Source organism: Pelobates fuscus, chromosome 3 (assembly GCF_036172605.1).
Source record: "Pelobates fuscus isolate aPelFus1 chromosome 3, aPelFus1.pri, whole genome shotgun sequence".
Taxonomy (NCBI): Eukaryota; Metazoa; Chordata; class Amphibia; order Anura; family Pelobatidae; genus Pelobates; species Pelobates fuscus.
Window position 1 is genome coordinate 189,345,299 of NC_086319.1, and position 144,179 is coordinate 189,489,477.

General features: G+C 40.2%; 2 protein-coding genes across 2 annotated transcripts; one reads left to right on the plus strand and one right to left on the minus strand.

The window, feature by feature from the left end:
* Positions 1-41,645: 41,645 nt before the first annotated feature.
* On the minus strand, positions 41,646-58,809 carry MRPL22 (mitochondrial ribosomal protein L22). The gene is made up of 7 exons (XM_063447838.1): positions 58,742-58,809; positions 56,777-56,810; positions 54,981-55,116; positions 53,543-53,608; positions 49,714-49,791; positions 45,764-45,833; positions 41,646-42,000 (listed from the first exon to the last, which is right to left on the minus strand). Exons 1-7 carry the CDS (start codon positions 58,761-58,763, stop codon positions 41,789-41,791), a joined length of 618 nt encoding a protein of 205 aa, XP_063303908.1. The 5' UTR covers positions 58,764-58,809; the 3' UTR covers positions 41,646-41,788.
* Positions 58,810-58,818: 9 nt separating this feature from the next.
* On the plus strand, positions 58,819-111,060 carry GEMIN5 (gem nuclear organelle associated protein 5). Its single transcript, XM_063447837.1, has 29 exons — positions 58,819-58,874; positions 59,790-59,945; positions 61,540-61,694; positions 63,223-63,404; positions 64,107-64,258; positions 66,366-66,482; positions 69,678-69,810; positions 71,024-71,186; positions 76,193-76,405; positions 79,662-79,747; positions 80,632-80,714; positions 81,441-81,577; positions 82,506-82,579; positions 82,762-82,943; positions 83,584-83,723; positions 83,975-84,146; positions 88,993-89,208; positions 89,748-89,858; positions 91,681-91,803; positions 92,359-92,454; positions 93,452-93,589; positions 95,287-95,434; positions 98,065-98,184; positions 99,204-99,414; positions 100,076-100,336; positions 101,106-101,268; positions 103,526-103,955; positions 105,392-105,485; positions 109,123-111,060. Exons 2-29 carry the CDS (start codon positions 59,801-59,803, stop codon positions 109,288-109,290), a joined length of 4,413 nt encoding a protein of 1,470 aa, XP_063303907.1. The 5' UTR covers positions 58,819-58,874; positions 59,790-59,800; the 3' UTR covers positions 109,291-111,060.
* Positions 111,061-144,179: the final 33,119 nt, after the last annotated feature.

Below are 144,179 nucleotides of genomic sequence, written 5' to 3' on the forward strand. Positions count from 1 at the left end.
GGATATCTATACCCCCCACTGTGTTTGTTGCACTGTAGCTTTAACGCCGGGTCACGTGAGTGACCCCGGCGCTTAGATAATAGTGCCGGCTCCCAGCGTGCAGCGTTAGACATGCTGCCGCTGGGAGGAGGAGAGGAGGACGCGAGCGGCGTGTCAAGAGGAGAGGACGCCGCTCGCTTATCGGTAAGGGGAGAGGGGACCGCGGGCGGCGACGGACCGAGGGTGAGTGCTGCGAGAGGATTGCAGCCTCCCCTCACCGCTGCCCGCGGAGCCCTGACATTTTTAGTGACAGTGGATAGGAAACTCTTTTTTCTTATTTATGATTTTTGATTGTCTGAATTACCACACAGTTACCACAATAGAAGAAACGTTTTTTGTGAACTTGACCATTTGTTTAAATTATCCTCCCTATCTTTTTGTATATAACTAAAGATTAAAATTTGTTTTAAATTCTTGGCTCCCCTGAAAATAAATTTAGGTTTAAAACCTGTAAAATCATCTAATTCATTGTCTTGTTTTAAAATATGCCAATTACGATTAATTATTTTTTTTCAGACATCCTACATTTGACCCATAGTTGAAGATAAAAGGGATTTATTTATTATGATACATCTCTTTTTTCTCCTTATAATTTAATAATTGTGATCTGTCTAGATCATGGTTATTTTTAATTTCTTCCCCCAATTTGGTGCTATTATAGCCTTTATCCTCAAACAGTTTTTGTAAGAACATTAGATTGCATAATAAAATCTTCTTTATTAGAGCAATTACGTCTCAATCTTAAAAATGACCCTTGGGGACATTTTCCAACCAGGGTCTATGGTGACAGCTATCCTTTTCTATAAAGCTGTTGACGGTTCCAGTTCTAAGAGTGTTATTTAGAATGAAAATATTAAGGTCTAGAAAATGTATATTATTTGGACTGAAACATTTGGTCAATTTAATTCCCCAACTGTTAGCATTTAAATAATTTTAAAAAGGTATTGAAATCATCCTCTGGTTCTTTCCAAACCATAAAAATATCATCGATGTATGTCCTATAGAGGACCCCAAGCTCTCCTTTCTGGTAAATAAATAATCGTTCCCAATAGAACATAAATAAATTCGCATAGCTTGGAGCAAACTTGGTCCCCATAGCATTACCCCTGGTCGGTAGATAAAAATTACCATCGAACCAAAAATATTTTCATGTGTAGAATCAATCTCTGTATCAGGCAAGGAGTTATTATTGCTGAGAATGTCCCGGTGCCGCATTTTCATGGCTAGTATTTTGCAACAGACTTTGCGCAGGAAGATATTGCATTAGTGACCTGTTTGTTATTTAGGAACCCTTCAAGTATTAGCAATCTGCCATCTGGATCTATATGTATCTTATGGAGTAGAATAGACACCCCTTTTGTCATCTTCTGCTTGAATCATTCTTCATTTGTGAGGGCTCTTCAACCATTTTCGCATTGATAGAGTATGGAGAATGTAAAATGAGCTGCTCCCAGCATCTTGCGTTTGCTGTACTTCAAGAGAACTTGTGCATGTATGCATTTACTCAGTAAAGGTCTGCCACATCGGGTACGGGGAAAAAGAAGGATGAGTAGGGCGGGTTGGGAGAAAAAAACAAATAACTGCCATAACACAGATCATTGAAAAAAAAAAATTAAACAGTACATAATGAACAGTAAAACAGCATATGTTAGACTAGCTAGATGTTGACAATAAGAACATCTGAATCTGACTGATGGAAGTATTTGAATAACTCAGATCAGTATGGGAGGTATGGAAGCGGGTGAATTTCTTGACTTGAAAGTGCCACATCTACCCAAGGCACACAGGTATTGCGTTGTGTGCTCTAGAATATGGAATTACATGGAATTAGGCCTAGTGGCCAATAAGCACAGGCATGAGTGCTAAGTAAGCATTAATGTATGTTCTACCAGCAGAGACGTAACTAGAAACCACGGGGCCCCGGTGCAAAAATTGCCCTGCTCCCACCCTGTATGTCTACATGTGGTATTTGTTACGTGTTTGACTTAATTCTGCATGTTGGGCCACTGGTTCGTCCTGACAGGTCCGCAGGGTGGCCAGGCCCCCTGGAGGGACAGGCCCAGTCATAGCTGTGATCCCTGCAACTGCGGTAGTTTTTTTTTGTAAGAGTGGTATAGGATCGTGGGCTCAATCTAAATGTAAGGTCTTATTTGTACAGTGAAGTTCACACACCTAACAGGCAAGAACTAAAATTAGCATATAACCTATCAGTTTGGATGTCACCTGGTGAAGAGATCTGTGCTGAGTGCTCTTCTGTGACTTTTAGGGAGCCCTGTTTAGCCCTGTTTAGGGAGCCCTGTCTTCCAAGAGGGAGAACCTCAGAAATGGTTGACATCTCTTTGGGAAAGGGGTGGGACTCCGACATGATGTTCCAGAAATTCAGCACCTGTAGGCCATCCTCTGGTGCATTTGCTACCGTCATAGTTCCATTTCACCAGATGATGAGCTTGGTCAGGTATCCACACCTGTAGGAGATCTGGCGGACTTGGAGCAGTTTTTATTGACATTGATGAATTTGCATCTTTGTGCCAAAGTAGACGGTGATAGGTCAGCCTATACAACCAAATCCTGAAAGGGGTTCGACAATTGCTTTAGCTGCCTTACAGTAGACATGAGTTCCTCCTTTGCTTTGTTGTAGTGGAGGTGCACTATCACATCTCTGGGTAAACTGGGCACAAGATATTTGGGTATAGGGACTCTGTGAACTCTATCCATAATCCAGCCCCCATCAGATCTGGTACGGCCTCCATGGTAACCTGCTCATTTGGTCGATTTGGTCTGTTTTCTTTAATGAATACCCTCTTGTTTGTATGTAACTTTTTTCTTTCTATTTCTCACCTCAATAATGACAATAACATGTTTTGATAATGTGGTTGAACTTAACATATGGCTTCTGCAGAATATAATATATTTTCATTCAAATTTCCATCTTTACACTATATCTTGTATAGTTATTAAGGGTTTTGTAAATAGATGTAAATAGTTTTCTAAGTCTTAGAAAATATCATAGTGTTTAAGAGTCCATTACTGTTGCATATCGTTTCATTAATTCTTTATATGTGGCTATTCTCCGCTCTATGAATGAGCGGTGGAACGCATATCAGGTGGAACGCATCAAATCCGGAAGAGAGACGTGAGACGCATATCCGGTTACGTCATCGGCTCGCACCCGGAAGTACTATGGACGGACGAACCCGGAAGCGAGCGGACGATTGGAGGACACTCCGGACGCGCCAAACCAGACGGATTTAAAAGAGTCACCAGCATCATAAGGAAGATTATACCTATACACAGAAGGACGTTTTTGCCCCTGAGGAAGTCCAAGGACGTTTGGACGAAACGCGTAGGGCTGATTGATAGTATTAGAGTTTTTATTGTTTAGATTAGGCTGTTTTATTATTTTTATTTTTATTACTTCTGACCGGGTAAATTTGATCCTGAAAATCATCACCTGATCCTGAGACCGGTAGATTTTATATGCCTGCTTGCCACTACAACATTGTAAGTGTGCCTTATTATTAAAGTGTAATTTTTTACCAAGATACTCTGCACTATTTTGCTTTTTTATTCCCTTCTATGTATCCTATGATGGTCCACCAACCTTGAGATTTACATGGTTTGATAAGATATGCCAAATTTGGTTTGTGAGTGTGAACTACTATTTATACTTCCACTCTTTCTTATATATCAACAGTATTATGCTATGTCTGTTATTATTGTATTGTAGATTCATTTTTTCCCATATCTATTGAGGACCCGGAGGAGTCCTTATCTACTATACATTTAGTACAAGGGTAATTGTTTTTCTGTTGTTTACTATTACCCACTAAGAGTGTGTTCTATTCGCTAGGAGGTGAATCTACACTTTCTATATTTGGGTTACATATATTTAACCTGCTCATGTATAGCTGGGTGGATCTTCGACAGCTGTGAGAGAGTCTGTGACCCCATCACTGATTCCATGTCGGGAAACAGGGCTTCTGCACCTGCATCATCTTGTGTGCCTCTGGGCTTCCTGCGTTTAACGGTGTTTGCCATGCTGGGAATTCTGGGGTCCTTCATGGATTGTTGTGGCGAAATGGGTGAAGTCGGGATGCATTAAACTCCGGATTCATTAAACTCCCAATTGTAGCTAAATTACATGCAAATGACAAACTTTAGGCTAATACCGAAAGCAGTTATGATAGCGGAGTTGGAGAATATTTCCAAATCTGTACTTTTTGCATAAACTTTGCAATTAGGTTTTCAAGTCACTACAATATGTTTTTAGTGCCCAAATCCCTCACTGAAATTTGCAAGGTGTGTATCTTTCTGCTTCTCATCTGTACCTTTTACTTAACTCTTGCTCTCTCTGTCCTTTTCTCCTTGGCAGTATATTACAGAGTAATTGTATTTATATCTCCTGCTGTTTGCTATCTCCTTGGTTTCAAGGAAGATGTCAATTGAAATGCAACCTAATCTGTGCTTGTGCTAAATACATTGTTTTTTGAATTTGTCTGTGCCTTTTGAGAGAGTGAAGATAAAGCTGTTTTGTGATCCGGAATAACAAGCTCCTTTTCACCCGCATTTAGGAATGGTGGATAACCACAACTTAACCCCAAGCGGTAAAGAATGACAGCAATATTCCTCTAATGGGTGTTAGAACTATGATGCAATTCAGCCTAAAACTTCAGTTAAAGAAGATAGTAAGTGCTGGATTACAGATTTTCATGACACCTACAAGGTGAAAAATTGTTCATGTTGCTTTTTATATGCATTCACTGGAGAATCATGTCTGAACTCAGTAGAAAGATGAGCATATAGTGTCAGGGACACAATCAGGGGTGTATAACCCATATATATATATAGATGTACACTGGACAAAATTATAAACTCAACACTTTTGTTTTTGCCCCATTTTTCATGAGCTGTACTCAAAGTTCTTTTCTTTTTTAATTTTTTATTTCAGACTTGTACCAGCCCTGCATACGCTTTATATTACTTGTGTGAAGCGGGCTTTGTTGCAATGTCATCATCAATATATTGCTGGATTGTTAATTTACCCATCCCTTCCACCCGGGTCCCCCCCTATTTCTATCTATTTCTTAATATAGGTTTCTTGTCTACCCCTCACGTTTAATTCTGGAGAGTACGAGAGCCTCTTATATCTTGTGTGGTTTCTATGTTTTCATATTCTATTTGTCTAAAATATATAAAACAGAAAGTGTAGGTGCACAAAACGATATAAGAAATAGCGACCAAGGATGAAACCATAAACAAACCATCTATTTGGAATAAAGCAAAAAAAATTCTACTTCACTATTTCGGCTGAGAGTGAGTTCGTGTATCATAATGCAATTTGGATCCAATGTCCTCAAGGGGCTGATCCTCCCGGTGCCTGATAGTTTGGAGTGGTACTTCGACCACTCCACAATTGTGAGTTTTACCTTTTTCTGATACCTTAATACTATTTATTTACATTCTTGCATTAGGTCTGTGTTCTTATGTATTTTAAATCTACTTGTTCCTGAACACCAGTGCAATTGCAAGTATATGTTTACTTGTTACAAATTCTTACTTGACCACATTGTATCTTTGTACACTTGCTGGCTATTCACTGGCTATATTTGTATTCTAATACACTATTGTATGTACTTTGGTGGAAACCTGCACAATTCATACACTCTGTTTATGGTTTCATCCTTGGTCGCTATTTATCATATTGTTTTGCGCACCTACACTTTCTGTTTTATATATTTGTTTCTTGGAGATTGTGTATATCAGAACTCCTTGTAGGTTGCTGCATTATCTAAATACTTGTTTTTTTTTAGCAATATGCTGTCTAGTTCCTGTTGCGCCAATTTATTCTATTGAATTTTTTTAATTACTCATTCTATTTGTCTGTCTGCCCGGTTCAGGGTTCTATCACCCCCTTTCTTTGTTTATATCTGTTTCCCAAGTTTACCAGGATACCTCTTTCCATTCTTGCTTGCCATAATACTTGCTTTATTAATTTGTTGATATTTGGAGTTGTCTCTGTTTTCCAATTTCTTGCAAGAAGTAATTTGGCTGCCGTAATTATATGTAATTACACCATTGATGTTTTTTTTTGTCATTTCTGGCCAGTGCAAGTTTAGTAAAACCACTTCAGGCTTAAAGGGTAGTTTTATTTCCGTTATTTGATATATTATCTTGATTACTTCTTTCCAAAATGTATTTATGGGTGTGCACTGCCACCAACTATGGACCATATTATCTTTAGCAGCATTGCATTCCAGCATCTGTCTGGTAGTTCTGGGAAGATTCTCTTTAGGCGTTTGGGTGTTAAATACCATCTATTTGATAGTTTAAACTGGGTTTCTAAAAGACAGTGTATATTTTTATTTAGCTTATTTAGGGATTTTATCCATTGTTCTTCTTCTATTTTTGCCATTAGGTTTTTTATAGTTCTTTAATTCAAATAATTGTATATGATTTATGGTATCCTCCTCTTTATTCTTAAAGAGGTGATTTGCTAGAAAGCTTTTAATTTGCAGATAGTTGAACGTTCACTCGAGGGAATATTCAAGTCCTTCATAATTTGGTTGAAAGGATTAATGTTGTATTCCTCCACTATGTCTTTAAATTATTTTACCCCGTTTAACATCCATAAGTCTGTTTTTAGATTTTCTAACATATCTGAGATACTTGCGAAAAAAAAGAGCGTATCAATTATTTTGTTTTTAAAGCCTTTCTTGTTTGTAAGTTTATCCCACCATCTCGTTAGCTCTTTAAGTATCTGAGGTTTGCTTCGTGCCTCTCTAATAATTTTTTTATTAGCCCCAACAATCCAAAATAATGAGGATAAGTTTCCAACCCCAGTTTTAGCTTTTCCATTTTATACCATATTTTGTGAGTAGCGGCCTTGCTTTGTGTGAGCATTATATGAAATAGTCTGCTGGGCTGATAACATTGTAAACCTTCTGGGCACCCCAAGCCTCCATCCTGTCTTGATCTGGCCAATACTTGGATTCCTGCCCTGCACCCCAAATAAATTTAACAAAATAAGAGTGTAATACAGACAGCCAGTTTTCTGGGAAATTAATTGGAATCATTCTGCAATGGTACAACCATTTGGCAGGATATATGCTTTTAAGATGTTAATCTTACCCAACTATGAGAAACCCATGCCTTTCCAATCCCTTAGATTTTTGTTAGTTTTTCTTTAGTAGGGGTAGAAAGTTAACTTCTATTAAATCTTTTAATTCTGAAGTTATGTTGGTACCCAGATATTTTAGTCTGTCACTGTTTTTGGGTAGCCCTGTGTTCTGTACAAGTATTTTAATAGTCCTTTTATTCATATTTATAGCTATAACTGTTGATTATTCCAGATTTATTTTATATCCTGAGACTTTGGAATAGTTGTTTATCTCCTTCAGTAGTTCTGGGAACGAAGTGATTGGCTCTTCTAATGCTAAAGGACCACTATAGGCACCCATACCACGTCAGCTTAATGAAGTGGTCTGGGTGCCAGGTCCATCTAGGATTAACCCTTTGTGCTGTAAACATAGCAGTTTCAGAGAAACTGCTATGTTTACAAATGGGTTAATCCAGCCTCTAGTGGCTGTCTCATTGACAGCCGCTAGAGGTGCTTCCGCGCTTCTCACTGTGATTTTCACAGTGAGAAGACGCCAGCGTCCATAGGAAAGCATTGATAATGCTTTCCTATGGACTGGCTGAATGCGCGCGTGGCTAATGCTGCGCATGCGCATTCAGTCGATGATGGGAAAATAAGGAGGAGAGTCCCCACCGTTGAGGGAGCCTGCCAGGGGAAAAAAGGTAAGCTTTAACCCCTTCAACCCCCTAGAGCCCGGCGGGAGGGGGGCCCTGAGGGTGAGGGGGACCTAGAGACCCTATAGTGCCAGGAAAACAAGTATGTTTTCCTGGCACTATAGTGGTCCTTTAATAGGATGTCATCTATTTAAGGACCACTATAGTGCCAGGACTATATTTAAATACATAAAGGGAATCAACACAGTAAAGGAGGAGACTATATTTAAAAGAAGAAAAACTACCACAACAAGAGGACATAGTCTTAAATTAGAGGGACAAAGGTTTAAAAATAATATCAGGAAGTATTACTTTACTGAGAGGGTAGTGGATACATGGAATAGCCTTCCAGTTGAAGTGGTAGAGATTAACACAGTAAAGGAGTTTAAGCATGCGTGGGATAGGCATAAGGCTATCCTAACTATAAGATAAGGCCAGGGACTAATGGAAGTATTTAGAAAATTGGGCAGACTAGATGGGCCGAATGGTTCTTATCTGCCGTCACATTCTATGTTTCTATGTTTCTATGTTTAGTTTGGATTATCCTAGTGAATTTGTGAATCCCTTAATTTTATTATTCTGTCTTATTAAAATTGCTACGGGTTCTAGCACCATTATACACAGTAAGGGGGAGAGAGGACACCCTTGTCTGGTCCCATTTTTTTATATTAAAATCTTGTGATGTAAAACCTGACCCTGTTATCTTGGCTGATGGAGAGCTGTAGAGAGCAGACACGGCTTGTAGGATTGGTCCAGTAATCCAAAGTGGTTTAAAGCGGCGAACATGAAACCCCATCCAACCCTGTCAAACGCTTTCTCTGCGTCTATTGACAGAAGTATTAAAGGGGTTCCACTGCTCTCCGCTTCCTCCATTATGTTTATTATTTTTCTAAGCTTGTTAACTGAGGACCTCCCTAGTATAAATCTGACTTGATCATTATTAATAAGTTGTGGTATTACTGTTTTTAATCTATCAGCTATAATGGAAGATTGTATTTTAGTATCTGTATTAATTAATGATATGGGTCTATAATTACCTATATTTTCTAGGTCTTTGTCTGCTTTTATTATAGGCACAATGTTTGCCCTCAATAGCTCGTGCCAGGCCTTGGGTCGTAGGACTGTGTTGACAGGAGCCTGTATAGTTCTGCCTTCCATGCCATGGCCGGGAAGGGGATGCTCCTGCGGCACAATTCCACAATTCCACTGCCAATTTGGTTATAGTCCATGACCTCAGGGAACAGGGAGAGTCAGAGGTGGGTGACTTGATGATGGAACAGGATCTAACAAGGGTGCAGAGCCCGTTCGGGGAGCCAGAAAAAGACATGTCATCTCCCTGACCAGATGCTTGAGACATTCTAAAAGCAATAAGGAATAACCTAGATAAACCGACAAACTGATAAAAAAAGAAATGGTTTGCTATTTTAATGCCAAATTGGCAAAAAAAAATTCCTATAGCGTGATAAATGAAGCCCTGCTAGTTTCCAAGCGGCTGTGAGACGCTCTACCTATGATTTTGACAGATGGGAATGTTGCCACTGTACGATGTGGCAGGGTGTTGGCCTCTCAATGAGGACTAAAAGAAGCAAAACGTGTAGATGTGACGGGTGAGGCCCTGACTAAGACCCTGAAGAAGGGTACACAAGGCGATAACTATGCAGTTGGCCCGGGTGGGAAAATGAGCCTCCTAGGAAAGGCGGGGTGCAGGCCTTGCTGGGACGAGAGTTAAATTAAAGCTAAATGAAGGCCAGAACATGAACTTATAAAACCAGTTCTCTTACTCTGAACAGGGGCTTGACACCAAACGCAAGACACATGAACATGAAGGTACGTACCTTGTAGAATAAGGTATCTTAGTAGAGAATAATCTTAAAAATAATGTGCCTTTAAGGTAAAATACACAAATTAACTAAGAAATGTGAAAATTGGGAGAGGAAGTTATAGTGCAAGAGGAAGTCTCACCTACCCTAATAACATAATTGTAACGGAACCGCTGGCACCCCGACCGGGTACCCTCCGCTGACGGATGCTCCTAGTGCTTTCCGAGGTCTCCAAGCACTCCACCAGACACCATAACCACTGTAGACTCCCACGAACCGCTGCAGCTTGGTTGGGGTCTCGCCACGCTACCCACTCTGGACCCAAGACCAGGGTCTAGCTTCCAGTAGATGGACCTCTCCGAATTCCAGAGAGCAGGCACAGGAACAGCTCTTAGCAGAGCTCAGCGATAATACCCTGGGGAGTATAGTGATTATAGCAATCCCCAGAGTGTAGTTCTCCAATCCCCCCAAACATGAGCCGAAACTTCATGAAGGTACAAGATGATCTCAGGTGCTAGCACACCCAGTCTGCTTTTATTTCCATCTTACACATAAAAGACCACCCACAGGGGCGGGGTAAAACAGCCAATAGCATAACGGTTACAACCCACAAGTTCCCTCCCCTCAGATAACCAGTTAACATAATTATTACAGCCAGGGAAAATACAGTTTGTATACATGTGCTATAACTTTAAAACCGTACATCCAATCTTCCCAAAAACCATATATTTAGAATCAGCACACTTTAAACATACACCCTTCCAAAATTCAGCCAAATCCCTCCAGCGGATCAAAAGTTAGCTGGAGGTCCCTTTATGACCGACCGCAAGCACGTTTTCCTGCCCAAAACAGTTCCATAGATTTGGGCTGTGCGGCCGGTCAATTTCATGCGAAAAAACGACTAAGTCCCATTTCGAACGGGACTTAGTCTCTGGAGCTGCAAGTTCCGTATGGGAGAAGGTAAGGGTCAGCGGTGTTCGGTAAAATGTGTAGCCGATTTTAGTTCCACAGAATCTTTAGCATACACCGCTGACCGCATTCGACTGAACAAAGATGGCCGCCGCCACGTGCAATTAACCTGCAGTAACCTCACAGCCTGGGAGGTAAATTGCCTGCACACTTTAGCTTCTGGGTGGTCCGCCTGTGTGGTACTTGGTTCAGTAAGCCCTATTTACTGAACCAAGTGGGGGAAAGCCAGGAACAAGTTATTTTACAGGTCTGGGGACATAGTCTTAAAGGGGCATTGTTCAGCAAAGTCACAATATGTCCCCAGACGGTTCTTAAAGGGCCATACACACACAATAAAAGTTCATACTTTTCAGGGGCCATAGTCTTAAGGGTATTGTTACCCAAAGTCTCAATATGTCCCCAGACAGTTCTTAAAGGGCCAGCAGCAGTACAATAAAATACCATTCACTGTGCTTAAAGGGCCAGCAGTCACACAATAAAATACAATATGCCCAAATATAGTTCTCTAAACGTACCAATTTTCAAGGGGCCATAGTCAGCAGGTAGGAGGGGGGCAAACAGGCTTCTCCAATGCCCAGTGGCGAGGTTGGTTTCGTCACAATAATGATTACATCTTGTGAGCTGTATCAGAGGTCTGCACATGATCTATAGGTAGTAATAATAATAATACAGAAAGTGAAATAGAATAATATTTGTCTGCTTACTCCCAATAGTCAGTATGCGACATATATACCTGGGTATACATAAATGAACCAGCAATGTAGTGAACATATCAAAAATGCAAAACGAATTATCATGTGTAAAGCGTTACCATGTGTAAAGCGTGACACACAAGGGGATGGAGAAAGCATGAAGAAGACATAAATTAAATAATGACCCTATTCTGACGTACAGAAATATTCTGGTGAACGTGGAAAACCAACCAACCAACCAACTAACTCCAGTAGATGGCCATATAATGAATAGGAACCATTACTAACCAGCTATCTAAAGTACTGAACCAGGCACCGTCAGAAAAATAACCTGAGAACAGTTTCCCTTAATCTGAGTAAAAACTAGAATCACCAGGGCGGACAGAACAAGCAAAGAATCGAACAAAAATAATGCTTTCCTACGGGAAGAAATCTGACGCTGGAGGGACTCATGCACCAAAGTTATGTTTCGATTCAGAAAGCCCTTGAATGACTGTCTGGTAGACAGCCACTGTGGGCAGACTTAGAGCTGCAATGTAAACATTGCAGAACTAAGTGCAAAAGGGACACTGCACCCAGACCACTTCAATGAGCTAAAGTGGTCTGGGTGCCTACAGTGTCCCTTTGAGGCGTTAGAGAATTTTCCTTTTCAGCTATTTTGACCTAAAAAGTTGAAATACACCTTGAATTCTCACTTTAGTGAATAACCCTGCCAGAGGTGAATTTCACAATCTCCAATCCACGTTATAAACCACTCACAATACAAACTTAATTTACTTGAGCATGATATGATTGGCTTGTATACCTAGCAGTGACAGCTTACAGATGAGTGTTTAGAGATGAGTGTGGGGTCTATATTCAGAAGATGGTGTTTTTTCAGAAATGTCTAAACATATTAACCCCTTAATGCCATTACGGCGTTCTATGCCGTCCCCATTATAATGGGCTTTAAAGCCGTTGGGGCGGCATAGAACGCTGCTTTCTACCCCAGGAGCTCCACTAGACTTACCTCCACCGCGATCCTCTTCGGGAGGACTGCCTGACAACCCAGGCAGCCCTCCCCCAGGCAAATCAGACCCCCTATAGCTGGCTGTGGATCTGCCAGCAGGGAGACTGTCTGGGCTGGCAGACAGTCCCCCTGCTGGTGGGAAGAGTAAAAAAAACTATAATTAAACATGTAAAAATAAATTAAATTTATTTATGTATATATATTTATATAAAATATATATATTATATCTATAATATATATATACATCTTATATATAAGTCACGTCATACGTAGTGTATTTTAATATTAATATAAGTACATATATTAGTATTAAAATACACTTAGAATGAAGTTACATATATATATAAGATATATATATTTGTATATATTATATATAATACATATATATAGTTTATATTTTTATATATATACGTATAATTACAATAATAAATATATAAAATAATACAATAAATAAATTAAAAACATTTTTAAATTTTTTTAATAAATGATATATGCATATGTAATTTCATTCTAACTGTATTTTGTTATTTATATACTGTCACTTCCAGGCCATATTAATATTACGTCTACTTATTCCTTGTACTTAGCTATAACTATGTTTGAGAAATCTGAAACAGAAAAGTAAATGTAGAAACCCACAGTACTGCGTTTACCTCTATCCTGGAACAGTGCGGCTCCATCTTGGCTTCCTGCCAGTGATGGTTATAAATATTGTCCTTTCCTGACATAGAACATAGCTAAAGGAAGGGGAGAAACGTATTTTATTTCTCCTCATTTGCACTGTGTACCCTGGGTGTGCCTGTAGTTAACAGGATTGTCATATTCATTGCTAAATCTTTCACCCCTTAGTGACCAGACCGCTTTTCAATTTTCTTACTGTACCCACACATATTATATACCGTTTTTCACGCCAACAAATGGTCTTTCTAAAGATACCATTATTTTCATTGTATCATATAATTTACTATAATTTTTTTTATAAAATATGATGAAACTATTTAAAAAAACACACTTTTTCTTACTTTGACCCCTGACATCTGTTACGCATCTACAACCGCCAAAAAAACACCCATGCTAAATAGTTTCTAAATTTTGTCCTGAGTTTAAAAATATATATATGTTAACATGTTCTTAGCTTTTTCTGGAAAGTTATAGGGCAATAAGTACAAGTAGCACTTTGCTATTTCCAAACCATTTTCTTTTCAAAATTAACGAAAGTTACATTGTAACACTGATATCTGTCAGGAATCCCTGAATAACCCTTCACATGTATATATTTTTTAAAAAGAAGACAACCTAAGGTATTAAACTTGGGGTATTTTGACTCTTTGCATGCAACCATTTTACCACCAATCTATGCCAAATTTAAAAAAATAAAAAATAATAATTGTTCATTTTTTTGACAAACATAGCAATTTAAGAATACATGTACTGAGAACGTTAAGGGTTACTGCCAAAGAACACTGGGGAGCAGGGCCCACTGGGATACCGGAAAATTTCCAGGTGGGCCGTCAGCATCTGGGGCCGGTCAGACAGCTAGGTGTGCTGGCGGCCGCAGGGGGAGCTGTCTGTGCTGGCGGCCGCCGGGGGAGATGTGCTGTCTCTGCCCCCCCCCATCCTCGCGCGCTACTTAATGAGACCAGGGCCGGAATATGACGTCATATTCCGGCCCCGGTCTCATTAAGCTGCACGCTGGGGAGCAGAGACAGCACAGCAGCCCTTGCGGCCGCCAGCACACCAAGCTGTCTGCCCTGCATGACCCCCTGGCAGGTCGCCCACAGGTAGCAATAATCTGTGTCAGTCTTTCAGTGTATGTGTATGTGTCTGTCTGTCAAGGTGTGTGTCTGTCTGTGTCATGTTGAGTGTGTCTGTCAAGGTGTGTGTCTGTCGTGGTGTGTGTCTGTCTGTCATGGTGTGTGTGTCTGTCATGGTGTGTGTGTGTCTGTGTCATGGTCTGTCTTTGTCAAGGTGTGTGTCTGTCATGGTATGTGTGTGTCATGGTATATGTGTGTGTCATGGGGTTTGTCTGTCTGTAATGCTGTGTGTGTGTCTGTCATGGTTTGTTTGTGTGTGTCTGTCATGTTTTTTTTGTGTGTGTCTGTCATGGTGTGTGAGTGTCTGTCTGTGTCATGGTGTGTGTGTGTGTCTTTCTGTGTCATGGTATGTGTGTCTGTATGTGTCATGGCGTGTGTGTCTCTATCATGGTCTGACTGTGTCATGGTTTGTGTGTCTGTCAAGGTGTGTGTGTGTGTGTTTGTCATGATATGTGTGTGTCTGTCAAGGTGTGTGTGTGTGTCATGGTATGTGTGTGTCATAGTGTGTGTGTGTGTCTGTGTGTGTCTGTGTGCATTGATGTATCAATGTATCTCAATGGGGAACGTTCAGCGCCTCCAGAGCGTGAAGGCCCTGAATGTAGGTGCTGCACACTGTGCTGCACTGACACAGGAAGCACCTCTAGTGACTGTCTGAGTGACTCTCACTAGAGGTAAAAAAAAGTCAGTGTTTACATTGAAAAGCCTGCAGGGACAGGCTGTAGACACCAGAACCACTACATTAAGCTGTGTGCGTGTGCGCCTGCTAGTGAGAGAGCTTGCTTGCATGTGTGTGTGTGTGTTTGTGTGTGTGCCTGCTAGTGAGTGAGCTTGTGTTTTTATGTCAATGAGCTTATGTATATCAGTGAGATTGTTTGTCTATGAGGCTGTGAATCAATGAGCTTGTGTGTGTCAGTGAGATTGTCTGTGTCTGCATGTGAGTATGCTTACGGTATAATTACATGTTTTACTCTGAAAGGACCAATAATTTATATTAGAAAAAGCAATATATATTTGATATATATATATATATATATATATATATATATTACTCAATCATTTGGGGTGGCAAGACATAGCCTTACATATTACATGCAACAATATGTGGCGCAATGACTTATGGAGCTGGCATAGTTTTTTTTTCCAGGGCTGCTTTGTATCCCCAGTCTGGCCCTGCTGGGGAGCCAACTGGGGAGTTACCATTGCACACTTACAGACACACACTGACAGACACACACCCATCACTAACAGACACACACTCACTAACAGACATGCACTGGCAGGCACACAGACATTCACTGACAGACACACACACACATTCACTGACAGACAGACAGACACACGCACACACACACACATTCACTGACATACACACACTCACTAACAGCCATACACTAGCAGACACACACATTCACTGACACACACACACATTTGTACTGACAGATACACTCACTAACAGACATACACTGGTAGACACACATTGTGTGTGTCTGCCAGTGTATGTCTGTTAGTGAATGTGCGTCTGTCAGTGAGTGTGTGTGTCTGTCTGTCAGTGAATGTGTGTATGCCGTCCCCATTATAATGGGCTTTAAAGCCGTTGGGGCGGCATAGAACGCTGCTTTCTACCCCAGGAGCTCCACTAGACTTACCTCCACCGCGATCCTCTTCGGGAGGACTGCCTGACAACCCAGGCAGCCCTCCCCCAGGCAAATCAGACCCCCTATAGCTGGCTGTGGATCTGCCAGCAGGGAGACTGTCTGGGCTGGCAGACAGTCCCCCTGCTGGTGGGAAGAGTAAAAAAAACTATAATTAAACATGTAAAAATAAATTAAATTTATTTATATATATATATTTATATAAAATATATATATTATATCTATAATATATATACATCTTATATATATGTCACGTCATACGTAGTGTATTTTAATATTAATATAAGTACATATATTAGTATTAAAATACACTTAGAATGAAGTTACATATATATATAAGATATATATATTTGTATATATTATATATAATACATATATATAGTTTATATTTTTATATATATACGTATAATTACAATAATAAATATATAAAATAATACAATAAATAAATTAAAAACATTTTTAAATTTTTTTAATAAATGATATATGCATATGTAATTTCATTCTAACTGTATTTTGTTATTTATATACTGTCACTTCCAGGCCATATTAATATTACGTCTACTTATTCCTTGTACTTGGCTATAACTATGTTTGAGAAATCTGAAACAGAAAAGTAAATGTAGAAACCCACAGTACTGCGTTTACCTCTATCCTGGAACAGTGCGGCTCCATCTTGGCTTCCTGCCAGTGATGGTTATAAATATTGTCCTTTCCTGACATAGAACATAGCTAAAGGAAGGGGAGAAATGTATTTTATTTCTCCTCATTTGCACTGTGTACCCTGGGTGTGCCTGTAGTTAACAGGATTGTCATATTCATTGCTAAATCTTTCACCCCTTAGTGACCAGACCGCTTTTCAATTTTCTTACTGTACCCACACATATTATATACCGTTTTTCACGCCAACAAATGGTCTTTCTAAAGATACCATTATTTTCATTGTATCATATAATTTACTATAATTTTTTTTATAAAATATGATGAAACTATTTAAAAAAACACACTTTTTCTTACTTTGACCCCTGACATCTGTTACGCATCTACAACCGCCAAAAAAACACCCATGCTAAATAGTTTCTAAATTTTGTCCTGAGTTTAAAAATATATATATGTTAACATGTTCTTAGCTTTTTCTGGAAAGTTATAGGGCAATAAGTACAAGTAGCACTTTGCTATTTCCAAACCATTTTCTTTTCAAAATTAACGAAAGTTACATTGTAACACTGATATCTGTCAGGAATCCCTGAATAACCCTTCACATGTATATATTTTTTAAAAAGAAGACAACCTAAGGTATTAAACTTGGGGTATTTTGACTCTTTGCATGCAACCATTTTACCACCAATCTATGCCAAATTTAAAAAAATAAAAAATAATAATTGTTCATTTTTTTGACAAACATAGCAATTTAAGAATACATGTACTGAGAACGTTAAGGGTTACTGCCAAAGAACACTGGGGAGCAGGGCCCACTGGGATACCGGAAAATTTCCAGGTGGGCCGTCAGCATCTGGGGCCGGTCAGACAGCTAGGTGTGCTGGCGGCCGCAGGGGGAGCTGTCTGTGCTGGCGGCCGCCGGGGGAGATGTGCTGTCTCTGCCCCCCCCCATCCTCGCGCGCTACTTAATGAGACCAGGGCCGGAATATGACGTCATATTCCGGCCCCGGTCTCATTAAGCTGCACGCTGGGGAGCAGAGACAGCACAGCAGCCCTTGCGGCCGCCAGCACACCAAGCTGTCTGCCCTGCATGACCCCCTGGCAGGTCGCCCACAGGTAGCAATAATCTGTGTCAGTCTTTCAGTGTATGTGTATGTGTCTGTCTGTCAAGGTGTGTGTCTGTCTGTGTCATGTTGAGTGTGTCTGTCAAGGTGTGTGTCTGTCGTGGTGTGTGTCTGTCTGTCATGGTGTGTGTGTCTGTCATGGTGTGTGTGTGTCTGTGTCATGGTCTGTCTTTGTCAAGGTGTGTGTCTGTCATGGTATGTGTGTGTCATGGTATATGTGTGTGTCATGGGGTTTGTCTGTCTGTAATGCTGTGTGTGTGTCTGTCATGGTTTGTTTGTGTGTGTCTGTCATGTTTTTTTTGTGTGTGTCTGTCATGGTGTGTGAGTGTCTGTCTGTGTCATGGTGTGTGTGTGTGTCTTTCTGTGTCATGGTATGTGTGTCTGTATGTGTCATGGCGTGTGTGTCTCTATCATGGTCTGACTGTGTCATGGTTTGTGTGTCTGTCAAGGTGTGTGTGTGTGTGTTTGTCATGATATGTGTGTGTCTGTCAAGGTGTGTGTGTGTGTCATGGTATGTGTGTGTCATAGTGTGTGTGTGTGTCTGTGTGTGTCTGTGTGCATTGATGTATCAATGTATCTCAATGGGGAACGTTCAGCGCCTCCAGAGCGTGAAGGCCCTGAATGTAGGTGCTGCACACTGTGCTGCACTGACACAGGAAGCACCTCTAGTGACTGTCTGAGTGACTCTCACTAGAGGTAAAAAAAAGTCAGTGTTTACATTGAAAAGCCTGCAGGGACAGGCTGTAGACACCAGAACCACTACATTAAGCTGTGTGCGTGTGCGCCTGCTAGTGAGAGAGCTTGCTTGCATGTGTGTGTGTGTGTTTGTGTGTGTGCCTGCTAGTGAGTGAGCTTGTGTTTTTATGTCAATGAGCTTATGTATATCAGTGAGATTGTTTGTCTATGAGGCTGTGAATCAATGAGCTTGTGTGTGTCAGTGAGATTGTCTGTGTCTGCATGTGAGTATGCTTACGGTATAATTACATGTTTTACTCTGAAAGGACCAATAATTTATATTAGAAAAAGCAATATATATTTGATATATATATATATATATATATATATATTACTCAATCATTTGGGGTGGCAAGACATAGCCTTACATATTACATGCAACAATATGTGGCGCAATGACTTATGGAGCTGGCATAGTTTTTTTTTCCAGGGCTGCTTTGTATCCCCAGTCTGGCCCTGCTGGGGAGCCAACTGGGGAGTTACCATTGCACACTTACAGACACACACTGACAGACACACACCCATCACTAACAGACACACACTCACTAACAGACATGCACTGGCAGGCACACAGACATTCACTGACAGACACACACACACATTCACTGACAGACAGACAGACACACGCACACACACACATTCACTGACATACACACACTCACTAACAGCCATACACTAGCAGACACACACATTCACTGACACACACACACATTTGTACTGACAGATACACTCACTAACAGACATACACTGGTAGACACACATTGTGTGTGTCTGCCAGTGTATGTCTGTTAGTGAATGTGCGTCTGTCAGTGAATGTGTGTGTGTGTGTGTGTCTGTCTGTCAGTGAATGTGTGTGTGAATGTGTGTGTGACACACACATTCACTGACAGACTGACAGACAGACAGACACACACACACACACACTCACTAACAGACATATACTGGCAGACACACACATTCACTGAGACACACACCCTGATACTGACAGACTCACACTGACACTCACAAACTTTGCCTGTGGCTCTCATGGGCTGTCTCCTGTGTTGGGTGGCAGGCAGCTGCTGGGCTCCAGTGCTTCCTGTTCAACTCCCTTGTGCGCCACTTAGTGATGCTAGGAGCCAGAGTGACGTCATATTTGAAAAATATTATTATGTACTTTAAATGTATTTAATGTGTTGATATAAATATTATAAGTTTTATTCGGATTGCTTCAAGAACACTGAAATTGAGAAGCCATACCTTGGCCTATAGAGTATTACAGACTTTCATTGTATAGGAATGGAGACCACATCTGGTTCACTTTAAGAGTGATGTTGAAGGGCTTGTTTATAGTAACCTTTGACCTAGCCTTGAAAGCCTGAATTCCTTTGAAGACTCACATTTCTACAGGCAATTATTCATTACATCATGTATATAGAAGTTCTTTGTCTCACATATCTTGCCGCCAAATATAACGTATGACTTTAATCATAGATTTCAAATGATGCTAAGTAACTCCCCTTTTTCTAAGATAGCCACTTATTTTAAAGTAAGGCAATCTTATGTATACTCCCCTCTGTAACTGAATTTTAAACCCATAAAACTGATTGTAGTTTAGAATTCGTGGCCAATACCTTTAACATCAAAAATGGATAACATCTAGAAAATTGCTCTCTGTATTGGACAAAGAATGTTAAAGACATTTGTTATTACCAGATGGATTGTTATGTTTGAATAAACATAAGTTAACTGCAAGATATTTGATTCGATTGTTATGAAAACTGATATGTGACAAACAAAGATTTCACGGAATGCCAATTTCCTACATTTAATGGTGGAGAATGCGGGCACCAACAGCACCAACGGCACCAACAACAGCAAACTTTTGAATTAAGCCTGAATTATGACTGCTACAAGCTACAAGAAGATTACTAGAAGAAGATAAGAAAATCACTGAAGAAAAGTTGAAATTGTTCCCTGAAGAAAAAAGCTTTAGTACCCGGCTTGAAACAGGAGAAACACAATTGACTGATACAGCAGGATGGCATCCCAAAAATCCTTTATTTAAACATTCAGTTTTACTATGCGAAAATAGAGTTGCGCAGGGGAAAAATCGTTCGAACGTGGAAATGCTCAGTACTGACGGAAGAATATGACGATAATATATTGATAATATATTATAATTTTGACGATAATAATTGAGATGACAATCTGGATCCTTTTATCCATACTTTATTTATGAAGAAATAAATGTTATGACGAATTGCAGATCGAAGATGGCATTTCGGAGGATTCTCAAGAAATAACTACATATTCCAAAAAGTATTCTTCCATCAGATGATGCGCACACCTGTGGAAATCAAATACTTCAAGGGTATGTGTCTTTAACATGTCTGTAGAAGTTGCTCATATGTATATTGAAACAAATTGTATTAACTGTTTAGTTAATTATGGATTGGCAGCAAAAGACTGCTGTCAAATGTAACAGGATCTGTCTGTAAAAGAGTTAATCCTGAAAACGCTATTGTGTATTGAAATGGTTAGACAGATTAACTGGTAATGAGCAAAGCAATGTGGTTAAAAGGGAAAGAAAAAGTTGCATTACTGGCAAAAGGCTTTCTGGAAACTAAAGATTCTATAAAGGAATGGTGTCAACTTAAAAAGACCAGTAATTGTTATGTTTGTAATACATCGAAACAAAAAAAGAAATGTGTTGTTAAAAACAATTGAAAAATATATGTGTTGTTGCAAGGTCTAGTAATTTACCTAGCCCCTAGTTAAACTGTAAATCTCTTTAAAAGTGTTAAACGAAGGAAATCGCCCCCCATGGCTCTCTTTTGAGAGTGCATTGGATGCAACATTAGTTGAAACAAAAACTCAGACTCTCGGCAGTTGTTGAAAGGATTAAGTAATGTCAAGGAAATTAAGATTTTAATATAATGAAAGAAATGCTTAAGAATCAGACTGATCTGTTAGACAGAACCCTTAAACAATTTCTTACATGTCCAAGATTAGACTTTGTTACTAATTTTGACAATTTGCAAAAATTGTTAGTCTGGGGAATGTTACAGATATTTTGTGGAAAAATCTGAAAGATTTGGATTCTAGTTTGGAAGTAGAAGTTGTGTGAAAAGGGCAGAAGAGAAGAAAAGATATAGGAAAATGGGGAAATTGTGCAAGAAAAAGGGTCAGATGGATACTCTCAGATTAGCCAGATTGATTAAAAATGTGTCTAAATATGATGAGCAGAGAGGACCTTTTTACAATATGAGGGTTTTTGGAGGTGAAATGAATAAACAAAAATTTAGTGATGTGGTAGCCACCAGATGTCGTTTGATCTGGCTGCCAGCCTCATTAAGTGAATGGGTTAAAAATTAACTCATTGATGTGTTGGAGGATAAGGAATGTGAAAAGCCCAGAGTTTAGTTGCAGGAATTGTTTCCAAATACATTGCTAATGGTTGTACAGTGTGCAACTGGTTTGAATAGTTTTGAATTTTCTATTTTTGATTAATTTAAATGGAGAAAAATTATGATATACATGTTTGTGCTAATTTAAGGAATAAGGCATGGAATTGATTAATGATAAAAAAGAAAAAAACAGTTTACTATGTCTAAAGAGTAACACAGGCAGAGTGTTAGTGAATATGTCTCTAGAATATCAGGGTAACCAAATGAGCTAGATTAAGAGATTTTGCTGCTATGGAAATTATGAAATCCTTGCAATTGTTAAAAAGGAAAAACACAGGAATAACTACAATGTTGCACAGACACACTTTTGTCTAGGGATACTTCAGCAGGACTGGCCCCTATTAAAAATGTGTCTAGTGAAGAAGGTAGAAGGAGAAATGAGGTTATTAATTGAATATGGTAATTTTAGAGTGAGGTTTAAGGAAAGACCACAAAATTAACAAAATTACCAGGGTACTAAAAACTATTCGGCCACACCCCAAGATAGATATTATAGGGTTTTATTAGAGTAATTCTACGGTATGCTATAATTGCAACCAATAAGGTCATGTTAGGAGATATTGTCCTAAATATGAAGAAAAAAACTTACCCAGTGAAAGGGAAAGAAATTGAATTTCCCAGACCATAAGAATCTACAGAGAGTGGCAGCTGTAAAAACAGAGCATACATCTTCAACCAACCCCCCTCACATATCAAATTCATGTGAAGAGTGTATACTGATGTTAAGTGCCATTGAAAGAAAGGTGTCACAAATCGACAAGTGAAATCTGCCTAAACCCACCAATAAATAGGGATGTGTAACCCCTAGCTATTATCAGATCTATCTTGCTGATAACGAAGTGAAGATGGGCGACCATATATTTATGGAAGACTAGAGGGAAAAATAACAGAGTTTTATTAGAAACAGGAGCAGGAATGACTCTAATAAAACACGCTTGCCTTTAAAAATGTAAGCATATGAACAAATCCCTTCTAAGTTTAATGGAACACATGCAATTCTATCCAATGATAATGAAGTGGAGATTGAAGGAGGAAAAATCTTTTGGTGATTTATAGTTGCACCTCTCCTCCCACGGTACTATTATTATGGGAATGGATGTTGTCAAAAGAAAAAAAAAAAAAAAAAAAAAAAATTGTATGTGGATTTATTAAATTTGGTTTTATGGCAAGCTTTAGGTGAGAGCAAAACAGGTTGAGTGGTTAAACCTAATAATTTAAGATAGTTTAGTCATGATATAACTGTAAAACAGAGTGAAGTGTCACCTTCTATACAACAAGATGATGAGGTTGTACCATATCTTAAAACTAAATACCCCACAGTGTGCTCTAAGTCTAAACAAGAGTGTGGGATAGTGAATTTGCAAGTTGTAATTGTAGTTCTAGACCCCCTGCAGTTAAACAATATAAGATCCCAAAGAATAAGAAGAAGGTGTGAATCAGGTGATAAAAGCATTGGTATCTCAAGGAGTGTTGAGAGTGGGTAATTCCAAATGTAAGTCACCATTTGGCTAATAATCAAGCCAATGGCACTTATGGTTTAATTGTAGACACGTATGTGGTGAATAAGTAAATCTCATCAGATATCATGGCGCAAATAGATGCTAATGTTAAGTACTTTCTGTATTGGATATAGTCAATGTGTTCTTTTCTATACCATTCAATCCAGATAGCTAGTATTGCTAGGCTTTTACCTTTAAAAATCATCAATATCTGTTCCAGGTGTTGCTACAGGGCTTCCACTCCTCGCCAGCTTACTTTCATAAAGCAATGGCTCAAGTATTGGAACCCCTGGGGTATGGGAATAAGATTTTGCAATATATTGATGATCTGTTAAGTTCAAACAGTAACAAGGGAAGAGCGTGAGCAGATACTGTGTGATAATTGTCAAACACTGGCACATAATGGGTTAAAACTGAACACATTCAAAGTGCAGATCTTGAAGGAAAGATTTACTTTCCTAGGAGTTAATATAGATCCAGAATGTAAAACGCCATGTACAGCAAGGGTTAAAGCATTGCAGCAATTGCCAAGGCCAATGACAGTGTATCATCTACAGAAATGTATAGGCTTGATAAATGTTAGCAGAGAATTTATATATGATATGGCAGGGATAGCAAAACCCTTATGCAATATGCTAAAATATAAAAGATAAGATCATCTGGACAGGGGAAGTTGAAAAGAGTTAAATCTGTTAAAAGATGCTCTCACACAAGCGCCTGTGCTAGCTGCTCCCATTGAAACAGTACCATATATTGTTCAATGTTACGCAGGTGTCTCTTCATTAATAGCAGTTTAATGCAAAGGTAGCATGAATCTTTACGAATACTGGGATATTTTTCTAAAATCATATATCCAGTGGAAAGATTAATGTTTTCCTGTGTAAAACAGCTCATGGCTGTATGATGGGCTTTAGAAGCAACACAACACATGGCAGGATTTGGACAGATAAATTTACAAACCCCCCAAATATCTAAAACTGTTACAAAATTGTTCTGAGTTAGGAGTATATAGCCAGTTACAAAATAAACCACCCAGGGTAGAAACCAGTAAAAGCTATGTTATTCCTGATTTGATGTCAGAAGGAAATGGAAATATAATCCAGATCTCCTTTTGAGAAGCAAACAATACAAGGGATTTCTAGTTTGTAGGTGGAGGAACAAGATTTTATGTTGATGGATTACATCACACAGGTTATGTCATATATGACGATTAAACAAAAGAATTGCAAAGATAGACTGCCAGGCCATATGTCAGCTCAGAAAACTGAGTTAGAGTTTGTAAAGAAAGTTCTAGAAATAACAGTATATGACCAGTGAATATAATCAGTGACAGCAGTTATGTAGTTAAAGCTTTAACACTTCACCTCCCAATATGGAGAAAAGAGGAATGGTAGATTATCAGGATAAAGCTTTAAAACATGCAGGTATTCTGGCAGAACTGTTTAATTAAGCAGAAAATAAAGGTTTAACTTGTTGTTGTGAAACAGACTTGTAGATCAGGAATCAAAGGAAACTTTGTCTGAGGAGTTGTAATACTTGGAAAATCTAATGAGTGCAACTGTTAGTAAAAAGACAAATAACAAATACCCTATAAGATCAGATAGAGAATGGAAGGATGTAGCTTTCAGTATAAAAAGAATGGATCTAGATACTGAAACTGGCATGTACAGGGTTAAACACAATGAAACACAAACATTTGTACCTAGTGGCTTATTACAAGGGCTGATTGTATTCAATCATCGTACACAGGGCATTTGGGTACAGGACAACTATTTAAGGTCCTGCAAAATAAATTGTATCATCCTAATTTAAAACAAAAAGTGTATAAATATATTGCAGAAGTGTCTCATATGTGCTCAATTTAATCCAAGACCTAAATACTAGAAACCAAAATTGCAGAGAGTTCCGTTGGCAAAAAGACCATGGGACTCTATATAAATTAAATTCTAAATTAAAATGAATAAAATAAAATAGAAATAAAAATGCTTTAAGATAAGAGTAATTGGTTAACATATTTACCAGGAGTATTAATGTCTATTCCTGCAAATCCAAACTCAAGTGTCACCTCATGAGTTAGTGACATGTAGAACTATGTAATCACTTTCCCTAATAAACCTTTTGTTCCAAGTACATTCAAAGTTACAGCAGAACATGCTGAATAGTTGAAAGTATTACAGGAACATCTATTGTTAGAATTGAAGTTTGCTACTTCGAATGTCGTCCCTTATGGTAAACTATGTGTTAAAGTTGTACAGCGCTACGGCATCTGATGGCGCTATATATGTAAAAATAAATTAAATACATATAAAGAAGTAACACAGGGAAATTATGCAGATATGTTTAAGCCAGGTTACAAGGCAATGGTAAATCATTTAAAACACCAGGTCTATGAAAAGCAAGTTGGGAAGGTCATTATGGTCCTTATGTTGGTCTAAGAATAAAAATTAGAACAAACTGTGTTACAGGTTTAAAAAGCAAACATTGGTACAAAGTGTAATAAATCAATTCTTGTGTCTAGTGATCAATGTAAAAGAAATTACTAATGTATAAGACATTTACTAATGTATAAGAATAGTAAACTGCCATCTGTTTTTCATTACAGAACCAATACTGTTTTACATGGACAAAAACCTGTATGATTTTAAATAAAAGGACAAATTGTTTGGACTTTCAAAGGACATTATGGACTTTCAAAGAGACTGTGCTTGTGGATTCGATTGGAGAGGACAATATTTCATGGACTAAATCAAACCGATTGTGTTTTCTGGTTAATGTAAACTGTATACAATTGTACAGCATAATAACTATGATACCGTTATTATTAATGTTAGGTAAAATCAATGCCCAAGGTAAATTAATGAATTAGTGAAAAATGTAAAGGTAATTGTAACAAGAATTTTGTTCTTAGGAGTTCAGAAATGAAAGGGTTAAAATGACTTGCTTCTCCCTCTTGGAGTGTAAAAAGCAATACAGACAACTGGAAATGGCTGTGTTAAAAGGCCTTTCCTTGTAAACTGATACTTAGAGACCAATATCAGAGAACAACATTAAAATCCCATAAGTAATTGGTATAAGTTATTATGATGCAATATTTTAAAATTCATTAAAATAAAGCATCAAAGAGGGGCTTGAAAAATATTATTATGTACTTTAAATGTATTTAATGTGTTGATATAAATATTATAAGTTTTATTCGGATTGCTTCAAGAACACTGAAATTGAGAAGCCATACCTTGGCCTATAGAGTATTACAGACTTTCATTGTATAGGAATGGAGACCACATCTGGTTCACTTTAAGAGTGATGTTGAAGGGCTTGTTTATAGTAACCTTTGACCTAGCCTTGAAAGCCTGAATTCCTTTGAAGACTCACATTTCTACAGGCAATTATTCATTACATCATGTATATAGAAGTTCTTTGTCTCACATATCTTGCCGCCAAATATAACGTATGACTTTAATCATAGATTTCAAATGATGCTAAGTAACTCCCCTTTTTCTAAGATAGCCACTTATTTTAAAGTAAGGCAATCTTATGTATACTCCCCTCTGTAACTGAATTTTAAACCCATAAAACTGATTGTAGTTTAGAATTCGTGGCCAATACCTTTAACATCAAAAATGGATAACATCTAGAAAATTGCTCTCTGTATTGGACAAAGAATGTTAAAGACATTTGTTATTACCAGATGGATTGTTATGTTTGAATAAACATAAGTTAACTGCAAGATATTTGATTCGATTGTTATGAAAACTGATATGTGACAAACAAAGATTTCACGGAATGCCAATTTCCTACAATATTCTGACTCCAGCAACACAGGATGCGCGAGGGAGCTGAGCAGGAAGAGCTCAAAGGATGGCTGTCCCTCGCAGCCAGGGGCGGACTGGGAATCAAAAGTAGCCCTGTAAAAAAATTATATACCAGCCCCATTATGCATCGCGCCAGCACAGTGTGCAAATATGGAAGCGGGAAAAAAAACCTTAAAACTAAAAACTATCACTCAAACATGAAAGAAAGCTCTCATAGGGCTTCAAAATAAAGCAGAGCAGATTTATTGTAAGCAGACGCAGACGTGCATTTGCATATAATCAATGTTTCAACTACCTTGACATATTAAGAAATGTTTGGTCATTTGGACTGAAATTGTAAATGTATGCTAATGCACAGCAGTAAAAAAAATTATCTTGTTTTTTGTTTTAAGTAATAAGAGTGTACTCTTCACTTTGGCTGACAACTAGATGATTTCAGTCAACGCCAATTAAATTTGCATAGGGAAGCATTGGGGGGCTATTGTGCATATTTGGCAATATGCTGCGCTTCACCGCGCCAATCGGCATCTTCTCATAGAGATGTATTGCATCAAATCATCTCTATGGGGAGCGTCCATGCAGTGCATGGAGATGCTCAATATAGGTGCTGCACACTGTGCAGCACTGGACTAGGAAGCATCTCTATGAGTGACTGTCACTAGAGATGTGCCTAGGCAGCAATGTAAAAAACAAAATCGGATCAACTCAGAAGTTTGGACATTTTTTGATATTTATACTATTTGTTGTTTTTATAGTTATATATATTTTTACCAATAAATGTTCTTTTATAATCTGTCCACCTGAGATTTTGATTAGTCTACACCTACAGTTCCTGTTTCAACCAAAGAAGGGTATGTGTCCTCTTATAGACACATTTGCTGGATAACTTAGAGCCAAGTCTTAGGCTCTATATAAGGTGAGCAGTTCCATTTATTTATCTGCGCACACTGGTATCCTGAATTTATTGCACCAGATATTGGTATCTGTTACATTTTACAGAAAGAGAATCTTTTAAAGGGTCCGTGTCTCCTTAAGGACACGTCTGCCTGAGAGATCTGAGCCTGTCCTGTTTAGGCTCAGAACCACGTGAGTGAACCATTTTTTGGTTACTTCACTCTGATTATATCAAAACACCCTACACTATTGTGTTTTATTCCCCCCTTAGGTTACTTTGATTCCCAAGGGGGGTAAGTTATTTTCCAAGCGCTCCACCTTTCACTGGGTTTTGTCGTGTATAACACTCAGTAACTTCACCAGCAATGTAAACACTGCCTTTTCTCAGAAAAGGTAGCATTTACAGTGCTCAGCCTACAGCATGGGTCTTCAAACTCCTGCCCCCCAGATGTTACTGAACTACAACTCCCATGATTCTCTGGCTATCTATGTATTTCAAAGAATCATGGGGATTATAGTTCAGCAACATCTGGGGGTCCGGAGTTTGAGGACCCATGGCCTACAGGGACAGGCTATAGACACCAGAACCACTACAATCAACTGTAGTAGTTCTGGTGACTATAGTGTCCCATTACGATCTCTCACCAGCTGACTTTGAGTTACAGGGAGAGCAGGAGACACAAGTAAAGTTTGTTTGTCTTTCTCCACCAAACCCCTTTTAAGTGTCTCTCAGCCCCAGCCCCAGCCCCAGCACCTCTATGTGTATCTTCCCCACAGCTCATCTGTGTGTCTCATTCTCTCCTTCCCCACTCCCTCTGTGTGTCTCTCCTGTTCCCCTTTCCCAACCCATATGTCTCTTTCTCACCAACCCCCCATTAGCCCCCCAGCCCTTCATGTGTCCCTATAGCTCTCCCAGCCCTCCATGTGTCCCTATAGCTCTCCCAGCCCTCCATGTGTTCCTATACCCCCCTCCCAACCCTCCATGTGTATAAGGTAACCAGGTTTTGAAAAAAAAAATGGGACACCCATTAGCGATACACAAATCACTAAAAGAAAAACAAAACAGAGAAATACATACACACTAGAAGTCTTTAACCTCTTCTTGGCCAGAAATGGCTGTTACAGCTCATCCCCTTTCTGGTACTCAAATGAGTCTTTTCATTTACATTTTGTAGGAGCATGATCATCAGAGCACACACATACCCTAGACCAGGGCCATCGTAACAGCATAATAGCCCACTGGGCAAACCAATGCACTGGGGCCCTGACTACGCAACCACCCAAAGGAATAAAAATATAAATTATCAATAAAATGAGGCTTATATTTATTGATACCTCCAACAAATACAATACTTACACACACAGACAGACTGCTGAATACACACACACATACACTGCTGAATACACACAAACCGCAAAAAACACACACTGACTGCTGAATACACATAGACACTGCTGTATATATACACAGGCTGCTGAATACACACACATACAGACTGCTCAACACACACACAGGCTGCTGAATACACATACATACAGACTGCTGAACACGCACACAGACTGCTGAATACACACATATAGAGACTGCAAAATATACACACAGACTGGAGAATACACACACACAGGCTGCTGAATACACACATATAGAGACTGCTGAACACGCACACAGACTGCTAAATACGCACACAGACTGCTGAACACGCACACAGACTGCTAAATACGCACACAGACTGCTGAACACGCACACAGACTGCTGAATACACACATATAGAGACTGCTGAACACGCACACAGACTGCTGAACACGCACACAGACTGCTAAACACGCACACAGACTGCTGAACACACACACAGACTGCTGAACACACACACACAGACTGCAGTGAGGTCACCCTCTAATTGCAGCCCGGGCTTGTGCACGTTAGGCGGTCGCGCACCGGCCCCATAGTGTGCCGGCCCACCGGGAAATTTCCCGGTATCCCGGTGGGTCAGTCCGGCCCTGCTCGCAGCCCGCCCACAATATTTGCAGCCACCACCTCTAGGAGACCCTGTGGTGGCCAGCCAGACAGCTTTTGGGTTCCCTATTAAAGAGGCGCTTAAGGCGGCAGCATTTTTTGCTACCCCCTGAGAGTTTCGCCCAAGGCAAATGCCTTGTTAGCCTTGCTGTGACCACAGCACTAACTGTGTGATATTTCCCAACTTTGGGAATCAGGAAGCCCACTCAAGAGGCATGTCATCCTCATGTCAAGCACTCCAGACTACAGGCAGCCTCCCAGACTAGGTGGAGGCACCTTAGAGGACCATGTAGAGAACACTTCTGAAGCTCTCTCTGCCTAATCTTAAAGCCCGATGCATATCTAATGCTGGAGGAGAGTTTCCTGGTAGTCACCAGAGAACTAAATCGGAACCAAAGAACCAAAATAGAGACCGTCCCACCTATAGTAAGATGGTTTGGAGCTTCACTGTCAACTACTTAGCAGATAATAAGTGAACACTAATTGGCTGTGGGCAAAGACATGTCAGCAACTCAACTCTCATTGATTCTCTAAGAGAATAGAAAATCTAATCTCAATCTCTCAATGGCTGAGCTGAGTATGTACATATAATAAGGAAGCTGAGCTAAGTATGCACATCTAATAAGGAAGCTACTTTGTAAAGAGAGGGAGCCTGGCTAGGGGAGGAGGAATACACTGCAGAAAGTTCCAAAATCTATGTGTTTTTTTTAGCAAAAAAATGTGAAGAGAAAAACAGCATGCATATGAGGCCAAAACCTATAAAAAAAATGTCAGAGTGTGCATGGAGTGTTCCTTTAAGGCTTGTGTTAAAGGGTTTAGGGTTAGTTGGTATATACCTTCAAGATGCTTTGGACTGTAACTTCATTGGCTATAAATCATTGAAATTATGGTTCACAGCATCTTGAATCCTAAATTTCCTTCACACTACGGCCCCAGCCCTATCCATACCCCTACCTAATGCTAATAATTCCAATAAAACCAAGCCAAAAATCCTAACCTAGCTATTTCACATTGCTTAATAAAGTCACACAGTCAAAACATTGGTGTATTGCCGATAAAAGGGTATCATTTATTTTACAATAAGGAATGCTGGACATCTTTTTTGTTTGTTCTAACCTAGCTAGTGATATTGTTTTTGTTGGCGCTGCAGTTCTATTGCTCTCATTTGAGCGCTATCTAAAACAGATGTCATTATAATAAAGTTCAGGCAGGCAAAATCAGGGCAAACGTTGCTATGAAGGGAAGAATCATTGTTTAATTTCTCCTGTTTCTCCATATTGTCTGCCAGGTGCAAATGGCATAGCTTACAATACTGACGAAATACAAAAAACATCTCGCTGTTTAGTATATGTACCCCAAATGGAAACATACATGCATTTAATTGTGCATTTTTCATTAGGAGTACATATAAAACCAACCTGCAAAACATGCAGATCTCTTGTCTGTAGTCTTTGCAATCCCTCTCCTTTTCCAGCCCAGACTGTCTATGGCTGTCCAATCACAGACTTCCCAATGCAGCTCAATGAGAAGCTTTTGCAAGACATGTGCTCAGGGCAATTGCATCCTCTTGCGGTTAGCTCCACTGAGCTAACCAAACCAGGATGTAACATAACCTGCTGGCTGTTTGAAAGTCAATGGAGATGTAACCTGATTAAGTGCCAATTTCTTTTCAAATGTGCACTTTTTAAAAATTAAAATAAAGGTCATGGTCCTAGTATATAAAGCATGCTAAACTGCTTTATGGGCCCACAGTGTCCCTTTAAGGCCATTGTGGGCCAGTGATTTTTTTTCCTGTTCATCTATTTTGACCTTAAAGGGAAACTCCAGTGCCATAAAAACGATCCGTTTTTCTGGCACTGGAGGGTCCCTCTCCCTCCCAACCCCTTCAGTCACTTACCTGGGACAGCGGCGATGTCCCTCGCCGCTGTCTCCTCCTCCGCGACGCTCCTCCTTGTGATTGCGTCGGCCGGTGGGCGAGACTGATCTCGCCCACCGGCCGAGGAGACCTAATTCGCATGCGCGGAAATGCCGCGCATGCGCATTACGTCTCCCCATAGGAAAGCATGGAAAAATCATTTCAATGCTTTCCTATGGGGTTTTGAGCGACGCTGGAGGTCCTCACACAGCGTGAGGACGTCCAGCGACGCTCTAGCAAGGGTTTCCTGTGCTAGAAACTAGGAAGTGACCTCTAGTGGCTGTCTAATAGACAGCCACTAGAGGAGGAGTTAACCCTGCAATGTAATTATTGCAGTTTATGAAAAACTGCAATAATTACACTTGCAGGGTTAAGGGTAGTGGGAGTTGGCACCCAGACCACTCCAATGAGCAGAAGTGGTCTGGGTGCCTGGAGTGTCCCTTTAAATTTGAAATTCACTTTAAATATTCCATTTATAATCCGGACTGCTTCTATTTCTCCTCCCTATTTCCAATGTGTGTACTAGCTGTGCCTGGACTAAAATGTCATTTTGCTAAATTTTCAATGAATATTTAAAAGCAAGCAGAGCATCAAATAAAAAAGGTTAACACAAGGTAGAGGTGCTTGTCTGTTTTATTCAATGGTGCAATTTGCAGAGAATTGACAGTTCCCTGTAAGATCCCTTATACATAGCCATGCAGTCTGTCCTTATAGGTAGCCTTACTATTACTTTATATCACTGCGTGTTGGTGATTTAATAAAAAGGTACTTTAAAAAAAAAATGATTTACTTTTTATTAAAGTTTTATGAAAGATTTTACATACAAGGTTCATAAAATAGAGCCATATACAAACAAATCATTCAAAGGTAAACATCACTAATTAGCTTAGTAAAAACTGTTACATCATTTTGAGGAATAGCCTTCATACACAAGACAAGACAAGACATCATAGTACAGATTCATAAACAGAGTACACAAACATACACGGTGACTGAGTCCAATTTAACTAACAATTTCCCCATTATTTCTCGCTATGGGCATGGTAACTGAGTAAATTATTATACTTTTGCTCAAGGAAGATTTCTCCGAAATCTTTGATTTTATCGATAAGGTTTGAATAAGTTTCTATATGTCTATGTTTCGAATATGTATTAGTGAAAATCAAACCCCTCTCCATCTCTAATTGGTTTAAAATCTGTACTTTAAGATGGTCTTTGGTCCGTACATTAATATTTTTCCAATTTCTAGCAATTAGAATCTTAACTGCCATAAGGCAATGTATTATTAGAATATCTGCCTTTCCAGTATATTCTTTCTCAATTAGGTGTAGTAGTGCTATTTCAGCTTTTTGATATAATCACCTACTTTCTTAATCAATTCAAAGGCTACTTGTCAGAGTGTTTGAATTCTTAGACATCTCCACCAAATATGAGCCATTGAACCTTCCTCATGGAAGCATCTCCAACAGTTGGGGGAGGGGGGGGGGGTAGTCTTAGAGATATTTGTTAATCTAATTGGGACCATATACCATCTAATAAAAAAGGTACTTCATACAACAACCATGCAACCCTGCCTTATAAATAGTTTTCATTTTGGAAAAGTTCAAACTTGAGTTTGCCATTTTTTTTCCCAGAGGGAAACAGGAGTGGGAGATAAATGCACAACATTTTTAAAACTTGCTAGGATTTCAGTTCTGGACTGACTTTATGGGCAGGATATGCAAAAGGGACAGATTCTCTCTGTAACTGTACAAGTGAGCAAAAGCATATTTTAGAGACCCAAGCGGGGACTATCCGGAGTGTAAGGACATCCTATTGAGGTTTATCTGAGCTATTTGCAAAATGTAGGCCAAAGTAGTCAAAAGTGTTAAAAAAAAAAAAAAAAAAAACAACTTGTATTTTTTCCCCAAATCTACTATTGTGACCTTATTTTGTCACTCTGTGGTCACTTTGCCAAATTTCACTGTTAAGTGAATATATCCCTTAGTTTTAAGGAATAAAAATCAAACTAATGTAAGGCAAATGAGAAAGTTTAGAATAAATCACACACAAAAGAAACCCTGTGTATAGCTGAGGATGGGGAACCGCATCTGTTCTATTCCATGAACTGAGCACATACTGATCTCATTCGCTCAGTGCTCTTACTGCCGCTGATTTATAGTCTGACAACTCATTGTTCCGTCAGCTAACCTTGAGCTTTGAAAACCCGCATATAGCATAATGTACTAACTGTACTGGTGTTCAATGCTCCACCAGCAATACTCATAAAACAACATTCTCTCTCTCTCTAGTGACAGCCCAGCACATCCCCCTCCTCCCCAAGCAAATCTTCTACAGCCCTTCTAATAAAGTACATGGGAGAGATTTAATAAGAGCTGGAGATGTGAGTGTCAAAATTAACCTAATTTAGCAAAGGCAACCAAAGTGACAGACAAGCTCAACCGAGGACGGACAAGGTTTCATAGTCTGTCTACAGGACAATGATCATTCGGGTGTATCTCATACATGCCACAGTTACATTGTTACTCATGGAAGACATCAATGTAGTATCAGACAAACCCTTAACGTAAAGGTGGCTGTGAAATGTCAAACAAGTTCTGTCTGACATAGCAAGCCCAGTCATATGTTTCTGTCTATCATAGGCCCCATCAGAGATGCTGTATACACATTGATATCCCACCAGTTACAGCAAGCAATGGATAAGGTATTAAATGTCTGCAATTTTTAAGGCGCTCTTCTAACAAGTGAAGGTGATGTGAAGGGTAAGTGAGGGTAATCTGTACAGGTTTTTAACTGGTTATATAAAAAAAACTAGAACTGGTACAGTATAAGGCTGAATTTAAAAGTACTGCTGATCAGACTGTGATGTCTTTTATGGACACACAATAAGAGGGGTTTCATAGTAATACCAAAATCCCTAGCATGGTAACCCAACCTGCAGCACTACATCAGTGATGTCTTTAAAAGCTTGATTAAAAGATATGTTTACTAAATTAATAAACATGTTTGTCAAAGCCTTGCAGGGCACTATTACTTCCTCTGTCCACCACGCAAAAGACTCATCCTAAATAATATAAAATAAAACATAGGGTAAATTCCATCACTAAATATCTTCATTATCTTCACTAGCTATGCTTTACTATGTAAAAAGCAGGCAGATCATTTTGCTATAAATCAGTGCCAATGTGTAGTATATGATCACCCTACTGCTTACCATAGCTACAATGCATTGGTACTGCACTAATAAAACTGAATCAGGCGTAAATATATATATATATATATATATATATATATATTGACTGGTTGATGCCAAATGTTTTACTGCAGAAAGTGCAATAATCAATAATATGTAAAGTTGTGTGTATGAAGATATTTATTCAGAGCCCTGATGACATTCATGTGAGAACTGTTCAAGGATCATAAAAAGCATCACAAATACAAACCTGTATTCTAATGCTTTCGTGTAGTGCCCTTAGTAAAATATAGGTCGACACCGCACCACCCAGTTTGTAATAAAAATAAATAAAACTGCTCTTGTACTTCCAGTAACTCTTTCCCACAACAAGGCTCCCTGAGCTCCGTAACGGATCCCCTATACTCCGACTGAGTAAATCCGTTGAAGTCTCCCAAGTCCCAAAGTGAAGTAGTGATTATAACTCTGAGCTACTAGACTTGATGAAGGGTACAAGTGAACTGTTTATGGCCCAGTGGCCAGCTTATATACACAGACACCCATCATGGGGTCTCTAGCAGTAACATAGTAAAACACTCCCACAACACACCCAGGAATCTCTATGTCTGGGAGATAATTAGGTGTACTTTGCGTAAACGTCACACGTGGAGTCTTCCCAAAATAGTTCCATGAGAAAAGTGGTAGCAGTCGGTCACTTTTGAGAGTCCCAAAACAAAAGAAATACCGAACGGTTCCCATGGCTCATAGGTAGCGATTGTTTGCCTAGTCCGTGCGAACAATCCTACTGAATAGCGCTCTCCTCTCTTGTCGGGAAAAGAAGAAAGCATTCGTATAAAATCACCAGTGCTCGCGAGGTCGAGTGTCTGACTTATAGTTCTAGATACTGACTTCCTAGAGGAGCTTTCTGCAGTTTCACAGAGGTTAAAGGACCACTATAGGCACCCAGACCACTTCAGCTTAATGAAGTGGTCTGGGTGCCTGGTCCAGCTAGGGTTAACCCTTTTTTTTTATAAACATAGCAGTTTCAGAGAAACTGCTATGTTTACAATGACGGTTAATCCAGCCTCTAGAGCCTTTAGTGGCTGTCTCATTGACAGCTGCTAGAGGCGCTTGCATGCTTCTCACTGTGAAAATCACAGTGAGAAGACGCCAGTGTCCATAAGATAGCATTGTAAATGCTTTCCTATGAGACTGGCTGAATGCGAGCTCGGCTCCTGCCGCGCATCCGCATTCAGCCGATGACATCGCTAGGAAGAAGGAGAGGAGGAGGAAAGCTCCCCGCCCGGCGCTGGAGAAAGGTAAGATTTTAACCCCTTCCTCTCTCCAGAGCCCGGCGGGAAGGGGACCCTGAGGGTGGGGGCACCCTCAGGGCACTATAGTGCCAGGAAAACGAGTATGTTTTCCTGGCACTATAGTGGTCCTTTAACTCAATGAAACAATGCTGGACTATCTTACACTTTCATGGAACATCTTTAACTTGGGTGCTCCAAAAAGCAGAGCTTCATGGACTCATCTTGAGAAAAAAGCTATTACTCAAAAAATAATCCAAAACAATCAAATCTCAGTTTGCAACCCTAATAGCACCAGTCCTGTAAAAAAATACCATCAACAACAGACAATATTCCAAGTAGGAGAGTAGACCAGAATGTAGGGAGTGGCAATGACAAACCTTTATAAGTAAAAGAAGAGAAGTCAAATAGTAAGAAATCAACTGGGAGTTTTGTGGTGTGAAACAACTCACATTAACTGGGTGTGACTGCAGAGATCCAGGAACCGGTGCTGTCCACTTCTAGTCCCTACAATAAAAATATAAAAAAAAAGATGAACAAACGATCACATCTGAGATTTTTTCTTTGCTTGAAACACAGCTCCCTCTGCTGTCTTGTTCCTAATTTTACAGTAAATATGAAGCTCTCTGCAGAAAATCAAACCTTGTACTAGACTTTTGCATTTGGATTCCCTAAACCAAGATTCAGATGGAAAATTAGACAATACCACCATTTGTCTTAATCCCAAATCGCCCAAATAATGCATAATGGAAGGTGAATCCATGGAGATATTAATTAGGACAGAGGGACTTAGCTAGGGTAAACAGGTTTATGAACCTTCATGGCAGAGGCAGAACTACCAGTAGTAGGTACTCTCGTACTAGTTAGAACGCAGCCCCAGACTCCCATCAGCCTCAGCCAGCACCTGCTGCAGCGAATCCCAGAAATTCCAAAAGGTAGAAAAACAGGAGAGTGGTTAATAATATGTAAATAATGAGTTGTATGTGTGTTTTCATGTGTATGTCCTTGTCAATGTATGCGCACACATGCATACATCCCAGCATTTCGGCACCCCTGTATTCAGCTGCCAACATTACAAACACACTCCTTCATTCAAGCACTACATAAGATTACATCTCTGCATTCAAATGTTTACAATACACAAAAACACACAGCTGCACTCAAATGCCAACACTACACGCAAATACACAACTGCACTCAAATGCCAACACTACATACAAACACATACCTACATTCCCACACGCATACTCAATACAAAAACATGTTCACATTTAAACACAAACAATGCTTACAAAACGATGTCATTATGGCATCCAGACTAGATTAGTTTTGGGTTGAGCACCCTGCCTATCTCCCTAGCTTCAGAAGCCCCTTTTGGAGGTGACCACACAAAGGTATAAGTTTGAGGAGGTTTTTAGATAGTAATGTCACTTTTATTATAATGTTTAGAGAAGATAAATTATATGCATTGTGAATGTATGCATCAGGGCACTATCACTTTCATTGTTTATTTTTGACACTGCATTTTTTTAAATTAAGTATATCACATTAATTTTGCATGATATATATTCACAATGCTCTTACAACAGATTTATGATAATACACTTCAGCTTATTTAGCACTAGCACTATTTAATTTGTCTCCCACGTTGGAATTAGTTTAGGATCCACCATTTTAGGGTACTGTGAAGTAGTGGTGGGCTTAACACAATATGGCTATATGGTGGAACTGAATCTTCATATTTGTTTGCTGAGGTAGATTATTTTAAGTAGCCTTATGTAACGGAATCACCTGTACTCCGACCGAGTACTTCCGTTAATGGACGCTTCCTAGCTTGCGCTGAGGACCACAAGCACTGCACTGGACACTACAACCACCGCAGACTCCACAACCGCCGTAGCTTAACTGGAGTCTCGCCGTCTTCCTTCCACCCTGGATCAGCCTCTGTCCTCCAGGACCGTGTGGGAAAGACCTCTCCGCTTAAAAGAGCTAAGTGATTAAAGCTCAGGGGAGTATACCAGCTATAGCAATCTCCAGTGTGATTATAGCAGTTCCCCTCCAATCACGAGACAAGACTACGTGTTGAGGGTCAAACAAGAACAGAATGCACTGAGGCTTTATTGCTTCTGTTATACAGGTGTTTCCCCACAAAGTTACCACCCACGTGGACCTTGTGGGATACAGGACATGCAGTTACAATAGCCAATCAAAACATTACAGTACAGTCAGACACTCCCATACCTTACAGGAAAATCCTCCCCTCTGCCTGTGATATAATTACTGAACACAATGGGCTAACGTAATTATCACAGGCAAAAAATATACAGTTTTTACACAATTCTTATAACTTTAAAATTATACATCCAATATTATTAAACTTAAATTTTTAGAAACAGCATAACTAGGGAACAAGCATATCCAAATATCACACACTTTGGTCCAGTGGTTCAAAAGATAGGTGGAAGTACTATTTTTTTCACATAGAAAAATAGACTAAGTCCCATTCGAATGCACGAATGGGTGCCGGCAAAACACCGCTGACCGCGTTCGACTAAACAAGATGGCCGTCGCCACTTGTTCGACTGTACGAACGGCGGCCACCCAGCGTTCGACAATTAACCTGTGGCTAACCACCAGCCTGGGAGGTAGATTGGCTGCACATTCCACTTGTGTGTGGTCCACCTGTTCGGTACTTTGTTCAGTAAGCCCCAATTACCGAACCATATAGTCAAAAGACACGAACAAGGTATTTTCACAGTCTGGGGACTCTGGGGACACAGTTTTAAAGGGGCATTGTTCCAATTCTCACTACGCCCCAATAAAGTGCTTAAAGGGCCGGCACCAGTCCAATAAAAGTCCATAAGCCCAATTACTGTTTTTAAAGGTCACAATCTCCCAGGGGCCATAGTCGCAGGGCAAGAGGCTTGGAAGCAGGCCTCTCCAAGACCAAGTGGCGAAGGGGATTTCATCACACCTTATAAAATGTCAAGCAAGCAAGTTACTTATTCAAACTACCCCATAAAAGCATACCATTTCTTAAAGAAGATACCCCAGGGTATTTCAGAAGGCATATTTTGAAGTGTAATGGAAATAAGCATTTGTTCTGCTTTTTTGACACAAACAGTGAGTTTTTACAGTATATTTTGCAAACCTTATGTGTGCTATGGCAGCATATTTCATATGTTGCTCAGTTATGCTGTCAGAGTACAGCCATACCCCTGTATGTACCTTTGTGAGGTATATTTGGACGTTGAAGGGGCACATTTGAGACATAGCTATTTCAGTTTTTTCAAACTTTGAATTTTGATACTAGGTCCATGCCCCATTTTGGAGAATTTGAACAGGTTGCTAATTCAAATTACCCCAAAAAAGGTATACCATTTCTTACAGAAGACACTTCAAAAGGCATAATTTGAACGTTGACATGGAATAATTGTGGTGCTAATTTACATCATGTGTAGTGGTAATATGCATTTTTCACCTTTAAAAAAAAAAAGAAATGTTCTGTCATGCGTCCTTGAGGGTAGGACTGCCATGACCGAAAATTTCTGTCTAGAGTCGGGTAGAGGTTAACTACTCCAGTTAAAGGTTTCTCCAAGCACCATGAACACTTCAAAGACTTAGAGTGGACATGGTCCGTGAAGTCTGTACGTGCAGCATTTCACTTTGAAACACTGCACACACAGAGGTAAACTGCTTACCATGCCAGAGGTCTACCTCCACCTCCAACAGTGTCATTGGCCAGCCCAGAACAAAGTTCCAGGATGGCTAATGTCAATTCTGTGCAAAATTGGCATATGCTATGTGTTATTATTTTAATTAAGTTGTTCTTCAAACATAGATAATTCGCTTACAAAACTGGAGATGGTACACCTTGCAATAATTCAATCATTATCTATTCATTTCTAATGGTATATAACAATCAGTTCTTATAAATGTTAAACTAATCTGAAAAGTTATTATTCTAAATGTAAAATATGAATATAACATCAAGTAAGCATGAGTCTATACATCTAAAAATCATTAATTAAATCAAGTCTTACTGACTTAAACTTGATTAAAATCAAAAATACCCTGGTTGACCTTTTGGCCACCCTTGCACTTAAGAGGACCCAAAACGATTTCTTGCACCATGGCCTTTTCTATGCATCGGTTCCTAATCTGCTTCATGTCACATATTCATGTATCAATAAATAGAAATACAAACTGGAATGGATGCTTGTCCAGATCTGGTAACTGATAACAACAAACTTTTTATCAAACATTAATAATGCCCATAATTGCCTCTGAATTCAGGGGGAGCTGGTCTTGTGCATGCCTAATGTACAATCATTCAGCCTACTGCAGATAAATCAAATCACAAATAACTGTATAGAATACAATTGTGGATGTTAAGTGGTAAGGACACCAATCTGTTTTAAGAGTTTTTTTTTTTCTCTAAGGAAGACTCAACAAACTCAGTGCCTGCCCATCAATTCAAGTGAAATGCCATCTAGTAAATGTAACGATTAACAACTTAATGCTGCTAAATGTAATTTATAATGAAAGGCTTATTTGATGCTACATGAAATTAAACTTGAAAGTTTAAGCAGGTATCACAGCTAGCGCATTAAACACCCGATTATTAGTTTGAAGTGAACCCGCCTTAACAGGTTTATTTCAACTGAATGTTCCCATAGGCATAGGAGACATCTTTTTATCATAGAGTGGTTGCTATGCTGGAGAGCAGAACCACCTGAAGAAGGGTTCTCCTGCTTTCCCTGTCAGTCAGCTCTTCCGCATAGACGTCTGCGCTGGTTACGTTAAAGAATTGATTGATAGGTGGACGAATTAACAATTTCTTTTAACAAACATTGTACCATATTTATACACTCGGTAGCAATTCTGCTGGTACAATTTACAAAAAATCTACTTTACTTTAAAAAAAAAAATTCAAAATTGTATGTACCATAACTATTTCATTAAATGAAAAGTAGATGGTAAGCAAATCATTTATATTTAGTGAAATTTTTATATATGAAATACTGATATTTTAGGTGACTGGTCCTTTGCATGCTATGAATTTAGAGGTTCATATGACCTTGCATGTTTATAATTTGCGCTCACACAAAAGAACATGTGATAGTGAGACATCGTGGCAGTTTACCTTAAACATTATCATAGTATATGGTAAAAAGAAGAAGAAAAAAAAAAAAGTGAAAACAAGATTACTATTCATATTTTTAATTCAAAATAATGATCAAATCAATAAAAAAAAAATGTTTATTTTTATTTTATATATAAATGTTTACATTGATTTATTTATATTATTAAGAATGATTCAGGTTTAAAGGTGTGGTGTTAAGATCCTTATATCCTAAAATACCCAGTCTTTAGTTGAAAATAACAATTTATATGCATATTGTCTAGCTTAAGGTTCTCGGGTCACAAGCTGTGGATTATGGTGCGATTTCGAAGCTGCTGAACATATTCCTTTGCTTGGTCAAAGCCAGTTATTGGTGGTTCTTTTGGTGGTGGTGGACCTTCCACTAACTTGATATAGTAATGGCAGTAGACTTTGTCCATAATCCCACACATGCCACGTCCGTGGTAACGAATTCTCTTGAGGTACTTCCCTTTGTTGGAGAAGGATTGTGCTAAAGATACAAAAGAAATAAATATCTATTAAGAAAAAGTCACAGAAAAGCAAAAAACAAAAACACACAAGATGAAATACAATCAAGGCAGGGCTCCTACCTACCAGAGTTAAAGTGTACCATACATACAGTAAATATGGTACATTCAATCTGCACAGAGGGATACAGACGTAATCATGAGTAGTGACCCTAACTGCAAGCTCATATAAGCTTCATATTTATAATTTATGTATCTTGTGAGTGAAAACTACTTGTGACCAGGTGTGCCGATCATGCAAACAACAAATGTACTGGTCTAATACAGAAAATGATAAGAGAGCTGTACATATTCCATAAAACATACACATTTATTTTTCTTTTAATGGTTTATACTATTTCTTTTTGAGAAATTGTGAAATAACAGGGTAGATGTCATGTTCATTGCAAAACACTCACCTGGCATCATATGAAAAGACACACAAAAAACCTGCACTGTATATGGTATTGTATATTTGTGAGTCATAATTAAAATGAAAATAAATTAAATCTTAATGAAGTGGTCTGTGTGAAGCATCCCTGTAATTTTACCCTGCAGCGTAATATTACAGTTATTTTTTTGTTTGGTTTTTCAAACTGCAATTTTTACAAACTGCTGGGTTAAATCCACATCTAGTGGCTGACTTCCTGCAGTAGCTAAATGGAAAGCATGGACTACAATGCAGTAAGGCGGCAACAAAATTAATAAGGGGAATGGGAGATTTTAGTTACGAAGAAAGGCTAACAAATGTAAATCTGTTTCATTTTGAAAAATGGCACCTCAGAGGGCCATAATAATAACAACATCCTAGAAATATACTCGGAGCCAATACAAAGCATGAATAGGACTATACATAAGACACAAGTTCACCCAGTTGGATGAAAGATTTAGTCTAAGACAAAGGAAAGGGTTCTTTAAAGTAAGAACAATAAATATTCTCTGCCTGAAGAGCTAGTTTCATCAAAGTCTGTACAGCTTTTTAAACAGCAACTGGAATTACTGCAAAAGGATAATATTTAGGGATATAATATTTAATAATTTGGGTAACAGCTTCTTGATCCAATGAGAAATTTGACTGCCATGCTGGGGATGAGAAGGAATTTCGTTTTTTTCTTTTTTGAACTTTTTCAGCATATGTAGGTTTGAATACAATGCTTTCCTATTGGGAAGTTGGATGCATGGGCAGAGCTTGCTGTGCACACGCAACAAGTCCCCAATGCTCCTCTGTGAGGAGAATTGGATTATTATTTATAATGCACCAACCAATTCTGCAGCGCTGTACAATGAATGGATTTACAAACACGTATTTGCAGCCAGAGAATTGGATGCACAGGAACAGAGGGGCTGAAGGCAGTGCTCAATTAGCTTACATGCTAGAGGGAGTGGGGTATTGTGACACAAAGGGTAAAAGAAGGTTGAAAAGTAGATTGCTAGAATAGTATTCACAGAGGGCTTAGTGTTTTTTATTCATTTATATGACAGTTACAGAAAAGGAATAAGGATGCGGGGATGGAACGCTGTTAACAGACATGCTATCCTGACGAAGTGTGTTTTAAATGATTAGACCATCACTGGAAAAGGTGATGATGATGTTTCGGGAGGCAGAGAGTGTCTCAGTGCTGGAAAAAGGTAAGTAAAATTTTATTTTATACATTTTATTTGAAAAAGGAGTGGGGATCTGTATCCAACTAGGGACAGAGGCAGTATAGCATTAGGAATACAGGTTTGCATTACCAACGCTATAATGTTCCTGTACACTGCTCTATGTAACAATGTCTGATCAGTTAGCCAGGACTGAGGTGAACTTTTCACGGTACATCTAATATTTTATCATTCCTGTTACATCTCCAGAACAGTCTGTACCCTAGTATAAATTTTATGTCAATTTGCAGAAACAATATATCATTCTTTAATAATTTATAAAAATCAAAGCTCCTGAAATGTTTAGATGGTTAGAATATATTGATGGCTTTCTTATCGAATTTTCAATTCTCTTTTTTTTTTTATTTAAGTTTGTGGTTAAAATACATTACTCCCTTCTATCTATTATTGTCTCTGCCCAGACAAACACATTTTTACGATATGGTATTAGTTTATGCATAATCTCTGGAAAATAAGGTTTCTATGTTAAATATTGTGTGATTGCATTACAGTTGTGTAGTTCAATGGAAATTACTAAACATTACAAGTACTCCTTGTTAGGCACAGCAAAAACATTTGGTTTCGGCTAAATGTTTTATTATTTTTCTGTTCTGGAAATCCTATATTTGTTCATGTGGTGTTTAGTTGGTTCAAAATATTCAGGTAAACAATTTGGATGTATCAAAAGGGCGATTGTATTGAACAATATATACATAACAAATATTATGTACATATTTTGCAGTTCACTGATAGGTGCATTTTCCCACCATTTCGTTCACAGATGAAGAGAGAAAAAAGTAAATCAGTACTGGACAAATAAATAAATCTATATTTATAATATATATTAATATCGATCTTTTGATTGGCTCTTTTTGTCATTTCTCACTTGATCTCCGAATATCAAACAATATTTAGTGACTGTCCACTATCCATAAATTAACTTGTTTTCAGTGCTATGGGCAGAACTATGAATTAAATGAACATGCTCAACTATTGTGTGAAATGTTTGATTGGATATACATTCTTATGGCACTTCAGAGTTATGGAACTTGGACGACCCACTGATTGGCCGACATGTGGACAAACTTCAATTCAGCCAAAAACTAATGCACAAGTTTACTTCTGTCACTGGCCACATAAACAAGGTTTAAGTTTCTGTGGGCCGCAAAAAAAAAAATACCTTAAATTTTCATAGAAACGTAGGTTTATTTTAAAAAGTACAGTATAAAAAAAAACAAAAAAAAAAACAAACAAAAAAAACAGTATCCCCTCTACTAAATCCCAGTCCCCCCCCTCTACTAAACCACAGCACCCCCCTCTACCACGCCAAATCTGATCCTCCCACTACTTCTTGAAACCCTGTGAAGGGGCAGCACGTCGATGTCACGTGGCGTTGCATGCCTCCATGCACCTCCAGGTATTCCACTGTCCAGTCGCAGCCAATGCAACACTGACCAACACACACACACTCACAGACACACACAGAGAAACTGCTATGTTTACACTGCAGGGTTAATCCAGTCTCTAGTGGCTGTCTCCCTGACAGCCACTAGAGGCGCTTCTGCGATTTACACGGAGTAGATCGCACTTATTTGATGCTGGAAGTCCTCACGGAGTCCAGTGTCAAAAAAGATCCCCATAGGAAAGCACTGAGTAATGCTTTCCTATGGGCGGGTTTGAATGCGCTCGCCTCTGGCCGAGCATGCGCATTCGGCTCCACTCAGAAGCTGATGTTGATAGAGGAGGGGTCACTAGTGTCGAGGGAGCCCGGCACAGGATTAAGGTAAGCAAATAAATGGTTAATTAACCATTTATGTGCCGTGGAACGGGGCCCTAGTCATCTAAATGGTGACTAGGGCTCTATAGCGTTAGGAATACATATTTGTATTCCTAACGCTATAGTGTTCCTTTAAGCTATTTGGCCTTCAATTTGTAATTTACTTTAAAATACCTAAAATTCTCACTTGTGAATAACCTAGTCAAAATGTTTACACATACTAAACGTTGTAAAAATCACAACTCGCTGTGCTATGGTTTCCAACCTTTTGACCCACAGACATTGCTCTTTTTGGTATTATACACAAGAAAATCCATCAGAAAACTTACCTACATACAGGTTGGATTTATATTCAACATTATGATTCCTCACAGCTAAATCCTGAGCTTCTAACAGGACCTAAACAACACAAAACAGAAAGTTGTTAAAGCAACAACAGACATGAACTAATGCCCAATTATATATTGTAACATAATAACACTTGTTAGGCATAACACAAAGCAATGATTTTTAAACGATATGATGTATCACTACCACATGTGTGTACAGGATTAATGATAAAAGCCAGTTCGACGATAGAATGAAAGTAGTCCCTGTTAAGCTCAGGGAGAACTTCCAAATCACTTCCTGTGAGTGTGCTTATGTACACAATATTGTGCTGGAACGAGATCACGGTTTTACCTCTTCTGTAAAGTGTGGAAGCATGGATAAGTGTGAAGGTCTCATTTAAATGATCCCTTACAGGCAGACAAATACTTCTAATACTGATCTCCCTGTAAAGTACTGCATATGATTCCAGGTACTTTGGAGCCAGAGAGAAAAGGCTGGATTTTGAGTTTTTAAAACTCATGTGTTTAGTGGTAGCAAGCAACACTTAATATGCGAGAATTTCCTTTTCTGCGCTATGCATTATCCCCTAAACAGACTTTATTAAAACCCTTTTACATAATATTTATTCTTTTAAAATAAGGTGTGTTTACTGCAAGCTAGTAGAATTAGTTTTTCTCATTGATAGGTTCCATATTATCTTTGATAGCGCCGAGGAAGTGCCTTGTTAAAGGTCAATGGAAACTTGCCAGCTTGAGGTGGCAGGAACATAACCCATGACACAAAAAGAAAAAAATACATGTCCTTAAAATTAAAAATAATACTTTAAATATACTTTGCTTCTGTAACAGAGCAATGTTCCTAAAAATATACAGGAGAGAAATAATAATATATTTTATTATAAAACTATAGATTTAAACATACAATAACCCCACATATTATACATCCCCAAACAGCCCAAGTTGTCCAAATAGCACTTCGATCCATGCAGAATAGGGGAAACGCCACTGTGGTAAAGTTCTGACTGGCTCCTATGCCTAAAATAGTTCCAGGGTGTTTGGTGCTTTTACCGGTCAACTTTCGGGAGCTCCTGCAGCCGCAATATGGAGTGCTCCGCCTGGCTCTCAGGTAGTATTTTTTCCCCTAAGTCTCAGGCACCTTCCCTCAAAAAAGTGCTCTCCTGGCAGATGGCAAAGTGGTTCAAAAACCCAGACCAAGTTGTACGGGAACCCCACGGTCACCGCATGCCTATATAGTTCCATAACATTCGTGGCTAAGTACCGCTGAGGTGACCGGGGACCCACGAAGTCCTAATGCTGATATTAGTTCCATAGCAGTCGCAGCTAAGTACTGCAGAGGACCATTTGTGGGTTTGGTTCATGCGAACAGTCGCCAGGGAGCTAGCGTTCGGTTCCATTCGAATGAAGGGAAAGTGCCGAACCAGGGGCACCCAGGGAAAGCTGCTAGTGGCAACTGGGCAGAGTAACTACCAAACAGTGTCTCAGACCTGGGCCATAGTCGGTGGGCAGGAGGCCAGCTTCCATTCATTCAGGAGTTCGTGGCAAACGTTCGTGGGAAGAAGCGTTCGTCACATTAGCCAAGTCTCACAGTCTTAGGATGAGATGTCACATCCACCATGTTTCGTGATAAAGTATGCTGTAATACGAAATGTGTAGACTTAAAGGACCACTATAGTGCCCTGAGGGTGCCCCCACCCACAGGGTCCCACTCCCGCCGGGCTGAAAGGTTAAACACTTACCTTTCTCCAGCGCCGGGCTCTAGTCCCCGGCGCTGGGGACTCTCCTCCTCCTTTGGCCATCATCGGCTGAATGCGCATGAGCGGCAAGAGCCGCGTGCGCATTCAGTCAGTCCATAGGAACCTCTTTCCTATGGACGCTGGCGTCATCTCAATGCTGGCGTCTTTTCAATGCTTTCCTATGGACGCTGGCGTCTTCTCACTGTGAGAAGCTCAGGAAAGCGCCTCTAGCGGCTGTCAATGAGACAGCCACTAGAGGCTGGATTAACCCTAATGTAAACATAGAAGTTTCTCTGAAACTGCTATGTTTACAGCAGGCAGGGTTAACCCTAGATGGACCTGGCACCCAGACAACTTAATTAAGCTGAAGTGGTCTGGGTGCCTATAGTGGTCCTTTAATGGTATTGCCATTTAATTACTACTGGAGCATATGGTGTTGACTGCTGCATTATTGAAGATCTTAAGAGCCACACATTGAGAGATAAAGATTGGAAGATTATGATTTCATTTCATATGGCTGTGATTCGTTTGGATTCTTGCATGCTGCATGAATATTACTTATATGTTGGAAAGGACCATTGAATATTACTTATATGTTGGAAAGCACCATTAAATATTGCTTATATCTTGGAAAGGGCCATTCTGTTGTAGCTTCCAGAAAGTGAGTCTCTTGTCACACATATTACTGCAGATTGACATGTACTGGGAGGTCATTTGGTATGAGCCTTTGATTATTTCTACCCATGTTTCCTGCACCTGATTTTTTTTCTACAGGTGGATGGATAGAACATAAAAAGCACTGTCTTATAGTATGTGGCATTTGTTTACAATGTGACATTTATATATGGAACACTAACATATATAAATGTATAATGCTAGAGTGTTCTTTGTGACTGATGATCTCAGGCCAATCCAGTGCTTCTCACAGAGAAGCATTGTGCCCTACAGAAATCCTTACAATTCTTGGGGCTGGATAATTCAGAGGGGTGAAAACCATAGAGCTTGAGACAGGTGAGAATAGTCTGAAACAAACTGAAGTAAAACAAGAACTGAAATGACTCATGCTGTTTAACAAAGCTAAATCAGGACACCAGAATACATGCCGTTAGTAGATAAATCTTAACCAGGACATTGCTACCAGGTTACCTGTGACGATGACAGAACACCACAACAATGGGCAGAGGTCTAAATAGCAATCCTGCGTGTGTCATGATTGTGCTGGCAGAATGAACTAGATTCTACTACTATAATTTGAGCCCACAGTGAAGTGTCTAGTGTCAGAAATGCAAGACAGTCACTTAGAAGAATGAGAGAGCAGAGTGTATCCTGCAAACTCCTGAACAGCAGGATATACAGCTTACCACTCTGCAGTAGTTGTATTCATGAAAATGCCCAACACAGCCTGCTGCATCACTCCATTTATGTTTTTATAAATGGAGCTAGTCATGGCCACAAAATAGGAATTCTCATGGGAAACTTGGAGAGCATGACAGGGGAAGTTGGGACCTGTATGGCATTCATGAATATATTAGAAACTGCTCCTGTTAAATAAAGAAAAAAAATACTAAACATAAAGACTATCATAAAAAACAAACGCACAATACATTTTTATTAGACCATGCCACCAAAATTACATTTTACCCAATATGTTTCTCCTTTGCATCCTGTCTCTGAATCTATTTTTTTCCTGAGCTCTTATTTTAACAAAATATATGAAGGAAAATAAGGGACTACTTTTACTTATGTATACCAGTGAATATGACAAAACAAGACAAAAGTCAGAGCTTAGTCAATCTCTACTTTTATTGCCAAGTCCTTTTTAACTACACTACACCTGTTATCCTGGGCCTGCGTTGTCTCTTTTTGCATTTTTCTTGTGTCTTTGTGTGCTCTGCTTATTTCTCTTTTTGTCCCTAACTTTGCTTTTCAAGTTGTTCTGAGCATGCACTGGAATTTAAATGCATACCCAAAGCAGGGAAGAGGAAGGCAGTGGCAGCACATAACTGCCAGATATTTTAAGACAGAAGCTAGAAGTAAGAAGATCCAGAGATGTAAATAGGAAATAGAAAAAAAGGAACCAGTGGTTGAAATAAAAATGATTTACTGGACTTCTGGGGAGAGTCTGGAGGCTTAACAAAGATCAATAAGCCCATGGCAGAGTGCCTTTAAACAGAGTGGCCTTCTTTTGTCACTCACCTCTTTCATGATTTTGGCACCTTTCTTATCATTAAACTCGAGCTGAGCGATAGCTTGGTCTATAGACATCCCCCGGATCTAAAGAGAAAGGAACTTCTTAATACATTGTATAATCAATATTCACTTCACCCATCAGTGGTTTTAATGTTGTTGCTAATCAGTGGATATTAAAGGGATACTATAGACATCAAAATAACTTTAGTTTAATGAAGCAGTTTTAGTGTATAGATCATGCCCCTACCTAATTCTCTGTCATTTAGGAGTTAAATCCCTTGTTTCTGGTTATACAGCTGTAACCACACTTCAAATTGCTGTGACTGACAGCCTGCAAAAAATTATTTTATTTTCAAACAGATGTTAACTTTTATCGTCTGGTCTGTAAGTTGAACTTGCTTCTCTTTCAATTTAGTTGCATTGTCAGATGAATGATTTACTTTATTTAATTTGAGTGATTAGTTTAGAATCAGTCTTCAGTCTCCCCGTCTTCATATGTGCCTAAAATCAGCAGGATATTCTTTATTTAGGTAGTGACACAGCACGTAGCACTTGTATCTTATGTATATAAGGCTTACGCAGAAGCCAAACTTTGGCATAATAATATTTTGCTTATCTTATACAGCAAGTACATTCTCGACTATGTCACAATTTTATACTTCCATAAAATAACATATAAAAACATAACATGAGGTAAGAGAAAATTATGCATAAGTAGTGCATGGTACGCTTCGAGTGACACAGGTTTCAAAAGGTGATCATGTGTTTCCGTGGAGCAGGTGGGTGTTCAGTGCCTATGTAGTACGTGCCTTTTTCTACCTCTTCTATGTCGTTAGTGATCCGGTCATAGTGGTCGTTGTGTGCTAAGGGTGGGGAGCAGTGTATAGAGGGTGTTACGTAGCTCTCATGGCTTGTTATAGTGTACTAGCAGTAATGTGTGATGTCGTCTCTATGTTTCTGCTATATGCCTTGTGCGTTCATTAGTTGAGCGTTTAGTGACGCTGTTTTCAGGGCTCATCTCTTTGTGGCCACTGCTCCCTAAAATGGGTCGTTTGTTGCATGCATGATCGGTCACCAGGTTTGGGGAGGGAGGGAGAGGAGGGTTAAAACGAGAAGTAGTAGTAGGTCAGGTGGGGTGGGGAGGGTGGGATCGCAGCCGTCTCATGGGGGTTTGCAGGATACTTTTATTTTAAAGGTACACTATAGTGTCAGGAATACAATCATGTATTCATTAACCCCTTAAGGACACATGACATGTGTGACATGTCATTATTCCCTTTTATTCCAGAAGTTTGGTCCTTAAGGGGTTAAACTATAGCTGTTAAACATTTTTGGAAGCCCCTTGCCCTTGTTAAGAGGAATAAAACTTACTTTTTTCCTACACCATGTGGATCTGGGCCTTGCGCACACTCTGCCTGCTTTGACGAGATCATCAAAATTAAAAAGCATTTGGAGGCTGTTGCGCATGCAGCGCCAAAATGCTGTGCTGCATCGATTAGAATCTCCTCCTAGAGATGCATTAAATCAATGCATATCTATAAGGAGCTTTCAGAGTTTCCGTGCATAGCGTGGAGACGCTTAACGTCAGTGCTTCACATTTTGCAGCACTGATCCAGGAAGCACCTCTAGTCGCCATCTTATTGACTGCCACTAGTGGTGTTTCTAGTCCGCAATGATTTCAATGAAAAGATTGATTTTTCATGCAAATGTTTTAATAAGCTGCTTTTGCTCTGTATTTTTTTTTTTTATTTAGGACACCATCAGATTGTAGTTGTCCGAATTGACTTCTGCTACAACCAGCTAACATTTTTCTTCATTTTAGGTCTGCATTTCTCTACGTGGCGTAGAATCTGTGAGCTCAGAAAGAAGTATAGAAGAGTTGAAAGAAAGAGAGCTGTATAATATGAAAAAATTACGCCTTCGAGGGATTCTTTTCTGATTATAATAAACCAAGAGAACAAAGTTTGAATGGTTTATGAATGCCCCCTAAATCCCTATGATGGCATTATAATATTAAACATGCTTCACTGTTATATTACATGATTTTTCTTGCATTTTCAACTGCTGTGGAACAGTGTTAATTTTGCCGACTAACAACTTTAGTCTGTATATATTAGACTTACATTTCTGGAATTTAGTCGACTAAAACTAAAACAATTCAGATGACTAAAAATCGCTTTTAAGTCAAAAAACTATGACTAAAACTAAACTGAAATTTGCTGCCAAAATTAACACTTGCGTGTTAGGGAGCCATAGAGGGGTTGGGAAAGGGGCAAAAGAGACAGATAGAGGCTTAAACTAAAACCATTAGAATTTAGTCGTGTCGACTAATTTCTACTGGACATTTAATCGACTAAAATTAGACTAAAACTTAGGGATGCACCGAAATGAAATTTCTGGGCCGAAAATTCTGGATGCGCTTGGCCGAAAACCGAAACCGAAAATTACTTTTTTCCACAAATGATTTTAAAAAAAGTTTTTCATATTTTTAGACTTTTTAATGAATTGAATTAATCGAATATGAAAAACTTCCCTTCTCCCTTCTCTTCCCTTAATGTTCCTCTCTCCCCCCTCTAGTGTTCCTCTCCGCTTCCACTTTTTTAATGTTCTTTTTCCCCTGCCCCATAGTGTTCTTTCCCCCTCCCATGTCCCATACTGTTCTTTACTCCCCTTGTCCCAAGTGCAGTATTCTTGACTTTTCATGTTATCATTACTATCTTTCATTGTGATATATAGTCATCTGAATTGTTAATGCAAGCATGTCTGTTAAACTATGCACTACCCAAAAAAAAAATATATACTAATATATATATATATATATATATATATATATATATTTTTTTTTTTTTTTACCATTTCAGCCGAAAGTTTCGGTAGCCGTAATTTCGGTGCATCCCTACTAAAACTAAAAACAATTCAGATGACTAAAATACGACTAACTAAAATAGCTTTTTAGTCAAAAGTCTATGACTAAAACTAAATTGAAATTTGCTGCCAAAATGAACACTGCTGTGGAATGCAACACATAGAAATATATAGAGTACTCACTCGCAATAACAGATTATTTCTTCCTGGCATTGAGGAAAGTCACACTCTTAAGCATCTATTTTGCAACTGCATCCATAGCATACTGTATAAAATTCTGAATTACACCTCTACTATGATGCATATGGTAATAAAGATAATATAAACGATTTTAGATTAGAACTGGAGACTTGTCTCACAATTACAATGGCAACCTGTCTTAAGGGGACACTACAGTCACCAAAACAACTTTGGCTTAATGAAGCAGTTTTAGTGTATAGATCATGCCTCTGAAGTCTCACTGCTCAGCTCACTGTCATTTAGGAGCTAAATCACTTTTGTTTCTGTTGATGCAGCACTAGCCACAACTCCCCTGGCCAGGACTGACACAGCATACATGAAATAAAAATTTCATTTTCAATTAGATGTTACCTATTTTAAAAGTTTTAATGCCTGCTCTGTAAACTTGAACTGTTACTATACACAGATTCTTCTCATGGTCTAGCAAGCTATTAACAGACCAGGAGATAAGGAACTCTAAATTAAACAGAATTTGCACTACAGGTAGTATAAACATTAGATGACTCTATACAGGAAGTGTTAAGGAAGGCTCTGTGTGTCACATGCAGGGAGGTGTGCCTATGGCTGCATAAAATAATTGATTTAACTCCTAAATTGCAGAGAATTAAGCAGTGAGACTGCAGGCACATGATCTATGCAACAAAAGTTGTTTTGGTGACTATATTTGTCCTTTAATATAAATTTTAATATAGATTTTTAAAACAATTAGACAAATGGGTCTCCTACTTACCAGTTTGGCCAAATACCACATCTTATCCTTGCTGTATTTTATCTGCTTTCGACAATGGTAGATCTCCTATGGATATGATAGAAAAAGAGAAAGAAATATTTTCCTTATTAATAAGGAGAAGATAAAGACACAGATTGTGTTTCCTGAAATGGCAGATTGGGATATACATTTCACCATTTCAAAGTATAGTGAAAAAAGGTCTATGCTAAACCTTAGTCAGGGCTCGACAAATCTCAGGTGTAAGGTCGCCATGGGACCAGGAAATTTGTCCTGGCACCTGGGATTTGTGAGCCTGTTCAGTCCCCAAGGTGAGCGGCTGCCTGAGAGCAGATGCAGGCAGTCAGCTCACGGAGTGCTGAGGCAGACAGGCATGTGGACGACTGATTGAAGGAGGGAGGTGGGCGGCTGACTGAGTGCGCTGTAAATTTCCTACTCTGCTCCTTCACGCACCCTCCAGTGATGCCGGGAACCGGGTTATGACGTCACTCCTGCCCTGCATCACTAAATAGTGCACGAGAGGGAGCTGAGCTCTGTCTGAGTGTGTGTGTGTGTCTGTGAGTATGTTTGTGTCTGTGTGTGAGTGTGTGTGTCTGTCTGTGTGTGTGTCAATCAGTGATTGTGTGTCTCAGTCAGTGAGGGTGTGTATCAGTGCATCTGCATGTGTGCATATCAGTGTGTATATCAGTGTGCATTCAATCACATGGGAAAGGTGTTTTTACTCACCTTTTTTCCCACTCCAAAGTTGGGACGCCACAGAAGCCTCACCTCCATGGCTGAGATCATCAATATTGACGATCTCCGCCAATCCATTGCTTTCCCATAGGAGAGCATTGGGAGACTATTGAGCTTGTGTGGCAAAATGCAACTCTGCGCCATTCAACTTCTCCTCATAGAGATGCGTTGAATCAGTGCATCCCTGGGGAGTGCATTAACGTAGGTGCTGCACAGAGTGCAGCAATGACCATGGAAGCACCTCTAGAGTGACTGTCCCTGGAGGTGTTACCAGGCAGCAATGTAAACACAGTCTTTTGTCTGAAAAGTTCGTGTTTACATTGAAAAGCATTCAGGGACAGGATATAGACTTCAGAACAACTACATTAATCTGTAGTGGTTTTGGTGACTATAGTGTCCTTTTAAGAATTGTATATTTGGAGTTGAAAAACCTGGCTCCTATGTTTCAAGAAAATTTGTCAAGCCCTGCCTTATTCTTGGTTTACTGAATAGAACATGAATTATAAATTCTCTACATTTGTTATTATGCTGCAACACACTGTACTAGTTATGGTACTTGGAGTATTCCTTGCCATTTACTATAAAATTCAACGCAATTGATATCTAAAAGTGCTGGAGTTCATGACTATCTAGGACAAGTGGGTGGTAGACTAAATAACAGCAATAATACTCTCTTTTTGCTTGATTACACAAGGACACTTCTTACCGCTGGCCTCTCTGGCTCTTCAGGAAGTTGAGGGGGATAAACTACTTTATTCTTCATTTCCCAATTTCGGCTTCGCTCCATCATGGCGCTTGTGTGGATACAGCTCTGGGGAAGGCCACTTCCAGAGATCGTTAACCTGCAGACCACCATGCTCGTTTCAATATCAATGTTAATATAGCGCCACATTGTTTTAACATTTGTCACATCACTGTCTTACAGTAAGGAGGAAAGGTTGCACTTGAGCATAATGATCGATCATATTTATATTTTAACAGCGGATAAAATATAAAAAAAAGAAAAAGCATAATCTATAATAAACTAACAGATTAGCATGCATAATATATAGATTCAATGTTTTAAATGAAAAGAATATCATTTATCCCTTGGATGACACTGTACTTTAATATTTTCAACAGAGTTAGATACTAGACAGTCTTTTTTTTTTACATCAGATGAGTATGTGCTTCAAAGAGAGGTGTACTCTGGTTAAAAACTGTGTAAGAGACAGTAGATAGAATTTTTTTTCAGGGCAGTGGTGCTGCAGTGATTGGATTGTACTGTCTGAGCCAGGGTAATCCCGATACTGAGTCAAAGTGATGGGAATTCTTGTAGCTAGAACCAAGTCTAAACTGAATAACACAAAAAGTTAAGGAGCTCAGTCTTCAGATGACTCCTATTAAAAATATATATATTCCCTAATAGCTATTTACACAATGCTTAATGTAGTATGGAGTCTATAAAGCTGTCACAATCCCTGAAGCCTATAACAAAGTGAGGGGAGATGTGGGGGCAACACAGTGGACATAACATGCATGAATAGAACTGGAATGACAAAAGTACATGGTTTAATTGAAAAAAACAAAATTTGATGCAACAGGTTTTGGTTTGATTCATATAATGTTTTTCATGCTCAAATTACTATAGATTTTTCGCAAATTTCTGCACCATAAACCTGCCTCATTACTGCAGAAAGAGACCATATCAAATGTGTGTGTGTGTATATATATCTCATACTACTGATAGCACTGTGTAGTCTGAAAATCTGAACTACAAAGTACCCTACATTAGAGAGGATGCCCTGAAGGACCACTAAAGTAACCCTGACCACTTCATCTCAGTGACGCGGCCTGAGTGTTGTGGTTCTGTATTTAACCCTTCCGGGTAAAATAATCGAATTGTATTGTCCGTTACTGACAGCCACTAGAGGTCCTTCTGCTGCACTGTCTGAGTAAATCTTAGTCAGGTGATGCTGCAACTCATAGGAATGCTTTGGATTCAATGCTTTCCTATAAGAAAGCGGCAATTGGCCATCAGTGGAGGAAGCCAAAGCTAATTATTGCAGTTTATAAAAATCTGCAGTAATAAACTTTGCAGGGTTAAGGGTGCTTGGACAGTGCACCCACCACTTCAATGAGCTGAAGTGGTCTGGGTGCCTTTAATTTAGAATGTCAAATCTCATGCTCTATTAATAGCTTGTTAATGTCAGTAGGAGCCTCCTGTTTGTGATTAAAGTTCAATTAACAGTGCAGGAGATACAAACTTCTAAAGTAAACACACTGTGCAGTAAGATCTGATTAAAATGAAACTATATTTTTCATGGAAGTAGTATGAGTCAAGGCCAGGAGAGGTGTGGTTTATGAGTGCATAAACAGAAACAAAGGTGATTTAACTTCTAAATGGCACTGAATTGAGCAAGGAGACTGCAGGAGCATGATCTATACCTAAATTTGCTTCATTAAACTAAAGTTGTTTTGATGCTTAGAGCATCCATTTTAATTTAGATAAGCTCTACTTACCCCCTTTGGATCCGGAGTAATGTGCTCCACATAGCTGTAACAGAAAAAAACTTTGTTGTCACATTCCGTTCATTTAATGAATAGCATTTAACATTTAACAAAGAGCAGTTTGAGTTTTTGCTGAACATGGGAACACATGTTGTGCTGAGCAAAGCATTTAACCCCTTTAAGGTACACTATAGTCATCCAGACCAATTCATCTCATTGAAGTGGCCTGGGAGCGCAGTGCCCCAGTCCCACTTAGTAATGCAATGTAAATCATTGCAGTTTTTGAGAAACTGCAATAATTACATTGCAGGACTAAGACTGCCTCTAGTGGCTGTCAATCAGAAATCCTCTAGAGGCACTTCCTGGTTGCTAACAGACGGTTGGTCACCTAACTGATGCTGGACATCCTCAGACTCTGCATGAGGACATCCAGCGTCCGTAAAATCCCCAAAAGGAAAGCACTGAAGTGATTGTGGCGCATTAGCTCCCCTCGTCGGATGAGCAGATCGCTTGTAAGGGGAAGATTGCGTCCCCTTCACACTCTCCCCCGTTATCCTCAGTATTTTTTAAACCCTCCCATTGTCGGCAAAAAAGAAACAATCACAGGCTTCTCTATGAAAAGCCTGTAACTGACCCGCGAAAGGTCCTGTGATGATGGAAGGGACGCAGAGCTGGGAGGTTCGTCAGGCGCTGGAATCCAGGTAAGTAATATGCTTTTATTTGCAGGCTGTACTGTACAGAGGGGGCATTCTTCTCCATTGTGCCCAAAAGAGTATTTTACAAAGGAAAGTTCCCCCTTTTTTAAAGTGACACTCCAATCTATAAAGTCTGTCTTTTTTTAATTTAAATTGTCACTTTTATAAATAAACCTTGTTACATCTTCCTGGCTGTCAGACAAGTCCTGTTAGTTTGGCTCAGTGAAGTTAAACTCGGAAGGCAGGCAAGTGCCCAGAGCACCTACCTTGCAAAAGACATTTCATAGAGAATTCTGTGATTTCACAGCAAGTCTATGTGAGGTTAGAAGGGGAGGCATTGCAAAAGCAGCAAGCAGTGATCCCCCCCCCATTTAATCTAAGCAGTTATAACCATTCAAATTAACACATAAACGCATTTTATTTTCTATTCATGGAAAATGGATGGTAAGGAAGTATAAGAAGCAGTTATTGAAAATTGCAAAGAGTTTATGTAAGAAGCAAAGCAATGCATCCAGTCTGACTTTTTGTTTTTAAGATATGTCCAAAATGTAACTCTATATCGGTTTAAAGTTAGGGGAGACTCTGCAAGACCTATAATCGCCAGCTGTTCTACTATAACGCCCATGAATCTCAGAAAGCTTAGCTAATAAAAGGAAATTAAGTTTAAAAACAGGTATAGAGTTATATTTTGGCTTTATCTGGAAAACAAAAAGGCAGACTGGATGCTTTGCTATCTACAGAACATATTAGCAATTTTCAATAACTGCTTCTTAGAATTCCTTATAATGCATTTTCCATTAATCGAAAATAAAATGAATAACAAATGTACTCATTTGAATGGTTATATCTGCTCATCCTTCAAATAATATAGGTAAGAAAACAAACTGATCGTCTCAAATACGAACACCACGTTGATATTTGCAACAATAACATTAGAGCTAGGATATTAATCATATTAGACAAGAGAGGCAGAAGGAAAATGACAGATACTCGTATTTATTATTTTACAACACAAACATTCAGTGTATGAAGTGGTGAGATATGATGATGAATGAGAACCTGTTATAATATTATAATGATTATTATTATTACCACGTTCAGTTAATAAGAACCTGCCATAGGCAGTGACACTGTCTCCAGTCTGTCACTCTGTACCCTAACCCCTATCATCCTCAGCCGGCCAGGAGAGTGTTTGACTCTTGCTAATTATGTTTCTACCTTCCCAATGAAGGCTATGCCAGACCCCTGCTGACATGACACTATCGCCCTCCTCCATACTCACTTGCAGCCATGGACGCCGCCATCTTTGCTGTGTGCCGCTTTACGGCTCTGGTGCTGTCGTCACTCACGTGGGAGCCGGCGGATTTACGACAGTCAGAGTGCAGCGTGTGGGACATTAGGCTGGTGTTGTACAGGTAACACAGGGGAGCTAGGTTAGTCTAATACAATAACTGGCTTCCGTAGGCACGACTGCCCCATAACACAGAAGAGCCATGCATTAAGTTTATGGGAATATTCTTTATTGTAAAATAGTCATATTACGGAGTACTTACCTCATATAGGTGGTGTTGTAAGTTATCGGTGTCCCTTTAATGATTAGGTTTTGCGAATTCCACTCCTCGTACTGGCCATTTAATGACATGTTAATGCAGACATGTCCTTGTCTATTCCCTTAATAACCCCCGCCTCCCCGCATGCACTTGCATGTATATTCCTATTTTAATTTCCCTGATCCTGACATTCCAACACCCAGTTAATTATAATTCTGTCCTACCCGTGGATAGCATCATCTTAATCTTGACATATCCAGGCCTTGTTCCCCAAAGCTTGGTTTACCAATTTCTACTTCCCACTTCATCCTGGCATTCTCTTTTATAGTTAATATTAATCCTGACATGCTCATGTCTATCTTCACCTTAATCATGACATACTGATATCTAGCTCCCTATTAATAATCACATATCCATGTCTAGCTCTCCTTTAATCATGCTATACCCATGTATAATTTGCCCATAATCCTGACCTAATCATGTCTAGCTCCTTCCTGTTTGTAACATACCCCATGTCTACTTCCCCCTTAATTGTGACATACCTTTGTCACCACTTTAATCCCTATATATGCATGTCTATCTCACACTTAATCCTTAAATACTCATATCTAGTTGCCCATTAATCCATGTCCAGTGCCTTCTAACATACCTTTGTGAAAAAACTCGCGATGGAAACATACTTTTGGCTATCTTGAAGTCCACAAGTCAATTGCTTGGCAAAATACGAGCTTCCCCTTAAATGCTAACTGTTAATACAAGGTTTTATTTTATACTTTTAAGGAAACGGAAAAATGGGTGATCCAGATCGGGCACTGAGCGCATCACCCAACTGGTATTGCAGTCGCTGTAGTGATGCCGCTGGAGGACTTTTTGGATTTGGTGCACGCAATTCTATTTGTCTGATGCGCATCAGCCCAGAGGAGCCTGGGCTGTATGGTAAGTGTCATCACCACCCAAAATTATTAGCTATGATAAGATAGAAGACAAGTGGTTTTCTATAATAAGAGGCCTAGAGTTTTACATGACTTTGTTAGAAAAATGTCAACTATGTATTTTATAAATTTAAAAAAAGGCCACATTTGAAGGATATGGATGTTATTAAATGGACATTCTAAAATCCATGTACTACATCTTTTTATGGAATGTTTGGGTGATCCTCCCAGACAGGATTGTCCCGAAGCCCGCTGCCAAATTATAGAAATAAGAATTAATGTGGAGGCATTTCTCAGGGTGGCTTAGTTATAGGAACAGCAGGTTCAGCTGAGTGCTTCTTTGTTTTGTTTTGGGTATCAAAACACAGGAACTGCAAGTGTGTGTGTGTGTGTGTGTGTGTGTATATATATATACATACACACACACACACGTGTATATATAGTAGTTAGGGAGCCTGGAGTATCTGGGAGCTAGGTTCAAGTTACTGCTAATAAACTGTTAGCAAATATTTTAGCAGATCATAACCTCATTAGATTATGTACCATGATCAAGTGGAATTAATCCCATATCAAGAGGCCAAGGACAAACTACTAGAGCAGCTGATATTATCCGTTATGCTGCACTAGAAAACATACCATCCCTGATGCTGTCCACCAACACTGAGAAATCATTTTTACGAATAGTTTATCATCAACTTATAATGTATCCACCCACCAAAAGACTTTTTAGAGATAAAGTAAAGAGTTTTCACTGCACTCATTTGGTATCCAATAAAGTGTTTTGAGGATATTCCATGATATTTATTGATTTATTAAAAAACATACATGCATGGCCACTTAAATGCAAACAAAACTATTTGTTCTTCGATTCTTGGGAGTATGTTCTTTTAAGAACATTGACTTAGCATAGCCAAGTAATATGGGGTAAGTTCCATCTGTGTATATCTGCCTCCATTATTTGTGCTTGGGGGGAGTAAGTTAGATTATAAACTGATGATAAATCTGAAGCTAGATGTATATTCATGTATTTCGATGTATATTTATTTTTCATATTAATGTATATTTAAAGTGATGACAAATCTGAAGTTAGATATATATATATATATATATGTCTTTCAATGTATATTTTTGCAAGATGAAAGAGAAGAGAGAGCTTACCTTAGGTAAAGTACCCTGGGACAGGGAATTTTTGAGTATTTCTAATTTTGACATTGATGAGAGATCTTGAAGTTGCAAACCCCTTCATGATATATAGGAGGGATTGCTAGGGTCGGATTCTGAGAGGTTGGTAAAATATGTAAACACATTGCAAAACCCCATAAACCCTTATTAGATTGGGGATGTGATAAGTGTTGGATACCTGTTGAATAGAACAAGGTAAAAGTACAGCATGTGCAGCACGAGATAGCTCAGCATTAGACTGGGTTAGAGTAGGCAAAATTAAAAGCTACCGGTATATGACCTGTGTCATATTTTGTAAATATTTCTTTAAAAAAAAAAAAAAAGCAATGGTTTTATCAAATAAGAAAAAATATATATCCTTTTTCGAATGTCTGCTGTGCTATATTTGATGCGTGTTTTCTCTTTTCCTATCCCAGGGGAGCTGGTAGGGCATACGGACAGGGTATCTGGCTTTGGCTTTTGTCACTATTCTGGTCTGACCCACCTCTGTGGCAGCAGCTCTGATGATGGCACCGTGAAAGTTTGGGACACCCAGACCAAGAGTATAGTAACAGAGCACAAGCTTCACAGGGTATGTAATATGTGTCTGTAGGGGGAGAAAAAGTGATGGATATAATGAGATGTAGGGGGACACTTGTGATAACTTTTAAATGGTATGAGGAAGAAATCATGAGCTGTGCTAACAGCAGAGTGCCCCTCTGAAACTAGATTCAAATTAAAACATAAGAAAGTACCTGTTAACCTCATGTCTCTCTTCCCCTTGGTTTATTTTTTCTTATTCACTGTGGTGTGTTTTCTGACCTTCCTCCTTCTCACAGTTTGATTTAATGTAATTTTGTGGTCTCTCTGTCTCTTGATTCTCTTGTGGAGGTTTTTTTTCTGACGTCCCCCATTAGGGTTCATTACCCAAGTATACCTTTTCCTCCATTTAGCCCTGCACTCTGCTATGTAACACATGTATTAAACCCCTCTTTGGTTTTTTGTTTATCAAACCTTTCATATCAGTATATACATTTTCAGTGGTCTTAAAACTATCCTTTCAGTGTCTTAGACATAAGTGTCAAAGCCCCAATGTTGCAAGCCACTCTTTATCTTTCTCATTTTCCCAATGTTTCAATTATCTCTTTTTCTAACCCTCATGATTCAGTGTATGAACTTCCACGTGTAAATAAAATATGTATATAAATATCTAAATACACTAGAGTGTGCCAGAAGATTCCAATATACAAATTTCATTTATTGGTCTTTATTACGAGGTCTGTTTTCTGGGAGTTGGCCTCAGAGTGGAAGCATTTACCAGCTATACACACTGAATAGCCTTTGTTTTTTCCAGCTTCCGCATGTTCTAGTAGAAGAGGGAACCTTTCATTTATCATAAGCATACTTCGTTTTGTTCAGTCATAGTATATAAAAATTCTATACGAATCTCTGAGAATTATGTAAATAAAGGAGAATGATTATTTGTACTCTCTTTCCTTTGAAAAAAGGATGAATTAAACCAGAATTTCATGACATGTTATAATACCTCTTTGTCCCTTTTTGTGACATTAGCATCTAAGATTGGCTTCCATTCCTTCATAATGGGCAGATTTGTTTCTAAATCCGTTAACGTCAGCTAGTTGGATTCATTTATTTTATTTAATATATACCAGTTTTTCTTCAACATATTCCCCTGTGTTAATGAAGGCCTGTCTTTCTCAAAATGTGTGGATGAAGAATTTGTGTTCAAACTAAATATATATTACACTGTTCTAGCAAATTTAATGTATAACTTAAAATGTGCTTCAGACTCAGTGGTGCTTGCTGTTTACAAGGCGGGGCACTCACATGGTTAAAGTATTGCATGCTTCAGTCCTTGGTGTGCATTTGCTTGAGATGCTATGTTGGAAATCACACTCTCCATAGTGAAAGTTAATTGATGCACACAACATTTGCTCTTTTTATGCTAAAATAATATCAATACATTAGCTATTTTTTTTTTTTTTTTTTTTTTAAGCACAATGTGTCGTTAACATTTATTATTCATAAATTGCTATTGTTATATTTCCATTGCAAGTGCACTTTAACTTTAATTTCTTTATGTATTCTTTTTACATTAGAACACAATTACTGCCCTGCACTGGTCACCTCTAGTTAAAGGCTTGCTAGTGACTGGGGATGACAAGGGCATAGTTGTTTGCTTTTGGAGTAATCGGAATGAGGGCCAACAATTCTTTCCAGAACCAAGAACCATTTTCTGTCTCTCCTGCTCGCCACATCAGGAGGACATAGTTGCAGTTGGGTAAGCATTATTAAACACTTTCATGTATCATTAGTATACAACCCAGCTCATTTTGCACTGAAATTACAAATGTATGTTAACCACTTAGCATGCTTGTACTTCTCTGCTAAACCTGTGGGATCCATAGTCATTCACATTGCCACTCTCATTGGTTTGACTTGGAGCTCAGTGATGGTCTGGAATGCCTGTGGTGCTTTCTGATGTTACAGATGTTCTAAAAAGGCAATTATGCATGAGGTCTTGCTGCAGGAGAAGATCCATAAATGTTTGTGTGTGTTTGTCCTTAAATTTACATGGGCTTGACAAATACATTTTGCCAAGTTTCCATGGTGACTCACACATTTGATCTCCCATGGCCAGTCCCCAGTGTTAAAATAAGTGATCAGCAGGGAGGAAAAATTAATTCTACATATTAATGTCTACATATCAATGAAATGTGACTAGCGCAAGGAAAAACGAAAAAAAATCACCCAAGGAAGAATATTGTGTTAGTTAGACCGGCTCTTCCAAAGGATGTATGAGTGACAGATTATGCATGAGAGAGAGAGAGTGTGATTAGTTTGGTTTGTATTTGTTAGAATTATTATTATTAGCAGAATGTAGATATGTAGCACCAACATATTTCACAGCACTTTTCAATTATACCTCTCTCTAAGGTAATTGTCACTGAATATCTGTTTAACGAATGTCAATTTATCCTAGGTACAAGGATGGTATGATTGTGTTAATAGATGTCAGTCGTAGAGGGGATGTAGTTCACCGGCTGCGAGGACATGATGAAGAGATACACTGCCTGGCATGGTGCCCTCAACCACGGGAGGAGGAACTACAGCTGAAACTAGAAGAAACATCTGGTATGAAAATTGCATACCCAAGTTCACTTTATTATTTGTACTAGTATTTTTATTATATTTATTTGATGAGTACTGTATTCTGTAATCCTATTTATTCATCGTGTAAGCAAAGTGTTGGAATTTATCATATGATATAAAATCCAAAAGTGCGAATACAAGCACTATTTTCTCTTCCTGTATAAACTAAAGGGCTATTTAATATAGGAGTGCTATGATGCACCAATCAATATCTCCTCATAGAAATGGTTTACTGTGGAGAACGTCCAGCATCTTTATGCAGAGCATGAAGAATCTGAACTTTGCTCCTGCAAACAATGAATATTGAACCAAAACAAAAAGCTCCTACAAAGATGACCACTAGAGATGTCCTTATTGACAAAAGTAAACCCTGCCTTTTTTTACGTTTTTAAAATAGTCAGACTGCAGGGATACACTTTTTGCACCAGAACCACTAAATTAAAAAGTACTTTAAACACTGCATGTTTGAAAGATCAGATACACTCCTAAAATGCAGTAATACAATACAATATACAATATACAAATTATGATACTTCAATTTTTATTTCTGCTCAATTTTTTTTTAAACCAAGGCATGCACAGTTTAATCTGCTAACAATGTGTAGATAGTGCATAACAGTATTTTACTGTCCCAAAAATATTAATTTTTTTTTTGAGAGAGAGAGAGAGGAAAAAAACACTTTTTTTATTTCCTTCATTCTCGCTCATCTGTGTTTCTCCTCCACCTCTCTGATCTGAGCTCACAATGGACACACATACACTGATAAGCCACAACATTAAAACCACCTGCCTAATATTGTGTACTGCCAAAACAGCTCAGATGCGTTGAGCCATGGACTCCACAAGACCTCTGAACGCAGAATACCTGTGGTATCTGATACAAAGACAGATCCTTTAAGTCCTGCAAGTTGCGAGGTGGGGCCATCATGGATTGGATTTGTTGTTCCTATGGAATTTGGAGGTCTAGGCTACACCTTTAACTCTTTTTGTAATGTTCCTCAAACCAGTCCTGAACATTTTTCCTGCTGTAAGAGGCCATTGCCAATTGGAAACACCATTGTTATGAACATGTACATGGTCTGCAACCATCTCTAGGTAGGTGGTAAGTGTCAAAGTAACATCCATATGAATGCCAGGACCCAAAGTTGTCCAGCATAACATTGAACAGAGCATAACACTGGCTCTGCCTACCTTTTCCCTTGTTGCCTCCTGCTGCCATCTCTTTCCCAGGTAAACGATGCACAGACACCTGGCTATCAATTCTGCTCTAAAATAAAAGGTGATTCTTCAGACCAGGCAGCTTTTTTCCATTGCTCCATGGTTCAGTTCTGAACAAGGGGTCATCATGGGCACCCTGTCTATCATGGCAAGCATTACGTTTTTGAACCGTTTGAGCTACACTAGCTTTTCTGAGTAATTGACAAACTAGCCTTCGCTTCCCATTTGCATCAATGAGTCTTGGGTGCCCATGAACCAGACACTGGTTAACCAGTTCTTCACTGAATTACTTTTGGTAGGTACTAACCACTACATACCAGAACATTCCAGAAGACAGGCCGTTTTGGAGATGCTCTGACCGAGATTTCTAGGCATCACTATTTGGCCCCAGATCTTTGCTTGCCCATTATTCTGCTTCCAACTCATGAAATTCAAGAACTGACTGTTCACTTGCTGCCTTATATATCCCACCCCTAGACACGTGCCATTGTAACAATATTGTCAATGTTATTCACTTCATCTGTCAGTGGTTTTATTGTTGTGGCTGATCAGTGTATGTTTGTACGTGCTATAAATGTTAGAAAGAAGCAAGCTGAATTGTAGTCATTTGACTTGTCTTCTTTAGTATTCTCGTGTTTTGCTCAGTGTCGATTGCTTTGTCTAGTTGGAAAAAAGACAAATGTTCATCAAGTTTGGTTTTTCACTGATCTCTGTCATAGACACCACTAAAGCTTCCTAAAGACTTTAGAAGCCTTTCTTGTTATACAAGAATTTAAAAGTACTATTTGTTTTTTACTCTGCCCAATGCTGTGGTCCTGCTGAACATACATTTCTATAGTCACAATGGTTGTTATTTTTTCTTCATCTGTAGAAGAGTTGAGCACAGCCAATGGAGAGCTCCTTCCAGAAAATGTGAACACGGTGTATTATTTGGCCTCTGGCAGCAAAGATCAAACTGTCCGTATCTGGAATGCTTCCTCAGGCAAAGGTGAGATCCTGGGTTGCATTTGTGTTATTCTTTCTGTGTAATATGTTAGAATGTTATAACTAAGTAAAAGTGTAGCCTTTTACTGTATGCACACAATGAAATCTTCGTTCATTATTAAAACAGTTTTTAACTGTCATCCATATTGTCCTTCAAAGAAGATAGGTTCAATAGAAAGGAACAGTGCTTAAAAATCCACTTTGAGTCTAAATTTTGCACATTTTAAATGCAATAAGTACTATAAATGAGGTTAAGTGGATTCTATGGGCATCAACACAACTCTAGTTTAATTAAGCAGTTTGGATGTATAGATCATGCATGTGTGGCTCTGTAAAATGTACTTTAATCACAAACAGGATACTAACACTAGAGCAGGACATATGGTATTCTAAATTCCACAGAATGTGCAATAAAGGAAGTTTAAACATTAGATCTCCCTTCACAGGAAGTCTTTAGGAAGGCTGTGTATGTAACATGCAAGGGTGTGTGACTAGAGCTGCATAAACATTGTGTGAAAATTGAGCAGTGAGACTACAGTAGCATGATCTATACACCAAAGCAGTTTAATTAAGCTAAGGTTGTTTTGGTGCCTGCAGTATCCCTTTAAGTGTCTGACAGGGACTCTGATTCTATTACATCTTGAAATGTTCAGGTACACTGTATTTGTTAAACTATTAAAAAGTATAGATGAAGTACTGAACAGTACATGGTAGTCTGTGTAAAGGTTGCTGCTTTATATAAAATAATTAAACAAGGCACAAGTGTATGCTACCCTACCGAACATTTCCTGTCATTAATGAATTGTATAAGTGGAGAAGAGGTAGATGCCATTACCCTGAATGGGCATTATAACATGCTAGTAAGAATAAGTATAGAATTCTATAATTCTGATCCTATCTCAATGTCATGTTTATAATGAGGGATGGGTTATTTAGCAGTAACTCTAAACCATGAGCAGACTGCCCAGTAATGGGAAGTCATTATTTTTAGACCGTATACAGAGTGTTATCTGTCAAACACTATTACTTCCTGGTTTATTCATAGCGACATCTTGACTGGATTAGCCAACCACCTATCTGTAAGGACAGTAAAAACAAAAAACGAATGAATAGGCCCAATTCTTTTTCCTGTCCTCAAGGCAGAAATTTCAATAATTCTATTTTTTTCTTTCCTTGGCAATTTATTATTTAGCCATCACATTCCCCCATATGAAGCCCTGGTAAAGCACATTAGCAATGTGGCATTTCTTAGTGGCTAGGACCCTGGAAATAAAAAGCCTCAAAGGATAGCAGTATTTGGTGCCTCAGCATGCATATACTTTCGATTTCAGAATTGCCTCTGTTATTTGCAACATGGGATCCAATGGTTCTTGGTGGTATCCTCTCAGAATATTATACATGATTCAATTATTTGACTTTTGTCCAAATCACTCAACTTCGACTGCCCTCTTAAAAGTTTGCAATGACATACAAATTGGCATGGAACAAGGAGACTTGACTGGAGCTATTTTCCTTGATTTTGCCAAGGCCTTTGACACAGTAGACCATGGCATTCTCTTGCAAAAACTTAAAAACTCAGGCATTGATGATCGTCCGCTAACCTGGTTTTGAAGAAAAAAAAATTGTTTCAGACAAATTTGCAATATGTGGCCATTTCTGATAGCGCTTCCCTCCCTCTTCCAGTCACGTGTGGTGTTCCGCAAGGCTCCATACTCGGCCCCTGCTATTCACATTATTTATAAATGATCTGCCTAACGTCTGCAAATCCTCAACTGTACACATGTATGCAGACGACACAGTAATCTACGCTAGTAAACCCAAGCTACTACAGTTTGTCCAAAACCAATTCACAGAGGTAGAAAAGTGGATAGCGAATAACAAACTCTTCCTAAACACTGACAAAACAGTTATAATAATCTTTGGAACTGTACCTTAATTACATGAACTACAAAATCAACAACTGTGTATCAGAACAAATTCAAATAGCACACTGACAGCAGTCTGCTCTTTTAAATATCTAGGTATGTTGCAAAACCCAAAACTATCCTTTGGCCTTCACATTAAAAAAAAATCTCTTCAACACTTTGCCCAAAACTAGGTGCCCTGTACAGAAACAAATCCTGCCTAAGCCCTACAGTAAGGAAACAGATAGTGCAACAAATGATAATGCTTGTCATTGATTATGGTGATGTAGTGCATGCACTCGCACCGCAAACCCACCTTAATATGTTATATAATTTATTCTACTGCTTTGTATTAGAATGTAATTACATTACCCACCACTGGGACATGTTAAAAGAGCTAAACTGGCTGTCGCTAGAATCCTGACGCACTCTTCATCTTTCCAGCCTTGTGCATAAGAGCATTTCTGAGTAGAATGCTCTCCCCGGCTGTTCCCACCTTCTATAATCTCAGATCCAGTACTAGCCCAATATTTAGCATACCGCAACACAAAAATAAAGTGGCTCGATTCTCCCTTTCCTACAGAACACCGCAATTAGCACAGTCAAGTCTTCAATCTAAAATCTCTTACGAGATCTATGGCAATATACCTCAGCACAGAATACACCTGTCATGGTTGAATATATTTATTACCTGTTGTGTATTAAATTTATATATGTGTGTGTGTATGTATGTATATGTGTGTATGTATGTATATATATATATGTTTATTGTATTTTTGGAATATTGTATCCTATTGTAACAATGTTTTGTGGACCCAGGACATACTTGAAAACGAGAGAAATCTCAATATATCCATCCTGGTAAAATATTTTATAAATACATGTCTGAGTCACTGGATTTAGGGACCATTCAATTCTCTAGTTTGTCACTTGTTGGTTAGATGTTGTCTCTCCATCTATTCAACTGGGAACAGTCTGGCAATTTACTCTGACATCTGTAGCTTTTTCCCCCGCACGGTCTAGTTGTTAGCATTCTAATCCCTATTGTGGTGTTGCCATAGATTATTTAAGAATAGGGAGAATGTTGACGTACTTGTAGTAATGAAGCTGCTATTCTTAAACCCAAGAAAGAAAACTTACAGTAAATTTTCATTATTTACCTTTATATGAGTGGGTATTAATGTGCCTAAGTGTGATCTCTAATCATTCTTTATTTTTAGTTTTGAGTTTTAGGACTAGAAATACTGAGATCTTTTATTGTGAGGAGGCATTACTTTCTTTTTTTCTGGTTTTAGTTGTGATGACCTTGAAGATGCCCTACCTAAAGCGCCGTGGAGGTAGCATTGATCCAGGTGTCAAGGACCGTTTATGGCTAACTCTACTTTGGCCTCATGGACGCCCCACAGAAATACTATCGAGCTGTTTTGGGTCAGTATTAGGCAACCAAATGTGTAACTTTTTGTACAAGAAATATAATGTGCTTCTCTTAGTAGAAATAGCTATTCATTCTATGGTTTTTGAAATACTATTGTATTTGTCTTAAAGGTATCGTGAATAAATACTATTTTTTATTCTCTTAAATGTATCATAAAGTGAAAAAAGCTGCATTGCTAAACTATACTTTGTATTCCACTACAAAACATGAAGTGTTTGCTGAATTATTTTAACTGTGTTCTTATTTTTACATATCAAAATACTTTGTGTTCATTCTAGTAATGTTAACAAAATGTAGCACAAGAAGCTTTATATCTCAGTTTGGGATTATAGTAGAGTTTTTAAACAATTCCTTTGATTTAGTATTGTTGGATAGATTTTTCAAATTTGTTAATATTTTTCGAAACACTTTTTGAAAATTATTTTTTCAAAATATTAAAATATCAAAAAAGTTAATAATTTAAAAAATGTATCCAACAATAATAACTGAAGGCCAATATTTGACCCAAAGGTTGGGAAAGACTGGGGTTGATTATCCTGAGGATTACTGCTGTTTCTTTCCACCTCACCATGCCAACTTTTTATTACACACTTACAACAATATCTCCGCTGGATTCCTGTCTGCCAAAAATCTGTTTTCTCACACGCTACAAATAAATCTACTCACTCATTATCTCTATTCATTAGTTTTCCTGCTATGCCATGTTCCAACTTCGCCAATGCATCTCTTACACCATTTTCTTAGTTCTTCACCATCAACATATTGTACATCACATAAACTCAACCCTTCATGTCTTTTTGTAATTTCCAGGAAACCCAGCTTCTGGCAAATATTTTTGTCAGAGTTAAATCCTTCTGCTAAGCCAATTTGGCCTAGTTTTCAGTAGGTGTATTCATTGCAAGTCATTTCACCTGATCATTTTCTATTTTAATTTGTACCCAACTCTCTGATGTCTTCCTGTCTTTGCACAGCTGCCAGTAATCCTGCCCTGTTGCGTATTATTTTATCTGATTCCACCTGATGCTTTTGTTTTTATTGTACTTGTAGGTGATTGAAAATGTACTATTCTTGTATTATTACTATCCATGTAAAGTGCCCTGTATACAAGTAATGTGTAATTAATGTAATTATTTTTTTATAGGGAGGGGTTCTTTATATTTTTTATTTTTTTTTCTGGGTTTAATTTAAATATTTGTGTTTTTGTAGAGGAGAACTCCTTCTCTGGGATCTAACCAAATCTGGGAAACAGAAATGGACAATATTGGGCTCTTCTGATGGACAGAACCACTCTCGAATTGTGTTTAATTTGTGTTCCCTGGTAACTGAAGAGGGACGAGAACTACTGCTCTCTACTTCTATGGACAGAGAAGTGAGTAAGGAAAATACAATCTTACTTTTCAAGGGACTAATTTCTAAGACACAGCATGTAAAAAAAAAAACAAATGCATTAAGAAGCAAATGTATGTTGTATACATTTTGATTCAATCTCATTATTAAATAAATGTAATATTTTACATTAAACAGATACATGTCAGAGTTTACAAATCATTGTCCCCCATCTTATTCCCAAACTTAATTACATAATGTTTGCCACGTGTTTTGTAATATATAAAAATAAGATATGGTGCCAAGTTCTAGTACAAGCTGTGATCTGACCTAGGTAGCATTATATATACAACCATTTGGACAAAGTGCTGCCATTAATATTATTTGGGGGAGGCATTGTCAATGACCATTTTAATTTTTTTTGCATTTTTGTAATTATCTTTATATTTTACATTCCCTATTTCCTATAGTTTGTGCATGAAATAAAAAAATATGGTAAAAAGCCACATAGTTCTGTGTCTTACCTTTGCCTCCTCTGCCCCACCTCCTTAAAAAAAAAAACAATCAAGCACAAACCACTTTCTTCTTGCTGATTTTTGTACCTGTATATGTCATATCACAACTTCCTTCTTGTACTTCTCTCCTAAACTACAATGTTTCCAAACATCAGCAAATACAGTAAAGATTTCTAGAAATGGTAGTTTCGCTAACACCTTTTATAATTTTAGTAGCTAATTGAATAAGTCCTAAAAGTCTATGAACATAACTGAAGAGAGATAAATTGTGTTGTAGGACTCACAGAAAAAAACAGCATACTGTAATATCCCTTTTTATTGAACAGCATCCATTTTAGTGTGCCCCAATAGTGAACAGGCAACATTTCAACCCTTTTATGGATCTTTCTGAAGCTTTGAAAAAGTCAAGGTTGAAACATTGCCTGTTCACATTTAAGGAAAAATAAAATTGGTGCTGCTCATAGAAGGAACTGTTGCTTGTGTTGTTTTTGTTTCTTAAAAAAGACATGAGACTCTGGAGAGAGAGAAAGAGCTTTGATTTTGATAATCCCCTACAATTAAACTTGTGCAGTGCTTGGTTAAACATGACCAGGTGTTCAGATATCTCCTGATTAGCCAAGCTACTTCCTGGGGAGGGCAGCACTTAAGGCTAACAATGTAATATGATTTACACAAAATTAAGGAACTATAAAGAGAGTGTCTTTCTTATTTTTATTATTTTGGATTTAATGTTTCTGAATGTATTTAATGCATTGTGCATCATAAACAAATCTGCCAACTTCTGCTGGCTAGTCCTATCGTTTTGGTAAAACTTTTCTTCTTCATTTAAAGGAACTCTATAGTGACCCAGACCACTTCATCTCAATGAATTAGTCTAGGTGCTGTGGTCATTTTAGAAACTGCAATGTTTACGTTGCAGGGTTAAGTCTGTCAGTATGGCAGCCACTAAAGACTGTTCCACTGCACTGATCGAGTAAAACTCACATTATATGGAAGTCCCATAGTAAAGTATTAATTCAATGTTTTCCTATGGAGAAGTTTGTACACACGTGCTGCCACCAGAGGTGCTTCCACTGCACTAATCGAGTAAAATTCTGTCACGTGATGCGGAAGCTCACAGGAAAGTGTTGATTCAATGCTTTTCTATGGGTAAAGCAGCACACACGACACGCTCTGTGAGGAGCATTGGATTGGACATCAGCAGAGGATGCCATGTCTTCTCCGTGACGTCGCTGGAGGTGAGGAGTGCCGAGTGAGCTTCGGCACTGTAAAAAGCTAAATAAAATTTATTTTTTTCTAGTTTTTATTGAATACAGTGGAGCGCAGACACCTGAATTCAGATAGGGACACTATAGCGTTAAGATACAGATTTCTGGCGGAGCTTGACAGCCGAAACAAACGGTCGCACTCTTCTGGAGCTCCGAGGCCCAAGCGAGCAAATACGGACAAAAACCCACCTAACCGGCTACAGAACCACGGCAACTGCCCCCGGCCCGCACTGTAACAACATGGGTCGCAAAACCACCAAAAAAAACCCGGGGAAAAACAACCCAGGACTCACCATAGGAGACATGTGGCGGCAGGCCCGAGGCGCAAACGAAGCCAACATGGCGGCACTCCACGGAGGTTGTTCGGACTTCTCCGACGACCTCTCAGGGGAGGAATACATACCAACCCACACAGCTGGATGACCCTCACCACCGTCCAACGCCACTCAGGACTCCGCACCGGTAACAGTGGCAATCCTCAGGCAGATGCTAGCGGATCACCACGATGATATCCACAAGGAGATCACAGCGCTGAGGGGGGACCAAAAGGGGGTAACAAGCCGCCTAACTACAGTGGAGACCCGAACCGACACAAATACCGAGGACATTAAAGAACTTAAAAGCACTGTCCTGGAGCTCCAACTACAACAACGCTCTCAGGAACACCGCATGGCTGAGAACGAAGACGCCAGACGGCGTAACAATCTGAAGCTCAGGGGGCTCCCAGAGAATACAGCAGAGGCAGACCTTCCACAGGTCATCAACCGCTTGCTCAAAACGATATTGCCGCTAGCACAGGCAGAGAACATTCACCCAGAAAACATATTCAGAGTCCCCAAGTCACCTAAGGCGCCTGCTGGGTCCACCAGAGACACCATACTTGCCTTCCGGAACGGCAATGACAAAAAGGCGCTACTGGACGCCCTACGGGGCAAAACGCCCCCGCAGTTGGATGGCAGGGCTCTGAGCTTCTACGCGGACCTCTCCAACGGCACCTTGGCCTGGAGAAGATCCCTCCAGCCACTGACCACTCTCATCCGTCAAAGAGGCCTCAGCTACCGCTGGCGGCCATCCCACACCCTAACGGTCCAACAAGGTACTGACTTACACAAGATACGAGAACTGAGTGACGCGGCTCCACTCCTACAGTCTTTAGGCCTAACAATGGACTGCCTCAAACCACAAAGCCAGACTAGCCAAGTTTCCCCGCGACACAGATGGGACCCAACCAGGACTGTCCCATTTGTCCCACAAGGCCTCACACCGGACCCATACGCTACCATCACCACCTGAACTGACCTGCGTTAGGCGGCTGCACGGCCCACCGGTCCCGACGGCAGGCATAGGCACACTGAACTTCCAGCATACCAAACCCAAGCTACGGTCGGGACAGTCATCACACAGCCTATCATAACCTACCTGAACTGTGTTTCACGCTCCCAACGGCTGGGGCCACACCGCATGATACGCAAAGATATCACATCTAATCCCGAATACCACTATTGATCAGCGCTCACTGTTGCAACTCACCCATCCCTGGATCTGTAATTAACAAGGCCACTAGACTGCCGGCAGCTCCCCACTACGAGATGACAGCTGTACAGTCCACACGGATACCCACGGGACATAACCCCTTTGGGGTCAGAACTGCTAATCACAAATAACAGGAATGTATATAGATGACTATCATTGCTCAGCTTACCGCATATTGGCCATGGCCCTATATTGTTATATTGTCACATAAAATGTCCCAATGCAGAATATAGGTAGCGACGCACACACACACACAACGGACATAAAGCGCCAAGCGACCACACATAGATTAAGGCTATGGGCACAGACAACTCAATATAAGGGCACGCACATAGATGACAACCCTGGCTGACATGGCGCAACTTAACTAAGACACGCCCACTCACTACCAGAACCCGACAAATGCCTGGGGCCCGTGAGAGTTAAGGTACAACACCCTCCCGACCCGGCACTCCTAGGGAACATCATTTCACCTGACCACAAATGCTAATTTGTTACAATAGATAAGTTACTAAACTTAAAGTACGTTATACCTAAATAGGTACATTTATCTTTGTTGAGCAGACATGGAGGTATAATGACATAAGCTGGGGGACCCATGTATGACCCAGTAGTCAAGCTAACGCTGCTAGCACAGAGCCCACATCTTGTACAACATGTTTACCTTCCTGTATTCTTTTAGGTATGAAGCACAGTTTACGCACTTTTCAATTTTACTTTCATGTCACAGTTAATCCTCATCTGTTTTAGTCTGCCCATAGATTGTAAATAAGTTGAAGTATCTCCTGGAAATGCACTCCAATCACTGCCGTTACTTTTAGTTTGTTGTAGCATGTCTTAACATTCCGGTTAATTGAAACTTGTGAAGCGCATGCCAAGCTCTCACCACACACTTAACCTTAGAACCGGCGAACGCCATACACCTACTTATATGCCCATCACACAGACGGCATATGCCAACTGGCGACAGTTGGTGATAGTTAGCCCAGCCAGCTCGGCACATAGACTCCATAGGTCGCCAGGTGACTCTTCGTTTCCACACATATGCGCACCGTAGATCTAACTGGGTCTGGGGTGCGCTCTAATCATCCCAGCTTGACCCATCTACATAATTACACACGCTTGTATTTTACCCTATTTTGTGAATAACGATTAAGAAATGTAGTGAACTTGCATGCACGATACCTAGAACGTTCAGCGACTCTAATTGCATACTGTTTATTCTCAACCTGTAACATGTTTGCTAGTTTAAGCTTACTAATAATATAAAAATGTGCATCGTCTTGCATGCCACTGTTCTTATTGCAATACCAAAGCTAACGCTGTTGTGGCGTACTTGAAATGATTTGTAAACACCTGCACAACAAAATAAAGAATAAAAAAAAAAAAAAAAAGATACAGATTTCTATTCCAAACGCTATAGTGTTCCTTTAATAATAAAAATGTGTATGTTATAACTGTGCATAAATCATCACAGTGCAGAGAAACTGTGAGTTTCCTAAACATTCCTGTGGGAATACAAAATCCTAAAATATTGCTTTATTAAAAAGATTAAAATACATGTTGTCTAAAATGAAACAATTGTTGCAAGGCATCATAATTATTTGAATACTGTGCATTCTAATTTAAAAAATAAAACTGCTTTATACTACTTCCCTGCCAAACAAGCCTTTTGATGTGGAATTTATACTTTGTGAGCCAACAGTCACGTTTTTAAATTTTTCTGTGTTTAGGTGAAATGTTGGGATTTGGGTTCCCTTTCTTGCTGTTGGTCGCTGACATCATTAGGTGGATTTGCTTACACACTTGCTTTCTCCCCGGTGGCAGCTGGGTCTCTGGCTGTTGGGGTAGGAGATAGCATGATCCGTGTGTGGAACACGCTCTCTGTTGTCAATGCCTATGATGTGAAGACCCTGTGGCAGGGCATTCGTTGCAAGGTCACTGCGGTAAGGAGCATTTTTGCATATTATATAAATTGGGTGGAATTGCTGATTCAGAGCTTTGTAGCAACTAACCTATGTAAGGACTGTACATGATATCGTTCTTATTTACTTCTTATTGACCTGCCCAACAGAAATGTATGGATTACTGGTAATGTCTTCTTATGTTAAGGTATACCGATGAAATCTAAATGAACTTCACTCAATCCATTAGCAATAAATGGGTGCAACCAGGCCAGGGGCTAGCACATATCCCCGCAAGGCTAGATCCAGAATAGAAGAAAAGGTCCAGACTCTCCACTGCACAGCAAGGCACATTTGTTGGGTCAATGTTTCACAGCAACGTTTTAAAGCCTCAAAGGGTCTTTATCAACGTTTCAACCCTTTGAAGGATCGAACATTTCTGTGAAACTTTTTGTTCCAATAAGTTTGCCTTGCTGAGCAGTAGAGTGTCTGGATCTTCTGTTAAGTTATAACATTTTTTTTGTCAATCTTTCTTTTATTGAAGCATATAATATAGGGTACAGAAGAAAAGGAGGGAAACGTATAAGTGGGTTACAGTTGGGGGTTAAGACATTGTCAGCTTTAAAATATTACATTTCCGGAATGGCGATGCTTCATTTTTCTTTTTTATCCTGTCGTTTAGCAAAAACATAGTAGAATCAAGAGCCATGCCTATCTAGGTAGGCTGTTAAAGGAGAAACAGTATGCAATTCAATTTCGTAGAAAACAACCGAACAGAACACAACAAAATACACCCAAAGTAGCGTTGCAGATATTCACAGAGTATAGTAGGCTGCTTATGTTCTAGGGGTAAACAGGGGGATGCTAGTAGCTATATATAACAAACAAAATTAGTATTCTTTCTTATACCATGTGCGTTTTGCACTCGTGAGTGCTCATTGCTAGGGAACCGGTTATGTCGAGTGTATTATTACTAGGATACAGCTATTATACTGTAAATAGCCATGCAAGTTAGCTCACCATTAGTGCATCCCTGGGTGCAGGGCCAGCGATAAGCCTCACCGCAGTGGCACTAGGCAACAAAAATGATTAGCAATGTAAGAGCATCCGTATTGTGGTAGCCTGTGATCATGTACGTGAGCTGCACATTTTAAAACTGCAGTATGTCACATATGGTTTACGTTCCTACCAAGGTAGGCAATAATAGTACAGGCTGTATGCTGTTCAAAGGTAAATCTCACAGGTTATAATATTTAGCAACTTTGTACTAGCTATCCTAAAGATTATAAGACACCAGTGTCCAGGTATTGAGGCATATGCAGAAATGAAAGACAATTAATAAAAGAAAAGGACATAAAACTCAAAATATGGTGCATGGCGTTTAAGGGCTAGAGCAGCTGCTCAGATCGTTAGGTGGGAAAGTCCAGCACAGTGCCAGTCCATCAAGGTAGCTGAACCGATTCCGTCAGGAGGCAAGGTAGCTGTGTCGCTGGGAATGGTAGCACTGGCCTATTCTGTCTGAGTCCTTGGAAGCATTCAGCCGATGCCGGTCAGGATCAAGGCTGGTGTCGGACGGATGGATGGTCGGTTGTTCGGCAGTGTAGTGAGATAGACGTCAGTCCTTGGGGTAAAGGTGCAGAGGGGTTGAGTGCGGTGAGAAGCTTCTCCCCAGCTCCAGGCTTTACATTGGGCCCCCACCTCGTGTCCACAGACTCGGGTACCTCTCTGGGCCGGGTCTTTCCCTTTATGGGCGCTGTGGAGGGATCTGGTGGTTCTCCGCCGCCGGCGGCGGGCGACCCTCCTGCGGTGTGGTCGGTGGTTTGGAGAGAATCTCCTGTTGGGCCTCTGCCTAGAAGGGCACTCCGCCATTGAAGAATTGGCGGCCATGTCCGGGATCTGCCCTCTCCGGCTCGCAGTCTCCCGCTTCCCCACTACTGCAGGTTGGTTGGGGGTTTGTTGTAAACGCCGCTGCTCCAGTTTTTCCCAAAAACTATTCAGCAGAGCATCCAGGCGTTCATGGAGGGGCCGAGTTTCTGCAGGCTCCGTGTCAAGGATTGTGGTCGCCATTTTGCGGTTTACAGCCTGCTGGTGCGGAGCCTGTTGTGGAGTGCCCAAGTTATAACATTTAATCTATGCAATAAGCTATTCAAATTGTCAGTTAATGTAGAATGTGAGGTCCCTGCATCCTAAATGTGTTTTCCTTTTACTTTCCATGGGAAATTTTGCTCCCCTCCCATTGATTTTGAATGCAATGCAGTGTGTCTTGTAGAGACACTGCTCTTTTACTCGACCAACATTTTTTCTCGTGTCACCATGTCACTGAATGGGCTAAGTGGTCAAGGAAGCCAGAGAAGCATGTGTGCTTGCATGGATCAGACATGCTTACTATACATCAAAGCACAATTTCCCTTGCCAGTTTGAGAAATCAGTTAAGCTGAAATGCAGTAAAGCTGTTTTTCCCTTCATAAAGCATTCTGGAAGATGCGTGATTATGTGTGATTTTAATTTTTTTAATTTTTTTTTTTTTTAATATTCCAATATTCTTTTCTACAAAGAACCTAGTAAATTAACAAGTGCTTTAAAATTTCACAGGATGATGACATGACCCCTTAGCCTCTCGGGACCAGTACTTAAAGGAACAAATGTCTATTCCCAGACCACTTCATTGTTCTGGGTGCCTATAAGGTCCTTGACTAAAGGGTCGGGTAAAGTCGCTACGTGTTGGCATTGGAGCCACGTCATTGAGATTGGCTGGGGTAGACCCTAACTTGTATTTCTGTTTTAAAATATTGTTCAGTAACATAAATTTCAATGCTTTTGTGTATTCATTGAAAGCGCTCTGTTCTATTTACTGCATCTAGATCCTAGCTGGGGATTTTATAAGTAACCATGCTCTCCCACAATGCTGAACAACTGTGGGTTGCCGCATTCACCAATGTGGGGACATGCACATTTTTGTGTACCTGCCATATTTAAAGTGTACATTTTCCTAGTGCATACTTCAATGTCGCCAGCATTATGTATAATCTAAAACCTTAAATCATAGGTGCCCTTTTAATTATACCTGCTTATTTGTGGAATGTTTGTCTATGTAATTAGTATATGTAAACTCAGATGTATACTTTATTTTTTATATTAATGTTCTGAAAATGACCAAGATTTTAGGCTAACAAGTAAAATAAAACATATAGACTATACTAATGTTCACAGTTTTCAGATCTCTCCAAACTTGGTATGCTCTGCAGAATTTTCTTCTTGTTTTGTTATATTCCTCTCCTCTGTTGTGTGCTCTGTGCAGTTGTCTTGGCATCCAACCAAAGAGGGGAGTCTAGCATTTGGTACTGATGATGGGAAGGTTGGAATTTATGAAGTCTACTCAAACAAGTAAGAATATAACCCCTCTCTGTTCCTTATTGGGCCTTCATTAGAGCTATGCATTTCTTGTTTGAGCAGCTTGTTACTTCAGTTTTCTGTAAAAATATTAGCAAGACCTTCCTTTGTACTCATAATGACATATATTGGCAGTTAGAAACCTTGAAACATAACACGTGATTTTTTTATGTTTATATGTATTGCATTTCATTAGTATTTCTGCACATTAGTCAAACCAGATAATAAGCACAGTTTGCTTGAGAAAGGACATGGATCAAGACTAAAAAGTTCCTCTTAGCCAAGTGGTGCATTTTCCATGTAGCTTTGATCAATACAGCACCACGCTGCTCACTCTCGTATGGACATTGGGCACAATTCGTGAAAATGTACTAATTGATGCTACTGGAACTGCACTGATTGGTGCTACATAACGCTCACAGCAGGGTTGCATTTACACCCCAATACAGGGATGAGGTTTCCAGCAGCAAATGGGGAAATACTTATTATCAAAACAGAGAAGGGAAGAGCAACAAGGTAGGAATTGAATGGACTACCTCCAAGTATGGGGAATACATGGGGAGAAAGTGAGCTGGACTTGAGACAAGTAGAACAGAAAAGGGTAAATATACACCCCTTTCTTCACACTGCATTCATATACATATATACCTTCCACGGAGTAACACTCACCCAGCATTCACACATTCACTGGCTTTTCATATAAATGCACCATCGTATTAACACACACACAAATACACTCCTTACATATTCAACCGTTAATGCACACACACGTTATACAACTTTGTCCATTTACACACTACTACATTATAATTTTTACTCGTAACATAATTGTATCTTATTTATGTGTCTGTGTAAATTTACGTTTTTTGTTTCTTTAGACCGCCCCAGATTTCAAGCACATATCACAAAAAAACTGTTTATTCCCTATCCTGGGGCTCCCCACTGCCTCCAGTCTCACTTGGTGAGTTTCATGTTTATGATTTGTCAAAATGCTGCTTAACTTGCACAAGCAGTTTACATGAGTCCCCAAAGATTGCACGGTTTAGTGTTTGTTTCTTCCCTTTTCTTTATTATCTTCGATTAAGGAAGCGAATAAAACCCACCACAAGCATTCTATACACTTGGTTGCACCCAGTCTTACTGATGTTGTAATAATTATATGCTCTATAATTGAGGGGATTTATTCATTGCACAAGTACTTTTCATGCATTTTTCCCCAAATGAATGAGAGGTTATGAGTGAGTCTTTACCACATGCGTACTTTTGCTTCCTCATCTAGTTTTAATCAGTTATGAAAGCATATTAATATATTTTTATAAGCTAATGTCAAATGAAGCAAGCCTTTCTTAAAATTAAGTCAATTTTCATTTGACAAAGTTGATCTCTTGATAAAAGTTCCAGATTAATTTCATGTTTTGGAATTAACTAACATTTTTTTTTTATTTATGTAGCTTGCACACAAAAGGAAAGTTATTGGGGGACTTGCTGAAGTTTTTTTCAGTGCCTGTTTAGTTCGGTTTCCTTACTAAATTGAGTTATTTTTATTTTTGTCTATTCATTTTTTAATAAGTCTGTTTTCCTCATCCAGGGAGTTTTCTTCCATAAGCATCAGCATTCTCAAATGATCACTTCTGTGCACTTATTTCACTGTAACCGTAAATGTCTTCCATGGTGTGATTTCTTACAGCAGCAGAAGGAGAGAAACCCGCTTTTACTTTATACAGCTGCGGTGGGGAGGGGATTATCTACCAGCACAACCCTTGGAAACTGAATGCCGAGGCCCACGATATTAACAAACTTATCCGCGACACAAATGATATCCAAGTAAGTCTTTCTAAAAACAATGCGTCAGTATAAGCAATAAACCGCTACACCTTCTGTACATTTGTTTGTAAAGTGAAGTTTAAGTTTGTAGCTTTTTGTTAGTTTATCTTGATGACTGTCCTTGAAGATATGTCCTTACAAATCATTGAATACTCTTTAGTCGAATTCTTTAGTAAATAAAAATATACCTTTTAGAATGAGGCCTACTGTTTAAAGATTGTCGGTCATGTCATCTTCAAAATGTACTTGCATTAATTTATAAATTATTTATCTATCCTGTCCAAACAGAGATGTAAACATCAGAAAGGCTAAAGAAAACACAAACCGTGCCAAGTGTCATCAGTGGTTCATTTCTCAATATAACTGTCATATAACTGAGTACTGTAACCTACACCCCAAAAAAAACAAATTTCTTTCTAGTATTTTATAAACTACATTATTTATATACATATTTTCCTCTTGAATTGGTTACATTTTAATAAAGTGTAATAGTAAATGACTCCATCTAAGACCATATCCATCTCTTACAATATTCACTGCAGTTTGCAGTCCAAAACTTGCTTTGCTTTCCATTCGGCATGTTCCTAATGAAATGGAATGTTCTCGCTGAGTGTTCCACTCTTAAACGTTTTGCCCATGGCTATCTATTATAGTGACCCATTGCGTTTAAGGTCAAAGTTCTACCTTTAGAGTCAGCTGCAAACCTTCAAATAACTAATTGTTGTCTTCCCTATGACCAATTGTTATTGCATTTAGTTTATGAGGATTTAATCTGCGCAATCTTCAGTGTAAACTTTTTGCACATTATTTAGGAAATATATTTGTATGTTCTTTGTGGTGACATTTTCCACCTCTTCTCCCACCCAACACACACATCTTTCTCTCTTCTTCTTTTAAATACATTTTCTTCCATGTCAATCTTACCTAGCACAAGTTACCAATCCACACAGAATTGAACTGGAGATCAGATGGGCAGCATTTAGCCATCGGCAATGAGGATGGGTAAGTGGACCTCGAGTTCTAGGTAGACATTATATGATTTATCCTCATTTTTACCTTTATCTGAATTTCTATATGTAACATCCTTTCTTTGTCATTGTACTATTACTTTCTGCTCTTGTTGCTTACTGTATTTTATTTCTTTTGCACATTGGTGGCTGCATCTCCTTGTGACAACGATACAGGAACATTGAAATTTTCCGTACCCCAAACTTAAAGCTCATCTGTACTATCCAGCAGCATCACAAGCTGGTGAACGCGCTGAGGTGGCACCATGATCACGGCGAAGACGCCAATCTCCACTTTCTTCTGGCCTCTGGATCTAATAATGCTGTTGTCTACATACATAACTTGAAGGGAGTTCTGGGTATGAACCTATGAATAACATGTTTTGTTGGCAGTATGGTATAAGCAGCATGACCAATATGTTCTCTTCCTAATGTTGTAGAACAGGCACCATTAATGGAGCATAGATGTTCCACAACTGTTCCCATTGTCTATTTTCAGTTGCCGAACCAGCAATGAAACAGATAACGAATGTATCATTATATAAAACAGGCACTTCAGCTTGCATTAAGTACCATTTCTTATTCAAAGTATAAGATGTGATTGTTTTAAATATTAATACAATGACTATTTCTGTGCTAGACTACATTATAAAGTGCTTTGAAAGTACAGAAATATTGTCCCCTCAGTTACAGATTTGGTCTAGCCCAAGTGTAGCAGACACCGTTCCATGATTTACCGATATTCTCTCAATGATTAAGCCATGTGACATAATGTAAAGGCTAACTTATCTGCAATTCTGTAGATGTTTCAGTTTCACCCTTCTTGATTTACTAACATTTGCCCTGTCTCTTAAGTCTTTAATGCCTTCTTCTATTTTTTATACAGAGTTAGCCCTCTTTCGGTCGCACTGGAAACCCTATCTCACTCTAATTACTCTCCACTGCCATAACCAAAACTGTTGATTGGACTTTTCTAAATTTTTCATCTTTTAAATGCAGAGAGCTCCTGTGATTCTCCTGTGACCATCACCGAACCATTCCGTACCCTGTCTGGGCACACTGCAAGAATCACAAGCCTCTCTTGGAGCCCTCATCATGATGCCAGGCTGGCATCCGCCAGTTATGATGGCACATCCCAGGTAAACTAATTTATTAATCCATTTTAATAGAGTTGCTTAACTTGCAAGAACATACTTTGAGTCTGAATGTGCATCTTTTTTTAGATGTGATACTTGTATTGCCTACATTGATGTTTGTGGGATAGAGGTTGCATTCAGGAATAACATTGTACAGTTTTGGTTGTGTATTCATTGTATACTGGTAGTCTTTATCATAAGAAGAATGTGGATTATGTGTCAGTCACACATAATGAAACTTTTTTCCATGTCAGGTTTGGGATGTTCTGCAGGAGGAACCACTCAGTAATTATCGGGGACATAAAGGAAGACTCCTCTGTGTTCAGTGGTCTCCTTTGGAGCCAGACCAGGTGTGGAGTGGAGCAGATGACTTCTCTGTCCATAACTGGTCCATATCAAAGCAAGAGCACAGCCGGCCTCCCAAAGGTAAGTGCAAAACCTTTTCATTGTTCCCTAGTACAGTGGTTCTTAACTTTTGTTTTGGGACCCAACAATTTGTCACTGTATTAATTTAATGGGTCTTCACTTTTTTTGGTGCAGACAGGTTATTCACCAAGGGCTAGACAGCCATCCACAGTACATTGTGTACTTTAGTGGCATTGTATTCTCTTTTGACACTGGGAATAGTCAAATTAAAATGTTTTGCAAACATATTTTAATCGTAATCCTGTACCACTTCCTTAGTGCAATGCAAGACAATTTGGTAATTGAGCTCCTAAAATGTGTGAGTGGAAGTCATTGTGCTTTAACCTGTAATTATTACTCATTCAGAGTCATATTTTTAAAAGTATAAATAAAAATGATGTGCTAACAAATAATAAATAAAAATACTTATATTTAAAAGGTATTTTAATGTAATTTTCTGGACAAATTAAAAATAAACATTAAAACATCTAGTGCAGAGCATCCATCTGTACAATTAACATGTAGGAAGCTTTTGGTATTCACCTCACTGGGTTGTGGGGATATTTATGGGATAATAATAGTAAACAGTTGAGAATTGCCCACTATTTCAATTCTCAGATCCCAAAGATCATTATCGTGTAAGTGAAATGTATTCCATATAAATAAAATCACAATTTGTTATAAAAATAGATACAATTTTTATTGTGACAATTTAAATAATGATAATATGCAACATGCGTGATAATAATCAATGAATATTCAGTATAACATGAGTATGCAATACAAATGGTAATGTAAAAACATCTCCCAATGGCTAACACAGTATAGAATCTACAACATTAGCTGTCAAGAGAAGATTTATGACGGTAGTTCACAGAAAGAAAGTGAAACTTACACACAGACACAGAGCTTGCAGCTTAAGGCCATAAAACTTTAGCTGACAGTTAGAATAACACTTTCAATGCTGGTTAGACCTCCTAGGTAATTAAGACCTATTCTCATGTAATTTTAAATAAAATAACATTTAAACCAGCTCATTAGTCATTTCCTGGAACCATCCAATAAGAGTAATCTACCATGTTCTATAAGCAGAATTTTAACTTGCCTAAACAGATACTTTATCTTATTTTAGAGCAAATCAATACACCTGGATAAATATCATGATATGCTAACATGTGAAAAATCGCATAAATACATAATTATTCTTTTTCCCATCTGCAGAATGGGATGATTATAACTATATACTTCTTAGTAACTAAGATTTCTAAATATCGAAATCTTATCGTGATTTATCCAGTCATATATCATGCTATTAGAAAATTTTAATTAATTTAGATTAATTAAATGAAACCAGTATAATTACCAGTTAGGTAGATTTTCTCATCATATGAGTAGGTAGTCTCAGGAACTGAATGGATGTGTGATTGGTGTGTAAGAAATTCTGAGTGTCCTGGAGTGGATATCTGTCATGGATTTCTCTGCATTGCCCCCGACTGCTCACCTCTTTGCTTCCTTTGCATACCTCTCTCTTCCCTTTGTCTTAACTTTTTAAAGGGAAAACTGGAGGTGTGGTTACCTTCCAGATAGCAATTTAAGTATTTGGTCTATAGAGGGCAGTCTCGTCCCACTAAACATTCCTATCCAGGAAAGAGTTAACTTTTCCTGGTGGCTATTTTGACGTCATTTACCTTATCTTTATGGTTATCTATAACTTTATAGAAGTTTTCTGTCAGTTCAAAGAGTTTCTTTGGTCTTTCTTCAGACTATGTGTCTGGCAATTCTGCTATAATTTCTAATATGACAGTTTGTAAACTAAGTATGACCTCTAAATTTACAATGGGATCTTATACAATATCGAAAGTAAAATTAAATTATTTCATCTTCTCTGTCATAAATGTCTGGGTTTAGAATTAATTATATTCCATTAGCATTTAGCCAGTCTGTCCATCCCCCGTTCTCATTTCTTATCAATTTGGTTTGTATATACTAAGCATTCCTTAGCTTCTGGCAAAGTGGTTAGTTTTACAGAAGGGATAGAAATCTTGTGTCTTTTGTTAGCTTGAAGATAACAAAATGGAGTCTGCTCTGTTCAGAATGATTTAGGCAATATACACTTTAATTTCTATCATAGCACAAAATGTCTGCCGATATAAATACCCTGACAGGGTCTGAGTGGATTGTGTGCCCCTCACACTTTAACGTTAAGTGAGTAAGAACTAGTTGTCAATGTCAATTATTTTTACTTTGCACACTTGTATGAGTTGAATATAAGGATAACAAATGAAATTAAGGCAAGAGCAAAATGTAATTTATTTTATTTGTTTTTTTATTTAATTTAATTTCACGTTATTGTGTTTTATTATTGTTTATAATTTATGTTGCTTTTTCTGTGCATGTAAGAAATGAAAATAAAAAATTTAACATTGAAAAAAAAAAAGAGATAAAGACGTTAAAATAAAGAAGCAGGTAGAGCCTGAAGAGCCTAAATGCTAGAAAGTCACTTTTATCATTCTTGTACCCATGGCGCTTCCTTGCTGCACACTGTCTTGTGTCTATCTCCTCACATGACATGTTTCTCTCTGCCCCTCAGGACATTTTCAGATGCAGTGAGCATAGTCTGGTACAGCAGAAGAAGTATGTGCTGTTACAAAATGTAACACTATAACTGGTGATCGAATCCAAATTTTAAAAATTCTACATCGAGGCTGTTGATCAAATTAAAGGGGTGGACCGAGTGATACAAACCCACTCACGTAAACCTAGTGGAGCACTAAATATAAATAACGTATCCTTAAACAATAAGGGAGCAGTACCGATCTTTACAGAGTATACTAGAGGAAAGAAATGTATGCACAATAGTGTAATAAGCCCCCAAAAAGCTAAAGTGCACTCACATAGAGCAGAGCCTGACGAGGATAGACTCAGAGCATATCAGTGTTGGTAAATTAGGGCCTCTTTTGTGTTCAAATCCAGGGAAACTAAAAAAAGACAAAGCAGAAGGGAGCACTGCTCATCATTCAACACCTTCTAAAATGGCATAAATAATGTGAAATATAAATTGCTGCTCATCTTTTAAAGAGCAGGGTATACTTGGTTCTTAGTGTAATAGCATATGTACTAGTACAAGGGGCCCACCCTTTTGATAAACCAAATGTTGGATCCCAGATCTCCAACAATGGGGAGACAAAGGGGAAAAGGAGCACAGCTCCTATTGTATAACCTTCTGATAGTAATACAATAAAAAGAAATGCAGGTTACTGCTCACCTTGCAAAGAACCTATTGTACTTGGCTCTTAGTGTTTCTATATAGGGGACACCTTCTTTGTTGAGAGTAAGGTACCAGGAATCCACATGACTTGAAACTTCCTAATAGTGCTTTATTAGAATCACAAAAAGTGCAGTTAAAAAAACTTAAAATAAATTAAATAAACAAAATACTAACAAAGATATATATGCTATCCACAGCTCCTTCCAGTGCAATCGAGACGCGTTTCGCCAATTAAGCTTTTCCCATTGATAATTTGCTTCCTCCTATGATTGGCCGAATTGTACAATATTTGGCCAGTCACATTGCTTTTAGAGGTAGAGTGTACTCTTTCATCACCTCTGCTGAATCCACTTAGAGAAGGAAGTGAAGCAACGAGCATCTAGTGTTGCATCACTTCCGCGAAGGTGAACATAATCTCCCATGAACTTCCTGTCTTGCTGGGGACCTAGATATGGGGGTAACCCAGTACTGCACACATACCACAACTAAAGTCAAATATACGCTAAAGGGGTATACAAGACACAAGTGAGTTCCCATAAGTATAAAGAAATCCACAAATAACTTTATTGCAAAGGGGGGGGGAGAACAAATTCTAAACACCTCCACAGTATAGGGGTTAATTGACTAAACATTTCTTGAAAGGAGCAATTCATCAGAGCCTTTAATAGATTTCCCTGAGGGCTAAAAGAACTACAAATGTCTCTTAATAAAAAAATATTCTTAATGTAAACATTAGAGAGACAGTTTTTCTGGTGATAGCCAGACATAAATTACATTTAGTAGCACAAGTTTCTAGATACAATATATGAACTACTATCAATGTCACTCTCTGTAGTAAAAATATAGTAAAGGGGAGCTGGGAATCACATAAACCGTGAAAGAAAGGTTACCAAACCTGATCTCCTATTGCTGACTAGGAAAATGCATTCACCAATGTCACAATATATTGGCTTTCCCAGTATACTACAAGCCCCCCCCCCCAATCTGCAAACAAAAAAAATGCAAATAAGTGTTAAGCAACACAGTGCCCGATGCGTGTTTTGGCGCTATAGCTGCACCTTCACCCAGGACACAGAACCAAGCTTTGAAAGTGCCAAAATATATATAGTATCTTTAACTTTGAGCAATGAAGCTGATCCACCAATCAAAGAGCAGAGGGAGGGGAAGAGACAAAGGAAAATACCCTATGTAACACGAGCACCAATCTGCTATCGGGCAAGGGAAGTGAATTTGGGAATGAGTCCGATTTCAAAACCTTCTTCCAGAACCACACCTCCAATCAAACATAATGGGAGTGACCCACAATAGTGTAGAGCACATCCACTCCTTATACCACTAACAGTAAATATCGAGGGAGTGGTAGCATTCTGCTAGCACTAACCCCATCATTAAATTACCAGTTAGAGAGTATGGCAGGTGGTAGGTACCCATAGTACCCACAGCCAATCTGAAAATACTACTACTTTAAACACTGGCACATATTAAAATGTGCCTTTTTATCCACTTATTGTTAACAGCTTTATATTAAAGGTTTATTGGAAGAACAGCATGGAAAAAACGGCTTTTTGCAGCTATTTTCTAATTATTATATGATTGCAGGCAAAAAAGCAGCTGAATTAGAAAAGAAACGTTTTGTTCTGACCAAACCTAAACCCAAGAAAAAGAAGAAACCAGACAGCCCTAAACAAGAGGTGACTGCAGATGTAATGGGAGGTGAAACAGATAATCTTTCTTGTGCACAGAATGGGACATCGGATCAAGAGGAGGATCATATGACTTCTGAGCAGATGACTTTGGAGAAAGTTCCCCAGGAAGGTACTGTACCTGTAGTGCAAAGATGGTGACCTAGTTTCTGCAATTATTTAGGGCCAGTAACATATTTAGGTTCTTGGCTGCCCCAAGCCAGTTTAATCTATACACTCTCTCCCCAAATATACATAGACGGACAATTATTCACAGTCCCATAGATAGCACACGCAAACTTACACACACCATTACTAGCATACACAGTCACCTAACTGCTTAGAGTTGACTCTGGATTTGAACATGAGGCCCCCACTGACATCCATGTCCCAGATAGAGTGCTGGTCCCTTGTCTATTATAATAATAAAGATGCCTAAGGACTCTTTCATTTTAAAACTTTAATATTTTAACTGCTCTGTTTGAGTATACAGCTGTGTGCTTCATATGGTTTATTAGGCTAAACGCCCAAACATACTGCCTGCCCGGTGCCCGGAACGGCATGTCCTAGGAGTCGTACGATACAAATTTCACATCCCTACCCCTCCTGTATGAAAACTGTATTCTTAATTGTTTTTGTTTTTTTTTTGTTTTGTTTTTCTTAAACTTGCAGCTGCTTCAGAAACTCAGGCTCAACCATCATCATCTGCTTTAGAGGACCATAGCTTAAGCCCATCCCCTAAGACCATAACTCTAAGAAAAGATCATCTTAAAGACAGGACAGGTAAAGGTATATCTCATCCTGTATGGATTTTTTTTCTGTCTTATCAGGAAATCTCAAAATTAAAACATTGAAAAAGATGTATTTTTGCGATTTCCGTGTAACACCTTAAATGCAGTGATCATATGCTAAAATTGATCTAAAAATGTCTTTGTTTTTATGTCTGACCTATGTTGATCTCTTACAAAATGGGAGCAGTATTAGCAATAATTGTAATGAAATGGCACTGATCCTGAAGAATGGGAGGTAACTCCTAGTATTTGAAGTAGAAGGAGAATTGGTTAAGAGGGCTAGGGATGTAGATTGAAAAGAGTAAGACTCAAGTATAAGACTGCCTATTGTAGTGGTTATGGTGCAAACAGACTGTCCCTGCAGTCTCTCAATTGTAAACACCGCCGTTTGTAAGTAAAAACTTTGTTTAGATTGAGATGTTAGAACACCTCTAGTGGATGTCAATTAGACAGGAGCCATTAGAGCTGCTTTCTGTCGTGGTCTTGGGACCTTTGCAAGACCGACGTTCTACGTCTTCATGCTCAGCATGATGGCACAAAATTCTTCCCATAGAAATGCATTGAGTTAATGCGTTTCTATGAGGTAATGCTGATTGGCGCAGTGGGCCATTTCCCTTATATAAGCAAGCTTTTGACCACCTACTGGTGATCTTAGCCGAAAGAGGAGCGGCAGCTTGCTCAATGGCTGGTTAGAAGATAAGTAATCTTACTTATTTTAGTGTTACTAAACTTGCAGGAGGCCACACTATCGTTAGAAATTCAGGTTTGTATTTCTAAAATTAGAGTACTCCTTGAATTTTAAGTAATTAAAATAAGAAATCTTTATCAAATATTCTAAAAGCAATGCAAATGCAGACTGTCATTGTGCCGAGGTTGCCAGTGACAATGCCTGTGTATATATATATATATGTGGTCATAAGGATGACTAAGGCTTGTAGAGAACGATAATGACCACTAGATGGTGTCAATATCTTTCAAAATCACCAGTCATCCCCACTTGGCATGTGAGATTAAATGTAAAGGTATACTTCTGCTACCACAACAACACTATAATCCAATTATTAGCAGCAGAATGATTCATTTAGACTCACCCTACAGATGATAGTGATGCACTCCTAAACGTTGCATGAATTAGAACAATCAGTCATAGCCATTGGGGACGAATGTTTAAGACTAAGTGTTCTAATTAATGATTAGTCCTTAATATACCTTCAGCTAAAAGTCTAACTAGTGTATATGTGAAAACCGCTTGTAAAAGCTGCAGGTCTCTTTTCTGAAGCTTTTGCAATCTCTCCTCTGCTAACTCTGCCCACACTTTCGGTGGCTGTCCAATCCCAGACTTCCCAGCTCAATGAGAAGTCTTTGTAAGGCATATGCTATTGGCAATTGCTGCCTCTTAGATTTAGATCCACTGAGCTTAACAAACCAGGCAGTAACAGAACCTGTTGTCTAATGGACAGCCAGGGTGTTGCACCGCCACCAAGGTTATCTTATAAAAGTGGAAATTTCTATTGAAATCTTACCTTTTTTTTCAAAAAAAACAAAACAAGAGGACACATTCTCCACACATAAAGCACTTCAAGAAGTTAAGGTGCTTTAGAGGCCTAGAGTGTCCCTTTAAGTTTCACTTTTTTTTTTTAAATCTATGTTCATGATCCTTTCAACCAATTTTCCTTTGACTTTTGTGGCTCACATGTTACTGTTGCAGGTCAGAAGTTCTTAACTTGTTCTGTAAAAGTTATAATACTACATGATTACTCTGCTTGGGTTAAATGATTTAATCCATGCTTCCTTTGTTGCTTGTTCTCTCATAGAGTTCCCCAGCAGGAAAAAAAAGCCTCGCTCTCTGCTTCCACTCAGCACCAGCAAGGATCACCGCTCCAAGGAAGATCAGCATCAGGATTGTGTGAAACTGGCAACAGCTTTATGCGTTAAAGGTAGCAGGAATGCATGCGTAGTTTTTTTTACAATATTCTGTGTATATCTAAGGAGTGATTCATTAAATGCAAATTGCTATTTTCCTCAGTGCCTGATAGTACGTGTGCAATTGTTTGAATCAGATTTTGTGAATATGAAAGTGAGCTAAAACGTTTTATGTTATTTCCTTGTATAAGCCACAACCACTTTTTCCATATAAATCCTTGTGTTGGGGTGCCTAGCACACAGGGTTATTTTCCCTCGAAGCTGTATACATTGCAGCAGATTCATCTTTTGCATTTCTTATTATAGGTTAGTAATTGGATTTGTGATAATGTTGTCACTCACATAAATAATAATATTCATACAGTCCAGTGCTAATTATTGCAATGAGGTTACAAACAAACTAACTTACTATTGCATTGAAGAAAAGCTGATGTAAGCCTTGCTAGTTAGAGCTGTACATTTTCACATCGTGGCTTGGTTAATATAAGTCAGGAAATGATCAGGTGTGTCAGTGACTGCAAAGAAAGTCAATGTCAATTCTATCTCTATTTATTTTCTGTTTCCTCCAGAATTACAAGAAGGAAATCCTGCCCTTTCGGAGGACGCTGTGCATCTGGGACTCTACAGCGATCGCGCTACTTTGTATCGCCTGATGGAAGAAGAAGGTTTGTTAAAGGGATAATCCAAGCACCAAAATCATTTCATCTCAATGAAGTTATTTTGGTGTACAGATGCCGCTACTTTTCTGTTTCCTGAGAAATGGCAGGGTTTACATTTTGCAGTCCCCACGTCTCTTGTGGCTGTCACTCAGACAGACCTCTGTATTTATGTAGACGTATGTGATCTGAATACAGTCGGCCATATAGATAGTACAGCCTGGTTCTGTTAAAAAAAAAAAAAAATTGTTTTATTTCTAATCATTAATATTCCTTTAACCCCTTAAGGACCAAACTTCTGGAATAAAAGGAAATCATGACATGTCACACATGTCATGTGTCCTTAAGGGGTTAAAGGGACACTATAGTTACCAGAACAACTACAGCTTATTGAATTTGTTCTGGTGAGTAGAATCATTACCTTCAGAACTTTTTCTCTTTTGAGAGAAAATGCAGTGTTTACATTACAGCCTAGTGATAATTTCACTGGCCACTCCTCAGCTGTTAGAGATCCTTCCTGGGTCATGGCTGCCTAAAATGCATCCAAACATTCAGTTTCTCCTCCTTCTGCATGCAGACACTGAACTTTCCTCATAGAGATTAATTGATTCAATTCATCTCTATGAGGAGATGCTGATTGGCCAGGGCTGTGTTTGAATCATGCTTGCTCTGCCTCTGATCTGCCTCTTTGTCAGTCTCGGCCAATCCTATGGGGAAGCATTGTGATTGGATCAGGCTACCACTTCTGATGATGTCAGCAGACTGCTTGTTTTTTTTTTTTGGTTTTTTTTTTAGGCAAACTGCATGCAGAGTTACAGCTTATGGCTTGAATACAGTAAGATGTTGCTATATTTATGGGGGCATGAGGGGCTCATGGGGGCTAGATGGTGGTTTTAACACTATAGGGTCAGGAATACATGTTTATGTTCCTGACCCTATAGTGATCCTTTAAATACTTTCACTAATCCTACTTGTTGTCTGTTCTCTTTACTTATCACTTATACAGGAAAAGCACACCTGGAGAGTGGGCACCCAGAGCTGCAGCATCAAATCATGCTATGGAAAGGGGACTTGAAGGGAACCTTGCAGCTGGCTGCTGAAAGAGGAGAACTGACAGACCAACTAGTGGCTTTGGCTCCGATGGGTAAGTCAATTAGCAGACGATGGCAACAACTATACTTGTGTTAATAAATAGGAACCTAAACCTTTGAGACGGTAAGACTGCTGAGCGTTCTTCTGTTTTGCCCATAACATGGTATGATATATGTATGTATCATACCGAAACTTCCGTAGAGCATCTGCATTTTTCTTTGCTTGAAAGGTTGTAACATAGGATACCGGTGAGTGGGACTGTAAGGAAACATATTCCAATTGGTTTATGCCCTAATGGCAATGTTTTGAGCAGTCTGCAAAGCACAGGCTAAATGAGGTTTAAACATACCGTATATACTCGAGTATAAGCCGACCCGAATATAAGCCGAGGCCCCTAATTTTACCCAAAAAAACTGGGAAAACTTATTGACTCGAGTATAAGACTAGGGTGGGAAATGCAGCAGCTACTGGTAAATTTCTAAATAAAATTAGATCCTAAAAAATATATATTAATTGAATATTTATTTACAGTGTGTGTATAATGAATGCAGTGTGTGTGTGTGTGTATGAGTGCAGCGTGTGTGTATGAGTGCAGCGTGTGTGTGTGTGTGTGTGTGTGTGTTGCAGAGCCTTGGTGGGGGGTGGGCAATTTTTTTTATTATTATTTTAATTTTTTTTTAATTATTATTTATTATTTTTATTTATTTAATTTAATTATTATTATTTTTTGTATTATTTATTATTTAATTATTATTTTTTTTCTTATTACTAATTTTTTTTTCCTCCCCCCTCCCTGCTTGCTAGCTGGCCAGGGAGGGGGGCTCTCACTCCCTGGTGGTCCAGCATTGGTAGTTCAGTGGGGGGGGGAGAGGGGGGCTGGCAGAGCTGTAACTTACCTTTCCTGCAGCTCCTGTCAGCTTCCTCCTCCTCTGCGCCGTCCGTTCAGCTCCCTCTGTCAGCTCCCACTGTAAGTCTCGCGAGAGCCACGGCTCTCGCGAGACTTACACTGGGAGCTGACCGAGGTGCTGAACGGACGGCGCGGAGGAGGAGGAAGCTGACAGGAGCTGCAGGAAAGGTAAGTTACAGCTCTGCCAGCCCCCCTCTCCTCCAGTCTGTATTATGGCAATGTAAATTGCCATAATACAGACTATTGACTCGAGTATAAGCCGAGTTGGGGTTTTTCAGCACAAAAAATGTGCTAAAAAACTCGGCTTATACTCGAGTATATACGGTATTTAAAGAAACAAAATAAAAAATGTTTGCAGCACTCCAAAAAAACTGTTTGAATATAATTCACAAGCTAATTTTCTGATGTACAAGTTCAATGAAATGATTCACCAAGCTATTGAGTGTTGGACATAAAAAAAGAAGACAACGTGCACATAGTGTAACATTGCAAAGATCAAAAACATCATTAAAAACCAAACTGCAGTCACACATTTAAAAGCATCCTTACAAATGAATTCACTTCAACTGTAAATTCAAACTATAAGAATTTCACCTGCCTGTGGAACATCACACAAGAAGGAAAACCATATGCTTCTTGCGCTATGTGATGTCACTGATGCTGTCAAAACTTCTTCCTTTATCATCCAATGTGTTTTTTGGAGACACACAGACATTGAGTTTTTGTGTTTATGTTTGTGTTATTCTGGCCTAGATTTTTCAATTAGTGCAAGAATAAAATTTTCCAAAAGCCATATATCCATGACTAACCGCAAAGATTGCCTCTTTCCTATGTCTCCGTAGCTGGATACAAGGTCTGGATGTGGACCGTTGAAGCCTTTGTTAAGCAACTTTGCTTCCAGGAACAATACATAAAGGCTGCATCCCATCTGCTTTCCATTAACAAAGTCTATGAAGCTGTGCAACTCCTGAGGGGAAACCATCTTTACAGGTCAGTGAGTGTGATAGATGCATCATGGAAGAGGACAGCCTTCCTTTCAAGCAAAATATGTTGGATGCTGCATAGTATAGCTTTATTACAGCTGCACTGTTGGGCCTTATTCATTGATTCATAGTTTTTATTACATATACACAAGACAAAGTATCAACATTAGAATATAAATATTTTCTGTTTTTGTTTATATTGTAATTACATCTTTATTTGCCAACTTTGGCTTTTCAGTGTGATTCAGCCTTTAACTGAACCTGTTATGTTTATCTTATCACATAATGTCTACATCAGGCCTCCACAACCTGCGGCCCCCCTACCCAGATGTTTTAAACTACAACTCCCATGATAACATTGCTATGCGTTTCATTAAATGAATCATAGGCATTTACTATGGGGGGGGTCATAGGTTGTGCAGGCCTGGTCTACATGTTCTATTCTAAAGGGAAATTGGGAACACAACTGAACATGCATTTCTCAGCAATGGCGCTGCTGTAGGGACCAAAATGTATACAATATCAGACCAAGGAGCACAGCACACATAAAAATACAGTATATATATATGCTTTGATGTATGTACTCAGAATGCAAATCATATATCTGCACTGTATCAAATGAAAATAATCATTAAAGTGACATTGCTATCCAAAACGTCCTCAAATTTATAATTTCCTGTGGTCACCACCAAAGGGGCATCTGAAACAGGGGGTGGAATTCTTGACCCAAAAGGAATCTGGTCTGGACTCCAAACTTGCATAGTAAAGTAAAAAAAAGGAATTTGGGGCACACCCGGAACATGCAATTCTCAGCAGTGGTGTTGACTTAAAGACCAAAAATGATACAATACACAGCTTAAGGAACAGCGAACATAAAAATACAGTTTTACAGATTTTATGTTGTGTGAGGAGTAGATACTGTGTAAGTGCAGGTATTAATATACTTCATGACTCTTCTTTCTGAAGGCTAATAAAATCAGAATGTTATTGAAATTCCAAAATTGAGCCATCTTCCTCTTCACACACCTCACTAATTCTAACTTCTTTACTGCCCTATCCTGGCTTGACCTCATCTATTCATCAGTCTACAAAAAATAGGAACAAAATGAACATATCTAGTATTGCAGTCAGTTGAAAATAATGCACATTATAGGATAAAATGCAACATATAGACTGAGTTAGGACAAGAGTTTTTATACAGACAAACCGTAGCCTATCCACTTTTAAAAGACCACTATGGACACTATAACACAACTTTAGGTCCATTTCATGGGTTTTAGCCTCATATCTATTATCTAGGTTTCTCCCTGCTCTTTTTTGTTTAGTTTTTTTACTTAAAAGGAGAAAAAAAATGTTATGCTTTCTGCAGCATAACTTCACTTTCTTAGTCGCATCGTCCCATTTCTCAAAAGTCCTTCAGATTGGAAGGTAAAGTGTAGCAGTCATCTGAACCCACAGCCAATCACTGTCCTTTTAACTGTATAGTATTTCAGAGCCATGCTAAGGGTAATGGGGAGGAATAATAAAAGGACAGTGATTGGTGGAGTTTCAGATTGATGCCATCAGCTTGACATAGATGCATCTAAAATGGAAGTTGCTTTTTGTGAAGAGAGGACCTGGCTAAGGCCTTTCAGTTACACTGCAAAATCTTTCTTTCTTTTTTTAGTAAAACAGAATTGAATGCGAAAAAAACAAAGCACTAATATGAGGTCAAAGTCTGTAAAATGTAATTTAAGTTTTATTGGTGCCCACAGTAAGACTGGAGTATCCTTTTAAGATGTTTCACTTAGGATTGCATTCTTTAATCCATTCCAACCACTGAGCCCATACATCAAGATTATTTGTTTATAATTATAGATTTCAGTAAGGCTTTTTACACTGTTGCACATAGAAGGCTTATCAATAAACTGCAATCTTTAAGTTTGGATTCCAATATTGTTGAATGGGTTAAGCAGTGTCTGTGTGACAGGCAGGTTGATGTTCCATGTGGGGATAAGCCAAATGGTAAACTAGAAAATGGTCAGAGCCGTGGCAGCTGACATTTAATATGCATAAGTGCAAGATAATGCATCTTGGGCATAAAAACCTCATGGGTAGAGTATAGATTATTTTATACAGTCCTAACCTCAACATCTGATTAAAGGGATTTAGGGGTAATTATTTCTGATGACTTAAAGGTAGGCAGACAATGTAATAGAGCAGCAGGAAATGCTAGCAGAATTCTTGGTTTTGTAGGGAGAGGTATTAGCAGTAGAAAGAGGGAAGTGCTCATGCCATTGTACAGAACACTGGTGAGACCTCACTTGGACTATTATACACAGTTCTGGAGACCGTATCTCCAGAAGGATATTGACACTTTGGCAAGAGTTCAGAGAAGGGCAACTAAACTGGTTCATAGATTGGAGGGAAAATGTACGAGGACAGGTTAAAGGATTTAACATGTATAGCTTGGAGGAAAGACGAGACGGGGGGATATGATAGAAACATTTAAATACATAAATGAAATCAACACCATAAAGGAGGAGACTAACTTTGTGACCTTGTGTATCTAAACCGTTATAACTTTCCTTTTCTCACTTTATCTCAGTGTTAAGTGTTTTTGAGTACCCATTGCATTTATTAATTTTCTGTTTTTAGGGAAGCCATAGCTGTGGCCAAATCTCGCCTCCTCCCTGATGACCCTGTTCTGCGGGAGCTGTACACGGCATGGGCTGCAGTTTTAGAACAAGATGGACACTACTCCATGGCTGCTAAATGGTAAGTGGACCATAGCTAACTGATGTGTGTTCAAGATACTGTGATGTTTATATTTTATGTTAATATATTTATTAGTAAAATCATTCAGACATAGAGATATACACAGTATTTCTTCTGGTTATTACTCCTGATGAAAGGAGGTTAAAGGTAACATTTGAAACCAGCAACCACCACAGTTTTATATCCAGCAATACTGGACGTAAGATATTTGCAGAGAGACTTGTATGTCCAAACTATTGCATGGTCACCAGAAAATTGCATACAATGAATGAACTAGTGTTAATCGGAGCTACTGCTGGTAAGTGTAGCTGTTGATGTTGGACGTGGCGAGAGATATTAGAACAAAGGCACACTCTAAAACTATAAATAATTCAAGATACATGGCACCCAAAAATGAATCAAGCAACCACCTAGTGTATTTTTATAAATCCTTGATTATTGAAAATCAACTTCTTACAGAAATTTTCTGCAAGTGTTTTTTTTCTTTTTTTTATTAATTAAAAAAATGTCTTATGTCTCAAAATGTGTCTGGAGTCTGTCACACTTGTGACATTTTATAAAAGTTCTGAATTCAATAAAAAAAATGCACTTTTTAAACTTGAGAAGAAGGAACTCCTCTCTAGCTGTTTGATAGAGGTATTCTTCTCTCTTCTTACAGCTCACTGAGAAGCATTGTAAATGTGCACATGTGGAGCTCTCTGACTCAGTCTGTGCTGGGTAAAAGAGATCTGCAGCTTTTGCAAGCTGTGTTTTGATATACCCCCCCTAATGAAAAAATGCAGAATAAATGTATGCATGTTTTCATTGGGGGGTACATCTACAAAATTCTTATATACAGAGAATTCAGTGGATTATCTTTAATGTTAAAATGCAGCTTTATATAAATTGATATATAAATGGCTAATATACAAATCCTGTTTACAGAGTCTAATAGCAGCTCACTTTCTTAAATGTTGATAGTATGTTTGTATCTGCTTTCGTGTACCTGCTTACATTTTCTCTGGTTTTTTGTCTTTCAGTTATTTAGGGGCATCCTCTCCGTATGATGCAGCCAAAGTACTTGCCAAAAAAGGAGATCTGTTATCCCTAAGCACAGCATCCAAGCTTGCTTTAATAGCGGGGGAAAAGGAGCTGGCTGCTTCATTTGCCCTTCGCTGTGCCCAGGAGTTTGTGACTACAAAGAACTGGGTGGGAGCTCAGCAGGCTTTACAGCAGCATCACAATTTGTTGGTAAGGTGATTCCACTATACTGATTAAGCCTTTCAGAACCATAATATTTTACAATCAAGTATTGTGCATTGTTGGTTATGACCGATAGTAAACAAAAGAAAGATGAAAGAACTGTTTGGAACTTTAGTAGCAAGATCAAACATGTCAGGGGTAATTCACTGCTTTCAAGGATAGATTGTAATGTTAATAACAAGAAAAAAGCTGTGTTCCTTTACCTTTGTAATCAAATTTGACCTATTACTGTTGAAGTAGGTTTACAATGGTACTCAGTCTACACAATAATCTTTTAAGACATGTATAATTTATTAAGGTCATGTGGTCTTTTAGTATTTATTTCCTTGTATCACAGTTGGAATTAATCACACCTAGAGAAAATAATAATGAAACAAACATTTACTTAATTTAAGACTTGGTAGTGTTTGAGCATCCCATAATAAAAGGGATGATACTTTCAGTGCTAAATTAATTAAAATGCTAGATTTGGCAGTTCAGTGAAACAGCAAAACCTAATGGACTACACAAAGCTACTGAAACCAAAGTGTTCGTTGTCCTACTAATTCTATCAAGATATCAAATGTTCGTCTACTGAGTGTATCTATCCAGAAATGTGTACAGTGTAACCTGTAGACCTAAAAGTACGTTTCTTGTTTGTGATTCCTAGGGTCAGAGGCTAGTTTTCTGCACAAGCGAACTGTTGTACAGTGTCTTGGAAGAGAAGACACCAGTGGATTGGAAGACACAACATGCTCCATGTTTCCATGATTGGGTGCAGTGTATCACCCAGGAATCCTTCATTACCAGATTGATAGGACTGTGGCAGAGTGAGCTTGGCGTAAACGCTGCAGATCAGTACAGTGAAGCTTACCAGCAACTATGCACCTCTGAAACCCCTCCGACTACCGCGAACACCTACCCAAAGCAGGTAACATTGAGTGCCTCTTACATTTACAATGTACTCTCTTTCAGCTAATCCTTCAGCTATAGTTTCAGATTTAGCTGAAGATCTAAAAATAATAAAGATTCTGAATTTAAAATAAACTAAACCATGTGGTGTGTACAAATACAAACAAATCCACCTTGTAGGTGGACTGCAGCTATTTGTGATAAGAAGACACTATACACATTATTTTTTGTACTTCATGTGATGTGTACGTCAGTGCTTAACCCCTTAAGGACACATGACATGTGTGACATGTCATGATTCCCTTTTATTCTAGAAGTTTGGTCCTTAAGGGGTTTTAAAGTATGTTACTAACTATATTTTAAGTATTTAAATTTTCTGATAGCTGCAGAGTGTATTCGAAGAGATAAATTGCTCACATGCTCCTGTGCAAAGTGCTAAATTAACAGCATATAATCAGCAGATTCTTCAAATATAAATTTAGTTAAAAAAATTAAGTTTCTACCATGTGAGTTTATATACCTTGTAAGAATACAGTAATATAAAAGGACTACGGTACTCATTTTGTTTAATATAAACAGTGATTTTATCTAATCTAGATCATGGTATTATCTAATGTTAGGGACTAGACTTGTGCACAAATATCTTTCAGGTTGGCCGAACAAATCCACATCTTTATAATCTATTTCTGAACGGATCGATTATTCAATGAGTAAGACTTCACATGTAAATCCTGGATCTATCTTTGACTTTGAGCTGATTCCATTTTTCTATTGTTCTACACATGCAGTTGCTACTCCAGCTTTCTCATGAGGTGACTTTTTCTGCATTGAGCTACCTCACAAAAAACTGGGACGAAGCGGCACCAGCTTTACTACGAACACTGACACGCTGTCAACAAGCTGGATATTTCACCTTAATGCAAGAAGTGTCCAGGCTGCTTCTTCCTGAAGGTAAGTTCAAGTAATGATACCTTCCAATGTTATTTGGGGTGTTCATACTAGACCGTGAATTGCAGGAAACTGACAATCTACTTGTCATTTGGAAAATATCTTCAAGTTGCACATTTTTTTCAGGACTAGGAAATAGTTGCTGTGAAGAGTTGAAACCCAACTCTGCTGTTTGGTCACAGTGTAAATAGTGAGAATTCAAAATTAATTTCACATTTTAGACTAAAATAGTGATATAGAGAATTGTTCCGGTTTAGCTGCTTTGTTCTTACATGTGGTGTTCACTTTAAATTGTAAGGTGCAACACTGTTTTCAAACGGTTTGACTTCTTACCTGGAATCTGGAAGTAGGGGCTTTTGTTAGGAATTAGGGCCATCCGTTGGAATTGCAGTTTAGAACATCAATTTTAATAACTGGATAAATAGAAATTTCAATAGATGCATTAACAGTATATCATAAATTTTTTTTAATGTAGTTAACATGTTTTATTGAATGTTTGCATAGTAATACAAGAGAGAAATATAAATAGCAGAGCATAGCTATCTAGTAGAAGTCCAAAGAGTGAGCTCCAACTAAGGAATATCGTAAACACAGGAAAATAATCATTAAAGGGACACATCTAGTCACCAGAACAACTCCACTGTCTGCTTGGAGACGCTGAACATTCCTCATAGAGATGCATTGACTGTGTTTGGCTTTGCTTCTGATCTGCTTCCTTGATGAGCTCAGCCAATCCAGTGCTTTCCTATGGGAAAACATTGTGATTGGCTCAGATCATAACTTCTGATGATGTCAGCCAAAGAGGCAGATCGGGGGCAGAACCAGCAGCAGACTGGAATGAACGTAAGATTTTTCTATATTTAGGGAGCAAGGAGAGGCCAGGGTGCTTGATGGTGTTTTTAACACTCTAGGGTCAGGAGTACATGTCTGTGTTCCTGGCTCATTAGTCTTCTTTAACCTAGCCTAGTGTGTTATAATATTACAGGAAAGAGAAAATCCATAACCCGTCAAGTAGGCTAGCTGCCCAGGATATTAGGAGAAGAAAAAGAGTAGAGAAGGAAGGCAATGAGCAGCAATTCCCAGCTGGGCCAGAGAGCACAGAGGAGGCCTTCATCCAGGGGCTGCAAATTTTTAGGAAGTGATCAGTAGTTTTGTAAATGGGGGCCATCAGTTACCATACCAAATTTTAGCCTCGACTTGTATTTGTAAAAGCAGTGCCGCCTTCCAAGTCTTGGCCAAGCAGAGCCGCAAATCTGCGCACACCCTAAAGATAAGCTTGTGTGTTGCCCATGTGAGATTGAGTTCTCTATATCTCCTATTAAGGACGGCTACTCACGTTTCCAGGAGAAGGATCACATTAACTGTCCTATGTTGGAATATATCCAACAAAATATTTTGCCTCTTGCGGTCCAATGTCGGATTGTTTCTGGAGATATCCCCCGATCCTCTGCGATGCGCACAGACTGGGAGGTTCTGGCACGGAGGATCGGTGGTACTCTCACAGGAAGGTCCAACATTGGACCGCAACTGGTAAAATATTTTGTCGGATATATTCCAACACTGGACCGCAAAGGATTACGTTTGGGACAGGACCATCAGGGCGTGGAGGTATGTACCCTTTTCCTCATAGCCCCAAAAGCAGTTGGAAGGAATTTCTGGTTGAGCTTTTGCCAGTCGGGAGGGATTGATGGATGTACCATCACACCAGCAGTTTGTAGCAGTATATAACATACATTTTAAAGAAACGAGGCATTTAAAGAAAATGGCAGATTGTTGTTCTCTCCTCCACCTCTGCATTCAAGATAGAACACAAATCAGTGGTGAGGATTTTACTGGCAAGTTTATATCCAGTATTTTAAGGACCAGTTTGAAGTTAACGGAACACTCCTGCACTAGAACAACTTAATTGAAAACTCTGTATCGCAGCACCAGATCTCTCTGCTCCCCTGTCCTTCGGTTTGTTGAAAAGATTCAGACTGGAAGCTTATGGCTGCCCCTAAATGTAAGCCAGCACCAGGGATCATTTGGCACCATAACAACATTATTTCGATTAGCTTGTTATGGTGCTGGAGCGTTCCTTTTAATAAAAAAAATCAGTGTTGTTGTGAATCCTTCCATTACATTATTGCGGCTGTATATTGAGATGAACTTGCCCAATAGTGTTCTAGTAAGACTTTGGATTTGAGGTTACAGATAATTGTGATATGTGATTTTTAGCAATATTTGTCATGCCTGGAATTGTTTTCTTTTTCTTTTAAAGGGTGCAGTGAGCTGCGGACTTACATCAATCCAGAAAACAAACAGAGTATGGCGGCATGTGAAAGTCTGCAGGCATTTATTGCTTATGTATCTTTATATGAGGTGTGGTGGTGTCAAAGTAACAAGCTTCCCACCCGCAAAAACTCAGAAGCAGACATAGTAGTGGATGTCCCACCAGGAGGTGTTGAAGAAATGCAACAATCTGGGGAGGATAAGATGCTGGAAGAAGTGCTTGGTTTTGAAGTCTTGTTATCAGAAAGACATGCTGCATTTCAGAGAGCTCAGAGAGACATTGCTGAGGTTCAGAAAGCACTACGTGACATGATACAACAGCACCAGAGAATCAGGCAGATTCAAGATAATTCTCTAGAGCTGGAGCAAGAAGCAGGCACAAACACGTTGTCTCCAGACAAATCTTCTGAAAGCCAAATGTAAGCAAAAATCCCAATTCATACTTGGTAACACCAAGGGTTTAAATGTAAATTTGAGGACTTTTACCACATTGGGTCTTAGAGTCCACCAGCTTATCTTGCTCCGTCTTCATACATTACTCTGATGTCTGAGCATTTAGTTTTCGTGTCATTAATTGCTCTGATGTCTTTTTGATTAATATGTCACAGATGAAAGACTGTTTGGACAGAAGTGACTCATTTAAATACTGCTTTACAATATGGAGCCCAAGATCATTTTGTAACTGGTGTTTTAAAGCATTTATGATATGTGAAAGCATTAAGTTAATCTAATTTATCAAACGTTTTAATAGCGGTACTCTCATGGCCGCATCTGTTTTTTATTTAACCCCTCACCCGACTACACTACATCTAATTCCCCTCCTAGTCACTGCCAAATGCCCCTAGGTCCCCGATATTTTTTAAAACTTTATTTTGTGCCCGGACCTAGATAGGTCCCACACTAGATAGCGCTGTGAAATTCCCACGCATGCCCAGTTAAACACTTAAGCATTAGGGCGGGAATTTCTTCTATTCACTCATTCGTCAAAAAGACAAATGAATGAAAATAAATTTCAAACGAATGAACGAATACCTCTTCGTTCGTTTAGTTTATTACAAGGAGGTAGCTACCCTGTACTGTATGTGAAAATAGAATCGGCGGGAACCAGGGCTCCCTGTCAATATGACCCTCATATTAGCATAAGGGAGATTATTTGAACAAAAACTTTGAACTTTGAAGAAAAAAATAAAATCAAACAAAGCCAAAAAAAATAATCCATCTTCACCCAGCTAGGGCACCATGCAGACTGAACTCCGCAGGGCAGGGAAAGGCTTATTAAGCCTTCCCACGCCCTGCAATTTAACTCCGAGCGCTCTGATTGGTTGGTTTAGGATACCGTGGGAATTAGGGAGCTATCTACTCGCGGCACAAATAGATTGGCATTTCATTAATTTGAATGACAATTCCAATCCGAACAAAAAGTACCGAAGGGCGTACTCGAATGGACAAACTGTTTTCATTCTGTTAGGATGAAATTCTGTAGTTTCATCGGCGTTCTGTCTAAATGACAGGGCGTTCGGGAATAGTGAAAGCAGGCATCGCGAGATCACGGAGGAAAGGTTGAGTATTGTGGGAAAATTTCTCTAACCCACTTGAGCTGGTCAAGCGTAGGAAAAATACATAAGACAAAGTAGTCCCTACTTTGTCTTATGTTTTAAAGAAAACTAGATCAGATAGGAAGAAAAGAAGAACAGAGAGGGAGAGAAAAGGAAGCAATTATTCTATGCCGTTTTAAGTATGATTCTAGGGAGCCCAACATATTGAAATGTTTGCTATTCTGATATGCTCATCTTTTCTCAAGTTACGCATTTATTTTCTTGCTACAACAAATTTTTTAATTTCCTTATTTCTGCAGGTCAACTGGTCCAAGTCCACTGTCCCTGGCAGAGCTGATGAAAAAGCTCTCTGCAGCAAACCATAAGCTAGCAGAGTTTCCAGAGTATTTAAAGGTAGGTTTCTTTTTTTAAAAAAAAAAAAGGAAAATGTGTGGTGAAATGCATGTAAATTGGCTTGGGGAAAATTTACAGTAGATTAAATGTCCCTGCAGTCTGGCTTCTCAATTCTCTGCCATTTAAGAGTTAACTATGTTGTTTATGCTTCCCTAGCTACACCTCCCTTGCTGTGACTCACACAATGTAACGGATTCATCCGCACATAGAAATGTTTATGATGGTATTTACCGTCCTGACAGGAATAGTTGTGCCCTTCTGCAACCATGTGCCCGGATACCTGATAAACCCAGCATGTCTAGGGACGCCGGCCGCTGCGGATCTATCCCACTTTATTGCCCCATGGCCGCCTAAAACAGGATAAACAGGAGGGTTATTTAAACTAATTTTTACATTCTCTCATTGCCCTGTCGTGGTTTCTGCCTGATGGTAATCCGAGAGTGCGTTCCTGATCTTGATATTTTGGTATTTGACTTTGACTTCGTTCTGACTTCCCTGATTTCTGGAATCCTTGACTTTTGTTTTTTCTCATCATTGTGTCTGATTCTGTATCCCTGACCTCTGCAAGTATTCTGACTATTCTTGGATACGTTAAGTCCGGCCATCCTAAGGTCCGGTTAGACGTTATCCTTAGTCCTAGGTGTGATACAGTTCTGCGTGCTGGATCAATTAGTAATCCTGACACACAACCTCCTGAAAAAGATGTCTAATTTTTACAATTCTGTCTTCATTTGGTTTTATAAGGTATGCATTCACAGTTAAGAATAATAAGAAAAGATAATAAAGTAAACAAGTGATCAGTGGGCAGAAACATTTTTGCAAGGTAACAATTGGCAACAATAACTACGACTTCAGAATAGGAAATTACACCATAAAGGTTTTAAGGAGCAGAATAAATATCCAGAAATTTATAATTCATGCCATTGGCTTTGTAAACAAAAAGAAAATAGGAGGGACATCATGCTTGCGTGCCTAGATGTTTGTCTTTACCTCTGAAATACACAAAGATTAAATGGCCTACTTCCATGATAATTAGGAAGCTCAGTCTCTGGAACAAACCAAAATCCAGAGTCAGAGCGAAAAACACTACAAAAACTCTTGAGGAAATTGTATCTGCTCAGATTGGGTATGGTATTATTGAAATATATGCAACTAAAGGAAAAATAAAAATATTACCAATATTTTGTTTGGTTCTGCTTGATATAAAAGGAAAAAAACAGAAGACCGTGAGCCTCATGTATGGGATTAAAGTTCAATTAAAAGAGCAGGAAATAAAAACTTCTAAATTAAACATACTATGCTGTAAAATCTTTTGGTCAAAAAGTTTTTTCGTGCAGACTGTGTGAGTCACATCCAGTGGAAATGTGGCTAGGGCAGGATAAAGTAATTTAACTCCTTAATGGCACAGAATTGAGCAGAGAGACTGCATGGCAATGAAACTTCTTCATTAGGCTAAAGTTGTTATGGTGCTTAGAGTATATCTTTAAGGACTGTACTTTTGCAACTCTGCTTAAAAGGGATGTAATTCCATTTTAAAAGTGTTGCAGAGTTTAAATTTTCCTCACTAACCTTCCAATCCTTATGAAGATTAAATCTGGCCATTTGGATGGCTAGTGAAGACAATGCATTCAGAAATGTATTTTGCCAACCAAGGAAATGTTTTCCCTTTTTGCATTTAAAATAAAAATGTTCAAACAAGTAATCCCATTATACACAACATGTTTACTTTAATTGATTAATAAATCACAAGTTTGTATCTTGACGTAAAGCTGCTCTTCCACTTTCTGGGGTCTTTGAATATTTTGCAGAGATCAATAATGGTGACTTTACTGCTGGCCACGCGGTTGCTGTGGGGTGCAAGGAAAGGCGAGTTATACTTTCCTGAACCTGTTCATAGCGGCTGCTGGCTCTCTTCATCCACGGGATCCTCTCCCGCATCTGGCATTTCGCCTGCCCGGAGTAGACATCAGTACTCTCTTGCATGCGTGAGAGTACAACATTGATGTCTATGGAAGATCCAACAAGACCGCAGGAGTTTCCATAGAAAAAGCCATTTTCAGTAGTGACTGTTGAAGACTTGACAGCTGTAACCCGGTCTTTTTGTCACGCGTAGGAAAATACATGACAATGTAGTGTCAATTTTGCCTTATATCTATTGACTAATTTTATGTTTCAGAGACACAGTCAACATGAGATTTAATTAAGATGTTATTTTCATGAAATGCTCATATTTTGGGGGAAGAGTTACAGAGCCGCTTTAATACTTAGTATGTGGATGGGTGATTTTCGGCTAGGAGCTGGAGTCACTTGTGCCAATTTCAATACTAGGATACAGCTGGTGTAGTTTGCAGGAAACTTATTACAAAGCCAGCTACCCATAGCAAATGACAAATCTTATATGATTAGACTTGGACACAAAAGAAAACTTCAGCTCATCCAAATTCATGTGGACAAAAAGATTTCCATTCATCCAAACCAACAGTCGTCCACTAGACTATTCAGTTTGAACAAAACTTGTTCATTGTTTTGGATTGCAATTTCATTCAGATGAATTAAACATTTTTAATTTTGCTCTTTTTTCAAATTTTGGTCTTTCGGCTGTAACGAATAGTACAAAGGAGGTTTAAATCCCCCCCTTGCCTCAATCCATGGCTGCTCACTGTCAGCTATTGCTGACCACTCATTAATCTAAATCTTCCTTGCCTCCATGGTGTGGCAATTAAAAAGAAAATAACTAAAACTAAAATAAAGTGATGGAGAACATATAGTGTTTCCCACTTGTGGCCATCCAGTGATGGCTATAAAAAAAGCAAAAAAACAGGGAGGATCCTGTGTCGGGCATCCAGTCCCAATGAAAGACAGATGGGTGCTTTAATGCAATAACCGTGGAAGGGCATATTATCCACCAACCGTTCTCAGCAGGTGGGGGCTCTAAATATAATAATAAGGAAGGGGATCTATTGTCCCCCTTAGCCTCCACTCACAATGTTATGCATTTGGTAATTCTCCACCTTGAAGAATGGCCCTATTGCTTGAATTTCAGACAAATACAGTATTTGGACAAAATTGAATGCACAAGTCTGATGATCAATATGTCTTGATTGGATATGTTCAATAAAAAAAGACAATGTTGGCAATGACTGTACAATTGAAAAAAGTATAAAACAGGATAATGTTATTGTGTGTGTGTGTGTGTGTGTATATATATATATATATATATATATATATATATATATATATCCTGTATGTGTATTAAACATTGAAATTGAGGAACAGTTGTTTTATAAACTTTTGCTCTGGAATATTATGTGTGTCATGTATGCTGTATGTTCTCCATGTGGGTGTTACTGTTAGACCTATCTATCACAGCTACTTTAACATTGCTTTGATTATACTTATCCATTTTTATTTGTTTGCTCTTATTCTGATTGCACACAAATATCCCCTGACAAAAAAAAGAATACTGAGGCGATCTCTTGTTGAATAAAGTTGAAAGTTTATAATGACGTAACAAACTAAAGTACTACACAATGGGATATGTTCAGTACTAGACTAGCTTTACTTCCTATTAATCACATTCTTATCTTGTGTTGTTTTGTTAATGTTGGTATCCTGTTCTTTTTACCTGCCTTCTCAGGTCTTGCACTTCCCTGATGTTTTGGAGAGTTGTCTGGTACTACTTCATCTACCACCCTATTCCACGTCTCCTAGAATACGGGCACAGGCCTTGGCTATGCTGCAGAGTCATATTACTGGATCCATTGATCATGAGAAAGCAGCCATGAATTTCCTTTCCTCACTCTAATAACCTGTCAACAGTATCTCACACTGCTTTCAGATCTGCAATAACCACTGCCTTAGGTGCAGGTGGCTAATAACACCCTTTTTCACTTTCATCAGGCTGCAGAAGATCATAGAGACCAAAACATCTTCATAACTTCTACCTTACCATATCCCGCTTTACTGTTAAAAATACGCTGCACGTGTCTGCTGAACTCCAGAATTAATTGTAGAAGAAGCTGCTAAAAATTGGAGAGTTCGAGGAGGAGCAATCTTTAATTTTGCTGCCACTTTATGCACAACCATGTGAACATAAGCTGCACAGTGTAATTAAAGGAATAGCTGTGGTCATCTGGTTCACATTTATAGGAATGGGCACCATAGGCTTTAGACAATACAAAATAATTGTAATTTGGAAAAGATTTAATCTATATGATGTTGGCTTGGAACACATAGATATACATAATTTCATTTGTGTAGGCACATATCTGCACATTGTTTTATAAAGCAGTATAATACCAAGGATATTTCTTTATGTAACACAGTTTGTCTCCAATTTAATAAGTATTTTAACTGGAAAGTGTAGTTGTAAAGACCTATATTTACAATCTGCAATATTTATTTTATTGATGAGGGCAAACCAATAAAGAAGACCCGAAACAATAGCTGCCATGACAATTGCTATGTAAAAGCTGAACATGCTTTATTTTGTCATTTTGGATTACCATATTATGAATCAATTTGTATTTGTTCCATAGTGGGTGCCATCCTGAACATGCAGTAGGCTGGTTAGTTATATTTACAGCAAGTTTTGGGTTTATTGTTTTTTTTGTGCTTTGTAACACATAACTAGGGAAGTATGAGGTGGCATCAAGTTAGCGGGTGGCACGCCTTTGTAATACATCAGTTAAAATTAGCATATTTGTGAAAACAGACTACATTTGTACCTGGCAGTTTTGCCCGTTTATTTACAGTCTGACACAGCAGTAAATGTGTCGTGGGAGTTGGGAATGTCTAGCTCCAAACATTCTTGAAACTCTGGGTTGTTGGTCCTTTCCCCTTGTTTTGCACATAACCCAAAGAGAAAGTTGGAGATCTTTGGACAAGCAGCTTTGTGAAGTCACGTGGTATACCTGCATATCACTTACTGAAGAATGGTAGTTGAATACTAATTCACCGTTTAGGCGTGATACATAGCAATGGAATTTGAGGACTATCTTAAGAATAACATACAAGACCATTGTACATAATTTGAAATATGTAAATGTGATACCTTAAAGGAGACAGCTTTGATGCACTGTTGTATATACTGACATGGTTGACTGTTTAACATGTATTGCATTTTTATAGTTTTTTTATTTGTGAATGTGTGCAGTATATTTATATATACATACATACACACATGTAATTCCTGAAGTGAAAACTATTCTAATGCACTTACTTATGTATGTTGTGTACTGCAGCACACTTAGGTTTATATATTCCACTGAGCAGACTAGAATGGTGACGACAACCTGTTCCAATACAGTTGTTAGGGGCCTAGTTGTTTCTGTTCTGCCAGCCTCCCATAGCAGCTGAAATGTCACAGGTTTGCCACCACCAGACATCTAGAGCTTCTTTATAACTATCAAACTGCTCAGGAACTGCAGCTTGTATCAGAGACATAGAGGAAAATTGTACCATTAACACAAAGCTGTGCTGCATGTAATCATCTCTTACATAAGATGCCAAGGAAATCTTGAAAATATTTTTCTCATTTTTTTTTGTTCTTTCATTTTTCAAAATAAATATTTGAAGTGGCATTTTGACTGTGCATTCTTATTTTTTGTGTGGTAGAGAAAGTATGTATAGGAGATCTATAGATACTCTATATACTGTGTAAACATGGCTCCCCTCTATATACCGTGTAAACATGGCTCCCTCTATATACAGAATAACATGGCTCCCTCTATATACCGTGTAAACATGGCTTCCCTCTATATACCGTGTAAACATGGCTCCCTCTATATACAGAATAACATGGCTCCCTCTATATACAGAGTAACATGGCTTCCCTCTATATACCGTGTAAACATGGCTCCCTCTATATACAGAGTAACATGGCTCCCTCTATATACAGAGTAACATGGCTCCCTCTATATACAGAGTAACATGGCTCCCCTCTATATACAGTGTAAACATGGCTCCTCTCTATATACAGAGTAACATGGCTCCCTCTATATACAGTGTAAACATGGCTCCTTTCTATATACAGAGTAACATGGCTACCCTCTATATACCGTGTAAACATGGCTCCCTCTATATACAGAATAACATGGCTCCCTCTATATACAGAATAACATGGCTCCCCTCTATATACAGTGTAAACATGGCTCTTTTCTATATACAGAGTAACATGGCTCCCTCTATATACAGAGTAACATGGTTCCCTCTATATACAGTGTAAACATGGCTCCTCTCTATATACAGAGTAACATGGCTCCTCTCTATATACAGAGTAACATGGCTCCCCTCTATATCCAGTGTAAACATGGCTCCCTCTATATACAGAGTAACATGGCTCCTGAGCTGCGGGTGGGGGCCCTATAAAAGAATAATGGGGGGACCTACTGTCCTCCCCCCTGCCCCCACCCCTGAGCGGCAGGTGGGGGTCCTAAGTTACAATAAGAGGGGGGACCTACTGTCCTCCCCCCGGCCCCCACCCTTGAGCTGCGGGTGGGGGCCCTAAACAACAATAAGGGGGGGGACCTACTGTCACCCCCGGCCCCCACTCTTGAGCGGCGGGTGGGGGCCCTAAATGAAATTCCCCCCCTCCCCCATCAAAGGTGACTAGGGGTCCCCAAGCCCCTAGTCACACACCCAAATAAAAAAGCCCCTACCTACCCCCCTCACCCTAAAAAATAGTGAGGGGGGAATAAAATTACTACCCTGTAAAGTAAAATTCAACTTGCTATGTCTTCTTTTTTCTAAAATCTTAATTTTTCAGTCCCAAAAAAGGCCAAATAAAAAGCCATCATACCTGTCGAACTTAAAAATAAAATAAAAAACCCGAGCGCAAAAAAAAAAAAAATCCATCTTCACCCATGGAGGGCTCCGCGCAGACTAGGGTATTAACATATACCCTATTGTTACAATTGTTACTTGAAAAGCATGAGGAATGCCGTTGGGGTACCACATGCTCATTTGTTATAGCTCCATGCACTACAAAAATAAAGAATTTAAAAAATAAATTAATAAATTAAAAAAAAAATTTATGCAGCTTCCAAATGAATCTAAAATGGATGCTGTCCAGGAGGTGGGAGGGTCTGCTAGGGAGGGTGTGCTGCTGATTGGCTGGAATGTGTCTGCTGACTGTGAGGTACAGGGTCAAAGTTTACTCAATGATGACGAATAGGGGGCGGATCGAACCGCGCATGTGTTCGCCCGCCGTGGCGAACGCGAACACGCTATGTTCGCCAGCGAACCGTTCGGTACATCACTAGTGCTCACCCACATTTACAAAATCCAAGTGGAAATGTTGATTTTTGTACAGATTCAAAGACAGAAATTCTTTAAAAATTATTGCTAATCTGAACAAGCTTAAATATTGTAAATACTGGTAGAGCTGAACTCTTATTCCACTAAAACATCCTATGAAGAGATTGTTCAGTAATTTTTTAAAAAAATTAAGCCATCAGAATTTTAACAAGTGTATCATTTAGTTAATAAACTATCATGGATACTTGCCTCCTCTAGCTTGTAGTGTACATACTCCAGGTCTTACAACACAGAGTAGCTGTTATTTAAATACATACATATACATGATCATTTTAGCTGTTATTTAGATACATATTAACCTTATGGGTATTACATAACATTGCTGCAATTTATTTTGGAAAAGGGTCAGTGTAACTGAGTTGCAAATATTCTTATGCCTCAGATATATTGCTTAAAGGGACACTATAGTTACCAAAACAGCTTAATGAAGCAGTCTTTAAATCAGAGGTGTACGGGCCGCATGCGGCCCAGGACTGCTAGCAGTGCGGCCCAGTTGCAGTCTGGGTGAAGAGGGACAGGACTGGCCCACCCAGACAGTTCTAAAAATTGGGAAAAAAATGCCATTTAAATAATTTTCCAGACTGTGACAGCCTGTGTCAGTCCGAGAGGATGAATGAATGGGGTGCTGGCCCCTGGAGGGAGCACTGTGAGGCTCCGTACTCAATTTTGGGCAATTCCATGTCCGTGCTCCACCCCGCATGCAAGCCCCACCCATGCACTCTAGCAGGAAGAGTTCAAGAAATGGCTCCCACAGTCTTCAGTGCCAGGTAAGCTTCAGCTAATTTGTCAGTTTGTGTATGTGCTTGCTAGTGAGTGAGCTTGTATGTTTGTGTGTCCGTGAGCTTGTCTGCAGTGAGCGTGTGTCAGTGAGCTGGCACAGTGATGAATGTAATTTTTTTGTATGATTTGTCAATGATTGTGTGTGTGTGTGTGTGTCTGTCTGTAAATTATGTGATTGTGCATATAGGTCTGTGACTATGTGTGCATGCATCTTTGATGGTGTGTGTATCTGTAATTATTTGTGTGAATGTATGTGATTGTGTGTGTGTGTGTGTGTGTGTGTATAGGTATGTGATTTATGTGGGTATATCTGTAATTGTGAGTATAGGTCTATGATTGTATGTGTGTGGGTCTGTGATTGTGTATATATGTGATTGATTATGTGTGTATGTATGTGACTGTGTGTATAGGTCTGATATTGTGTGTGTGTGTATATTTGTAATTGTGTGTATAGATACGCAATTGTATCTGTGTTTGAATTTGTGATTGTGTGTATAGGAATGTGATTGTATGTGTATGTCTGTGTGTGTACATCTGTGATTATGTGTGCGTATGTGACTGTGTATAGGTCTGTGATTGTATGTGTGTATTTGTTATTGTGCGCATAGGTCTGTGATTATGTGTGTGTAGTTTTTTGATTGTGTGTGTGTGTGTGTATATATCTGTGGTTATGTGTCCATATGCATATACATATGTTTATATTTAGTAGATAGCTCCCTAATTTGGTATCCTTAAATATGGCAATTCCACATAAGGATAACACATAAGGAAGTCATCTACTAAACAAAAATAATAAAATGGGTTTTTAAGTTTTATTATTTCAATTTATTATATTATAGATTTTATGTGTGGCCCAAGACAATTCGTCTGCGCTCAATGCGGCCCAGGGAAGCCAAAAGGTTGGACACCCGTGCTTTAAATCATTGCGGGGTTTGCTGGCCCAGAAAACAGGCGGTGTACATATGCCAGGTCTTACAACACAGAATAGAAACCGATCATTTTAGCTGTTATTTAGATACATAAATAGCCAGCCCTCTGGGGGATTTTAGGCCAGTCTAGTTGGGTGGGGAGCGAAGGGCCTGGGTTATTAGGATGTTCCATGCCATCCTGACTACATAAAGCCCAGTCTATTCAGGATGGCATGGAACCAAACAGGGTTAAAAAACATAAGTGTGCTTACCTTTGCATGTATTTCAGGATGACTCTTCTGCAAATGTTGCTTCAAGTTTGTTGTGGCACTACATGGTTTACAAAGGATCTTGTTTTCCTTTACATTAAATGTAAAATGTACGTATATGTCTGCTTTTCTTTCTCTCAGACTTTGACATTTCTCTACAGTTTACATAAGGCCTAATGCATGCAGCCAGTGTATGCTAATGCTATGCTAGTTGGCATTCCGCCAGTTAGATCAGTATGTTATTATTCAATTGTGTGCTGTGCACCCAACCTCCATACTAAACAAAGAGAAAGAGATTAGTTCTTGATGGTGAAATACATTTGAAAAAATATGCTGTAGACTAGAGAATGAAGTGGAATGGAGTTGCTAATTTAAGAAAGGCCAACAGAGAGAGGGCGCTAAAGACCATGAGAGTGTGTGAATGCATTACACTCACTCGTGATATAAATTGAATGTGATTCTGACTTGTTACACACACAGAGCAGTATGAGGTCTGTATAGTGTGATGAGGGGGAGTAGACCAATGAGATGGGACTGGGAGTGTGTAAGTGGTTGTATAAGTGTGTGTCTGGATTCTGTCTGAACTGGAGGAAATGGGTAAAGACTGGGAAAGAGGTGAGCTACAACATCTTTTAGGTACATGATGCAGAGTTCCAGGTTGCCTAAGTCACGTGCCAGGGACTTAACACAAAAGTGCTAATAACTCTGAATGTGCAGCGTTTCAAGCAGAAACGTTGCATATCCAGACTCCTACAACCATGACCACTGCAAGTCACTGAAGTGGTCATGGTGGGTGAAGTAACCATTTATGGACACCTGACATCGTTTTCACTTCTCATTTAAAAAAAAAAATGTTTATTACATTCAATGTCACTTAATCATATAATTTTGAAATTGTGTGATTTTTATTTATTTTTTATGGCAGAAATGTAGAGTTTTTTTTATTTGGCTGAGCAGCCATTTAGGACTCTGGCTCTACTGTTATATGACCAACTGCTGCTAAGCCTAACAGTTCTGCTGCTGTGCGTTCACACAGAGTAATCAGAACAGGCAGTCAAGTTAGGATGAGCAGCAGTTTGTCAGATCACAGTAGGGTCTGACCCAGAGTGGGCACCGGTGCAAGAAATTATTTTGGGCCCCCTCTAGCACACGCACAAATACAAACATATCTACACAGCCACATACACACAAACATATAGCTACATACACACACACAAACGGATACACGTACATAAATACATATCTGCATACACACACTCAGATACAGACACACACTGGCACACACATACCTACACATACACACACTGGCACATACCCACACATACACACACTGGCACACACATACCTACACATACACACACTGGCACACACATACCTACACATACACACACTGGCACACACATACCTACACATATAGACACTAGCACACAAATGCTTACACATTCACACTGGAGCACCTGCATACAAACACTAGTGCACACACACACTAACACACACACTAACACACATACAAGCATATACCTACACACACACACACACACATAAACAGATACACAGACACACACACACACATACCTAAATACACACACTGGCACACAGATACACAGACACCCACACACATACCTAAATACACACACTGGCACACAGATACACAGACACACACACACATACCTAAATACACACAGTAGAACACAGATACACATACACACAGGCACACACACATACCTACACATACACACACAGAGGTACACACTGACACTAACAGATACACACGCCTACACATACACACTGGCACACAGATACACACATACCTAAACACACGGGCACACACAGAGATACACAATGACACTCACAGATACACACAACACATACCTACACATACACACAAATTGCAATTTACATACCTTTAAGGTGACTTTCTAGGAGTTGGCAGCAGCTGATGGCAGTCTGAAGTCGACTGCCTGAAGTACTGTCCTTCCTTCTCAGTGCCTCCTCTGTCTCCTCCCAGCCCCTGCGGTTAGATAGTCTCTTCCCAGCATGCTCTGCAAACATTAAAAAGGCCCCCGATGAGACCTGCCTGGGAAGGGGGAGGAATCCTCTCGGCATCGTCGATACTGCAGGGGCCCTGACCAGGCCCCTGTTTAGCAATACTACCCATCAGGTGGCCCTTAGTTCATGGTCCACCTGATGGGTCCCAAGGCATGCGGACCCTGGTACAGCTGCACGGTCGGTAGTTCCGTCACTGCTCTGACCCAACAATGCAACTTAGACAGATTTTTTTTTTTAAATTACATTTTCTGAAAAACAAAAATCAATATGTATCATTTAAGACAAATATCATAAAGTTTCAATTACATTTAAATGTAATAAACTTGTAGAAAACAAGCAATTTTGATGACAGTGGTCCTTCAGAAGTACTGCATTTTTTAGAGGTTCATAAGGGCGCTGCCAGTGGATTGGATTTTATGGGTATCGAAAGTATTAAAATCCACTGGAGAGGAGGTGATATTAATAGCCTCCTCAGCAAAGCAGAAATGAAGTGGATTTTTAGCATTGACACCTTATTACCTCAAGGCTTAAATGCTGATTTTGAAATAAATTCATGTATATAAGATATGTGTTTATTAATTATGTTTGCTATATTTTTATCTTCATACAGGCTTTTATGTAAGTTGTTTGACCTTACAATATTAATTAGGATGCTTTTTTTATCATTATAAACCTTTATCAGAAATCTCTAAATGCTGACTATATTTTAATATAATAGATTTTAATATAATGTGTCTAATAATCTGCTCTTATAATATAGTTCATTATGTGTTTATAATTTTGCAGTTTTAATTTGCTATATAAACTATGAACTCCAAAAAAATGGCGTTAGATTGCCTTAGCAGTTAATATGCTCGTTTGTAGCAAGCTTTATTTCAAATGGACTCCAATAATATGGCGCCAGTTTGCCTTTACAGTGTAATATCTTGAATAAAGACTTTATAGTTATGAACCGACACCCGTGGAATGACGTTGAGACGTCTTTGTGATGGATAATGGAGACGCCTAGATGCACACCAATGACAAAAGTGGAAGTACCCATTGGGATCACCAACAGATGTCGGAAAAAGGCGCCAAACTCAATAGGTTTAAAAGAAGATCATAAAGGAGGATGGTAGAGACCCACATTTGAGAAAGGCGTTAGCCGAAACGCGCCAAGTGGACAGTGGACTCATTTGTTACATGTGAGATTATTTATTTCTATTTTTACCTAATAAATTTATTGTTTTCTTCACCTATTTCCTGCATCCTGGAATGTTTATGGTGTATGATCAACTTTATTGAGGCTGGTAAAAGAAAACTCTGACCCACTACTACCAGGGCCGGACTGGGAAATAAATTTTTGGCAGAGAGGGGTTGTGAACATGTTACTTTATTGTCCCTCCAGGGCATCTCATGCTGAAGAGCTCTTGTATGAAAACAAAGCCCTGTGTTTTACACAGCACAAGCAAATCTAATCACACAATTGCAGTGCGTTTGCTGGTGACTACTGTGGGCGAAGAGGCAGTTGTTTGTGGTGTAGTGTGTGTAAAGCAGGCTGTCTGTGATATACTATGTGGTTGTAGTGTGTATGTGTTTCCAGTGGCTGTAAAGTGTGTTTGTGTGTCAGGAAAATGTAGTGTATGTATTTAACTATGGGGTGTAGTGTGAGTCTAGATGGTGTGTGCGCATCTAGTAGCTGAAGTGTGCATATATTTGATAGGGGCTGTAGTATGCATATACATGTATTTAGGAGCTCTCATATGCATATATATGGGCGGTAGCATGCATATATATTAATATAGGCTGTACTGTGTGTGTACACGACGTGTGGCTTTAGTGTGTAGTACAGGGGATGTTTTGTGTGTGTATGTTGAAGGTTGTTGTGTGTGTGTATGTATGGGGCTCTAGTGTGTATATACAGGGGTTGTTTTGTGTGTGTGTGTGTGTGTGTATGGGGCTTTTGTGTGTGTAGAGAGGGGGTCTCTTTCACGCCCCTCGCCCTGTCACCAGTGGTCTATCCTGGTTTTGTGCTGCCCTAGGCAGGACAAAACTCAGGCGCCCCCTGGAAAATGCCGCCCAAGGCAAATGCCTTGTTTGCCTCGCGGCTAATACGCTCCTGCCTGTCACACTTACTCTGCCAAGTTAACCCTATATTCCCCCTTCACAGTTACACCATGAAGACAGTAATCATACACAGTCGTGAAATATAGCTTCTCCATAAACACAATGCACAAAGATCACAATCAGCCCCCCATACATACGAGCTTCCACTTGCTCACATGGTCCCAGACACACACATGCTCACAGAGACACACATTCACTTACAAGGATACTTGCTGTCTGACACACACTCTCAGACACATTTAGAAATACACAGAGCCAAATGCACATTGTGAATGTATGTTTGTTTGTGTGTTTCTCTGTGCATCAGTGTGTGTGTTTGTTTCTTGTTGCTCAGACCTTGCGACTGATGGACATCTGCAATTTTCCTGAAAGGTGAGTATTTCTGCCTGTTACATGACCACGTACGTGCTTGTAACTTCCTAGGACATCTGAAGATTACTACATTGGTAAGTTGTATTAAAACACATAGAGCAAGTCAATTTGTGTAACATTTGTTTGCACTGCACTATTTGCACATTGTTGTATATATTTGCTCATTGTTTCCTGCGTTATTTGTTTGTTTTGATATTTATATTTATTATTTATTTGCACTTTTTGTGAATTGGGGGGGGCCCAGACCATTTGTTCTGTTAGGGGCCCGAAAATTTCTGGTGGCGGCCCTGCTTCCCAGGCTTTGGAATTGGGAGAACATTCGCCTGCAATAATTCTTGTGGAATACTTCTTGTTTTAGTGAACTCATTAAAAGTAGAGAACGACAACAGGGAAATTACTATGTCTGAGGAGATGAATTTGTCTCACGTATGGGCTTTAGTATTGAACAAATCGATTCTTGAATAAGAGAAATGGACTTTAGAAAAAAATGTGTAATCCTTATCTTTAGGATGATGTACTCTCCACACATCATACAAGGAGTTCTTGAATCAAAAAGATGATTAGATTGTTGCCTTTGGTTTAAAACGCTTGATGGATTATAGGGACGTTTCCTATCCAAAATGTTATCCATCACACTATTAATGTCTCCCCCCATAATTAATGTACCTAGTAGTATTTGATTCTATTCATTATTTTCTGAAACAATTTGATCAGTGTTTGATTGGGACTGATCCCCTTTTGCCACTCCCCCCCCCTTTTTTTTTTTTTTTTTACTAATTTGCGCTTGAAATACTACGGGAAATTTAGATACACGCACTTGCGCGCACACACACAATAACACACAGATTACACGCGCACAAGCACTGACACATACTTAGATAGACACTAACATATACACTCATATACACACTGAAACACACATACACACTGACACAAACACTCAGATACACACACTGACACACATACTTTATATATTTTCAGCCACCCTCATGTTATCTTACCTTTATGTCCTGGAGCTATGGCTGAGGCTGATGTGAGTGAGCATTCAGTAGCAGCTCACTCCAGACTCTCCTCTGCCCCCATGCTGTCTGCACAGGTGCTGACCAGGGCCGGTGCTAGGATTTTTGACTACACAGGCGAAGATGCATTTTGACGCCCCCCTCCCCCGCACCCAAAAAAATCCAATGCATCTTCACCTCTGTGTCTCGTAGCCCCCCTTTTGAATTTTACCCCCATTAGTTTTGCATATCCACTCTCTTACCCCTCTGGTCCCTTTGTGCCTGCACCCCCCTTTAGTGTGTCTCATACAACCCATCTTATGTATTTCTTCCCCGTCAGCCCCTTTCTTCCCCCAAGTCCTTTTCTATCTCTCTTTTTCTCCCATATAGACATAGACATAGATACAGGCAAAAATACATACATGCACAAATACACAAACATACAGACACATAGCCATACAAGCACACAGACATAATTATTCAGTCACACAGTCACAAAGATATACAGACACAGTCATAAAAGGCACACAATCAAACAAACACAGTCATACAATTTACACATACAGGTACATTGTCGTACAAACACAAACATACATTCATACAGACACAGGCACACACAAAAATACAGACACAGACAAAGAAACAGAGATTGGCATATAGAGAAATACATACACAGTGATACAGAGACATACATACGCAGACAGTCATAAAGAGACATACAGACAAGGCATACAGAGACATACATACACAGACAAACAAAGAACCCTGCACACTGATACCGTGTAAATGCTCCGGCCATCCACAGTGATAGATGCTCCGTGTCAGGCAGTCATCGCTGGATCCACCGCTAAAGTCTTCAAAAGGAATAAACGCAGGCAATACTCCAATAGTAAGGATGGTATATTTATTGATAGGTGAACCACCCCATAGAAAGTGTGACGTTTCAGCTCAGCAGAGCCTTAATCATGCAATAATGCTCTGCTGAGCCAAAACGTTGCACTTTCTTTGGGGTGGTTCACCTATCAATAAATATACCATTATTACTATTATAGTGTTGCCTGCGTTTATTCCTTTTGAATACATACACAGATCATCATACAGAGACATACAGACTGTATGACGGTCTGTGTATGTACACAGGATGGCTAAAAGATAGATCCCCATCTGTCGTGCAACTTCAACAATGCTTTGAAAGCTGGGGCTCTACCGATCCCCATGCTTGCAGGATTGTATTTAGCACGTTGCAGTATTTGTGTGTTTGACTGTAAGCATGTGTTTGTATAGAGTATGTTTGTGTGAATGTAGGGGTGAGTTTGTATGTAGTGTTTGCGTTTGAATGCAAGCATGCATTTACGTGTAGTGTTGGGTTTTTGAATGCAGGTGTTTGTTTATATATAATTTTGGTGTCTGATACAGACGTGTGTTTGTATGTAGTGTTGACATTTGAATGCAGGGGTGTGTTTGTATGTAGTGTTGAAGTTTGCATGCAGGTGGTTATTTGTGTGTAGTGTTGGTGTTTGAATGTTGAGATGTATGCACATATACACATACACTGCCACACACGCACACACACTGATACACATACACGAAGATACACACACTGACACATATGCAGATACACAAACTGCTACACATTCAGATAGACAGACACACAAACACTGACAGACATACAGACACACTGACAGACATACACACACGGACACTGAAAGACATACACACACAAGACACTGACAGACAGAAACACACACAGACACACTGACAGACAGATATATACACACACAGACACACTGACAGACAGAAACACACACAGACGCACTGACAGACATACAGGCACACTGACAGACATACACACACACAAAGACACACTAACAGACAGACATACACAGACACACTGACAGACATATAGATACAGACATACACACACGGACACTGACAGACAGAAACACACAAGACACTGACAGACAGATATATACACACACAGACACACTGACAGACAGAAACACACACAGACACACTGACAGACATACAGGCACACTGCCAGACATACACACAAAGACACACTAACAGACAGACAGAAACACACACAGACACACGGACAGACAGAAACACACACAGACACACTGACAGACATACAGGCACTTAGACAGACATACAGGCACACTGACAGACATACACACACACACACAAAGACACACTAACAGACAGACATACACAGACACACTGACAGACATATAGACACACACAGACACACTGACAGACATACACACATGGACACTGACAGACAGAAACACACGACACTGACAGACAGAAACACACACAGACACACTGACAGACATACAGGCACACTGCCAGACATACACACACACACACAAAGACACACTAACAGACAGACATACACACACACACATGCTGATCAAAAATACACTTTTCTAGCCAAAGACAGGAGGGTGGCTTACCTGGGGACTGCTGGCTCAGGTAGTTGGGAGTTGGAGCTAGTCCTGCCCAGCCCCCCTCCTATCTGCAGTCTTCTTGGGAGGAAGTCCTCCCATGCTCACATGAAGGTGGCCAGCGGTAGCACCGCCCCTGCTGGGCGCGCTGTGTGCTACAGAGGGAGCAGGGATATGACGTGTTCATATCCCCGCCCCCTCCACACAGTCCGTGGCAGGAAGGAAAACTGGTCTGTGGGGATCCTGCTGCCGCTCAGCCACGCTACAAGAAGTGACCGGCAGGAGAGGGGAGCTGTGCGCTTCCCTCCTGCCGGTCACCCCGACATTTGCGCCCCCCGGGCCGGTGCGCCCTAAGGCGGCCGCCTGTGCCGCCTTATGGACGCGCCGGCCCTGGTGCTGACTACATGCTGCTTCCTCCCTCCTGTGCAACTCTTGACAGGCTGTCATCACGTCCTCCCTGCCGGCTGATTCTGTGGTCGGCTCTTAAAGTGCCGGCAACTGACCCGGCCCCTGCTTAGTGAGCAATAGGAAGGGGGGCTGTAAGGCTGCAAATTTCTACAGGGTCTTAGAACCTTTACGCTGCCATGGACTTATGCATTAACCCATTCTGCTTATATTTATTTATATAGCTCTGTATGTCTAGGGGAATATTCACTAAGCATTCCATAGGTAAAACAATTCATTTCCCACCAGGGGCACAAATCAAGTATAATGTCCTTGTAATCAACACACACAATCTGATATGCATTGTATATTAGATTGTGTGTAATTTCCATGATATTATACATGATATGAGGGTGTCAGGTAGCCGCATGCAAAATGAGGGAGTTTTTAATACATACAGGTATTTATAAGAGAGGGTAGAAAGTTGAACTTTCTCTTTGCTTTACAATCAGAGAGTAAAGTTTGCCTCACACACCTGTGTTTGTCACTCACTTGCTTCTCTCCTCATACCCACAGTTGTGTCTCTGCCTCCCCTCCAATAGCCTGCATCTCCCCAAGCCCATCCCCACTTTTATTTTAGTTCCATCTTACCTTTCCCTTGTGTTTGTTCAGCCTCTTTTTGCTATTGTCCTTGGGCAGCATGCCGCTGTAGACAGCCCTGAGGTTGTCCTCCTCCAGGCAGCTTCAGCTAGCCCAACGACACACATGCGGTGAAAGCGCTCTGCGTGCATTTAGAGAAAGGAAGGAATGTGATGTCACTCTCTCTCATTCCTCACGGAGTGCTCCTGCCGGCAGACTGAAAATAAGACCTGGCAGGGAGAACCCTAAACGCTGCCAGGTCTCGTTCCATCAAGGGAGATTTCAGTATGCATAAGGAGACCCTAAATTATCACAATCTCTCCATACTGGCAATGACAGTGTGTCTGGGATACTGGCTGCTTTGGGCCCTCAGTCCATAACAGATGTGCCTGAGTGATTGGGCAGCCCTGGCCTCTTACACTTGTGTTGTTTGTATCTCCCTGATGGTGCACTGATGATTTGTTCCATGTAGGTAAGCTGATGCCTGGGACCTCAGGATCATCCTTAATATTGATTGTACACAGGGCAAGCATTTGCTTGAGCCCCCTTGTATAGAGTATGTGTGTGTGTATGTAGGGATGTATTTTTGTATGTACTGTTACCATGGGAATGCAGTGGTGTATGTGTGTAGTGTTTGCATTTGAATGCAGAGGTGTGTATGTTGTCATGTAGAGTTGGCTTTAAAATGTTTGCATTTTAATGCAGGGGTGTATTTGTATATAATGTTGGCATTTGCACGCAGGGGTGTTTGAATATAGTGCATTGTCTTTTATGCAGATGTACATTTGTGTTTAGTATTAATGTTTGAATGAATGTTTGTATATAATTTTGGAATTTGAATTCAGGAGTGTGTTTGTATGTAATGTTTGTGCTTGCAGGGTTGTGTTTTTATGATGTATTTGATTGCTGGGATGTATGCAGATATATATTTACACAGATATACATACATAGATCTTGATACATACACACAATCCGACATAAACACATACTGTTAGCCACCCTCCTGTTAGCTAACCAGGAGGGTGACTTGTTTGGGGTCCTGGTGCTGTTGGCTAAGATGTGAGGGAATAACAACAAAACACCAAAAAAATGGCAATCTACAATACAGAAATAATAGAGAAGGACATAGCGCAATACTGTTGCAAAATAATATAATTGTGGTTTAAATGATTGCACTCACAAAAAACAGTTTGATTGAAGGCACATCAAATATACTGCTGTGAAGAATTCAGGACTTGTGGACCATCAGAATCATGCATAGGAAGAAAGAAATAAAAAATAGTGCAGAGTATCCAAGTAAAAAAGACACACTTTATTCACAAATGCACTTACAGAATTGCAGTGTCAAATAGGCACATCAAGGTTCAGATGGAATGGTACATCCCAGTGGAGAAATCCAGAGGAGCAGAAAAACCAGGTGCATAAATAAAATCAACAATATAATAAAAAGTAAAAAACTCTAGCACTAAAGAAAAGCCCTTTTCTTTAGTGCTAGAGTTTTTTACTTTTTATTATATTGTTGATTTTATTTATGCACCTGGTTTTTCTGCTCCTCTGGATTTCTCCACTGGGATGTACCATTCCATCTGAACCTTGATGTGCCTATTTGACACTGCAATTCTGTAAGTGCATTTGTGAATAAAGTGTGTCTTTTTTACTTGGATACTCTGCACTATTTTTTATTTCTTTCTTCCTATGCATGATTCTGATGGTCCACAAGTCCTGAATTCTTCACAGCAGTATATTTGATGTGCCTTCAATCAAACTGTTTTTTGTGAGTGCAATCATTTAAACCACAATTATATTATTTTGCAACAGTATTGCGCTATGTCCTTCTCTATTTCTGTATTGTAGATTGCCATTTTTTTGGTGTTTTGTTGTTATTGCCTTGAGGATATAAGAGGAATCCTTTATCTACAATACAGTTAATTAAGGGTAATTTGTGTGTTTGTTTCACCCAATACCCACTAAGTGTGTTTGCTATCTACACACAGGTGAATGTACACTGTTTGTTTTTAATCATAAGATGTGAGGGAGTATGAGATTCTGCAGCAACTCACTCCTGCCTCTCTTCCCTCTGCTGACTGGTGGAAGTGATCGGCTGTCACTTGCTCCCTGTCGGACGGTATTACAGGGGCCTAGTCACACTTTTAAAGGGCAGTGGGGCCCGACTGAGCTCCTGTTCAGCTCTACCAACCGGGTGGCCCTAAATGCATTGGACACCCGATAAGCCCCTCTAAATTGCTGCAGGCCCATGGGGCAGCTGCTTTCGGCCACCCGGGAGTAACTGGGCCAGGGGTAGCTGGCCCATTTATCCTGTGTTAAAGATGGCCCTGCAGGACTGCCTCAAACTATAGCATTTTTTTTTTTTTTTTTGTAAATATGATTTTTATTTGAAATGTTAGGCTTTCACATTTTCAGATAAGTTAATTTTCGTGTTATGAGACATTCAACAGGGACACGCAGGTCCCAACAGTTTTGTTCATCAACTCATACGGCTTGCTTATAGGTATGCATGTTTAGCTAAGTCGTGCAAACATAGTATGGTGACACGCAGGTCACTGTATATCACAGATATTATGTACATGTTGGACCCGCAGGTCCCGCTGGAAGCAAACAGTAGGTGGTATTTCCAGGTGGCTCGTTCGAGTGATTTGGAGGACCCGGAGGTCTCTAGACCCCTAAGGTTCTTGCCCCTGATATGTTAGTCCTGGCTCTGTTGCCCGCCTGCCCTGTGTCTGGCGTGATGTTATTTATCGTATGTCGGTGCGTGTAGGGGGGGAGACCAATCGGTCGTTTGTGTCTAGTTCTTATGGTAATCGATAACTATTGGTCAGTAGCCTAGTCTGGTGGGTTGGCATGTCCTCGGCCTCGTCAGGGCCTATGTGCCTCTCGTGTTGTTCCTGATGTATGCTGTGTGTATGGTAGTATTTCGTGTGGGAGTGCGTGTGTGTCAGGGGAGGGTCCCGTAGCAGCTGAGGCCCTGAGGTCCTCTGATCCATCTCTTAAAGAGGCGGTTTGGTCTTGTCGTTTTCGTATAGTTAGCTGGAGAGTGTAGCTTGTAGTATGGTGGTGAAGTCTGGTTTGGAAGTCTGGAGAATCCAGTGTGTCCATGTGTTTAAGTACTTTTGGAATGTGTCATTAGCAGTATGGTGGCGTTCTTCGAGGGATCTTAGTTCCTCCATTTGTGCGAACCATGTTTATATGGGAGGGGTGTCTCGCTGTTTCCAGAACTGTGGTATCAGTGATTTGGCGGTGTTCAGTATGCGTATCGTGAGCGATTTTTTTGTATGCAGTTCTGGGGGCCATGGTGTGGTGTAGCAGCATGGCTGCTTGGCTGAATGGCGGTGGGTCGTCTGTAAATCGTTGGAGTGTCTTGTGTATGTCCACCCAGTATGGGGCTATCTTTTTGCATTCCCACCATATGTGTAGGAGAGTGCCTTTGTCCTCCTCGCAGCGCCAGCACTGAGGGGAGTGTGACGGGATTCGGGCGTGTAGGGTCTCGGGGGTATAGTACCATTGTGTTAACAGCTTATAGGCCGTCTCTTGTGTTTTGCTATAGCTGGAGCAGTGATGTGTGAGATAACATATTTTCTCCCAATCTTCCTTTTCCAGCGTGTGGCCTAGTGCCGCCTCCCATTTCCCATAGAATCTAGGTTGTTCTGTAGGTGTGAGTGTTAGTAGTAGGGTGTATAGGGTGGAAACCCCGTGCGCGATTGGGTTCGGGTCTAAGCAGAGATTCTCAAAGGCGGTGGTCGCCCGTGTTAGTATCGGTCCCTGAGGGAGTGTGGCAATGTAGCTGCGGATTTGTTTGTATTTTAGTTGTGTCAGGAGGGTGTGTTCCGCTGTTCCCCGTAGGTCCTCTAGTGTCTTGATGCCGTCTGTCGTGTGTAGGTGCTTAAGCCTGGGTATTGGGTCTTGTATTAGGTCCTTGAATTCTCTGGGGTCTAGGCCTGGTGGAAAGGTCGAGTTGTGTGTGAGTGGTAATAGGGGGGTCGGGTGTGTGGTGAGGCCGTGTCTCCCTTTTGTGCGGTTCCAGACCTGTAAGGTAGCTCTTATGTAGGGGGATTGTTTCGCGGCTCCCACTGAGGCATCCGGAAGCAACCACGGTAAAGCTGCGACCGGTATGCCCGCCACATGTTCTTCTGCCTGTTTCCATAGTTTGTGGATCCCTGCCTTAGTCCAGTCCACTATCCGCAGGAAGTGGCATGCCTTGTAGTAGAGGGTGAAGTCCGGCAGTGCCAGTCCGCCCCTATCTTTTGGTTGTATTAGTAGTGCATGGCGAAGCCGAGGTTGCTTACCGTTCCACACATATTGTCCCAGGGCCGTGCGCAGTGAGGTGAAAAAAGAGCGGGGTACTGTTATGGGGCTGGTTTGGAACAGGTAGAGTAAACGTGGGAGAAAATTCATTTTCACCACCTGTATCCTACCCAGCCAGGAGATGTGTGGGTACGCCCATTCTTGCATGTCTGTGCGCATTTTCGTCTGCATGGTGGCGAAATTTTCCCTGAACATGTCCCCTTCTCTTTTTGTTAGCCAGATCCCTAGGTATTTAATTTTTTGGTTCGCCAAGTGGAAGGTGTAGTGTTGGCGTAATGGTTCTGCCCTGCGCTCCGGGATGGAAACGTTAAGTATGAAGGATTTGCTCAGGTTTATTTTGAGGTTGGAGATGTTCCCGAAGTCCTGAAAATGCTTTTAATATGTTAGGGAGGGAGATTTCTGGGTTGGTTACATAAAATAATAGGTCGTCCGCGTACGCCGCAATTTTGTTGTTTGTCGTCCCTAGTTGCATCCCTTGTATGTCTGGGTTGTTCCTGATGGCTACCCGTAGTGGCTCCAGGGCCAGGACGAAGAGGATCGGGGATAGGGGACATCCCTGACGCGTGCCGTTCTGTATATCAAACGGCTCCGACAGGGATTACCTGTGCTGTGGGTTGTGTATATAGCGCTTCTATCCACCCCCGAAGCCCTGGTCCCAGGCCCATGTGTGTACGAGTGTGGAACAGGTACTTCCACCCCCACCCGATCGAAGACCTTCTCCGCGTCCGTGGATAGCAGGAGAAGGCCTCCCGAATCTTGTCTACCACTGTGCATCACGAATCCCACCTGGTCTGGGTGAACTAACATGGGCACGTGTGTTTGTAACCTATTTGCAAGTATTTTAGCTAGTAGTTTAAGATCACAGTTTATGAGCGATATGGGGCGGTAACTTCCGCACTGGTCCCCGTCTTTACCGTCCTTGGGAATGATCGTAATGTGTGCCGCCAGGGATTGTTTGGGGAATTGGTGGCCCTCCTTTATAGCGTTAAACGTTGAGACTAATGGGGCGTATAGAATGTCCGCATACGCTTTATAGTAGCAGAGCGGCAGACCGTCTGGGCCCGGGCTCTTGCCCGGTTTCGTCTGTTTCACCGCTGTGGTTAGTTCCCCTAGTGTTATCTCCTCGTCTAGGAGCTCTGCTACAGCCTTATCCAGTATGGGCGTGGAGTGTGAGTGTAGGTATTTGTTGATCGAGTCTGTGAGGCATTCGTCCGCGCGTTGTGTGGGTGGTCGTGGGAGCGTGTAGAGTTTGGCGTAGTAAGCCCTGATTGTTTCCTGTATCTTTTGGGGTAGTCTGTGTAGTGTGTTTGTACTGTCCCTAATGCGGTCTATGTATGTCAGTTGTCGTCGCTTGGCTAGCATTCTCGCCAGCAGCTTGCCACTCTTGTTGCCATGTAAAGCGAAGAACGCTTTATGTCTCAGCGCATCCCTATGGTATCTCGTCTGGAGAAGTTTGGTCAGGTCTCTGCGCAGCGAGAGCAGTTGACTTTGCAGTTCAGGCGTCTGATTGGTTTTGTTTTGGTTGTCTATCTCCTGTATTTTCGTCAATATGTCTGCCATGGCTGCCGCTCGTTGTCGTTTGAGTATGGAGCTTTTTTGTAGAAAGTGTCCCCTGATCACGCTCTTGTGTGCCTCCCACCTAATCGTCGGGGACGTTTGGGATGATGTGTTGAGGTCAAAGTATTCTCGGAGGGTAGCTCCGATGTCTGAACTTACTTCTGGCACGGTGAGTAGGTGTTCATTCAGCCGCCACTTGGCTACTCTTGGTCTGTATAGAGGGGACGTGATTGTGAGCGTCACGGGGGCGTGGTCCGACCACGTAGCTGTACCGTGTTCCACTTGTAAGACGAAGGGGAGGTGATAGTGTGTTAGCAGAAAATAGTCGATTCTGGTGTATGAGTTATGGGGATGTGAGAAGAACGTATAGTCCCTATCGTCTGGGTGGTGGGCCCTCCAACTGTCTACCAGCTTGTGTTTGGATAGGAGATTTTTGAGTGTGGTTAAGTGTTGAGCAGGAATGTGGGTGTTGCCAGTGGATGTGTCCCATTTCGGGTCCAGGGCTAGGTTGAAATCTCCCCCTATTATCAGTATACCCTCCGTGAACCCCTGTATCCTACGGAGGAATCTGTAGTGTCTCTGATTGGGAGTGTTAGTGAAGGTGTACATTTGTCCGGCTATCGTGCCCTTCAAGAGTACATATCTGCCTTCCCGGTCCATCTGTAGCCCCTGTTCCCGGAAGGGGACACCCCTATGTATGAGAATCGCTGTGCCTCGTGCCTTGCCTCCGTGATAATCACTGTAATAGCCCGTGGGGTAGTGGTGGTTGTAGCTTTGATCTAGCTCCCTCCTTAAAGAGTGTCTCTTGGATAAAGACTATTGACGCCCTAGCGGCGTGAAAATCTTTTAAGGCTGATGATCTTTTTTCGGGTTTGTTCAGACCCCGAGCGTTGATGGTGATCAACGTGAGGTTGGCTGGTGTCAGTGTCATTTCGGGGTCTGCCTCAGCGAGTCCAGTGCCCCGGCTGCTACGGGTTGGGGGAGGGGGTAGTGTCTGAGGGGTATGTGTGTGTGTTGGTTGTGTCGTCCGCCGGCTCTACGGCGTTAGGGAGTTTGCGTCTAGGTGACCGTGTGGACCCTCGCCTTCTCCTGGGTCGTAGAAATCGGTCACCTAAAATTGGCGCTTATCCCGTGTGCGAGTAGAAGGATGTGGCTGAGTTTGGGATATTCCCTACTATCCCTATCTCAGGTTGTCCTCTTACCTTGGTCTGTGTCCCTCATCGTCCCCTCGGGGCTCCATGTGATTGTGTATGTGCTTTGTGTCCTCGCCTCAGTCTTGCATTGTGACATTGGGTCAGTTGAGACTCAAGCAGTGTAATAGCACATGGAACAGAAAACATAAAGTAAAACCTCTAAATTAACATGGAATAACAGTAACTTTAGCGTACCTCCCCTTCGGCCCCACCAAGTTCAGGAATGGGCCCGTCTATGTAACCCCACATCCATTAGTCAGCCAGCTTGTCTTCACTTAGTTTCGTGCCCCTGGGTCCCCTCCCGCCCCCCCCCCCCGTGTCGTTAGTCCTGTCAGTCCGTCAGTCCCCGGGAGTATGTTCGTGTGTATTGGTGGGTGTGCTGGTGTGTTTCCTCTGTCACTTTTTCCCAGCTTTGAGGAAGGGCTGATATTCTCATCCCCCTGTCCCTCCCCCCTGTGGCTCCCCACGTCTGCGTGTGTGTCCACTGGTTTGATACCGTCTGTTGCTTGTTGTGGGGGGTAGGGGTGTCTGTCCGTCTCTTCTCTATGGTCGCCTAGTATCTCGGGTATTGCAGTGAGCTAGTGTGGTGGAATCTCAGTAAAAATAAATTTACTAGGACAAGATTGCCACGTGGTATGTGCACTTGCATATGTTGATGTATCGGTCGGTTGGTTGCACGTAGCTAAGATACAATCAACAGTGTACTGAGCAAGTGTAGGAATACAGGATATACGAGTATTTCCCCTCCTCCATTGTGCTGGGCAAGCCATGTGGTCAAACAGGAATTTAGTCTCTATTCGGTTGATTAGATAAGAGTATGTGTAGGTTGAACTGATTATGGGAGGAGCTACATGCCTATATAAGGGACCTACACTGTATGATCAGGACTCAGATCTTGTTGTATTTTGGTGACATTATTCCCTCTGAGTCCCGGTCGGTGAATCGAATAAAGAATCTCTTCCTTCCTGAAGAAACCTGTGTCCACCTCTCTGTGCTTGGCTTCCGTCAGTTTCTCCGGTATCATTTGGTGCGATTGGCCGGGAAGCTCATCGTTCAACGGTAGCTGAGAAGCTGAGGCGTGAGACGGTCTATCTTTGCCCACGCTCTCTACGGCTGCACCCCTGAACTTCTGCGTGGACCTCCCTTCATCTCGGCGCCACTGGTCTGTTGTCCAGGAGATCATCGGCCTCTACGTAGTAAGTGCTGGGGTGTCCCCGTCGATGAGTGTGAACGAGGAGGTAAGACGACCACTGTTTTAGATGGTGGACCCACTAGGGGTATTGGATACCGATTGTGCGGTAGGCCCATAAGGGGTTATTTGTGTATGGAATCTGCCCCCTCCAGTGGAGGGAAGGAGCGAAGGTGCACCGCTCAATTAAACGCCCTGTAGTCAGCCCGTTTAATTTTGGTTTGGAGTCAGGCTGGGTTCTGTGTAAATAGCCCAAGCCGGACACCGGTGTCTTGTCTAGACTAGCGTTCTAGGGTGTATATTACGTTCGCTAGGTCGGAGGGACCGGGAGACTAAGCGGCGTCTGTGTAAATTCGGTCCGCTAGATCTCAACCTATCTTGGCTAAGTGGGAAGGCGTGTAAATTTGGAACCCACTAGATTTTTGATAGAGTATATAGACTAAGAGGGTGCTGTTGTAAATTCCGCCCTCTAGTTCGCTATATGTGGTGCTTGGGCAGCGTGGCTAACCAAAACGGATGTAAATAGTTTTAGGTAGTCCATCGAGGTACTGGCCAATAGATTAGTTGGAAATTGTAAATGTGTTAAAGATTGTTGTAGTAGCGTGTATATCTTGCTAGATAGCGTGAGCTCTGCCGTCTAGTGAGAGTGTGAATAGTGTGTAACTGTATTATAGCGCACGGTACCATAACCATGTATAATAACTACTGATATTGTAAATAACTACTAATAATTGTCTTCTATGTTATATGTTTAACACCATAACCACTACTAATTGAACTGTGACTTTAAATTGTACTCTAACCAATGCTAACCGTACTATAACTACTGTTTGTAAAGATGATGTTACTGGGGTATGTTATAGACGGGTAATTCAGATATAGGGAATTATAGCGTGGGTGACTGTATAGTTTCGCCAAAAGGCACAGTAATAGTTATTTAGTGACTGGTGTAACAGCTGTGTGTGTACGGGCATTCCCTGAGTGTTTTGTTGTGTGCGTTTCACCTAGTAACTGTACCACGTGGTGCTGTTGCCAAGGGAACTGGTGTGACCGTTGGAAGTGTGTTTGTTTAGTTTCTGTTGGAGACGACGCTTCATTGTTAGTATGGGTGCGTCAGATTCAACGGTTATGGATCCCTTAGGATGTATGTTGAAAAACTTTAAAAAGGGATACACTGTGTATGATTTTGGGGTAAAGATGTCTCCAACACGCCTGACTATTTTATGTAGAAGGGAATGGCCTACTTTGGTGGCTGCATGGCCACCACGTGGCAGTTTGGATCCTAATCTGGTACAGCGTGTACACGTTGTACCTACCCCCTCCTCTAGCTCAGAGCCCAGCCCTCTTGTTTTAAACCCTCCCCTTCCGGTACCTACCTCCGTTAACCCCACCTATCCAGATCTGACGTCATATCTAGTTCCTGGTCAGGCTCCTCCTAGCCCGGCCCGGAATATTTTACTCACTGATCTCCCCCTCAGTAAAGCGTCCCCTTCCCCTCGTCTTACTACCCCTCGACCGGAACCCCTAACTGACGTTTCTAAACGAAGCCCCATACTAACCCGACAACTGACCGGTACCCTCCAACCCCGACATTATCAAATGCCTCTCCGACTGACACCAGGCCCGACACACATTAACGGTGACGGCCAGTTACAACACGCTGATCCTGTATTCGTCTATGTTCCCTTCACTACTACTGATCTATTTAACTGGAAGACCCATAACTCCTCATACACCGATAAACCTCAAGCAATGACGGATTTGTTTACCTCCATAGTCCAGACACATAATCCCACTTGGGCTGATTGCCAGCAACTGCTTATGACATTGTTTAACAACGAGGAAAGGACACGGATAAACCAAGCGGCAATTAAAGCACTGGAAGAAGTGGCCCGTACACAAAATCAGGCCAACCCAGCAGCATGGGCCGCAACACATTATCCAAATACTGATCCGGAGTGGAATGTCAATGGCGCAGATATGGCCCATTTAAAAGCATACAGGGATGCTATTATTGTTGGCATGAAAGCCGGAGGAAAAAAGGCGATTAATATGTCTAAGACGGCTGAGGTATTGCAGAAATGTGATGAATCGCCCAGTGCCTTTTATGACCGATTATTGGAGGCATACCGTTTGTATACCCCCTTTAATCCAGAGGCTCCTGAGAATTCCCGAATGGTTAACTCTGCCTTTGTCAGCCAAGCCTACGGAGATATAAAGCGCAAGCTACAGAAGTTAGAAGGGTTTGTAGGGATGTCCATAACCGAACTAATGGAAATAGCAAATAAGGTCTATATGAATAGGGAGACAGAGACGAAGAAGGAGGAAGAGCGAAAGATGCGAAGGAAAGCAGATATGCTAGCAGTAGCTATCGCAGGCGTAGATAGAAGGGAAAAGGACGTATAAAGGGGAACGGATAAAGGTGAGAATAAGTGGAATGGGGAACCTTTGAGTAGGAACCAATGCGCGTACTGTAGGGAAGAAGGGCATTGGAGAAGTGAGTGTCCACGAAGGGAACAGTATGAGAGAGACAGACCTAGGGCAGGATATAGCAGTAATTATAGAGGTAGAGCGAGAGGTAGAGGAAGTCCTGGAGGAAATAGTGGGAATAATAGAGGAAGTGTTAGTGGAGAAAGATATTACCCAGCAGCGCAGAGACCCCGCGAGAGAGAGGATAGGGACTTTGTGGGTTTGGCTGACACAGTCATGGAGGACTATTGATACCGACCGGGCTCCATCCCCCTTGGCCGAGCGGAGCCTATGGTCGATGTAGCAATAGGGGGAAAAAGGAGTTCTTTCATGATTGACACTGGTGCTGAACATTCGGTGGTGACTGACCTAGTCGCTCCTCCTTCAGGAAGAACTATCACCGTAATAGGAGCAACTGGAAGGAGTGCCGCTAAACCGGTTCTTTTGCCTACGAATTGCTGCGGAAAGTCAGTGTATCTTTGCATTCCAATGGGAAAATGCTGTAATGGGCTCGAAACGCCAGATGACTTGGACAAGATTGCCCCAAGGGTTTAAGAATTCACCTACCCTATTTGGATCAGCTTTAAGTCAAGACTTACTGGATTTCAAGTCCATCCCAGGAGAATGTGTACTATTACAATATGTAGATGATTTGTTAATAGCAGCAGTTACAAGAGAGATATGTCAGCAAGCAACACATGATCTACTGCACATTCTTTGGAAGGCAGGATACAAGGTGTCCAGGAAGAAAGCCCAGTTGTGTCAGCCAACTGTCAAGTATCTGGGATTCCATATCTCTGAAGGTCAAAGGCTAATGGGGCCAGAGAGAAAAGAAGCTGTATGCCAAATACCAATACCCAAGAAGACAAGTGCGAGAGTTCTTGGGGGCAGCAGGCTTCTGTAGGATATGGATTCCCAGTTATGCGATATTGGTGAAACCTCTTTATGTGGCTATAAAAGGTACAGAACACGATCCCTTCCTGTGGACCCCCGAACAGCAAAAGGCATTTGAAGATGTGAAGAAGGCATTGATGAGCGCCCCAGCATTAGGTCTACCTGATCATACACGCCCATTCTACTTATATGTACACGAGCAAAGAAGAATGGCTGTGGGAGTATTGACACAGTACTTGGGATCATGGCAACGACCTGTTGCATATATGTCCAAACAACTGGATGCAGTGGCCAGTGGTCTTCCACCTTGTCTAAGAGCCGTAGCTGCCGCCGCCCTGCTGGTAGCCAAAGCTGATAAGCTCACTCTGGGTCAGGAACTCTACGTGCGAGTCCCGCACGCAGTACAGACGTTGCTAGACTATAAAGGCAATCATTGGTTTAGTAATAGCCGCATGACTAAGTATCAAGCTATGTTATGTGAAAACCCGAGAGTGCATCTAGAGACTGTTAATACCTTGAATCCAGCTACCCTTTTGCCACAACCTACTGAGAGTCAACATGATTGCCTGGAGGTGATGGATGAAGTTTTTCAAGTAGACCGGACCTTCGTGATTTTCCCATCCAGAACCCTGATGTCCAGTACTATACGGACGGCAGTAGTTATGTGAAAGAAGGGATTTGCTATTCAGGATATGCAGTAACAACCATAGACAAGGTGATAGAAGCTCGGCCATTGTCAAAAGGAACATCGGCACAGAAGGCAGAACTAATTGCACTCACACGAGCGTTACAATTGGCTGAAGGTTTGAGGGTGAACATCTACACGGACTCCAAGTATGCGTTTTTAACCACTCATGCCCATGGAGCTTTGTATAAAGAAAGAGGACTACTGAACTCAGAGGGTAAAGAAATCAAGTACGCAGCTGAGATATTACAACTAGTGGAAGCCGTGTGGGAACCGAAAGAAGTTGGTATCATACATTGTCGAGCGCATCTGAAAGGTGATGGTGATGTAACAAAAGGAAATCGGATGGCAGATAATGCAGCCAAGCGTGCCGCTGAATCAGGAAAACAGGAGTATGTGGAACGTATAGCTGCTCTCATACCAACCCCTCTGTCTCAATGGACTCCAATTTATACAGCTCAAGAAGAAGAGTGGTTAAAGACTGAAACTGGGAAGTACCTGGAGAATAAGTGGTATCAGTTAGAAGATGGAAGGATAGTTATTCCAGCATCGCTAGCCGTAGAAATTGTCCAGAATTATCACAATGGGACACATTCCGGGAGAGAGAGTATGGAAGAATCTCTTAGGAAGCATTTCTACATACCAAGATTGTCCAACTTGACTCAAGCCATTGTACGAAGATGTGTGATATGTGCCAAAAGCAAGGCAAGGTCCAGTGAAACCACCGGGAGTCCAGTATATGGGAGGACTCCCTATGTCCGATCTCCAAATAGACTATACGGTAATGCCTAAATCCGGCGGACATCGCTACCTACTAGTAGTTGTGTGTACCTACTCAGGATGGGTAGAAGCATGTCCTACTCGTACAGAGAAAGCAGGAGAAGTTGTGCGATTTCTGTTGCGAGAAATAATACCCCGATATGGACTACCATGTTCTATAGGATCGGATAATGGTCCAGCCTTTGTTCACCAGTGCCTACAACAACTGACTCATATGCTTGGTATTAAGTGGAAGCTTCATACGGCATATATACCTCAGAGCTCTGGGAAAGTGGAAAGGATGAACAGAACTATTAAGAACCAATTGGCAAAGATGTGTCAAGAAACTCAACTTAAATTGAATGTTCTTTTGCCAATAGCTCTGTTACGCATTCGTAGTACACCTACCAGAAGGATGGGTCTCTCACCTTTTGAAATTATGTATGGGCGTCCACCTCCTGTACTTAGTAACTTAAGGGGGGATTTGAGTCAGTTGGGAGAAGGAATTACCCGGCAGCAGGTTGTAGAGTTGGGTAAAACTATGGAGGAGGTACAGAAATGGGTACAAGATAGATTACCTGTGAATATTTATCCATCTGTCCATTGTTATCATCCAGGAGATCAAGTTTGGATAAAGGAGTGGAACAGTGTACCGTTGGGGCCAAAGTGGAGGGGTCCTTATGTTGTTCTTTTGTCTACCCCTACAGCTATAAAGGTGGCTGAAGTGACTCCATGGATTCATCACTCCAGGGTTAAACCAGCAGCAGTAGATTCTTGGCAAGCTACACCAGATCCAGAGAATCCCTGCAAGATCCGGTTAAAGCGTGTAACTGTCAGGGTACCTGTGGTCTCTACCTCCAAAAGAGGTAGAGACTTAGCTGTTCCACCTTCCAGACGGTCTGATGACTCCCTTCCCCGCGGTCTATCCGGTCATGCAAGGCCGGCCGCGAGGGAGTGACTGCCTTTTACACCATCTAGGCAGGAAGTCATCATCAGGACACTCCCCCGGATCGACCTGTCAGTCAATTGCTGCAGGACCAATCAGGACGTCTCGGAGGTGTGGTTACTGCTCTGAACAGGGTATTTAACAGAGCTTCCTTCATTAGCTCATTGCCCTGTCGTGGTTCTAGCTTGCTCTAGTCACTCAGTGCTTGTGTATTCTATTATCCCTTTTGGTTTTGACCCGGCTTGTTTACCTTACTCTGCTTATCTCTGTTACCCTTGATTCGGCTTGTCTCTCGCTTACCTGTCTTCTGTTACCCTCGACCTCGGCTTGTCTTTGACCATTCTATACGGTACTACTTACGTTAGTCCGGCCATTCTAAGGTCCGGTATACGTATCTGGCTACTGTTTGTACTCTGCGTGTTGGATCCCTGTCCCGATCCTGACATTACGACAGGGCCAATGGATCCTGCAAGTACAAACAGTCAGCTGGCTTCTCCTGATCCTAGGTTTGAAGCCATGGATCACAGAATGGATCAGATGGCGCTTGCGCTACCGGCTCTATTATCTCATGCCAATAACCCACCAGAGGAGATACGTAATACCCCTGTTTCTCCTGTCAGTTTAGGTCTAGAGGTAGCCACAGTGGGTGCTTCTTCTTGCATTACCCCCCCAGTACGCTATGGTGGGGCTCCTGAGAAGTGTCGTGGTTTTTTAAACCAAATTAGTATCCACTTTGAATTGCAACCCCGCTCTTATCCTACAGATAGGGCAAAGGTAGGATTTATTATCACCCTACTTATTGAGAAAGCTCTGAGATGGGCCAACCCACTATGGGAGAACGATAACCCATTAGTGTATAACTATAACGCATTTGTAGCTGCTTTTAGAAGAACATTTGATCCTCCAGGTAGAAAGGTTAATGCAGCCAGATTACTGTTGCGCCTGAGACAGGAGAACCGAACACTGGTGGATTATGCACTAGAGTTCAGGTCTCTGGCGTCAGAAGTCAAGTGGAATGAGCAGGCGTATATGGATGTATTTTTGAATGGCCTATCTGAAGTAATCCTTGATGAGGTTGCTACCAGAGAACTCCCTGAGAATTTAGAAGATTTAATTTTGTTCATCTCTCGTATAGATGAACGTTTAAGAGAGAGACAGAACACTCGAGAGAGGAACCGGAGACCTTCTTTTAGGTTAGCCCCCGCTTTTCCAAGTCCTGACTCCACGGTATCTTTGCTTCCTGAACCTATGCAGATAGGTTATACCCGCCTCTCTGAGGAGGAAAGACAGTACAGGAGAAGAGAGGGTTTGTGTATGTATTGTGGAGCCAAGGGTCATTTACTCTCGAACTGTCCTAACCGTCCGGGAAACGCTCGCACCTAAGTCTCTCTAGAGGACAAGCCTTGGGTGTTTCTATTTTGTCCTCTACTCCTAATTATAAAGATCACAGGCTTCTGCTACCAGTTTCCTTAACTTGGGAGAAGGAAGTAGTAAGGGCTATGGCATTGATAGATTCCGGTGCTGCTGAGAATTTTATCGACCAAGCCTTTGCTATTAAGAACAATTTCCCATCCCAGCTAAGGGAGACACCCTTGGCCGTTGAGGCCATAGATGGTAGACCACTACTAGACCCTGTTATCTTTCGTGAAACCATACCCATTAGTTTAAATGTTGGTATCCTACACGTGGAGAATTTATCTCTTTTGCTCATTTCATCCCCTTCCGTTCCCATAGTTCTGGGGTACCCATGGTTGAAGAAACATAACCCTATTATCGATTGGGAGTTAGGGGAGATACTCTCGTGGGGCCAGGGTTGCCAGGATAGGTGTTTATGCAAGGTTTCTCCATTAGCTAATGTTAACATACCTGACACTCCTATTCAGTCCACAGAAAGACAGATACCAGACCTTTACCTAGACTTAAAGGCAGTATTTGACAAGAAGAATGCCGATTCTTTGCCGCCACACAGGCCATTTGATTGTAAAATTAAGCTTCTACCTGGGACTATGCCTCCGAGGGGCCATGTATATCCTTTGTCTGTTCAGGAAAACTTGGTTCTAGAGGAGTATATTCGGGAGAATTTAGAAAAGGGATTCATTAGGAGGTCTTCTTCCCCGGCCGGGGCTGGGTTCTTTTTCGTTAAGAAAAAGGATGGCACGCTGAGACCTTGTATCGATTACAGAGGCTTGAATAAAATAACTGTCAGAAATGCCTATCCTATTCCACTTATTACCGAGTTATTTGATCGTCTTAAGGGCTCCAAAATCTTCACCAAGTTAGATCTCAGAGGGGCATATAATTTGGTGAGAGTCCAGCAGGGACACGAGTGGATGACGGCGTTCAATACTCGGTACGGTCACTATGAATACACAGTTATGCCGTTTGGACTTTGCAATGCTCCTGCAGTATTTCAGGATCTGATTAATGAGGTACTTAGGGAGTTTCAACATGATTGTGTCATTGTCTACCTAGACGACATACTGATACACTCTAGGGAGATTGAAACTCACCATAGACAGGTCAGAGCGGTATTACAGAAACTTCTGCAACATGGTCTATACTGTAAATTGGAAAAATGCAGCTTTGATCAGTCTCAGATAGATTTTCTTGGTTACGTGATTTCTGGGGAAGGTTTTAAGATGGACCCTGACAAACTCCAGTCTATTTTAGATTGGCCATTACCTAAGGGACTCAAGGCTATTCAGAGGTTTATTGGTTTCTCCAATTATTATAGGCGCTTCATTAAGGGTTACTCGTCTATTATTGCGCCCATTACCAATATGACCAAACAGGGGGCAGAAACTAAGACGTGGTCTCCTGAAGCTCTCGCTGCTTTCAAGAGGCTCAAAGAACTTTTTGCTTCTGCTCCAATATTAGTCCATCCTGATACGACTTTGCCGTTTCTACTCGAGGTCGATGCCTCTGAGACAGGAGTAGGTGCGGTTCTGTCACAAAGATTAGCGGTAGATAAACCATTACACCCGTGTGGTTTTTTTTCCAGGAAACTTTCTGGGGCTGAGAGCAGATATGACATCGGAGACAGGGAACTGTTAGCAGTCATTAAAGCCTTAAAGGAGTGGAGACATTTGTTGGAGGGGACCCTACACCCTATTACGATTTTGACAGACCACAAAAACTTGTCATATATTGGGGAGGCTAAGCGCTTATCCTCTAGACAAGCTCGTTGGTCCTTATTCCTGACTCACTTCAATTATGTACTGACTTACAGACCTGGTTCTAAAAACTCTAAAGCCGATGCATTATCTCGCCAATATGAACCTTCTACTGTACCTGAACCAGTTCTTTCTTCTATAGTTCCGAAGTGCAATATCATTGCTAATACGAATCTCAGGATTCATTCTCCATTACTGGCCGAGATCATTAAGTTGCAACATCTCGCACCTAAACAGACCCCTGCGGGTCGTCATTTCGTTCCTCCTGCTTTTCAACTGGAACTTTTACAGTGTTTACATAATAGCAAGATGGCGGGACATCCTGGTATTCGCAAAACTTACGCCTTGATCTCTAAGGACTTCTGGTGGTCTACTTTACGGAGGGATGTTGAGGAGTTCATCGCTGCATGTGAAGTTTGTACTAAAACCAAACAACCCCATACGCTTCCATGTGGACTCCTGCAACCCTTGGAGGTTCCAGAGAAACCATGGTCCTGTTTGGCCATGGACTTTATTGTCGATCTACCTATCTCTAAAAGACAGACTGTTATCCTCACCGTGGTTGACAGGTTTACTAGGATGGCACACTTCATTCCCCTGCCTAAACTTCCGTCTTCTCCCGAATTGGCAGAGATATTCGCCAAGGAGATTTTTCGCCTACATGGGATACCCTCTCAGATTGTATCGGACAGAGGCTCCCAATTTGTTTCCCGCTTTTGGAGGTCCTTCTGCTCTCAACTTGGTATTAAATTAAACTTTTCTTCTGCCTATCATCCTCAGTCTAACGGAGCTGCTGAACGTACCAACCAGAAAATTGAACAATATTTACGATGCTTTGTTTCTGAACACCAGGATGATTGGGTCGGTTTGATTCCTTGGGCGGAGTTTGCACACAACAATCTCGTTTGCGATTCTACTCATTCAAGCCCCTTCTTCATGAATTATGGTTTTCATCCGTCTATTCTTCCTTCGGATTCTCCTTCCCAGGGGGTGCCGTCGGTTGATGTTCATGTTGCCAATTTGAGGAAGTTGTGGGATCAAACTCGACAAATCCTTGTGCACAACTCTATGTTGGTCAAGAAACACGCTGATAAACGTAGAAGGGCGGCTCCGGTCTTTGTTCCAGGTGATAGGGTATGGCTGAGCACGAGGAACATCCGTTTAAAAGTGCCCTCCATGAAGTTCGCTCCTCGTTATATTGGACCCTACAGGGTGCTGACCCGTATCAATCCGGTTGTGTATCGTTTAGCTCTTCCTAATACCTTACGCATTCCGAACTCGTTTCACGTTTCATTGCTGAAACCACTCATATGTAACAGATTTTCCTCCACAATGGCCCCTCCTCGCTCCGTTGAGGTGGAGGGTCAGGAGGAGTATGAGGTCAACTCTATTATTGATTCTCGAATCTCCCGGGGGAGAGTACAATATCTGGTTGATTGGAAGGGATATGGTCCTGAGGAGAGGAGTTGGGTACCTCAGGAGGATGTTCATGCTCCCCGTCTCCGCAGGGCGTATCACTCTCGCTTCCCATCTCGTCCCGGTTCATTCCGCCCGGTGGGCGTATCTGAGAGGGGGGGTACTGTCAGGGTACCTGTGGTCTCTACCTCCAAAAGAGGTAGAGACTTAGCTGTTCCACCTTCCAGACGGTCTGATGACTCCCTTCCCCGCGGTCTATCCGGTCATGCAAGGCCGGCCGCGAGGGAGTGACTGCCTTTTACACCATCTAGGCAGGAAGTCATCATCAGGACACTCCCCCGGATCGACCTGTCAGTCAATTGCTGCAGGACCAATCAGGACGTCTCGGAGGTGTGGTTACTGCTCTGAACAGGGTATTTAACAGAGCTTCCTTCATTAGCTCATTGCCCTGTCGTGGTTCTAGCTTGCTCTAGTCACTCAGTGCTTGTGTATTCTATTATCCCTTTTGGTTTTGACCCGGCTTGTTTACCTTACTCTGCTTATCTCTGTTACCCTTGATTCGGCTTGTCTCTCGCTTACCTGTCTTCTGTTACCCTCGACCTCGGCTTGTCTTTGACCATTCTATACGGTACTACTTACGTTAGTCCGGCCATTCTAAGGTCCGGTATACGTATCTGGCTACTGTTTGTACTCTGCGTGTTGGATCCCTGTCCCGATCCTGACAGTAACTCAGTCGGAGTGACAAGGAGAAATTGGGACTTCTAGAGTAATCAAAGAGATCAGCAAGTGGGTGTTTTGACGGCCATAATAAAGCCTGACCACCTACCCACGTTACATAGCCAGAGTGTCTTGAAGGGACCTCTGTGAAGGGAAGAGAGGACTTGAAGGACTCCATTCCTTGCAGCCCTTACACCCTGGAAGCTGAGGTGCCATCGCACGGACGAAGAATTAGGATAAAGATGTCAGGAGAAATGCATTTGATAATGTGTATATTTGTGTTTTTAATTATTCAGGAAGGTAGAGGTACCGACACACCTGGCTGTGAGGTTTGCATTAAGACTACAAAAACAGGTAATCATATTTCCCAGACCCTTATTTGGCATTCACAATATGAGTGTAAAGGATATGTATCTAAGTGTAGATACTTAGGTATAGATTATAGTGTATGCCATTTAGGAGTAGGAGAACCTAAGTGTTTTAGTCCAGAGTATCAACCCCGTACAATTTGGTTGACCCTTCGGAATGGAGACTCACAGGGGACCCTAATAAATGAGACAATACTAGAAACCGTACATTCTTCGGGTGTTCTGCTATTTGATGCATGTAAGGCGATATCAAGTGGTAGAAAACCGTGGAATGTATGTGGGGATCTTAAATGGGAAAGAACGTATGGGTCTAATGATAAGTATATTTGCCCCAGTAGTAAGAACAAGTATATAGATCCAAAATGCCCAAATAAGAATTATAATTATTGTCCATATTGGTCTTGTGTAGGGTGGGCAACTTGGGGACAGACAGTAGATAAGGATATGATTGTTACTAAGTTGCCTACCAAACCATATTGTAAGTCTATGGAGTGTAACACAGTCCATATACTTATTAATAATCCTGAACAGTTTATAGATAGGTTCGGAAACTTATTTGGGTTCCAGATATATGGGACAGGTTTGGATCCTGGGACAATATTATTTATAGGGATAGAGACCGATACTGTGGCAGCCCAGACTCATCAGGTTTTCCATTCTTTCTACGAGGAGATGAGTGTAGAGAATAAGATCCTCCATAATGCTAACAACTTGTTTATTGATCTAGCCGAGAGTATTG

Bases quoted from the DNA above. Each gene is read 5' to 3' on its own strand.
- MRPL22 (XM_063447838.1), bottom strand. From the start codon at position 58,763: ATGGCGGCGTCCATGGCTGCAA. The intron at 56,811-58,741 runs GTGAGTATGGAG...TTTCTGTTACAG, and splicing joins GGCGGCGTCCATGGCTGCAA to CTATGTGGAGCACATTACTC. The intron at 42,001-45,763 runs GTAAGTTTTCTG...TTGTATCTTTAG, and splicing joins TAAATCCAACCTGTATGTAG to CACAATCCTTCTCCAACAAA.
- GEMIN5 (XM_063447837.1), top strand. From the start codon at position 59,801: ATGGGTGATCCAGATCGGGCACTGAGCGCATCACCCAACTGGTATTGC. The intron at 69,811-71,023 runs GTCAGTATTAGG...GTGTTTTTGTAG, and splicing joins ATACTATCGAGCTGTTTTGG to AGGAGAACTCCTTCTCTGGG. The intron at 91,804-92,358 runs GTAGCAGGAATG...TGTTTCCTCCAG, and splicing joins AACAGCTTTATGCGTTAAAG to AATTACAAGAAGGAAATCCT.